The 131,495-nt window shown below is 52.3% G+C and overlaps 6 protein-coding genes across 18 annotated transcripts in view; 3 read left to right on the forward strand and 3 right to left on the reverse strand.

Annotated features, from left to right (window-relative positions):
• Window positions 1-28,143: 28,143 nt before the first annotated feature.
• On the forward strand, window positions 28,144-30,899 carry HYI (hydroxypyruvate isomerase (putative)). Its single transcript, XM_017824648.1, has 8 exons — window positions 28,144-28,339; window positions 28,408-28,519; window positions 29,457-29,571; window positions 29,686-29,764; window positions 29,944-29,993; window positions 30,175-30,244; window positions 30,438-30,572; window positions 30,769-30,899. Exons 1-8 carry the CDS (start codon window positions 28,144-28,146, stop codon window positions 30,855-30,857), a joined length of 846 nt encoding a protein of 281 aa, XP_017680137.1. The 3' UTR covers window positions 30,858-30,899.
• Window positions 30,900-31,482: 583 nt separating this feature from the next.
• On the reverse strand, window positions 31,483-85,697 carry SZT2 (seizure threshold 2 homolog (mouse)). 7 transcript variants are annotated; one of them, XM_017824643.1, is made up of 72 exons: window positions 85,659-85,697; window positions 85,311-85,436; window positions 84,985-85,158; window positions 84,468-84,638; window positions 82,859-82,990; window positions 80,697-80,856; window positions 80,130-80,236; window positions 79,741-79,951; window positions 78,519-78,689; window positions 73,179-73,410; window positions 72,415-72,544; window positions 71,029-71,171; window positions 70,248-70,400; window positions 69,804-69,918; window positions 67,069-67,274; window positions 66,477-66,701; window positions 65,991-66,069; window positions 65,551-65,648; window positions 65,197-65,365; window positions 64,606-64,720; window positions 64,157-64,270; window positions 63,466-63,663; window positions 63,232-63,344; window positions 62,635-62,776; window positions 61,978-62,136; window positions 61,098-61,302; window positions 60,785-60,897; window positions 60,079-60,337; window positions 58,566-58,731; window positions 58,391-58,483; window positions 58,131-58,212; window positions 57,711-57,992; window positions 57,227-57,365; window positions 56,846-56,962; window positions 56,677-56,740; window positions 56,122-56,307; window positions 55,710-56,051; window positions 55,399-55,588; window positions 54,922-54,996; window positions 54,592-54,730; window positions 54,243-54,360; window positions 53,872-54,001; window positions 53,604-53,756; window positions 53,388-53,490; window positions 52,892-53,009; window positions 52,550-52,661; window positions 51,976-52,094; window positions 51,343-51,507; window positions 50,638-50,722; window positions 48,554-48,742; window positions 48,235-48,432; window positions 47,716-47,885; window positions 47,363-47,529; window positions 46,828-46,925; window positions 45,879-46,011; window positions 45,641-45,768; window positions 45,222-45,352; window positions 44,558-44,740; window positions 43,847-44,117; window positions 43,588-43,667; window positions 43,116-43,241; window positions 41,174-41,379; window positions 40,959-41,049; window positions 39,515-39,595; window positions 39,038-39,112; window positions 36,475-36,688; window positions 36,027-36,210; window positions 35,688-35,810; window positions 34,926-35,427; window positions 34,489-34,605; window positions 34,321-34,389; window positions 31,483-32,165 (listed from the first exon to the last, which is right to left on the reverse strand). In XM_017824643.1, exons 1-72 carry the CDS (start codon window positions 85,686-85,688, stop codon window positions 32,022-32,024), a joined length of 10,908 nt encoding a protein of 3,635 aa, XP_017680132.1. In that variant the 5' UTR covers window positions 85,689-85,697; the 3' UTR covers window positions 31,483-32,021. The 7 variants fall into 7 exon arrangements, with proteins under 7 accessions (XP_017680132.1, XP_017680128.1, XP_017680127.1 ...); XM_017824639.1 differs by having other exon boundaries at window positions 40,959-41,052; window positions 57,711-57,995; XM_017824638.1 differs by having other exon boundaries at window positions 54,243-54,363; window positions 57,711-57,995.
• MED8 (mediator complex subunit 8) lies at window positions 85,301-95,643 on the forward strand. 2 transcript variants are annotated; one of them, XM_017824651.1, is made up of 7 exons: window positions 85,301-85,453; window positions 88,621-88,739; window positions 89,732-89,876; window positions 90,245-90,385; window positions 90,800-90,881; window positions 91,880-92,128; window positions 95,163-95,643. In XM_017824651.1, exons 3-7 carry the CDS (start codon window positions 89,874-89,876, stop codon window positions 95,225-95,227), a joined length of 540 nt encoding a protein of 179 aa, XP_017680140.1. In that variant the 5' UTR covers window positions 85,301-85,453; window positions 88,621-88,739; window positions 89,732-89,873; the 3' UTR covers window positions 95,228-95,643. The 2 variants fall into 2 exon arrangements, with proteins under 2 accessions (XP_017680140.1, XP_017680138.1); XM_017824649.1 differs by lacking the exon at window positions 85,301-85,453 and adding an exon at window positions 85,702-85,792.
• A 12,107-nt stretch (window positions 95,644-107,750) lies between these two features.
• ELOVL1 (ELOVL fatty acid elongase 1) lies at window positions 107,751-121,555 on the forward strand. 4 transcript variants are annotated; one of them, XM_017824644.1, is made up of 8 exons: window positions 107,751-107,813; window positions 117,816-117,877; window positions 118,291-118,481; window positions 118,643-118,723; window positions 118,932-118,988; window positions 119,321-119,426; window positions 119,587-119,723; window positions 120,096-121,555. In XM_017824644.1, exons 2-8 carry the CDS (start codon window positions 117,832-117,834, stop codon window positions 120,348-120,350), a joined length of 873 nt encoding a protein of 290 aa, XP_017680133.1. In that variant the 5' UTR covers window positions 107,751-107,813; window positions 117,816-117,831; the 3' UTR covers window positions 120,351-121,555. The 4 variants fall into 4 exon arrangements, with proteins under 4 accessions (XP_017680133.1, XP_017680135.1, XP_017680134.1 ...); XM_017824646.1 differs by lacking the exon at window positions 107,751-107,813 and adding an exon at window positions 108,631-108,728; XM_017824645.1 differs by lacking the exon at window positions 107,751-107,813 and adding an exon at window positions 109,071-109,114.
• A 3,417-nt stretch (window positions 121,556-124,972) lies between these two features.
• On the reverse strand, window positions 124,973-130,327 carry CDC20 (cell division cycle 20). Of its 3 annotated transcripts, none has more exons than XM_017824777.1 (11): window positions 130,215-130,327; window positions 129,655-129,851; window positions 128,993-129,138; window positions 128,256-128,352; window positions 127,616-127,744; window positions 127,067-127,263; window positions 126,644-126,738; window positions 126,061-126,292; window positions 125,826-125,951; window positions 125,538-125,655; window positions 124,973-125,244 (listed from the first exon to the last, which is right to left on the reverse strand). In XM_017824777.1, exons 1-11 carry the CDS (start codon window positions 130,259-130,261, stop codon window positions 125,066-125,068), a joined length of 1,563 nt encoding a protein of 520 aa, XP_017680266.1. In that variant the 5' UTR covers window positions 130,262-130,327; the 3' UTR covers window positions 124,973-125,065. The 3 variants fall into 3 exon arrangements, with proteins under 3 accessions (XP_017680266.1, XP_017680269.1, XP_017680267.1); XM_017824780.1 differs by having other exon boundaries at window positions 130,169-130,271; XM_017824778.1 differs by lacking the exon at window positions 130,215-130,327 and adding an exon at window positions 130,161-130,197.
• Window positions 130,328-130,473: 146 nt separating this feature from the next.
• Window positions 130,474-131,495, reverse strand: part of MPL (MPL proto-oncogene, thrombopoietin receptor) — a 5,810-nt gene continuing 4,788 nt past the window's right edge. Inside the window, 3 exon segments of the mRNA XM_017824603.1 lie at window positions 130,474-130,677; window positions 130,759-130,846; window positions 130,968-131,055. Of these exon segments, the coding sequence (XP_017680092.1) occupies window positions 130,474-130,677; window positions 130,759-130,846; window positions 130,968-131,055 (380 nt within the window).

Raw genomic sequence — 131,495 nt, forward strand, 5'->3', positions numbered from 1 at the left:
CAATTTATTTTATCTTGTAGTGGAGGGAAATAAGTTAATATCCCACAAAGTTTTAGAGAAGGGTGTTAAAACATGACACAACTGCCTTCTCAGAAGCTAGAAGGCAAATAACACCAGATATGTGGTATTTTGGGTGGATGGAAGTATGGGTTTTAGTGGTTGGCAATATTGCCAACTTCTGGTGGCTGCACACTCATTTCTCATTTTTTCCCCTGGAAAGTTTGACCACTCACTTGAATGTGTTTGCCCCTGTAGAGGGGTTTGCTCTGCTGACATTCACTGCACGTGCAGTCTTGTCTCTGCCCTCTCTGCCAGAAAGTATCCTGGCATGACTCTGCCACTACCAAAGAGAATAATTTTCTGCTTCATTTATGGCATATTGGACTAAATATGAAATTATTTTTGCCGTGCATTTCCAACAAAACTTAGCAAATAGGGACTCCCGCCTGTCAGAAAATGTCTTATTCCTCCTTTATTTTCTTTGTTTTTAGCTTTTTGTTTTGGAAACGATGCAGCATAAATAGCTGCTTATTCTGCAGAGAGGGATTTAGAGCCCTGCTGGTGCCTGCCAGCCTTTTCATCCCCCCCATCTTTAGGCAAGAGCCGCATACAGCCCAGCAGCCGACCTGCTGCCCAGGCTGAATTTCACCCCAAGAGCCTCTGGCTGAGGTTCAGTTTATGGCAGTTTCTCACAGCCCTCTGTAACTCATTTAGTTAATGATCCTCTCCATACAAGTCTGTCTGTTATTAATGAGTCACTAAGTTTTCAACAGTCCTATGTTTGAGCTTTAAGGTTTGAGCCGTCACATGTGCATCCACTAATCTGCATTGCAATTAATTATGAATAAAAATGAGCTTTTCTTCTAAACAACGTCAGAGCCTCCCATGTGCTCCCTGATTGGCACCAAGGCTCCATCCTGGTGTAAAAGGGCTCCATGGCTGCAGTGGTGGATATTGCTAATTCCCCCTCTCCAACATGCCTGCTGGGGGGGCTGGCAGTCCAGTGCTACTCCCTGTGGTTCCTCTGCACCATCTCCCACCGGTATTTCAGTCACATACCCTCCCACCAGGCCTCTGCAATGCCAGTTAAATCACAACTGACTTCATGCATGAGAACCTCTCATTCCTCCTGACTATTCCCTTGGTTTCCAGCCTCAATGCAGAGACAGCTCTGACATATTTTGCTTATTCCCTCTCTAATTCTCTCTCTAAGTTTCCAAATCTTATCACAGACTCGTTTTCTTGCCTGTGAAGACTCAGAAACCCTCACATAGAGACCTAAGGGGGGGAGACACGTCCTCCAGACCGCTTGGACCCTCTTCTTGCTGAGGGCTGCCTGGTGCAGGGGCTCTACAGTAGACGTCCCTGGCAAAGGGGATGAGCTCATCCCCTGAGGGGATGCGGCTGTGCCCCTGACGGGGCTCTAGCTGTTGCCCAAGCAGAGACAAATGGAAAAGCAACTTCATGACAAATCTTATTTCTGTTCTGCTTGGTTCCAGTGAAAGCTTTTCCTTAATTTGTTTCAGTTTTCAAAATCTGACACCTCTGCACACGCTCCCTCATTCTTGTCACATTCTCTCCACCTGTGTGTTTATGGATTTTACTTTACCCGCTCTCTTTCTCTTTTTTAGGAAAAAAACCCAACCCACCCCAAGCCCCTGTTTTTCTTATTCTGCCATTCCAGATCACCAGAATTAGTATTTCTTTTTTTCTCTCTTGTCACTTTTCCAAAGTTGAGGAAGTTTGGCCCAGTTCCAGCTAGAAAAGGAAAAGTCATAAGGCAGTCCCCACCCACCATCCTTCTGCTCCACTCCATTGCAGGAACAACTAATGGGAAGAGATGGGAGAAGAGGCAAGGGAAATAACACACCAAATTTCCAAACTTTTTATTTCAAAGAACTAGATATATTTTCTTAATTAAAAAAAAAAAAAAAGGCCAAAAGCACTGAGGAAAAAACATTGCTTTTTATCTGCAGCATTTTTTCACCAAATGGGACACTTCCATCTCCCAGAGAGAAGCAGGATGCTTGCAGAGGTGGAGGAGCACACAAGGTGTGCTGCTACAGGCTTAAGGCTCAGCTTAACATAGGGCAGGTACCTGCTGTTGGGTGACACTGCTGCATTTCCCCAGCACTGTCAGGATATAGCCTGGAGGACATGGAGCAGAGCCACCGGCAAGGGCTCCGCATCCTCGATCCCTCGATCCCTCTGCAGGGTGTCCAACCCCAGTGTGCTGAGCAGCTGCCCAGCCCTGCTGACCTGGACTCAACATCCTGGGAAAGGAGGGAGAGAAGGAAACAAAATAAGTCCTGAGCCACCTCCTGTCCCCTGTGGCATGCAGGCCATGAACATCTTGAGACCAGCACAGGCAGTCCTGGTGTTCACAGGGTGGTTGAAGCGCGCCTGGGTACAGAAGGGGTTGTGCACAACAGGGCTACGGAGCCTCCCCAGAATCTGGATTTACCTCATTTCTCACATACAGGAATTAGTTGTGAAATTGGCAAAACTGCTGCCTTCTCGTTAGCTCATCCAGTATCTCCTGCCCTCCTGCTGGCATCTTGCATCTCCTTTCCAGGCTCAGTTTTTCTAACTGCTGCTTCAGCCTTCAGATCTTGTTGCTCCTCTGTAAGACGGAGACTGCTGAACTGTCAGTAACACTTCTGGCTGAGGTTGGAGCATCCCTCAATCTTCTTTCCAGCAAGCTGAGCAGTTTGTACCATTCCACTCTTGCACAAGAGCTTGTTTTCTGATGCCTGGGTGGTACATATGGCTTTCCTTTGCTGAACTTTGGTGAACTTTGGTTTAATTCTGGACACCGAAGTTGACAATAACTTCCCTAGTAATCATTTTAACAGTAATGTGAACAGAGGTGAGGTGCTCCCCTGCTTTTGTTTGTATTCTCCCATTATATATTCAAGAAAGATGTTAGCTGCTTTCAGCATGCTGTTGAAATGAGAGCTCATGTAGAGTCAGTAACCTGCAGTCATTCCTGAGCCACCTTCTGTCACAGGTTTCCAAGCCTCATCCTGGAGATACAGGCTGCAGTTTTTGTTCCCAGATGCCTTTGCTTGCATGCACCCATATTAAAATTTATCTGGATTGCATGTAGTTGCAGACTTCACCATCACAGCTTTTCTATGGTCAGGTTGACCACAGGATAAAAACATACATACTATTGTAACAGGAACAGATTCTCCAAGGGAACCCACTGAGGACACCTCCATCCTCTGAAGTCTCCCCAGTAACCACTACATGATGAGATCAGTCTGAGACAGGTTTCAGTCCATCTAGTGTGTGCCCTGATAATTTCTTCTGTAGTGTGGGTTTTTTTAATCCAAATGTCATGTAGTAATAGGCAAAATGCTTTGAGGAAATCCACACTTGCCATAATGGCACACTTGCCTTTATCAATCAGACCTATAAGGCTGTCCAAAAAAAGACCTCACAAAAAGACATGAATCACCTGGTTGATGTGCAGGTCTCTGGGCTGTGCCTTTAAATTTTTTTAAGCACTGGAACTACACTGACATTACTCTAGTCTTTTGGAATTTGATCATTTTTCTAAGATCTGCTAAACCGTGGTGTTGGCTTGAGCTAGATCCTTCTAGACTCTTGAGCATCAGCTGTCCGGGTGATCTGCAAATGCTGAATTCGAGGAGATCATGCCTCACATCCCCCATTGTTACAGATGGCAGGATTTATATTCCATCCACAGTATCATCTGGAGATGAATATATCCTCCTGCTTCATTCCAAATACAGAACAGAAATATCTACTAAACATTTCTGCCTTTCTGCACCAGTCACCATCTGGCACGAGCAGGGAAGAAGCAGCGCTCAGCGCCAAGCTCCAGCGGTACCGCGGGGAGGCTCGTGCCATCCACGCATCCCACACACCCCAGTGTGATGGGTGGCCTTGGGGCACCCCACAGCCCATTGCCAGGGCTCTCCCTGTGCTTTCACCTGTGCCAACCAACCCAGTTCCCTGCTGAGCCTTGCTGCTGGCAGGGGGCTGGGGCAAATCTCCAGTCCTTGCCCACTGCCTCAAGGCCAAGCCAGCAGTCTGGCACCAGTGGAATTCCCCATCTGACCCTGGGCTGAAGAGGCCATTACCATATAAATAAATCACTGAGGCTGGAAGGCAGAGAATGAGTAGTAGCTCTGATGGAGAAGGATGAGATAAGGGGACTTTTATTGAAATTCAGAAATCTTTTATTCTTTTCCCACCAGTCACTCAAACTGCAGCTGAAAGTCAGACTGGGGCTTGTACTAGACTTGGAGACTTGTTGGGGGAAATGCTGTTAAACACTCAAACGGTGCTTTGAATGTGCTTCTTGGAGTGCAATCCACCCCTTGTGCTGCTCCAAGTTACCCCCCTCCTCTAGTTCCCTTCATGCCCTGGAGTGGCATCCCCTTGCTGTCACACCATCTGGGCTTGATGGTGCTTTCCTAGCTACCTCTGGTCCCTCCCAGCTGCAGGGTCTAGAGCGCAGAGCAGGCAGACCCATAGCCCTGTAAACCACAAATTCAGGGAACACCAGAGCCCCGGGGCTGGTGTGAGTGAGATTGAAGGGAAAGGATTCCCAGCCTTTCCCTTGATCCTCTTTTTTTTTTTTTTTTTTGCATCAGTGTTCTTTATTTACTCCTTGTTGCATATGGCAAAGCCAGGAGGAGAGAAGAAGAGAAAAAAGGCACAAGTCTGCAGGGGAGAAAAGAGAGGCGTTATTGTGAACGTGTGTTTGTCCCTGGCTGGTGGCATAGCAATTCCGTGGGATGTGGGATTCCCTGCTCCAAGGGCTGCCTTGCTGCAGTGCCACAGGCAGCAGAGGCTGCTGCAGGAAAGGCCGTGCTTGGGTTGGAGAATCATTTCAGGCAGCAGTCACCACACAGAGGGACGGGGACGGGTTAGCCTGGCTGTGTCCCCCTCAGCAGCAACACGGACCCCATTAATAATTAACCAGGTGTGGAGACAGGCATCCCACGTGTAATGGCATCGCAGACATCTGACACTCCTAATGGCCTCCTTGCTCTCCCTCCTACAGCAGGGCTGGCAGCTGATCCTGCCACTGCTCCTGAAGGTCATCCCCGTGGTGCCATCCCCTCCCATGGGCTGTGCCTGGGCCCCCCTGCCTGCATTCCTCCCCCACATCCTGCCTCTCAGCTCTGAGCAGGATCACAGCTTCACCTCTGGATGGTTCTTGAGGAGAGTCACCCTCTCTGCAGTCCCCCAGTGCCTCCAGGAGGGCAAGGGTAAACCAAGCTGGAGTCCACCAACCAACCATACTGGCTAGGAGCCATCCTACCTTTCATCCAAACTCATTTTTCCACCAAGGAGAAGCCCTCTGGCATGGGCCAGTGGTCCCTGTGCCAGGGCTATGATGTGCTGCATCGGCACTGACTGCATGTGCTGGCTTTGCAGACCCACTCCTGGGGGACGCATCCGTGTGGCTCCTTCAGTGCTCCCAAGCTGCCAGAACATGCCTGAGGTTGTGTGTAACGCTGGGCACAGCAAGTCACAGTGAGGCAGGAAATAAGCCCACTGGGAGGGAAAGCCATTTGGCAGCAGCTCAAGCGTTGCTGTGGACGCTGGGGCTGTGCTGGGGCTCAGGCACAGAGCCCCGTCCCCCTGTGCCAGAGGGAAACCTCTGCAGCAGTGTTAAAACTGGTTCTGGCCCTTAGAAAAAGGGCACCAAACTTCAGGAGGTCCCTCTGAAGAGACCACCCTGCTGTGATGAGGCACCAAAGTCCCTGGAAAATGAAGAGAAAGGTTCAAGTAGGGGATTAACAGGTAGGATTAAAGGCTCAGCGATTCTTGAGGTGGATCTGATCACACTCTAAAGCAGCCCACCGCAGCTCTGTGCAGTGAGGAATTGCTCCTTGTCTGGTTTAATTACATCTTAGAGCAATTCCTTGCTTGCAGTATGTGCTCACCTTTCCCAGAGGTCACAGTGAGGGCGCTCTGTGTATCCCCGAGGGCAGCTTGGCCATCACCATGTTTGGGGCTGGCACCTGGTGGGGGTAAGGACACCAGTGGCAGAGCTGCCACCAGAAAGTCACTTGGAAATGAGGAGAAATGCCTTTCATCCATCAAACTTCAGTCATCAACGAAGAGATTTAATTTTAAGCACAGTTTGATTTTAAAGAGCCAGAGTCTGCCACCACCAGTGACTCCCACCTTTTCCAAAGGCAGCCCTAAAGGCCACTGGTGGTGCCACCGGGATGTCTCCCCACACCTGAGAACCCAGACCCCTCCAGCATTGGTGCTGGCAACTACGAATTGAGGGCAACTGATGTCCAAAGTGCACAGTAATGTTTGCCACCATAACTGATTCCAGTGGTGGATATGTGGAAGAATGTGGATGGGAAAGCAGCCAAATGGGGCTGGGTGAAGCCAGTGGACACTGCCAGCACTGTCACACGCAGAAAAAGGGCCAAAACAGGGCTACTGAATTTCTTCTCAACCAAAATTTGGTCACAGCTCATCACCTCACCTGGATAGTGCTTGGTCTCTCTTGCTGAGCCAGGGCAGCCACAGACTGCACTGCTCAGGCCATGGCACTGCTGCACTAGCACCCACTTCTGGAGTGGTTTCTGTTCTTTTTCCAGCATCCGTCCATCCATCCCGCTCCTTGTTGAGCCCACAGGGACATGGGGTTTCTTATCTGAATGGCAACTGAAAGCCCTGCACTGAGTGAATGCTGGAAGGCGTTTTTCCACCGTGTGCAGCATTTTGCATCATCTGACTGTATTTCACCCCCTCAATACCAGTTTTGTGGCCCAGCTGTGGCCTCTGGGGACCATGCTGGCTGGGGACACTGCAGGGCTCTGGGGGATGCCGGGTGCAGGGGGATGCAGAGGCAAGTGGGACAGGCACTCTCCCGTGCAGGGTTGCCATATCAACAGGTTCTCTGGGAGCCTCTCGCTGCAGATGCAGCATTTTGGGATGCTGTGATGTGAGCTCGAGCACTCCTGGCTTCTGTGGCTCAACATCCCCTCGGATGCCCTCTCCTCTCCACCTTACAGGGACTCTGCCAGAAAATGTTCCCAGGTGCATTTTGCTTCTCCTGGTGTTGCTGGTTTGCAGCCCACCAACGGTGTCCCTGCCTGTATCTGTCCCTGCCTGCATCCATCCCTGCCACAGCACCCAGTCATGACCCCAAGGCATGCTCCCTCTCCCCAGCCCACACAAGGCAAAAAGTGGGTGAAAGGCAGCTGCCTTTACTAATTTCAGAGGGGGAAGAAGAGTTTTATGGTCTGACACAAGCCAAAGCACCAGACAGGTGCCCCGTACTGGGGTGCTCTGAAAGCCTCTGAACCCCTTCCAAGGCCTCTCCTGCCTCAGCATGCCTGTTCTCCAGGTGCCAAAATTGGTGAGAAATGCTAAAATCAGTGCTCCTTGACCGCTGGCAGGGTTGCATGTCAGACATTTTTCATCTGGCAAAACCGGTCTGAACTGAAGGCTGAGGCTGCCAGAACAGGAGGGGATCACCATCACCCTTAATGGGGCTCCTGGATGAATGAGGTGACATCATGGGCTGACCCGGGAGGCTCCCAGGGAGCCAGCGAAGAGTCAGGCAGAGGGGAAGGAGGCAAACAGACACGTGGGGTGAATGAAAAGGGGGGGCTGCAGGACAACAAGAGGTGGACGTGTCCCTGCAGGTCGGGGCAGGAGGCCCCCACAGTTGATGTAGGAGGCAGAGTGGGAGGAATTTGCTCTGGAGGCATTTGCTACTTCAGATAGCTGAGATGCCAGAGCCGGGAGGGTGTTTACATTCCCTCTCTTATCTGCACATAGGCACCATGGGGCCCCTTTCCTGCTGAACAGGTTCTTGTTGGTGGGGGAGAAGTGGGGAGCTCGGCGCCAGTGCTGGCCCTGCACCCTCCTTGACTGCCAGAGTTGCCCGTGGGGATGGGAGATAGGATGGGGCAGCCATGTGCCAAAGCCCCATTGACCTTCTGTCTGCGTGGGGCAGGTGGGCTGGGTGCTCCCCGGAGCACACCCCACCTCTCCTCCCGTGCATGCACCTCTCTGGACAGGATCTGGGGGCGTGTGTGACTCAGAGTCACCCATCATGTTCTTGCTTGCTTGGCTTTGCCTGTCAGGGTGTAAATCCCCCTTCCCTCCTTGCACCTGGGAGCCACACGTGTAAAAGAATCCCATGGAGGAGCAAGGGGTTATGGCATCCATGGATGCACCCCACTTGCTGTTGTGCTGTGGGCTGACAGAGGTGTGCCCTGAGCCGGGGGGCCTGTGGCTCTGCTCCAGAGCTGGCCACGGGCAGCAGCTCTGGTTGCTGAGCCTCTCCCACCCCGGGCACTGGTGGGGCAGAGGGTGACTCCAGGGACAGGACAGCACTGCATGGCAGTATGGCATTGCCAACCTGTCTGCTCACTAAACTGAACCCGGACCATCTCCCCAGGACATTACTAGTCCTGGGAGCGTGTCCTGTTAGCAGCCCAGGAGCTTGGAGAAGGGGGCTGCTGCTGCTGCCTGTGCTTGGGGCATCCGACAAGTACCGGCATGACTTGGCTGGCAAGGCAGCGAGTGCCGGACCCACACAGGACCTGCAGGAGCCCCACAGCCCCACGGGTCAACCAAACTCCCACCAGAGCAGTGGTCATGGGGACCACAGCAGGGACAGGGCTAGGACGCCAGCCCTGGTCTCGGCTGGTCATTGCCAGACAGAGGGAGGGAGGGAGGGAGGGAGGGAGGGAGCCACAGGACTCTTGCTGGGACTAATGACAGCAGAGCAGTAAATAGGGCTGGGCAGCACTGCCAGAGCAAGGAAGGAACTTTCCAGGGATGTGGAGTCAGAGGTGGCTGTGGGAAAGGCAGAAAATCCTACAGCCCAGAGGAAAAGAAAGAGCCCAGCAGGGCTGGCTCTGCCACAAACCACATCCACACTGGGATAACCACAGTGCCACAGTGTGGACTGAGGAGCAGGGATATGAAGGGTGGTCTGCCCAGCTGCCCAACAGCCCTGCCCTCAGTTCCCCTCTTCTGGAGCATCCACTGCCTCCCTCAACCCCCAGCTGTGTCCCCCTGGGCTCTCAGCACTGTGGTGGTTTGCTGGGGCACGGGCTGTGCTGGCCCCCAGGGATGCTCACTGCAGCGTGGCCCAGCGGCACTACTGTGACCTGTGTGCTCACACCACACCTCCCACATCCAACAACCTTCCAAACCCTCATACATCTCCAATGTCATGTCTCTCAAAACGCTGCTCCTTCTCCCCAGACACCCCATGAATGTGTTGAGCAGCACAGAGCCATGGCAGAGCCTGCAGGCCCCTGCAGCTGCCCTGTGCTGGGATGACAACTGCTCGTTTATTCCTCCTCTGCTTTGTCTCTCTTGGTGAGCCTTTGATCCATAGCAATACTTTGCCTCTCGCTCCACGACAACTTAATTTCTATAGTAACCTCCTGTGCTGGATCTTGTAGAAAGGCCTTTTGAAAATCTGAATAAACTGTTGAGTGGTTTTTCTTCTACCCACTCTTTACTGAAGTATTAGAAGAACTCTAATATAAGAAATGATGCTGGATAGTCCTGGCTCAAGCCAAACATGTTGTAATCATCCAGCCACTCAGGTTTTGATATTTGTCTCTGCCAATTTGCCAAACACAAAGGATTTTTCTTCATGATGCTCCCATGGCACCATCAGGGACATCTCTGTCATAGCGGTATGTGGGGACAACCTGGGGACATGTTTCAGGAGAGTCCCGACCCTGCCCTGGGCCAGCAGTGAGGGTGACTGCTGCAAGCCACTTCAGCTTGATACAAAATTTTAATTAATCTGTGAAAATTTCCTGTCTGCAAATAATTCAGACCTTATGAAATTCCAATATAACCATTTATCACAGCTGGCAATTTGATGCTGGCAGCAGAGCCCTTGGACGCTCAGGGAGTAATTGATAGCCTAATATAATTTTAAATTAGGGTTTGTGTTTTTAATTTCAGCCCTCCGAAAACACCCCTTTGTTTGGACCAAACCCCACTTCTCCCGTGACACTGCAGGCAGCGGGCTTGTGCCCGGGCTGCCCTTAGGCAGCAGTCATGCCTGCCCCTGCTGCCCTGCCTGCAATGGAGGCAGGGGGCCCGTGTAGGCTGGGACACCAGGAGCAGGGCAGGCTGGTGACGTGGCTGTGCATCCCTTGGGAGCAGGGGTGGCTCCCAAGGGACGAGAAGGCTGGGGAGGGGTGACAGAGCTGAGAGCAGCATGTACCCATGGGGGGGGCTGAGCATGACCCCCATGCCCCAGCCCACCACTTTTGCAGTTAAATACTCAATCCGAGTAATTTACACTTACGCATCCATCACCTCTCGGGGAAGTGGGATCCTTCTCTTCCTGCTGAGTAACATCCCCATGTTTTGCTAAACAGCTATTACACCCTGTTGCGGGGCGACTGCGTTTTGGAGGTGGGAGAAGGAAAATGATCCCTGTAGTTACGTGGTCTTAATTCCGTAACATGCTCAAAAGATACTGAGTAATGAATGTGTAATGTCAGCTGAAATGTGACAGTCCCACCATCCCTCCACTACAACACTCACCAGTAATTCCAGTGACAATAGGAGCAGCAAGGGACAGACCCCACAGCAGGGGAATGTCATGGGAAGCCCACAGGCACCCCAGTGCTGCACTCGGATTGTCTGTCCAGGTAAGCTGGGAAAGGGTTGTTGGTGACATGCCAGGGGACCTGGGAAGGGTTGGGACATCAGGGACAGTGAGACAGGAGAGGCCAGTACAGCCAAACAAGAGAGGAGGGTGAGATGCGAGGTGAGAGCCGTTTGATGTGGTTCATTAGTTAATGGGCACGCCGGGCCTTGAAAGTGCATTAAAGAGGTGCAAAGGATTTCATGTTTTAAATTATTTATCCGGTTTTTTTCTCCCTCTTTCTAACTAGATGCCAGGAGGAGCAGCCCACGCATGGCTGACCAGGAGCAGAATGGCCTTGCTCGAGCCTGGCAGGAGGGAAACTAATGCAGAGTTGGGTTTCATCTGCTGCTGCCCAGCCCTGGGATTAGCACCAGGAGCCAGACCCATGGGGCAGGGGCCATGTATGGGGCAGCATGGCTGGCATATACTCACCCCTGGCCAGGCACCAGCCGGGATGACATGAGGCCACTGCCACCAAAGGGCAGCTCTGGGGGCTCTGGGGGCCTGGGGCCATCGTAGAGGGGTTCCCAGCTGTCCTCTTCATCTCTGCCCCCCAACAGAGTGCAGCTGCTTAACCCTTTCTTGGGGACCATCAGGACACTGAGCCAGAGGTGTAATTGAGCAGGGGAGAGATTATCACATTGAAAATCTGGACACAACCCCGTAACAAGATTTGCAATTTGTACCAGGCAGTCAGGCAGGCTGCAGGGTACTTTCCCCATTAGGGGCCACATGCTGCTAGCAATCACATTAGTGGGGCTGGGATTTAGCATCAGGAAATCAAAGTGGTCCCTGCAGACCCGAGCCCACTGCAGGATGAGCCGGGCAGTTGAGGGGCAGGGAGGGGCTGCTTATCCCCACACACTCCCTGCTTGACCAAGCTATGCTGGCGTCCTCCTTGCTCCTGCCAGCACCGGGAGCCACAGGGTCCTCCCACTTGGTCACCTGGTGGCTGAGCCTCCTTGGATGTCACCTAAACACAGTTTGCTCTGCTCCCAGCTGTGCAGAAGCCCCAGTAGAGTCCCAGCCCTTGCAGCCATGCTGCTCTCATTCACTATTTTATTCTTCAGATCTATTGGTTAAACAGATTTTAATCTACACAGTCTGGAGCTATTGATACCATGCCGTGCTAATTTGTTAGCCGGCTGTCAAGTAGATGAAGTGAAATGCCAAATATTAAATGAAATGTATTGTGTGAAACAGGCCAGTGCCGAGTTCTCCATTTCCCATGTGGCATCCTACTCCCACGTGGGGTTCAGGGAGATTTATAGGTCTCACTCTGAGCAATGGGTGCTCTTGGGCATGTGGGACACCTGCAGGACTCCCCTGGCCCCACTGTTTCGAGAGGGGACCAGGAGCTGTCCTAATTTGCACAAGAGATGGAGCATGTAGCTACCTACATCCTGTCACTGGTCTCTTACTCCTCTGTCCTCAGGGGAGAGGACTGTACTGCTGCATCCCAGCACCCATAACACCCCCAGCTCACTGGGTGACCTCTCTGCCCCTCAGTATGTGGCCCAAGGGGTCCTGCTACCCCCCAGAGGATGGCAGGGGATGCTCTGTGCTGGGGCGGCTGTGCAAGTGAAGGGGGCACCTGCTCCCTGAGTGCTGCGCCTGGGAGATTATTTATTTGGTGAGTTATGACTTTGTTTTCCCCTGTGTAAATATCTGGGAAGTGCAGCTAATGTTCTGTGCACAGCTGAGGCAATTACAGCCCTCAGCCCCCCTGGCCCCCTCAGGCAGATCAGCCCGGCCACGCCCCTGCCCCGTGCTAAGGGAGAAACTCGAATTAAACGACCACAATGAAACACGGCCAGAGCTGCCCACAGCCCTCGGCAACCCCACTCCGGGCCCCTGGGGCTTAACATGCTCTTGGGGCAGCCCCACGTGGGCCAGCCGTGCTGGGGTTATCCTTCCAGCCGTGCCAGGGCCACTGGTCCAGCTGTGCCCTTGGTGGTCTTTACAGCTGTTCCAGGGGCTGCAGATGTGAAGAGCTGATTTTTCAGCTGTGCCTGGGGGTGTCTTTTCAGCTGTGTAGGGATGGGAGGGGGCTCCAGCTGAGCAAGGCTGGCTTTTCCAGCTGTAGCAAGGAGAGCTCAAGCAGTCCCCCAAAACGTAAGGGAAGAGTCCAGTAGCCCTACACAGAGCAGGTACAGCCCAGACCACTCTCCTATGGACAGGAGTGGGGCTGCTGGTTTCACCACCCGGGGCAGGTGCCTGGGCCATGGAGCCTGGGCAGCAGCTGTGCCTCCCAGGCCCCGGCCCCTCGATGACAGGCAGCCCCGAATCAGCTTCATTAAGAACCATTGATCTGTTTCCTGCTTAATATATTTTTCATTTCCAAATGTTTTTTTCCAGGCTCCACAGCGTTTGTAGCTTGTACCAATTAAGGCAGCAGCACAGAATGAGTGCTGCAGCCCATTAATTAAACTTACATGGGGAGATTAAGTGGCCACTCCAGTCTCCCTGGCAGGTCTCTCTGAGCAACAGGCGTGCTGGGGACGGAAGCAAGGCTGAGCGTTCATGTGCCGGTCACCTGCCCCCCATCCCTCTCTGCCTGTCCTGTTCCCAGATGGCCATGAAGCCCCTGCCACGCTCGGCGCCAGCCCCTGCCCCATGGGTGCTCACCTTGGGCACAGCGTGGGCTGTGGCGCTGCCAGAGTGGGTGGAGTGAGGGCTGCCAGGTCCTCACACACCAGGGCTTAAGGTTGGCTCCTCCTGGTTCTGCTCGGAGCAGGGATGCTGTGCTCAGTGTTGGATGTAGGTGCATTCATTTTGGGGAAGGATGCAGGGCACATGGGGATGCTACCTTGCCCTGTGCCTTCCAGGGATGGGGGTTCATGTTGGCAGCAGACCTGTGGCACCCACTGCGTTGCCACGATCCTGAGTGGCTTCTGCCCTCCCTGTGGGGCAAGGGGGCCCAGGGGAAACATCCCTGGCTCCGCACACGCCTCCACCGAGCCAGCCGTGGGCACGGCTCTGCCCCACGCTCACAGAGCTGGTCAGGGACCAGCTGTGGGCTTACTTGGGCTCATGGCAGCCCTTTGCATCCCACCATCCGTAGAAGGTTCCCATGCCGTGCTGTTCCCTCTGGGAGGAACACACTGACAGCTGGAACACACTGAGGGCTGACCCGATCCCCAGCGCCGGCACCGACACCGTGGAGCAGCAGCCGGTGCTTTCGCTGTCACATACTGTTGCCATGGAAATGATCACACTGTCACATGCTGACATCCTCCCACCCAGGGCACCTGGGCAGCCCCTCTGGCACTTGCTTTGGTGCTGTTGATGCCAGCGGGCAGCCCTACAGCAGGAGGGAGTGCGGCAAGAACCTCACAGGTGCAGCAGAGACAGGTCTATGGGTGCAGGTAGATCACCCCATTGCAGAGGTGTCTTGTTGATGAGTCCTTCAGCCATTAATTTAGACAAAAGAGGAGAAAATGGAGCTGTGCCCAAAATATGTGCTGGAGGCAGAGCCACTTCCCTCTGGACCAGGATGGCAAAGAAAAAGGGATGGTGTGAAAAGCAAAGACCAAGTGGGGAGATGCTGAGCTCAGCAGAATGACAGAGGGTTCTTCTGGGGTCGTGTCAAAGAGCCAGGATACACCTGCTATGTATCCCACCTCAGCCATGTACAACAGACCCACAGTCTCCTTGGGCAGGAGCAGAGCCTGGCAAGCATGGACAGCAGCACCATCAGAGCACCATGGATTTCTCTTCAGCTTCCACTTATTGCCACATGATATTTTGATTAAAACCTTGTTTTATGAGGAATTAAGAGGACACAGTAGATGGATTAAAAACCTGCTCATGGACAGATTCCCTAACTGGTCTTGTTAATGGGGAAGCATTAGGAAAAGGGCTGTGCCAAGGAGAGGCCCTGGGGACCAAAACTATTTACTCTTTGCAGCAACAGGCAGTGTGAGGTTGCAAAAAACTTTGCTGGTGTGAGGAAGACTTGATAAATGATAGTGAGGAAGAAGATGGTTTGCTGCAGCATCACAGCCTGAGGTGCCAGGACAAGCACAGCAGAGTAAGCTGCAGTGCAAGGGGTGACACTTGGGGCATTTTTAGGTGTCAAGTTAAGGAGAAATTGTGTGTCCTTCCTGAAACAAGTTTTAACACAGTTCTCTGGGCAGGGCACATTAACCTGTGAGTTTTCTATTTGTCTGGGTTTTTTGCCTTCCTGCAAGCAATTGCCCTCAGATGCAGGAGAGGAAGTTCCTGTGGAAAATTAACCCCCGTCCCTGCTTTTGGGATATCCAGTCTGGCCATGGGCTCTCCACTCCCCTGACACCACTGTGAATGCAGGGCAAAGGCAGGCTATGTTGGCCTGGCAGGGATTCATGGGGCTGAGGAAACCTGCAGCAGGTGGTGGCTCAGAGCGGTCATGGCAAGGACTAAACCCAGCCTTGCCCGTGGGCTGCAGGGAACTGCACAGGGTGAAGCAGGGGGAAGGCAGGATGCTGCCTGCTGGCCCGCACAGGCTCAGCCCCCTGTCTAGCATGGGGCACCCATCAGTTGTGTCCCCAGCAGCGAGGCTGGAAATGCCATGCAAAGCTGTGGGGTCAGGTTGGAGTGTGCCAGGGTAGGACCATCATCCCCTGCCTACACTGACACCAGCACTGGCATGATGGCCCCCAATGCATCGCTTGGTGTTTCCCTGCCTCATTGCTTTTGATTTAGCAGTTGCTAGAGAAACTAAAAGTTGCAGTTTGGGGAGCATCTGCATTTTAATTAGTAATTACCAGCAGTGCTGCTCCAGCCCAGCTGTTGCCTGCAGGGTCCCTGCTGCCTCTTAGGGCTGCCCTGCTGGGGTAGCCAGAGATGCCCTCACCCTGCCCACCCTGCCCTCCTCCCCAGGTCAGCAGGCGAGCAGAGGATTTGGCACTGATGGTCCCCAGCCAGGGAGGGTGACTTGCTGAGCAGGGCTCCATGTGAATGCACAGGGGTCCCAGTGTCCCAGCTGCAGCCTGAAGGGAAAAGAGCATCGCTGTGGCATCTGAGGCCGCAGCTGGTTAGGTTTGTGCTGCAGCAGCTCCCTCCCTCCCACCCACTCCTGCGGCTCCCTCTGCTAATGCCTGCACTTGTCCCTGCTCCTCCACCTGTTTAATTCCTCGTGTGTCTCTGTAAGTGCTGCCGTGATGCCCAGAGCAGGGAGACCTGCGTGTCCCCTCTGCCTGGGAAGCCGCTTGCCTGGAAGACAGCCTGAGGTAGTCCCCAGACACTGCAGTCACCTTCCTTGCTCCCCTCTGGGTTGATGCCTGACGTCCCCACGTGAACCCTCCAACCCATGCCAGATTGCCCCCTGCAGTTCCTGCCCCATGGCCCCAGGACCTCGAAGGTGGGTGCAGGGGCCAAGGGCAGGGCCCCCCTGCAGAGCTCTGCTCCTGGCTGCTCCCGTCCCCTCCTCGGCTCACTGGGCCAGCGGTTCATTTTAACAAGGCTTTTAAGCTTAAGTGCTGCTTGACATGACTGGGAGAAATTGATATTTTGAGAATGAGCTTGCGAGGGGCCATGAATAATTCACGCCGGGGCGGTTCCGTTCCCATAAACAGGCTGCTAAAAAAGCCAAACCCAGCGCTTAACATGGAAACCAGTTTCCATCCTGCAAAGCCCCAGACTCTGGCTCAGCCTCCACTGAATCTTTCATCTCTAGAAAGGGGTTCCCACATGGCAGTGGCAGCGAGGGAAGCTGGCCCCTGCACCCTTTCCAGAGCATTCTGGCATGGCATTGGCTCCTCACACTGGATGAGCAGCATTGCCCAGGGGAACCCTGCTGGGGGCACTGGTGGCAGTGGCACTGAGGCCATGTGAGCCAGTGGTCAGCAGCATGTCACCAGCCTCACTGGCCTGGCTTGACCGCTTTCTTTCATTAGGTGCCTTGTTAAGGGCGACCTGTGGGGCTGAGGGCAGGGAGCCCCCACTGCAATGAGGACAAGCAGATGAAGCCTGTCACACCCACACCTGGGGTGGCTCTGGGAACAGGGAATGGACACCTCCAACCCCAGGGCAGGCAGCAGGGTACACAACCTGGCTGGGGGCACAGGACAAGGAGCTGAGGAGTGGAAATGGGCTCAGGCCTTCTGACAAACATCTGTCTGTTCATCTGAGGATGTCCCCATGGAGACCTGCATCCCCCAGGACTTGGAGGGCTTGGGCTCTCTCTCTCTCTCTGAGCACACTGGGAGGATGAGCACCCAGGAAGGCACAGCACCGCCAGGCTGGAGCACAGCACTGGCACAGGGATGATGGGTTTGAACTGGCCATGAATGAATTTAGGCTGGAAATTAGAAGCAGGGTCCTCACTGCCAGAGCAGCCAGCCCCAGTGTGGGCCCAGGATGGGACAGTCCAGGACATGAGCTCAAGCCAGGCTGGAGAGAGAGCCAAGGGAGGGACACAGGGAGGGAGGAATGGACGGATGGATGGATGGATGGATGGATGCTAGCAAGATCACAGGCGCCAGGCATGGAGCCATTCCCAGCTCCACGTGCCCTTCCTCCTGGGTGTGCCCACCCCAAGCCAGCAAGGCCAATCTCCCAAGACCGTTGTCCTCTGCATTGTGTCTGGGGGACCTCTGTGCAACCCGGGAGCATCCCCCACCTGCCCCAGTGCTGCTGCAGGCTGGGACTCCCTTTCCCCCAGAAGGGACAGGACAGGATCACCTGCTGCTCCCATCCCTTGCATTGGGAAATGTCTCCACGATTGCACTCCCAGCGTTGAGCTGGCAGCCCTGGTGTGCCAGAGCCACTGCACGGTGACAGCAGCGTCTGTTTGCTGCCACCGAGGATCCCTCTCTCTCCGGCTGCTCATTACTGGACACCTTCCAAGTGACGGGGCTGGATGACACTAATCTGGCTGGTTTCACAGCAAGAGCCCACGTTGGTGTTGGGCTCACGGGCTGCCCCACAGTAGCTCTGCCAGGGAACTGGAAGCTGCCCAGGTTTGCACAGGGATCCCGAAGCATCCCGGGGAGGAGGGACCCAGGGAGGCAAACATTGCGGCCACAGCCAAGCTGTCATGACCATGACCACCAGCACTGAGGGCCACTTGCAGTGAGCTCAGGAAGACAGCTTTCCCTACGCTCCAGCCTGCAGGAAAGGTGGACACCCTGTAGCCCAGCTGTCCCCATCCCTGGGCTGCACAGCAGCTGTACAGGGTTACCCTGGCAAGTGCCGCCATTCTCACAGATGCTGGTCCTGTCCAGTGAAGACCCCCAGGGACCAGGTTGCTGATGGCTTGAGGGGGGTGATGGTGCGTGATAGGGGAAACGCAGCCCACACTGGGGCCTGGGGGTGCTCAGTAAGAGGGGAGAGGGACAGCGCAGGCATCTGGCTCCTCTGCAGGCACCTACAGCTGTGGCTGCAACAGGAGCTTTGCAGCCCCTACACCATCCCATGTGGGCTGGCATGAGCCCAGCGGGGACTCAGCCTGCCTCAGGCTGGATGTGCAGTGAGGGGGCAGAGAAAACCGCCAGTCCTCCAGCAGCACCCATCACCTTGGGGACAAGGACCCCCGAAGGCACTGAGGGCCAAACCAGGAGCGCAGGGGGTGACACAGCACCCTGTCCCCAGGGAGCACGGCGGGAGCCTCACGCTGGCGCCTCGGCACGGAGCCATGCGGTGATTAGCGAGGAAGAGCCCTGCAGCCCTGCCTCTGAGCGGGGAGAATTAGCCGTAATAAGTCATGATCATCCCCTGATGACGAGCACTTAATGTGTGCCGGTTCTGCTATCAAAGTGCCTCTTAAACCCCAATCGCCCTGTCGATAGCGATGGCAGTGGCTGATGGATCCCTGGTCGCCCGTCCGCCCGGCCAGGTCGCTCCCAGCATGCCACAGGCAGGAGCATCGATTTCCCACAACTGCAAAGAGGCAAATATTTGAAAAGTGATAAATAATGGGAGCTGCTGTCTCGGCTGTGCACGTCAGCACCCGGGATTAAGGCAACGAGGTGAGACTGCCCAATTAAATCCCAATGAAAATGGCTGCAAATTCAATTTTTCCCCTCGCCCATATCCATCCCGAGGGCCTGGGGGGGGCTGATAACACAGGGGTCATCGATTGGCACTGCTGGGAAGAAATCTCTCTGAATTCAATTAGTTGGGAAAACACAAGGGGCATCGCAGGGAGCGGGGTTGAACCTGTGTACCTTGGCCATACCCCAGGGCATGGCGCACCAAGCACCTGCTGCAAGTCACCGGAGGGCCACTGGACACCGTGGTGACAGCACCCATGGGTGCCCACACCACCCTGGAGAGATGGGGGAGAAACACTGTGCAATGGTGTTTCTCTTGGATTGAAATCTCTGGGGGGGTCACACCTGGTCGGGCACCCCACCAGCATCTGCAGGACATGGTAGCAGGCGTGTGGAGGAATCAAACATTCTGCCCCCTCTGTGGCACTGATGGCGACTAATGGGGAACAGCTTGTGTGAGGCAAACTGTGCCCCTGGGCAGTGCCTGGCCTGCACTGACCTGCACGGAGCAGGGCTGGCCCCGGCGGGGATGGGGCTGTGGGTGCTCTGCAGGTCCCAACGGGGAGAGGAGCTGGGATGCCAGGGCTGGGGGCTGCAGCTGCTCCCCAGCCCCTTTTTCCAGGGCTCCAGTGCAGAGGGATGACCCTGCCTGGATGAACAGCCATTATGTCTCATCGCCTTGGAAACCAAGCAGCAGCTCTGAGGAGCCTCTCCACCTCCTCCTTCTCCTCCTCTTTGTAGGTGAGCCCCATGAGAAAAGGCCAGAGAGATTTGGGGATTTGGGGCTGGGGACAAGCCCAGGCTGTGCTGCTGAGTGCAGGTATGGCAGCTGCCTGTCCCCACCAGCCACCAGGCACACTGCTACCTGCTGCCTTGCTCGGTTTCTCCTTCCTGTGCGTGAGAAGTCCCCCAGTAAGGTGCATGGTGCTAAAATTAGTGTGAGCAGTGGAGGAGTCTTACTCTGTCCCCACATTGGAGGCACATGATGTGTATTCCAGCCAGTCCCTGCCACTGTGAAAAACAGGCTCATGGTGGCGGGCAGAGAAAAGCCCCTCCAGTTCCAGAGCAGGGCCATCAGGCTCACTGGGCTGTGGAGATGGGGTTGCTGGGGCTGTGGAAGCAGGTGCCGGGGTTCATGGGGGGCTGGCAGTACCCTTACTGCCCCACTCTTTGCCACATTCCCTGGGGTGGCAGCCTGGGCTCCCCCTGAACCAGTGGGACAGGAGCCCCAAGGCTGGCAGCAGGGGGCTAGGGGTGGCAGGATGAGAGCTATTGGGACAGAGGGACCCAAGGCAAGAGGGTCTCCCCAGGCTGCCAGCACACCTCTCCTCTGTGACAAGCAAAGCCCCTGCACGGATCACGGCCACTGGCCAGCAGCCTTGACCCGGGGTGAGCAGGGACCCCTCTTCTGCTCTCCGGGGGTGAGCGCTGGGGTGGGGCGCTTGCCCGGGCAGGGATGTCAGGACGGGGCTGGGAGCCGCTGGGGCAGGTGTGGGCTGCTCTGCCTCGAGGAAGGTGCTTTTTCCAGGTGCAAGCACAGCTGGGACCGGCTCGGCACTGCCCCTGAGCAGCGGCTGCCGCCGGCCGGGCCGGGCTGCCCTGGGGTGAGAGGGGGCGGTCGGGCTGTGCCCTCATGGTGGCCTTTCCCCGGGTGACATCCGAGTGCTGTGGGGAGCAGGAGCACAGCCTGCTGGCTGCCGGCTGCACGGCCCGGCCCCTGACTGCTGCCTGCCTTCCGGCGGGAGCGGGACCCACGCAGGGCATCGCTGTAGTTCCAAACACAGCATCCTCGTGGTCCCACGCAGAACATCCCTATAGTCCCAAACACAGCATCCCCGTGGCCCCACGCAGGGGATCCTCACAGCCCAACCTGCCTGCTGCATCCCTGCCAGAGCACCGGTGCCCCCAGCCCCAGCAGAAGCCCAGAGCATCCCCAGCAGTGGGGCACGCTGAACCTCCCACTCGATGGTGGGTGAAGGGCTGGGGGCCCAGCTGGCTCAGAGGACAGGATCCCCTTGCAGCAAGGGTGACAATGGCTCCATTCTGAGAGTGCAGCAGGAGCGGTGACACACAGCTGGGGCTTGCTACAGCGGCGGCAGTGTGCCGGCATGGGGCCACCATCGCCTCAGCTGGGAGGGAGTAGGGTCAAGGCAGGTCTCTGCCTCCCGCTGCCATTTGCCTCATTGCCCTCCAGCCCTGCAGCACTACGTTGCCTGGTAACCTTCCTCCTCCTCCTTCCACTCTTCCTCCTCCTTCTTCTCCTCCTCCTGCCTGCAGCCCAGTGTGAATGTCTTATAAGGCCGAACAGGACTGGGGGTGGGGGGACAGTGTTGTTGGGGAGCCCTTCAGCCCCAGTTCTGGTGCAGGCTTACCTGGCACAGCAGTTAGGGGTCACAATGCAGTGCAGAGTCTCCCCCGGAGCATTTGTGGGTGGGTAAAGGAGGCCCATACAGGACCCATGGCACGGGCAGGTGGTGGCTGACGTGTCCCTACTGCGTGTGCCCCATACACACACTTCTGCTGAGCCCACAGGAGCAGGCAGAGCCCTTTCAGCTGGGTTTTCCCTTCCTGCCTGCAATGTCCTGGAGCAGCTCCACACCCCAAAGCTCCTGGGGCCTGGTCTGAGACTTGATATTCTGCCCGCTCCCCTACACACATTGGCAATTAGATCATAATTGTAATATTTGCATATTCATAACAGCTGAAATTAATCGCATTTGCATAACGGTAATGAAAGGGACTTCATTAATTACTGCTTTTTTCTGGGGATTTTGCATGTAAGTGGATTCCATTAGGCAGGTTGAGCTGTGGTGGGTGCAGCGGTGGGACGGGAGCCGAGTTACCGGACTGGGATGGAGCTGTGAGGAATGATGGCATCACTGCCACCTTGCCTGCTCCAATCCACTGTGCTGGGCTCAGCCATGGTGTGGGAGCTTGGGCAGTGGCTTCCTACCCATGCCAAGACCCAGTGGCTTCCCCCTGTCCTGCTGACCCCACACTTGCCCCAGGCACCCCCCTACAGACAAAGTGTATGGAGAGAGCTGGGCTGTCTGTTCATGGTAGGAGACCCTCATCCTGCTCCAGGGTGATGCCCAGGGAGAGCTGGGCAGTGGGGCCAGCCAGTGTGAGCAGATGACTCCCATTGCATCACCTGCCACTGCAGGGCCCTTCCCAAGGGATGCACCATCTTGGAGCCCCACAGCACAGCCCCAGCCTGCCCTGCACTTGGCCAGCACGGCTCCCTGCTGGCCGGGATGGAGGGGTAGGCAGAGGACCAGGCAGGGGAAACAGGGATTTGTTGGCACACCCATGCCAGAGCCAGGCAGGAGAGATACCCTGGCCCAGGGAGCCATGGTGACCACAGGCAGTGGCCCCCGGGTGATTCCACAGCATGAGCCCACTCAGGGCTGGCAGTGACCTGGCACTTTCCTGTCAGCCTTGTCCCCTCACTCTACCTGTTCTCTTGGCAGTTCGTGGTGCCTGGGAGGCTCTGCTGGCACTGTCCCTAGGGCTGCTGGGAGTAGTGAGTGTGAGTTGGCAGTCAGCAAATGCAGGTGAGAAAAGTCTCAGTGAAGCTCTTGGTGGCTGGCAGAGACAGGATATACTGATTGGAGCAATCAGAGGGACAACAAACACCGACCAACAGCCCGGTCTGGGAGCAGGAGAAAGACAAAGAAGCTGCAGCATCCCTCTGTCTGTCCCCGGAGGCTGAACACCTTCTTCTGCTTCCCAGCCCACCTGTGTGCATGGCCAGTTCAGACCCTGCCAACAGCAGCTGAAATAATAAACATGCACTAGGTTTGGGTGAAGCAGCTCCGGATTGGTGCCGGGAGGTGGCAGTTTCAGTTTGGCCCTGGCCATGCACTGCATGTGGACAGCCTGGCTCTGCTCCGGGAGGATGCTCTAGCCATGGGGCAACTTCTGCTCTGCTCCGGCCGGGGAAAGGCTTTCCCGGGAGATGGAGCTCGTTGCCTCCTTATTGATGACTCTTTCCCCTCTTGCACGGCTGGGGAAGAGACCTGCGGAATAAATCAGTGCAAGAGACAGATTATGGCAGCTAAAGACTCCAAATGAGATGATAATTGCCGTGGTAATGACAGCGAAGACCTGATGCTGCCGATAAGGAAACATCTTACGCTCTTGGCTGGTGCCCGGCCAGGGGTTTGGCACAGGCGCATGGCATGGGCTGTCCCCAAGGATACCAGGGCCAGCATCGCTGCCCTCCCTATGGCCAGGGCTGGGTATCTACGGCAGGGGTGGCCGGTGCTGGTCCCCGCAGCGGCAGCGGTGGGTGTGCTGGGGGCCAGGCGAGAGGCCCGAGGCGGGCAGCCCTGGTGGGGCCGTTTGTCTGGTTCTCCCGCCGGCTGCATGTCAGCTCTAATTAGGCAAACTTCTGTATTCATTGCGAGCCCAGCCAGTGGAGAATTCCACAATTGAATTTTAATGCCCTAAAAACACATTACAATCAGCCTGATTAATTAAGAGATGGCTTAACACGGTGACCGGGCTGCAGTGGACCAGGCTGGGGAGGGGGGCCACATGGGCCAGCTCCTGCACCCCACGGCATGGGGCACAGGGTTGGAGTGTGCCAGGGCTGGCAGAGCTGGGTCTGGTCACTGAGCCTCGTGGGGCTGTGGGAGGGGGTGGGAGCCACGGACTGGCTGTGCCCTGGAGATGCAGGGCTGCATGGGATCCCTGCACCTCCAGGAAGGGGACGGCTGAACCCAGCCCAGCTCAGCCAGATGGGCAGCAGTGGGAGCATCCCCTTCCCTCCCTGAGCCCTGCTGTCCCCCAACAGGTTGGCTACTGGGGCCCTGCCGAGTGCCTGTTCCCTGTGTCCCCACTATGTCCCCACTCTGGGCATGGGGACTGACAGGCCATTGCCATGAGCAGGGCACTCTCGGGTGAAACGTGCTTACTTTTGCTTGTGAGTGAACCACAAGATGGGAGGCTCCTATTAATAACTAATAACTATTATTAACTAATAACTAATACATACTATTAATAACTAATGATGAGCTGGGAGGTTCCAGTTAATTTGTCTCTGCAGTGATTCCCTTGGGTGCTGGAGATGCTGGCTAATGGGCTACCACTTCCCTCAAGGCAGCTCTGCTCCTGCTCCCCAAGCCACCACTTGCTATCACTGTGCCCAGCCCAGGCTGTGTCCCTACACATGTCACTGCTTGGGGCGGCCTCACCAGCCCACCCAGACACTGTGGGGTGAAGCATCCCCAGGGGAACCCTTCCCCTGCATCCCACCCTGGGTGCTGGGTGGTGGGAGTGATCCCTGCAGACCCTTGCTGAGTTGAATTCCACAGGGTGCCCCTGGTCAGGGAGACAATTTCGCCAAAGCCCATCCTGCTGCAGTGTAATGAATGGAAAAGGGAGGAATCCATAAGCATGGTGTAAAGGAAAGGGTGTAACCAGCAGGACATAAATCACAAAGAAAGTGATAAAGGGAGCCTCTCGACAGGAGGGGCTGGCAGCAGAGGGAGGGATGGTGACAGCATCGTGAGGCCAAAAGAAATTCTGGCACAGCAATAAATCCTGGAGCGGCTGGAGCCGCTCGGGCACTAATGATCAGGCAAAAACACCAACCACGTTTAACAAATATTTCTGCTCTGTATTTGAAGAGAAGCAGGACGACAAGCTTGAATTGTACAAGAGTGATGAAACCATCTATTAATTACTGCCGGGAATGTTAAACAACATCTGCCAGCTCAGCGGGCCCAGGCACCGCCCGCCCTGGCCTCCTCCAAGAACTGGAGGAGAATTTGGCCTCCTCATTAATTTCCTGTGAAATCTTGGAATAACAAGAAAATCCTGGCCGGCCGATGGAGGGCCCACCCATGCTGGGAGCTGCAGGGACACAGGGGTGCTCAGTCCTCATTTTGACTCTGCTGGGATTTATATCACATTCCCACCCAGTTAGATTCTCCCTGGTGAAGAACAGCCATAAATTGGCAAAGGTTGAGCATTTGTTTTCCATAACATGGTGTATAGATTTTCTTTTACACAAGTGTTTTCGGAGGCTGTAAGAAAGCAAGGTCTGAGAGGGGCAACAAGCTCCTTAAGGCATCTCTCATCACAGTTTTGGGAGGGACTGCCATCTTCCCCTGCATCTCCCATGTGCTGTGCAGTGCCTGGAACCAGAAAAATGGAGGGGATGGAGGGACAGAATGGAGAGAGGGTTAGGGGGATGGAGGGGATGAGATATGGAGGGGATGGAGGGACAGAGGGGAAGGAGTGGAGAAGAAAGAAGAAATAGAAGAAGACAAACATGAAGAAGAGGAGGAGGAGGAGCAAGAGGAGGGAGAGGAGGAGAAAGGGAGTCCCATCAAGAGAGAAGAACCCTACAGCACCAGGGCAAGCCCCAGCTGTGGCACAGCCCTGCTGCACCCCATTATTAGCAGTCCAGGCAGCTCCTTCATTTTATCAGGTGTAAGTCACCTCCTCCATTGAGGCGCCTGAGCAGCAAAAGTGGCTGCGAAGGGCACAGCAGACTTCGACAGCAGCAAAACAGGTGGCTCAGCAGCAGAAAGACACTAATTAACAAATTAACTCTGCACAGTATGCACGGACCATGGTAAGTGGAGAAGGACCTGACAGAGTGACGATCCCACCAAGAAGTCCCCAGATGGCACCAGGGCTGGTGCCTCCCTTTCGTGCCAGGCTCTTGAGCCAAACCCTCACTGGTGCCCAGGGCCATGGAAACAGGGAGGTCCAAGAAATTCAGGTTGGATTCCGGGCAAGGAGAGCTGGGATACAGGTGCAGCTGGCCAGGTCACATCACTCAGCAAAGCCTGCCCCAACACGGGGGAGCTGGGAGGGACCCCCAGCAGGGGCTGGGGGTGACAGGGCTGGGGGCATGGCCATTGAGGGGACACACTGGCTGTGGGGACACAGGTGGGGAGGCACGGCTGGGTTGGTGCTGGATCCTGCTGGAGAGGCTTTTCATCTCTTGGTCCCTAAGCATCCCGAGGGGATGGGTTTAAGGAAGACTGTCTTCGGTGAAAAATCAAGAGATTTAATACAAGCAGCTGCCTCTGTAAGATGCTGGGTCACATGTGGATTATTTTTCCCAGCCTTCTTCTACACAAAAAGAGGCTAGAATTTACTCCCTCTAAAAGCCCAAACCCAAACCAGGTTGCAAAATATTGGAGTGCTTTAAGACCAAAATAAAGCTTGGGAGGAAGGGATGCCTGGGGTGCTCCCTCCCAGCCCCAGCCCTGGATTGCCTCGCACAGCCACAGAGTGCAGAGGGATGGGACAGGTTTGGAGGTGCCCAGGAGGGACAGGGGTAACAAGTGTCAGTAGGATGGTGCCACACAGCCACCCCAGCCCATGGCACCTCATTCCTCATGGCCCCCCGAGGTTCCAGCTGAGCCACTGGGGAGCCTCGGACAGGTAGTTAAAATACAGAAATGTCAACTTAAATTAAAACATGTTTCATAAAGGAGAGAGATAAAACCTTCCCTGCAGCATGATGTGCTGAGGGATTTATGGTACAGGGAGGACTGGTGCCCCCACTTCAGTGGACTCTGGGTGGGGGGCTGGCTCAGCTGCTGCTGTTGGCACTGCGTGGCACCCAAGGCACCGTGCTGGGCTGCTGGAGCACCCGCCACCTCCCCACCCTGGCCATCACAGAGGCCAGAGCTGGGTCTGCAACGAAATGTCAGCTCGATAATAAAATGTGCAGGAGCTACGTTTTCTTTGGGCCAATAAAACTCCTGCAGCAGCGGGGATGCTTGGTACTGAGCTGCCCTCCCACACCAGCTCGGCCCCCTCCTCATCTCTCTGGGGGACATGGGTGCCTGTCTGACCTCACGCTCATTGTACCATATCCCCAAACAGCGGGTGCTGGGCACAGGCCCCAGAGCTCCAAGTGCCACAGCGGGGAGTAAATCCACTGCGTCCTGTCAAGGTAAAGTGACAAAACACCATCCTGCAATACAGGAACCACAGTTATAACAAGAGAAAATCAATGCAATATATTAGCAGGGATATAAAGATGCCATTAATGCTTCAGCAGGGGGCCCAGCAGCTTCACCTGCCATCAGTAGGGCAGGTTTGCGTGAGGACTCCCCAGGTTCCCATCTGGCTGCTGGGGTCACCCACATGCTGGGGCTCAGCCCTGTGTTTATTCACTGACACCCCCCCCAGCAAAGCTTTCCTGCTCCACCCACCGAATCCTGGGCTTTGACTCTGCTAGGTGCCTGGGCTGTGCTGGAGATGCAGCCAGGACTGCCAGGGCCGGAGTGGTGCGTCGCCTCAGCAAGCACCTTTCTGAGGTGCAAGGACCCAGTAAAACTGCAGTCCCAGGCCAGGCAGGTGCCACTCCTCTTTCTGGGGCCTGCACAGCTCTGCCACCCACCCACCTGCACTCAGGCACCTCCTGGGAATGACAACCCCCATGCACCACAGAGGGAACCTGCAGGACACCTATAAGGTGCAGTGCTCCCCTGGCATGGTGGCTGCAGGCAGGAGAAGTCTGTGTCCTGGGGACATGCACTGGGGACACACGTGTTAGGAACATGGATACCACTCCCTACGATGGACAGTTTGGATTATTACTCAGAAGTTGAGCCAAGCCTTTTCTAATTGATTAATCAATAGCTTTAATTGAGTTGAGACTGTAGTGGGTAACTTCATCACTGCTTTCCTCTTGGCTGGCACTGCCCTGACCTCCCACCAAAAACCTGTTGCTGTGGTTGGCCTCTGCCCAGCCGTGCTCTCACAAAGAGAGCACTCCAAACACTGTGAATTCCTGGGGCTTGCAGTTGGCTGGGGCTGCAGAGGGCTTCTGCAGCAGTCCCAGAGGAGCCGGACCATGCAGGGCAGGCAGGCAGGAGTCCCCACGAGCAGGGTGAGTCCAAGGGGCTGCAAAATGTCCACGGCTCACGGTGCCCGTTCTGCCAGCCACGGCACAGCCCCTGGGCATGGGCCGGACCCGGCACACACCCCACCCGTGCCGCCTGCGAATGCGCCGGGAGGCACACGGAGCACCGGGATGGGGAGTGGGAACACGGGGATGAGTACAGACTCCCGCACGCCGAAGCCGCAGCTCTGCAGGAGTGGAGATGAACGTTTTATGGTAAAATATGCAGAACATGGGACAAAGGAGAGAGCGTTTCTTGCATAATGAGACACTGTCAGAGACAAGCTCCCCAGGAAACCAATTAACAGGGCGCTCTGCGTGTGTCGGGCCAACACTTGGCAAAAACACCTCTCCCGGAGGGGGCGCGGGCCGCGCTGTGCCCCCCGCACGCCCCCGTCCCGCAGCCCCTCCGGCGAGGGCGGGACCCTCACGCGTGTCACAGGCAGCGCGGGGCCGCTCACCCGCGGGCACGGGTCGGAGGGCAGGGCGCTGGGGCCGAGAGCTGCAGGGGAGCGGCTGAGCCCGGCCCTGCCCCGCTGACGGGGCCGCTCCCCGCAGCGCCGCGGCCGGGCCGGGGCTGCCCGGGCGGGAGGCGGGAGCACCGCCCCGGCCCGCCCGCCGCCCGCCCCCGGCCCACCATGGCGCTGCGCTTCTCCGCCAACCTCTCGTGGCTGTTCCCGGAGCTCCCGGCGCTGCCGGCGCGGCTGGAAGCGGCGGCGGCCGCCGGGTTCGGGGCAGCGGAGGCGGCGTGGCCGGCGGGCTGCCCGGCCCAGGCGCTGCGGGCGGCGGCGGAGCGGGCGGGGGTGCGGATCGCCCTCCTCAACACGCCCCCCGGTACGGCCGCGTTCCCCGGGTGAGCGGGGCGGCGAAGACCCTCCGCTGACCCCGCCGTTCTCTCCCAGGGGACCCGGAGGCGGGCGAGCTGGGGTTGGCGGCCGTGCCCGGGCGGGAGGCCGCGTTCCGGGAGGGCCTGGCGGCGGCCGTGCAGTACGCCAGAGCGGTGGGCTGCCACAGGTAGGTGCCGGCCGGGACCCCGCTCCGGCCGCCGGGGGGTTCCTGTGCCGCCCTCCTGCTCCAGCTCGTCGCCCGAGCTGGGCTCGCCCTTTGCCCCGCGGCGCCTCCAGCCGCCGGGTCACGGAGCCTCTCCCGGGCAGCGGCTCCTGCTCGGCTGCATCGGGCGGGAGTCGGCGCGGTGGAGACCCCCGTGTGCGGGGCCGCGGCCTCAGCGTCCTCTCCGGGAGCTGCCAGGCACTCGTCTGACCCTTCCCTTCCCCACCTCCGCACAACAGTCCCCAGGATAATCCTCCCTTTTTCCTCCCCACTTACACCAGTCGTTGCCCCCAGGACACCACAACAGTTGCTTTATTGAGGCCACGGTGCCTGGAGGCAGCAGAGACACCGTAAGAGATGCAATTAGCCTGGCACACTTCCCTTCAGAAAACCAACGGGGCCCTTTTACTGCACTTACTTTGCATCATTCTTTCCTGTTGAAACTCAGTCCAAAGTCCTGTGGATGGCAAGGACCAGGCAGGCCAGAGGCTGCCCAGTCCCCTGCTTGTACAGGCAGAGTGAAAAGGGTTTTGTTTCCACTGTTCACCTTCCCCCAGCAGTGGCTGAAGAGCCTTGCTCTTGCCTGGCCCTTGAGCTCTTCACAGCAGGACAGTCCAGTGTGGGCCGCTGTCCCCTCCCTGCTCACAGCCAGCAAGCAGTGAGACCACATGTCCAGCCTGCCCCTGGCAGAGGCAGCATGCCAGCTGCCCCTCATGCTGGCATTGGGGCAGCACTAGGAGCAAAACCAACCAACCTCAGGGTGAAAGAGCTGGAGGCAGCTGGTGAAAGAGGGAAGAATCAAGGTCTGAGATTTGTCAGGCAAAAGGTTCAAAGTCATCCCTCGGTGTACTGAGGCAGAACAGCATATATTGCTGCCAGTGGCTGATCTCTGTGTCTCTAGGATCCATGTGATGGCTGGGCGGGTTCCCCTGGGTGCAGACCGGGCTGCAGTGGCAGGTGAGATGGAAACCACCTTCATTGAGAATCTCAGATATGCTGCTGACCTCCTGGCCCAGGTAAGTGGGGAATGTGTCCTGCTCTGTGGGTGCAGCTCTCAGGGTACCCAGGAACACCCCTGCAGACTGGCATAGGGAAGTTGTGCTCCATAGGGTGACATTACTGTGTTACAGGAAAACATGATTGGACTGGTGGAGCCTATTAACAACCGCATCACTGACCCTCGCTACTACCTGAACACCCCGCACCAAGGTAAGGCAGACATCTAGAGACTCCTTCAGAGGAAGAGAAGGATCCCCAAAGTCTGAAAGGCAGGAGGTTGCCTTACCAGCCCAGAGATGCTGAGGGAGCTCAGCTGATGAAGGGGAGTCTCAGGGCTTTGTGAAGTTTCCACCCTGGGGGCAATGGTCTCTCATTTCTTGCACCCTTAGCTGCTGCCATCCTGGAGAAGGTGGGACGGCCCAACCTGAAGCTGCAGCTGGTGAGTCAGCACTGAAGATCTCCATGGTCCACCCTCCACCAGGGAATTTTGCACAGGCCCACAGAGGAGTTCTAGGGGCTTGCTATCCTCTCCTGAGGACATGGAGAGAGAGAGAGACGGGGCCTGTAGCACAGCTCACTGGTGAACAGCTGCATCCTCCATCTTCCTCTCTCCCTCCCAGGACCTCTTTCACTGCCAGATCATGGATGGCAATTTGTCACGCAACCTGGACACATACTTCCCACTCATTGGTAATGCCCTGCACCCAGATCAGCTCCTCTGTGGCCATGGGGCAGGAGTGGCTTTGAGATGGAGCTCTCCTGCCCCAGGCTCTGCTGTGGCTGGCTGGGGGTGTGGGGCTGCTCTTGGGTCACCTTGTCTCATGCCCAAAGAAGGCTCCAGGCAGGGCTGCCTTGGGCACGGCCTCTCCCATTCCCTCTCCAGGTCATATCCAGATCGCACAGGTGCCAGGGCGGCACGAGCCTGACAGCCCTGGGGAGTTGAACTTCCCCTACATTTTCGAGCTCCTGGAGTCCCTTGGCTACACTGGCTATGTGGGGTGCGAGTATGCTCCCAAAGGTGAGGGGGGCTGCAGGTCTGAGCCCCAGGTCAGGGCCAAGCATGGACCAGCTGGCTGGGTACTGTGCAAAGGCAGGCAGGTCCTGGGGGGTGGCAGGTAGTGTCAGAGTCCCTACCTGGGAATGAGATCTCTGTCCTGAACAGAAGCTGCTCCAGCTTCTCCAGCTGCAGCAGGAAACCCTGTCTGTCACTGCAGGAGACACCCTGGAAGGTCTGGGCTGGCTGCGCTCCTACTGGGAGAGCCGAGGGCTGCAGCATGGTGGGACTAGCAAGGCAGCCAAGTAAAACTAAAAAACCATGGGAATAAAAAACAAAGCAATGGCTTAACAGAGGAACATGTGTCTTTTCTAGGACTGAGGTGGGATGATTCCTAGAGTGGCTTTAGGAGCATCTTTGTCATATTTCCCTTCCCCAGGCCGTACTGGGTCAGCCCAAGCAGTTGGACCCCCATCTACACCAGTACCATCTGTTGCATGTCATATTTAGGGATGGCTCAGGCACCGCTGTAGGTGACTTCCGGTACACAGAGAACCTTCACTTCCAGGCTGCAGGGGTGTCCAGGGAGAGGTTTCCAGTCTCCCCCACTAAGGGGAGCATTCAATCCTTGGGAAGGGTGTGAGCTTTCTCAGTCCAGCTCCAGCTGGCACCTGGAGTTGTGGGAATAATGCTCTGGGCTTCCAGGCACTGCAGTTCTCAAGGCTGTTGCCAGTGCCCAGCACTGACTGCAGCAGGGGAGGAAGTGAAGCAAGCAGCACCCTCCCAGGCTGCCTGAACCCAGGTAACAGGCTGGGGGCTGACTGCCCTGCTGCTCCTGCTCTGGAGCAAGTAAGAAACTCCGGTGCAAACCCAGCCAGGGCTGCTCTGCATCCCCTACGGGAGGCGTTCCACATCCTAGCCTAGAGCAACTGAGCAGGGATCTGGTTCAGTTTATTTCACAGATACACCAATGGCTTAAATGTACACTTCCATAAAACCTTTGTATGGTCCAGTTCACCTTTCCTGTCCCATCCAGTGCTCTCCCGAGGAAGACAAAGGGCCAGAAGCAGTCAGCCTCACTGCCTGGAGCCCTGAAGTCCAGAATTCTTTCCTCACAAAGCCCAGAGTGCTGTGTGTGCTCCTCCGTGCCTCCCCAGAAGGCAGAACTCACCTGCAGATGCCAAAGCCATGTCCCTGAGAGTCGCTCTGCTTCAGCCAAGCCACAGTGGCCAAGCTCCTGCCCTTGTGGTTTGCTTCAAGGTCGTTCAGTATCAAACCCACCAAAAACAGCACGTGAGGGCCACACCAGCCCGCCAGGCTCCTCAGTTCAGTAGCCACGTGTGCCACTGGCAGCGCTGCCTGCAGTGCCCAAGCACAGGTCCCCTCACAGACCTGCTCTTCCCCATCGCCACCCGTGGCACAGCCGTGCTGAGGTCTGGCACATGTGTTGCACCAAGGAAATGGGTGCCAGTGCTAGAGCAGGCCCGTCCAGAGGTTGAAGCAGGCAGTGTTGATAACTGACTCCAGGTGGTGATATGTTGACACAAGCTGTGGCAGAGGACTCTCACTGTTCTGGGGCTGCACTGGGAACGGCTCCCGGAAAACCACGGTGAGGCTCTGCCAAGAGGGAGGAGAGGGTCAGGGGACAGAATTCAAACAAGCACTGTGCAGTCCCTAGTCCAGGTGTGTGACCACTTTTTTTTGGGCAGTTTTAGGCAAATACTGGGAGAAGTCCCAAAATGCCAGTGGCACTAATGCCTTCTCCTGTGACAGAGCATGTTTGAGCCTCCTCCCAATTTTTTTGGTGGAAATTAGGTGCAAGCACTTGCCCACTCAGTCCCTGCTTTCATGCATCTGCAGTTATACCAACCCCAGCAGCAGCCTCAGGAGAGGAGGGGAACCCACTGACTCCACATAATAAGGGGCTTTCAGGGAAATTGGAGGGAAATTTCTTCTTCTAAGGCAAAGAGTAGGAGTAGGAGTGCAACTAACGGGGAAGGGGAGGAGATTAAACGTAATAACTGCAATCCTAAAAATAAGTGCTGCCTGCTCTATTCTGATTAGTGACTGCACTGACAAGGCAGGGCAACGGCAGAGGGAAGCAGGGAACAAGGTTCAGAAGGAGAGGTTGCAGGACCTGAACAGAAGAAGCCTGTGAGTGACTCAGTGCACTCAGATCAGCATCACGGAGGCAAGACACAGGGACTGGATGTTCTCCAGAGCTGAAATGCAGCACATCTAGTAGCCAGGGTCCCTAACAAACTGGTAAAGCCATGAGAAGAGCTGGGTAACTACAGAACAGAAAACACACCACCATCATTTAAGAGGGAAAAGAAAGCAATTTGTGAACCCAGCTCCAACAGTGTGCAAGGCTTCAGAGCAGGCTGGGAGAGAAAGAACCGTGAGGGAAATGCAGCTCAGTGTTACCAAAGTGATGTGCTAACGCTAAATTTCTCTTTGATAAGGTAATATTTCTAGACAAAGGAATCATGGTACATCTTATCTAAGCTTCAGGAAGGATTTGATGTGGTGCCACATGGGAAATTTAGGTAAGCTGAAAAGATAGGAATTAACTGAAATTATAAGGTGAGGATGGCAGTGCTGAAAGGGGAAATAGCAGGCTGGAGAGAGGTTACAAATGGAGTTCCTCCAGGACAGGCTTTGGGACTCACGTTGCCTCGTACTTTAATGAGTCTGGTACAAAGATGAGGAACGTGCTGATAAAATTTGAGGCACTAATACAAAAGAGGATTGGGATAATGCAAGAAAAAAAAGCCTGAGAGAGTTTTGAGAGGCCACAGGAATGGGATCAAGCACAAAATACAGTGTGAGGAACACAAAGGATTTCTGTTACAAGATGGGAGTCACTAGGAGAGGGGATGGAGGGTCTGGGTGTATCATATCAATGATCACAAGGTGACACTATGACCATTAGGTGGCAGGAGGCACTGAGCAGCCTTCCAGCAGGCACCACCTCTTCTGTCGCCCCTACCTGCTTTTGAGATGGAGCATGATTTATTTACAAAGGGATCAGTTATGCTGCATTCTTTGCAAAAGCCTCACTGTGGACAGAAGCCTCCTGTAGATGCCCTGCTCTCACACGGAGCTGCCTTTCTTGTGACCCATCCTGCACCCTGCCTGGGAGCACAGCTGAAAGAAAAGTATTTTTGCCCTCAAGTCCAGTGAAGGCAAAGGTCCTTGCAGGTTTACTGGGACCCTCACAGTGCAGGTCCCCTTCCCTTCTGCCCAGGTAGGAACAGCCCACAGCACTGGTGACCCCTCCCAGCCAGACCCAGTGTGATCTGGCTTGGACTGAAAACAGAAGAACTCTTCAGCCTGAATAGAGACAGCCGAGAGAATGATCCAAAAGCAATCCTGTGAAGGAAAAGAGGATCAAGTGCTCCCTGTGTTCTAATACAAGAACAAAAGGGCATCACATGGAAAGAACAGTAGGAGCTTCAAAAACAAGCCAAAGAGTTCACCTAGATTACAACTGCCTCGTGGAGCTGCAAGCCAGGGGAAATCATGGATGCAAGAATTAACCAAAGGAAAGCTGTGGAGGGCTATTAAATAAATGAAAAGGACACTTCTAGCTCAGGATGGGCCTGAGCTACAGATTTTCAGATGTTGGGAAAGTATTTAAGGGAGGTGTTACGAGGTTCTTGACCTGCTCTTGTTCTCATGCACACCTGCCCTTGGCCACTGCTGGATCAATCTAGACAGATTCTTGGCCTGAGCCAACATAGCTGGTCTTCTGTTCCCATGTACTTACCGTCTTTCCTGAATGAGAATCGAGAAACACAAGGACAAAGCAGTCCGTGAACTTCTGGTTGAGCACGACCTGTCGGGAGAGTCAGAGCACACGTCAGAAAGGAGACAGAGACCCCAGGACAGGGACACAGGGAGAGAGGCTGCAGGTGGGTGACGGGCTGGGTCCTACCAGATACTGGGTGCCAGTTTCAGCGTTGTGGAAGTGCCGACAGCTCTGGGGAAAGCGGCTCAACAGCACTTTGATGAGGCTCTGGTACCAGGAGACTGTCATGGTGAGGAAGCATTCCTGCGAGCATGGAAAAGGGCTGATTTCAGCCTCCCTCAAGCCATGGCAGCAGCAGACATAATGCTACAGGAGCCTTCACACCCTGAATCAGATGCATCCCTCAAAACCCAACTGAGCCATGCTGACTGACAGCTATTCACTCTCCATGGACAGGTCCATGCAGTCTCTCCCCCCCGCCGCCAGCTAGAAGCTATGTTCCTGCCTCTACCTTCCCACCAAGCAGGAAGAGACATGTCCTGCAGGTCCTTCACCTGTCACCCCACTTTGTCCCGAGCGGAACAGCAGCTGCTGTGTACTGTAACTCCATCCCTGCTGCTCACCAGCTGGGGGTCAACATCTGCAATGGATTTCCCATGCACGGCATCGAGCAGCTCCTCCAGCTCCACCAGCGAGAGCTTGCCCAGCTTCAGCTTGTCAGACGCCAGAGGCTCCAGAAGGAAGAGGCGCTTCCAGAGATTGTCCCTGCGGCAGTGGCACTTGGCCAGCTGCACCATGCTGCTGAGCTGCTTCTGGGCTGAGGCCACCTCAGAGGCCAGCAAGGGGAAGAGCGGCGAGGTGTAGAAGAGCCCTGGCCCCAGTTTGACTTGTGTGCCCCCCGCATAGAACTCGCTGCTGTCCTCCGCGTCCTGCCACAGCTCCCGCTCTGCTGGTGGCTGCTGCCCCAGGCTTGTCTCCGGCTCCGCTGCCTCCCAGGCTGCCCGGCCCACCACAGGCTCCAGCACTTCCCGCTGCAAGCGCGGCAGCTTCTTGAAGCGTCGCATGTCAGCCGTGAGCCGGGGAAAGAGCTCCCGCTGGCTGGTCATGATGACGTAGAAACGCAAACTGAGAGCAAGGAGACACTTGTGACCTGGGGAAGGGCTGCTTCCCTCTCAGCTGCGCTGCAAAGGAACCACAGGCCTCTCTGTCCCTGACAGAAAGGGTGCTTCTCTGCCCAAAGACAGACACCACGCCGCCCAGGTCCCCACAGCGATCCTCCCCCAACACCAACAACCCTGTCTGTGTTGTCCCAGAGAGAACCAGTCCCTCCCAGAGCCCTCCTCCCCAGCCAGGAAGCTTTGGTGTCCTGGGCCCCCAGTGCTCACCGGAGCATGCGTCTCTCTGCCTCACTCTGCTCCTCAAATGGTGCTGCACTGTGACACACCAGGAGGGACACATCAAAGTCATCATGATGACGCAGACCTTCAGAGTCCTTGTAGGAGCCCGAGCTGGGAACAAAAGCACATCAGGATGAAGGGAACCTCACTTTGTTACCCCAGAGCTCTTGGTCACAACAGAACTACTGGGCATGGGGAATTCCACATAGCAGGACTCCTCAGAAGTGCTATGGGAAATATTAAATGCACCCTGGGGCAGTGTCCCCAGGACTGGTAGGTTGCCACCAATCTCCAGCAGCTCCAGGAACCTGCAGCAGACTCACTCACCTGTTCCAAATAGAGACCAGTGCATACTCGTTCTGCTCTGTGCCTGGTGTTCCCTTCTTGCTGTCGCTGCCCGTGGCCGGCCGGGCCATGCGCAGGGGTTTCATGTGGTAGGTGTTGGCGTGGTCAGCAATGTAGTTGTACAGCTGGTGTGCAGTGATCATGTTGGTGGGCAGGGCCAGCATGCCTAGTGGAGAAACACACTGTTGTCACAGGACACGCTCCGTGCCTCTTACCTGGGCAGAGCAGTGTCCTACAAACTACCCCCTGGGACAGAACAACCCACCTCCCACAACAAGGCAGCAAGGACTTCCCCTGGAGCTTGACCCCTCATGCCACCCCTACCCTGTCATCTCCCTGAATACTCCAAGGGTCAGGTTTATTTGGAAACCTTTTGCCAAGTTATGGGCTGGCAGTCAATCCCAGGTCGATCACAAGTTGAACTACATACCTTGGAAAACGTGGTTACGGCCAAATTTGGGGATATCGGGGTGGTGGGCAATGAAATCCTCCAGGAAGCTGGTAAGATGGTAGCCTTGGCGGAGGGTCATGTGGGAGCCCAGCAGATACTGGTGGACTATACGCAAGTGGAAGTCGTAGCTGAAGGAATGCACGTGCATGAGGTCCCGCACCTTGTCACACTCCTCTGTGAAGAGCATTGAGAGCTGTGGAGGAACAGGGAGTCAAGGCAGGAATGTTACCAGGCACTTCACACCCTCCTGCGAAGCCCTGCTGACCACAAGGCATTGCAGAGCCAGTGCAGCTGCCCCAGCTCAGAGCAGGACGCAGCCCAGAAGTTGAGTGCACAGTGCAAATAGCAGACCTGCGGGACTGGCCTCACAGGATCCAGCTTGGTGGCTCCTTGCACACCTGACCCCACTCCTGGTCTCCAGTAGCAGCACAGACTAATCAGCACTGCCTCCCTTTTGGCTTGAGGTTCATCCCTGCCCTGAGCTGAAAGCCACACGGCTGTAGAGGAAGACACAGCTTCCTTTCAGCTGAGCACTGCTCTGCACTGCCTGATCCCCAAGGGGTACAGGACACACCAGGGCTGAAGCCCCAGCAAGTTCTGGAGCTACAGGCAAAGACCAACTCCCTGAATGTCCCTTGAGAACAGGAGGCAGCACAGGGGCCTCTGTGGAGTGGCTGGACCCAGAGATGGGCAAGAGTAGCTAATGCCCTGTGCTCAGTAACTAACAGGCACCCAGGCTTGCTCCAGGGAAGTCAGATCCAGCGGTGGCTGCTGTGTCACAGCTGTGCCCAGAGAGGATCCCTCCAGCACATGGCCATCTCCAGCTGCAAAGTGCTGGTTCTTCACCAGGCCAGCGCCAGCCTTCACACACTCACCCCTGGCCATGCTCCCAGCACAACTGCAGCTACTGTGCCAGGGCACAGCACTGGTGAAGGCCTCAGCCTTGCCCTCATGCCAAGAGCCCAGAGTTTTTTGGCTCTCTGACACCTTTGGGCAGTTGACTCACATCATAATCCCTTGGTTTAAGAGGAGGGCAAGCAGGGAAAAACAGCAGGTAGAAGGCACAGGGAGGAGAACAGGCTGCCCTCACTCTCTGCATCACCTGCACTCCTGCTACATGAGCCAGAGGGCAAACAGCACAGCCAGGATGAGCCCAGAGAGGAGCCTACAGCCCTGCCCCAGGACAGATGGGTCAAAGAGCAAGAAACACAAGGTGCTGCCCCCATGCCAGCACCTGGAGCCCACCCCATCCTCCTCCCAAGCTGTGCTGCCCACTGTGGTATGTACTGTTACAGAAGGCTCTGGCACAGGAGGCAAGAGGCAGCTCGTGCAGCCAGATGCTGGGGCAGGAAGGGTGGAAGCACAGCCAGTGGGACGGCCAGCCCTGCACTGGTAGGCCCTGCCATGCTCAGCATGGCAGTGGGAGGAGAGGACATACTGTGGACTCAGAGACAGAGCTGAGTCCCATGCAGCTCTTGCTGCGAGCTCTGGCTGTAAGAGAGAGATGCACAGCCAGTGGGAAGAGAGACAAGGCACTGCCCAGCCCTGTTCATGCATCCAGCCTGTCCTGCACAGGCCCAGGGTGGGACAAGGGGAGAGAAGGGGCAGAGGAACTCAGCTGCCCCACCTGGGGGAACTGTGGGCTGGTCCCAGCACATGGGAAGACTGGCTAGGCCCCTGCAGCAAGTCCCACCCCTCCTGCCCACTGCTCCTAGGACCATCCCACAGCAAGACCAGGGAAAATCTTTCCCAAAATCGGCCAGAGAGAGCCTGGATGTTCCCTGCAATACCAGATGCAGCCTAGTAACACTGCCCTGTGCACGTGAGAGCTTTCCAGGAAATGCTCAGCAAACTCTCAGACAAGGTCCTGGCAGGCTTAAGCTTAGAAGAGACATTCTTGGCATAGATAAGATGCAGCCTTGCTACAGAGCCACCTTGGAAAGGACACTGTGGTCATGCATGCCTGCTGTCTCAGACAGGCTGGGGCTGGCCAGCCTCAGGCAGCCACCCAGTGCCCCAGGGACAGGCAGGAGACACCCTGACACACCAAAAGAGAAGGGGGCAGGCAGCCCCACAGTGTTGTAGAGCAAGGCACAGAGGTACAAAGAAACAGGGCTCATGATCTCCTCTGGCAAAGGGCAGCCAGTTATGTTCACAGATCCCTGTTCCCATTTCACTTCTTTCTTGTTCCAAGGGAAGCAGAGAGCTTCTGGCTTTCCATGCACTGACTTTCCCTGGAGCAGTCATCTTTGCCAGAATGGCTCCTATTCCTCCCCAGTCTGCTCCATCTTGTTCCCCAACCTAGGACAAGAGTCATTCTCCTGCCAAACCTCCCACCCCCTTTCACAGCACTCCAGATCTGCTCAAGCAGCAAGCCATGGAGAGCATGAGGCTCTGTCCAGTTCTGCTTTTCCATAAAGAGGGAGCAGAACTCTCCAGAACCTTCTACACCTCAAATGCCCACTCTGTTCCAGAGATCACTGCCTCCCCCAAAGTTTTTCCTGGCTCTGAGGAGCACCAGCTGTGCTGGCAGAGCCATTACCTGAGAGTTCACAGACTGGCCCATGGGGATCCGTGAGCACTCCAGCGCATACTGCTTCACACAGAAGTAACAGCCCTGCAGGAGAGAGCACATGAGCACAGAACAGACCTTGGGATTCTCCAGGGAAGGAGCACAGTCCCCACGCTTCACCCTCTGGGCTGGGTCCCAGACAGTTTTGCCCCATGTTCTGTCTCCCCTCCTGTCTGAACCAAGCCAGACCAGCCAACATGTGGCTGAGCACAGAGCACCCTAACTAGTGCTGAGCCCTTCATTACCCCTCCTCCAGGCAACTTTTACTGCTCTGAGCCCTGCAGAATCATCCTCAGCTGATCTACAGTCCTGCAGGACCACAGAAGAAGCAGGACAAGAAACGAAGAATCGTGTGTCCCTGCTGCACTCCTTGTCACTCCCTTTGTCACCTCTGAAGACTGTCCCTGAACCCCCAGAGATCATACTTTGTTTCTTGTTCTTTCTTACCTGGAAGGCCAACTCCATGAGCACAATCCCACCTGGAAGAGCTCTCTGTAGATGGTAGGTGGCAACAGCAGGGCTTGTGCTCTGTGAAGAGAAGGACAAAACTGAAGAGGCTCTCTGGCATACCAGGGTGTGAGGCTGCCACAAGGCTCTGTGGCAGAGGTGGAAACAGAGGAGCCTCACCTACTGAGCAATCTCACTGGAGAGAGGCGAGCAAACATGCCAGAGCTGACAGTGAAAAGAACCCTAACAAACCTAATAAAACAGCCTTTGAGAGAACACACCAAGCATATTGCCCGAATCACCTCCTGCTTGCTCAGGACAGGGTGTCTCTATAGTCTCTACAGTTTGAGGACACTGTTAGCCAAGGAATGATGCTGTCCACAGAACGTCACTCCCTGCTGAGGTCTCCCCAGACCATCCCATCTGCCTGACACAGCAGCTATCACAGACATCCAGTCTAGACTCACAGAGTTTAGCTGCCAGCAAGTTCATTCAGTCTTAAGTTGCTCCAGCAGACTGCTCTCTTCTCATTTTAACTGCAAGGTGTTATCCACAGTCCTGCGCCAACATCAGCCAAAGGCAGGTGCCAATAAAATATCAAAAAAGATGAGTAAATGCTATGTGCTCCCATCATCCTGGGTGATCAAATGAGGCACAGGTGGTTTCTGCCTTCCTAGAGACTCCAGTGGATTCCTCTTCCAGGTACTTGCCTATTCTGTCTTGTAAGCTCATGTTCAGTGAACTCTGTAAGCTCTTGGTGCTCACAAAACCTTTTGATGATGACCATTATCTGCTGCTCAAAGAAACACTCCTTTTAGTTTTGAAATTGGCTCCAAACACTTTTATTTGATTGGTGTGTAGGTGTTGTATTGATTAAGACAGCAAAGTCAATCCCTTTCCAGGTTAGCTGAGAATTGGTAGAGCTCTGACCTGTTCCTCCCAAATTGCCACTTCTTTAGACATGAGTCACAGTAGAGCCATTCCAGGCTTTTCTTCTCTAACCTCTTCCACTTCAGTGTTCATCTTACTTTAACTAAAGATCCTTCTGTCTCAGAGTTGCCCTTAACCATAGATGCTGAGGATTCTCTGACGGGTAAACCTTCAGAATCGCACCCAAAGGCAGCTGTCCTGACCCCAGGTAACCCTGTTCCTGTTTCGAGCCCACTCAACTTGAGGGGTGAGAGATTTGCCCTAGTTCCACCAAGACTCAGGAAGACTCTCTCAGACCTCAGAAAGACACACAGGAGGGCAAGGAGGTCTCATCTGACCCAATATCCTAAAGGTGATGCTGGCCTAGACAGACTTTCTTTTGGTTTTACTGCTTTCTCTGCCCTCTCACGTCCTTTCTGCATGAAACTGATTCAGAAATCAACCAGGAGAACCACTCCACTCCACAGCCTGACTTCCATCCTAGTTCCAACCCTTGTAACAAACATACACTTACCTTTGGGCTCCCCTCGGTTTTTGGCTTTGTGTAGGAAAAGGACCCTCTCCCCTCCACACCCATTGCTGCCAGAGCTCGGATCCGGCTCGTGCTACTGGAAATGAGAGCAGAGACAGCCTTGAGCAGGGAGCCAAGATCTCCTGTTGTGTCACACCAGGGCACAGCTCAGTGTGTTGGCTCTTCTCCAACAGCAGAGTTCCCAGCATGTCACTGACCTGCGAGTGGTAGGTGAGGGCGGCCGCACCTGGACCAGAATGAAGCCCATGCTCTGCAGGTACTGGATGTATTGCTGCAAGAAGGCATTGCACATCTCCTGCAGCCAAGGCTCCTCCTTCACCTTGCAGGGCAGCGACTCCGCCGAGTCACAGCTGTGGCTCCGGTCTCTCCCCGAAGCTGTGGAGTCATTGGAGCGGTGGCGCTTCTGGAAGGGAAAATAAGTTCCTAAGGAGACCTGCTGTGACTGGCCCCAAAAGATGACACCAGGTGCCCTGGTTGAGCAGAGGGCAGATCTGTCTCTGCCAGAGAGCACTAACAGCTGTTTCCCCAAACACTGCCACTGCACGTGCCAAAATGCAAGATCCAAGATTTACCCAGCCATGGACTGACATAATAGCACTGCAAGAGCCTGCAGGAAAAGGTGACCTGGCAGAAGGGGAAAATTCACATCTGTTCCCAGAGAACAGCTGCTTCATGCAAAGCTCAACAGAGCTTCAGCCCCTATTGCCATGGTATGAGTCCAATCCCCTTATGAATCCTGCTGACTTCTCAAGATTTACTAGGAGTTCAGTAGCACCAAAAAGGAATAGTGTTTCCTTGTAAACATATTGAATTCTCCTCTGGATGTCTTAAATACTCCTCTTCATTGTGCTGTGAGAGACTAAGGTTTCTTTTCTTCATCTCTCTACTTCAAGCCTTTGTTACGTGTTTCTATCTGCCTTTCTGCCTATCTATTCCACCTACCACAAGAGCTGTCCCTTTACCTGGCATCTCTCCAGCTACTCTCTGACCTTCTCCAAGTCTCTCCAGTTCAGTGCCTTTGCCACAAGATGCTTGGTCTCACACTGTCCAGATGAAGACATTACTACACAAGTATTTTATAAACTTATTAGAATATTACCCATTATTCTAACACCCCTTTCTGATGTACTCTAACCAGTGTGTCTGCTGTATCCAACTGCTCACAAATTGAAGAAACCCACTTCAAAGTCAGAAGATACAATATAGCTTCAATACAGAGATGTCTGCTCTGTACAGGCTCTGCAGTGAGTGTACAATACAGGAGGGTTCAAATTTCTCGCCACAGTGTGCTCTGTTTTACTGGGAACCAGGTCCCAGCTCCCACAATAGCTTTCATTTCACAGGCTACTCAGGTACCTCTTGAGTTCCTTGCAGTCTTTGTCTGTTCTGACCAATTTGAACAGCCCTACTGCACTGCAAAACTGGGCATCTCATATGTACCAATAAATGATCTGGAGGCACAGAACCCAATACACCACCTTGAAACCCCTGCTGCCAGGCTCTTCAAATTCAATAACCAATTTTCATTTTGCTCTGTTCCAAAAACAAAGCAAAGTTTTCATTCTGCGATGATACTTTCCCTTTCACTCATGAGTGCTCAATTTCTGTAGCAACCTCTGCTTAAAGACCCTGTCAGAATCCTTTTGACATTTTGATAAATTACAACAGCATGTTCTTCCCTTCTGACACACACATAGTCTGTGAACAGCCGGTGTGGGATCTGCACCGGTTTGAGTCTGTCAGGTTGCAACCTGCTCAGGATTCAGCTGGTTTGCTTTCAACTGTTCCAGCTATTTGCTGGGTCCAGGAAAGGTTTACCAGGCATGGCTGTTGAATGCATGAGAGAAGTTTTGCTTCCCCAACAGATCAGTACCAGACAGTGCTGCCTGATGGCTTCACTAGACTCAGCTCTGAACTCCCTGGGTAGAAAAGAAAATCAGGGTTCCCCGGGGATGGTGTGGCTGCAGGAGAAAGGCTTTGAGGATCCAAGGATCTTCTCAGCCTCCATCTTATAGAGTACAAATTCATCCTGTAATGCAGGAGTGAGGTCAGAGCAGCCCTGTCTTGGGAAAAGGTTGCAAAGCCATCCCTTGTCCCAGTGCACAACGCCCAAGCCCACTGGTGCTTGTTGACACTCACCTTCCCCTCCACCTTGCCCAGCTGGTCTGTCTGGATTTGCTGCCGGAAGGCTGGGTCAAAGAGCAAAGGGGTGGCACAGTAGTGAACCAGGCGTGAGGACTGCTTCAAGGTCTCCAGGTCTGCCAGCTGCACGGTACAACAGGAGCACGGTTACAGCACACACCCCTCATCAAGGCTGGGAACGAGCTGTCCACGACACTGCACTGCTGCCCAAATGGACATCCAATGGGGGGAACTCCCTGCTTTACAGCCTTTCCACTGCTGGGCAGTGAGGTACCATCCCCAAGTGTGGTGTGTCAGGGCCCAACAAGCCCCAAAAGTTCAAGGAGAGAGAGCACTGCTCCACTGCTAACCATCATCCCCAACATAACACCCTGCTCAGAGTTCCAGTGCTCCCCTTTGCCATAGGGAAGCTGGTGCTCCCAGTGTGCTGTAAGAAGGCCCAGCTACCCCCTGCTCAGGCTGCACTCACACTGATAGGCATGTTGGACTGTGCCGACCTCTGCTGCCAGGTGACAAAGAGATTCTCAATCTTCATCTGTTTCTCCAGTTCTGGAAGAAAGAAAGCAGTCACAAGAGCATCAAGCCACAGCCACAAGTATTGCCACTCTCCTTCACTCCCACCCTAAACCAGCCATAACCCATTCCCACAGAGAACTGTTCCCTGTCAAAACTTCTTCTGCTCCTTCTGAGCCCCTTTTCCAGAAGCAAGATGATTAGGTAGGCTTTACCTTTCCTCTCCATGCTCTTGATTTCCAGGAACTGGGCCCCATGCTGAGCCACTGGATCAAAAGGTCCCACATCAGGCCCGTGGGGTATGCGCTTGATGGTGGTAACGTCCCGCAGAGCTTCGTCAAAGGGCACCACATCAGGATGGAAATGCAGAGATGGCAGGTTGCGGGCAGAGCTGCTCAGCCGGCCTTGCTCCTTGCTAGGTGGAGGACACGGGCTCCGGATCAGTGCATCCACCTCCAAAGTGGAGTTCAGGAAAGGATTTGGCTCCTAAGCAAGCAGACACAGCCATGAAAGCCTCCTTACTGCCAGCCTTAGAGCAAGAAACCACAAGAACAGAGTAAACCCAATTTTGGCTATCTGCAGACATCTCTGTTAGCCTTCTCCACTACCAGTCCCAAGAAGAGCAGGCCTAGGCCCAGCACGGTGCACTGGGAAGCCCATTCCCCAGCCTCCTTCACCCTAAATAATTCAGTCACAAGTAAGTGCTGCCAGCAGCAGGACCTGGCTTCCCTTTCCACCTCTGTTGCCAAGAGTAGACAGCAAAAGCCCAGCTGGACATGGTCACAGTGAGACATATGAGTGCCTGGGGATGCCCTGCCAACCAGCACACAAAAGCACACAGGTGCCTGCAACCTCCCTCAGCCCAACAAACTGCCAAGGCCTCTCCTGAAGAAGAAAGGACTATCCTGTCTGGTGTGGTGCCCTACCTGCTTGCTGTCCTCATGCCATGGTGTGTCCATGAAGCAGTGGTGGTGGAAGAGTCCCAGCTTCTGGCTGAGCAGACAGTGCACAATGTGGGACCGGGCATTCTGCCACTGCAGCAGGCGAGTCAGGGAGCAGTTCAGGTTGGCCCCCAGGTCTGGGGACCAGTTATAGGTGTAGAGCGTCATCTGGAGAGAAAGGAGGGGAAGGAAGGCTAAAGGACATGCACAGAGAGGCCCTGCATGGTGGCACAGGCTGCCCCAGGTGTTCTGGGTAGTACTTGCTGCAGTTGCAGCCAGCTTCAGATGACAATGCTGGGGCAGGGAGAGTGGCAACAGCTCAATTACAGGCCCCTGTTAACAGCCACAGCAGTGGTGGTGGTACTTGCACTGGCAGCACCAGTGTCCAGCCTGATGTGAGCAGGGAAAGGGCAGGTACAGCCCACAGCACAGCAGCTGAAGTCAGAGACAGTGAGGGCTGCTGTCCCTGGCACTTCCCAGAGTGCTGCAGGAAACCCGCAGCTCCGTTTGTGGCACAGAGACATCCTGCACAGCTCCTTTGGAGGACTATTGCCTAGGGAAGGCTGGCTGCCTGCAGAGGCACTCTTCCTTCCCTGGGCCAGTTGGGAACAGCCTTTCAGGAGCAACATCACAAAGGCACCATTGCTACCTTTTTGTCAATGATCTCCATGAAGAGGAACCTTTGCCGGGGCACCACGTCTCGACCAACAAGGCTGGGATCAGAGCCCCTCTCTGCTGAGCTGAATTCCATGGCCTCAAAGCGCTGGAGCCCTTTGTGAGCTGCAAGAAGCCACAGTTATGACCCTCAGTACCAGTTCATCTGGCCCTTACATTCCACGTGCCATTCAAGTGGCATGACAGGATCTTTTGCCACAGTAATTCTCAATTCATCTTGAAATAAGCTGTTACAAGCAAATTTAAGAATAAAGTCTCAGAAGGCAAAACCAGACAATCCACTGCCCACCTCTGGGCAGAGTCTGTTCCAGCAAAGAGGGGAACCCTGTTCATACATGTCCCACCCCAAGAGCCCCCAGCACGCAGTCCTGGGGACCGTGGCCAGGCACTCACCCTGTTCTGTGCTGCAACGCCACTGCTGGAAGTTGCGTCCCAGCAGGATGAAGTGTCTGATGGTGCCAGGGCGAGGGGTGGCACTCTGGCCAGGCTTATAGGGCAGAAAGGCAGTGCCTCGATGGTAGCTGTAAAGAAGAGCCCCAAAGGTGGCTGACATGTAGAGTGATGGCAGTAGAGGCACAGCTGATCAACATCTGCTAGTGCCAAACAGCCGCCGGTGCATCACATAACTCACCAGATCTGCTCAAACACCTTGACAGTGGTGTCGCTCGCCAGGGCAGTGACCAGGTTCACCACTTCCACTAGGATGGAGGACAGGAGGAAACGGGAAACCATCTCCAGTGAGCACTGCTGCACCGATGGGCACCCTGCATGGAAGAAGTACTGTAGGACTGGGTGTCAAGCTGCCCCAGAGCCACATCCTGCCCACATGAGCAACAGAGAAGGCTAAGGGCCTGAGGCAGGGAAAGCTGGAGAACAGGAACCTTACATGGAGAAGAAGAAGGCTGAAATAACCCCTGGTTTCAGGCTCCGGCCCAAAAGTAGGCCCTTGACCAAACTCCCTGTATGCTCTGAGCACAGTGCTTTATTCCCACACTTATTCCTTGTTCCCTAGCTTACTCCTCATCAGAGGAAGAGGAGGGTTCTACCAGCAGGAGTGTGAGATGATGTACAAACACCAAAGCGAAAGGTAATCAGAAAGCAGCAACCAGGGCAGCCACACAAACCCAAATCCCTCCATATGAAGGGCATCCCTCCTCCTCTTTCTCCCTCCCTGCAAGAGTAAAGATCTGCCATGGAACCTCACTGTTCCAGAGCATGTTGCAGAGGCTCATCTGGGAGCTAAATCACTACCACAGCTGGCTGTTTGAGTACAAAAGCTGCTGCAGCCAAGTCCAGGAGGCCCTGGACAGGGAGGATGGCAGACATAGCCACAGGTTTTAGCAGGTTTGTTTAGATGCACTGACACATGTCAGGACTCCTGTCACAGCTTTCTAATGCTGATGCTGGCCTTGAGACCCATGGAACTCTGGTGAGGCTTGGGGACAGACAGGGTGTGTAACCAGGTAGATATCAGCAAGGGATGAAGATGGATGGTGCCATATGAGGACTTATCCTGAGAGCTCTGGGCAGAAAGGCCCATTCCCAGCCCACCTAGAGGAGCTGGGGCCTGAGACACGTACCCAGGTGGTTCATGAATGCCATCCACTGCTGGCAGGTTTGATTGAAGAGCGGGTGCATGGTACCTACATCCCCTTCTTCCAGCTGGCAGGTTCGGCGCCTGGGAAGAGGGAAGGTAAGCACAGTTATACCAGATCAGTCAACAGCAGTGAAGGCACAAAGTGCAACAGCCCCCTCCCAGCTCCTAAACAGAGCCCCAGGAGCCTCCTTTTTGGATTGATACAATCCTTGAGCTGGGTCACTCCTGGTCAGTAGGCATATGGGTATCAGGGTTTGCACAGGACCCCACAGTGCAGAGAAGGGATCTCTGGCAGTGAGAACCAGCTGTGCTCCCAGAAGCACTCCAGCAAAAAGGGCTGAAGCTTTGTGTGTGGAAAGCAGCTCTCCTAAAGTGTGTGTGAGGGAGAAACTACAGGGAAAAGGAGTATGGTCCATAGGGCTGAGACACATAGAGCCAGCAGGATGTCTGGCTGTGGAGTGATGTACAGGAGATGGGGGAACAACATCCTGGCTGCCCAGCCTGCAGGCTGTGCTTGCCTCTGTGCCTGTTCCAGTTCAGCTGTGGCTGTGGCCCGATCCTGGCTCAGGTGCTGCTTGACATTCTCAGTCTTGTGCCGCCGCCTCGTACGAGCCTCTTCTGGCCTCTCCAGCACAATGTCATCAGTAGTCTTGGGGCTGCCCAGCTCCGAGGACTCTGCCTTGCTCTAGGGGCGAAAGGGGTAAGTCAGTCCTGTGCACATACACAGCCTAGCCAGTGCCCTGACCTCAAGGTCCCCACTGCCCACCTGGCTTCCCACCCCCAGCCAGATCACTCATCTCCATTCCTCCTGGCCTGACACACCTTGAAGACTTACAGGCCCTGCTCCTCACTGGTCCCTCAACAACATTACCAGCATGTCCCAGAAGCTGCGGCGTCCCAGCTTGCTCGTGGGTGTCACTGGCTCTCCAGAGCTGGGTGAAGGTGTAGAAGTGAAGTGCAAGGGTGGAGGACAGCTCCTGCCAGCCCCACCACTGGCCAGGGCCAGGCCCTTGGTCTCTGACATGGTCCTCCTTAGGCCTCCTGTGGAGACAAAGCAAATCAGACTCCACAGAGCCTCCCACTGCAAAGCTGCTGGTGTCCCCGTGTACCCCACTCCAGAGCCTGGCTGGAGAGAAGGGAGAGAGCCCTCAGTAACATCCAGCAAAGTGGATTCAGTCTTGGGGGAGCAGATTATACCTCTTGCAACACTAACGTTTGTGACAGTTCTTCCCCAAGACATCACACAGCACAGTTTGCAGAGGGGAGAGCAGCTTCCTTCCTCCCGGTCTGCCCACCTGATTCCCCCCAGCACAGACAAGCTTCTGCAGGCCAGGCAGGAGGAGCAAGGCTGGCTGGAGGCTCAAGAGGGTCATCCTGGCTGGGCTCTCACCCGCAGAACTCAGGTCCTCCAGGTCTGCAGGACTCAGGGGGCAGGCGGCTTCCACGCAGAGCGGGGCTGGCAGCACAAGGAACTCCATGACGGCGTCGCAGAGCGCGTGACGCAGGGCCCCGCGCAGCTTCTCCGACAGCTGCAGCAGGCTGATGTTGCCCTTCTCCCAGATATCCAGGCGCACCAGCACGCAGGGTTCTGTGGGGAAAGGGTAAGTCCTGCATGGCTCTGCAACCCTGCCTTCACCAGCCCTCCTAGGTGCCCCAGGGGATGTGGAGGCAGCTCACAGTGAAACAGGTAGGCCTGTTTCACTGCCTACCTGAAGGCAGGGTGTCAGCCCCTGGTTGGTGTCTGCTGACTGCAGTGAGGCTCTCAAAGTCCGTGTCCTGCAGCAGGCCCACGATGGGCGAGGAGGAAAGCAGCTTCAGAGGGTCAGGCCTCTCCCCATGGGGCAGCAAAGTGGGGCTGCCATGCTCATCCACAAATGTCAGTGCGATGCACGCGATTCCTGTAGGGTAAGGCCCAAGATAGCCTCCATCAGCCCAGCACCAAGTACACCTTTACAATGCCTGCCTACAGCCTTGCCACCCCACAGCTGGGATCGTCATGTCCCCTTAAGTTTCACAGTGTCACATGGCAGGCAGGGCCCACAGGAGGGGAAGCAGCCAGGGAAGCAGAGGGTGGCTGTGCCTGTGGGGAGCCAGGGTAAGAAGCACAGCATTTGACACAGGGTGTCCCCATCATTCCAAGAATCTCACTCCTGTAGAATCACAGCAGATTTTGCCTTGTTCTGCAGGAGATTCCTGGGTTGTCCAGTCCCATATGCAAGAGGAAAGTATCTCCATTTGCACCAGGAGGACCTTTATGCAGATTGATCCAGGATGGGGCTCACCATCCCTGTCCTCTCAAGGGGCAGAGTACAGAGCCCAGATACTCTTCAGCAGCCCTTTCCAGGTTGTGAAGAACCTCGAGTCCCTGCAGACATGACACCTTGTCGCAGAAAACACTCACAGGCCCCTCCTCACTGTACCTCTAAACAAGATCAGGTGCTTCCCCATGCACTCCAACAGCAGGACTGGGGACAAGGCAGGCTGATGTCTGGTATTAGCCTGGAGTCACTGCAGAGAAAAATTCAGACCCTGCCTGGCGCCTCTCTATGCTGAGTCCTACACACACACACACACCAGGACAGTTCAGAGATGCAGACCAGCACTGTGGTTCCTGCTTCACAGCCCACATGTCGTGAGCCCTGGGCCACACAGGAGAAAGAGCACAAACAAGAGCTGACTGCCCATGGCCCAGCTCAATGGCAAGGGCACCAGGGAAGCAGCAGCATGGAAGCAGCTGTGAGGTCCAAACCTCACACTGTAACCCTGGGTGTTCCTACTCCCTTTCAAAGCCCCTTGACTGACTAAGCCAGCACTCAGGTGCCACGGCAGCTGAAACACTATGATTTGTCTTCCTCAGGGAAGAGATGCCTCTCTGGACCTGTGGGAAAAATGATGCAGTACTTTGGAGGTCACTGCTTGCAAGTTAACAGGGCAGCACACAGACCCCCAGCAGCTGGGAATGGCAGAGCTGCCACCTCAGGGCAGCAGGTTCTGTTTGCTCATTTATCCAGCCAGCAAGAAATAGGAGGCTCAGCTAAATGGACACACGCACACAAACACACGGAGGAGTCAGAGCTGAAGCCACAACACAAGGAAAACAAGAACAGCAGGGACCAGAAGGGCCGGGGAGCTGCATGGGAAAGGGACCCAGAGTAAAACTTGGAGCCACAGGTGCTACCTTGGAAGTGGGAGAGTGGAAAAAGGTGCTGCACAAGGTCCGACATGGTACCTACACAACAGAAGAACATTCAAACAGTGCACGAAGGGCACAAGACACACAATGGCCAGGTGACAGACACGTGGCCTGGGCAAAAAATGACATGACAGCCTGCTGCAGGATGGGTCCTATCCAATCCCTCTTCCAGCATTCCAGAGAAAAGAGCAAGAACATTGCCACACAGCCCATGTTCAGTTACACGCTGCCTGCTTTCCCTCTGCAGCAAGGCTCCTGCAACGACTGTCCCTGCTCCCTGTCCCCTCCAGCCCCATGGATTCTCTGTGCTCCACATGGAGGTGTCATTGTGTCTTGCCCCACAGCTACTGCAACCTAGAGCTGCTTCCTGCAGCAGTAGGTCAAGTTTAGCAAGTTGCTCTGCGGGAGGCCTTAGTTTGTTCCACCACACACACAGAGGTGTGCAGTCCCTCAGGCACACACCTCACCCACCTTCCAGCCATCAGAGGAACACACAACCACAGCACTGGCCCTCCTCAGTCACTCATAACTCTCCAGCATGGGAAGCAGCTCCCCAGGGCACAGCCCCACACCCTGTTTCAGAAGAGTTGAGCACAATACCTTTTCCACCAGTGCCTTGGCCACCCGGCTTGTTGTACAGATAGAGATCCTGGTCAGGGATGCTCCCGTTGTGGTTGAAGTAATGCTAAGGAGAACAAGGAGGAATACTGACAGAGATTAGGGAACTTGCCTTAACTGGAAGCAGAGGCCCATGTATGTGCACAGCTCATCCCCAGACCTGCAGCAAGCAAATCCAGACCTACTAGAAACATTTGCCAACACAACCTTTGCCACTGTTGGGGTGAAGGAACCCCTTACAGCTCTCTGCAGAGTTATGTGGCACTATACATCTGGCCTCACCCTCTATCTTTGCTATGGCCACGCTGAGGAGTAGGTACCTGCTCCCAAATTTTTATGATTCCTGATGTTTCAGTCCTTACATCTGAGGGAACCATGCAAGGAGCCAAGTTCAGCTTTAAAAGGCGATCTTCTCCCACGCTCCTGGGAGATGACTGTGGGCATGAGCTTTGTGGTTGTTGCTTTTTGCACAGGAAGTGATCACTTGTATGAAAGCAAGGCCTGTCCAGGCTAATCAGGATGTGCTCAGTCCTGTAAAACTCCCCCAGGCTTCAAGATTTAGTGCCAGGTTCTCCCTAACCCTACATGGCAGAGCTGGGAACACGGTGTCTGGACTGCCAAAACAAATGCCCCTGGCAAAAGGTAGAGGCTGGGCAGACTGTTGTCCCAACTCCCAGCCCTCCTCACCTTGAAGTGGTGCTCCACGTTGCTGTCTGTGTACTTGGGGGTGTGCAGGAAGATGAGCAGGTTCTGGCGCAGGTAATAGGCCACGGCGTGCAGCCAAGGCAGGGCCGAAGGCGGCAGTGTGAACTGCAGGACCTCTGTGGGTGGTGTCCCGGGGGGCTGGATAAACTGCACACAGAAGGTTTTAAAACTCAGCTGGGACTAGCAGGATGCCCTGGGGCTCTAATACTGACACAAATTATGCCAACTGGCTCTGCAAAGGGCGAGTGTGGTGGGCAGAACCCATACACAGTGCCCTGAGACAGAACATCCTGAGTTGGAAGGGACCCACAAGGATCATCGAAGTCCAACTCCTGGCCCTACACAGGACAGCACCAAGATGTGGGCAGACATTCCAGAGGTACTCACAGAGAAGCCCTGCCATGCTGCAAACCCAGCAAAGGGGATCTCCCACCTACACTGGCACCCACACAGTATATATCTCAGTGAACACCAGCCTGACCAAGCACTGCAGCAGGGAACAGGATGCAGCAAATTGTCCTGGTCTTCCTTGGGGCAGGAGAGGCTGAGACAGGTCAAAATGTAGGAGAGTGTTCTGGTCTCTGGGATGACCAGAGCAGATAAGCAGTGAGGTACCTCCACATCTGCTGGGGTCAGCTTGCAGTTCCGCACCAGCATCACAGTGATGATATCCAGGGTGGCCTCATCCAGGCGCCTGCGCAGCACCTTCACCAGCTCGTCTGTGATCTCAGGCCCTGACAAGTAAGCAGAGGCACAAGCAGCTTTTTCACCTCATCCAGTAAGAACGGTCAGAGCCATCCCTCCCTCCCTATTCAGGATGTACCACCCTCACACTCACTTCCCACAGGGAACATGATTTTCCCCACCATCAATTTCTTCAGACATCTTTTTCTATTGGTTCATGATCATAAAAGACTGCTGGTGCAGTAGGCAAAGACAAATGCACTCCTGCATAGGGAAAGTTGGCATAAGCCACCTAGTCTGCAGGAGGTTTCATTGTGGGCTGTGGATCTTTTCCTTACATTTTCACCCACACAGAACAGAGAGCAGGTTTGGGCTAAAGAAGAGCAGCTTGTTCAGGAGAGAGATACTTCCTCTGTTCTTCGAGCAAAGAGGACAGGAAGCAGAGCTCTATTCCTCTGCTTTACATCAGCACAGCCAGTCTGCTGCCAGGTTCTGTTACACATACCTGCTGGGGCAACACCATGGACCATCAGCTGGATGTGCCTGTCTATCTGTCCCACAGGGCGGGCAGAGTCCACACTACGGCACGAGGCTGTGTCCAGAGAGGAACGAGAACCCTGGAGAAGCAAAACCAGTTTCCATATGAATTCTAGATCCATCACTGTCCCAGGCTGTCAGCAAGGTCAGGCAGAAGCCACACACTGCTGCCCCACTCCACAAATCTCCAGTATAAGTTTTATCCTACATATAATCTGGGTTCCTGGAGCTACTGAGTTCCCTCCCCTCCCTCCCCTCCCTCCCACGACCATGAGCACCCCTACACACTCCCAGAGAGCAGGAGACTCACCATTACATCCTCAGTGTAAATGGGCTCCTGGCTGCGTGTCAGTGCCAGCGAGCGAGATGCTGGACTAAGGTTGCTCTCTGCTTCCCACACCTTCCCACTGTTGGTGGTTTCAGTCAGCCTGAATACAGGAGAAGGGCATGTCAGCCTCCATTCCCAAAGACAACAGCATCATACATCCACAGAAGATCCGCATCTTCCTTGCTCTCCCCTGTGCACTTTCTGGGGACTAGTCCTTAGGATATGGAGTGGCAAAACTGCTCTCTGGCTCCTTCAAAAAAACCATCTTTTTCCCTTCAGTGTCATGACTTAGCACAGGCAGAGCAAGAAGGGCCTGGCTTGATGTGACTCTGACTCATCAGAAATGAGATATTTGCTGCTTGGGTCACAACATGGTCCCTGAGGCTGGGCAGACACTTTCTGCCCCAAAGAGCTCTCAGTCTGGTGTAACACACACAGCAGGACAGGGTCAGGCCAACAAGTCACGCTGGCTTCTTACCGGAGGTAGAAAACAGATTTAGTGGCACGTTCCTGGTAGACAAACATATTCTTCCTGTTCACCACAGAGAAGGCATTGAGCACCGAGCGAAGTGCCTGGATAGCTGTGGGCAACGTGGGACGTTAGTTATCCCACATACCCTTCTCTGCTGTGCCAATCCAGCCAGAAGCCAGACTCTTGACATGCAAAACGAGAGGGAACCTGGGCTGTACGTACCTCGCGAGACCCCCATGTTGGGGCCCATCTTGAGGCGTGAATGTACGTGGATGAGTGTGCTCCACACCACGTCACAAGCAAAGTGCCCTGGCATGAACTGCATGGTGGCAGCCAGGTAGTCCCGGGGCTGGTAGCTCTCCTCTACAGAGTAATCTATAAAGAGCATAGGACATAGCTGGAGCCATAGCATGGAAGCTGACATCTTCTTAGGCACCCATGGGCAGGCAGTAGCACTGCCACTGAGACATGGCCAAGGGAATATTCATACCATCTGTGGGCATGACGCGCTGCCTGTATGAAGTATAGGGCGTTTCACTCTTCCAGATGTCCTCCTCACTTTCTGCCACCAGTAATGAGTTGCATATGTGGCTGTCATGCAGGTCCTGCAGCAGCAAGCGCTGCAAAGGATGAGGAAAGATTGGTTCTGTTGCTTGCACAGCCGCAGAAGACAGCAAGAAGGGCTTAGGGCCAGACTGAATGCCTTTTCCTTTGACTCCCAACCTGGGGCTTCACCAGCTGAACTGGTTCCCCAGGACCTCCTCCAAGCTGGGCCCAGACCAGACAACTTGCAGAGGTCCCTCCTAATTTAAGCCATCTCATGATTGGCAGCTCTGTCTGTGCCCCCTGCAGATTTGTTACCTGATTGACAACCCTACAGATTTCACTGATCTTCTTTATCACCACTTGGTTGAGACTCTGGCACTCCCCTGGCTGCTCCTCTTCTGACTCTGCTGATGCTGCCTTCTCCACACTCAGGCTGCTTTATGAAGAAAGGGAGAATGGGGTCAGCAGGGCACCTGGACAGTGCCTACTCCTGTGTGGTGGGAGCAGGAACACAGTGGGAAAGAGTAGCAGTTTTCCCCTTACAGAATCTAGTCCTGCATCTTCCCACTCACACTGGGCAGGGAGGAGATCCTGTCCAGAGATGAGTGAGTGGCCACAAGGTTACAGTACAGAGAGGCAGTGTCAGACAGGGGACCCTCCTTACCGTGTGTGGTAATACACCTCCACTCGGTCCTGGTGGATTTTTATGATGAGCCAGAAATCCGGCATAAGGGGACATCTGGGCTCCTGGTCACTCATCAACGCTTCCTCATACTCTGAGTCACTGCTTCCCCCATCATAACCTGCAAGGTATCCTCACTTCAGTCCCAGGCCTGGCAAGCCAGCCTCCTCCTGGGCACCACAGCCACTCACAAGCCCTGCCCTCGGGGCTCACCCCAGCCCAGGCACACAGTCCCACCGCACCTCCGCACTCCTGTGTCACTACCAGTGTCTGGCTGCACACTGTTGGTCCCCCCTGGCCCAGCAGACTCACCCAGGTGGTCAGAGTCCATGCTGCCCTGGCTCGACACGAGGCTCTGCACGCGGCTGGGACGCTGCTTGCTGGAGCCTGCAAAGGGAACAGGGGTTTGATCATGGAAGTATTTGCTAAGCCCCTTCACACACCCCATGTGCTGGAGAAACATCACACCATAGGACAATCGGGCAGTGCTGGCCATGGGGAGGCAGTGCTGGGGAGTGGGGCTCTCACAGCCATCACTGAAGTCACCAGGGACTGCATGTCATTAGGGTTATCAGTGCAGCAGCACAGCCTAGTACCCCAGGTGCTCTTAAGCAGTGAATTGCCAGCATCCTGGCAAGGAGGAGACCAACGGTCCTGGGTACCAATTCTGGTATTTAGGGACTGGAACAGGAGTAGCAGTCACATTATGCATGCCACAGCCAGAACTGGGCTCTTCCCTTGAAAGTTTCTAAGGCTGAGGTACATCCTGCCCATGTTTGCAGCTCCTACCTTCCCTGCCCTGTGTCACGGAGTCAGTCAGGCTTGCTGCAGATGGTGTCACCAATGGTGATTTCTCACTGTTTCCCTTTTCAGAGGATGAGGATGGCAATGACTGTATGGTTGTCTCTGGAGTTGCCTCTTCCAGGGAGTCATGACCTGGTGCTCTGCTTTGTTCAAGTCTCAGCATGTCTCCTGGAACCTGCATAAAATGACCAAAAAAACAGGCACTAAAAAAAGTCCCATCACCCTCCTGCATCCTTCTACCTTCTGTTACCAGTGTCCCACATCTTCCTACCTACAGACCACCCAGTGCTTCTCACCTCACTCTGTGAGTGGCTGCCTCCACCTGCAGGGTTTCCTCTGTCTGGCACAGTGCGTGTTTCACTCTCTGGCCACTCCCAGAGACCCCGGGCCTCTTCTGGGAGGACACAGCCTGTGTGGTGTAACAGCTCAGAGCCCTCTGCCTCCGTTTCACTGCTCCCCTCCTGGCCTGCCTGGCCCAGGGCTGTCCTGGGCTGCCCTTCAGCTGGCTGCTGCAAGCAGGGTGACCCTGAAGGGTCTGGAGCTGCCCTCCTGGAGTGCAGGCGGCTGATGGAGACGTAGTGGTAGTCGTTGCCCTCTGCGTTAAGCATGTAGCCTGGCAGAGTCATTCTTCTGAACTCCTGCAATACAGGGAAGAATAAGCATCCTGCCAGCAAGGCGTATGACGCTGCCTCGGGGCTTTCTCTTTACCTCCTTGAACTTCTCCAGAGAGTGCTCAGGCCCAAAGACAAATTGGAGCAGCACGACCTCGCTGTGGCAGCTGGGCCGGCCCTTGGAGTTATAGATGTGGGTGGCCACCCGGTGCAGGATGGAGGTGCTGATGACCTGTGAGTGACGCAGTGCTGACACGATCTCATCGTCCAGGAGCCAGCGAATCTGAGCAGAGCAAGGACACAGAGGAAGACCTAGGTGACCTGCATTTGCAAGGCTGCCCCAATTCTCATACAAGCCCCAACAGGATGAAGGCAGCCTCTCTCATCACCCACATCCCTCATCTCCTGAATATACCTAAGAAAAGGCATTTAGAAGAGAGCTCTGCCTGTCTCACCCCAACTGCAGTAAGAATTTCGTCAGGGTAATCCCACACTTTTGGGGTGCACAAGGCTAACAGCCTGTGTGACAGGCTAATAGTCAGTTCTGCTGGCAGGCTGCAGCTTGGAGCAGGCTAGGAAGTGTGGAACAGCAGCTGCGTGCTGTGGCCACACTGCTCCAGATGGAAGCAAGAAGGAGGCAAGTCTGTCTTACCTCATTCATAGTGGCTTCTATAGCCTGCCTGTGCACTCCAGGGAGGTTGGAAAGGGCGGGGTGCCTAGGAGAGAGGAGATGAAGAATCAACCAGTCTCTCTGATTCATGCAGCCACCACAGGCAGCAAAGGGAACCTGTGAGGGGCTCACCACACCTGCAGTGCCATACCTCTCATCTCCGGTGGACGGGAGCCGTTCCAAGTTGTGCATGATATCCTCATCTGAGCGGAAAGAGGACGGCTGCCCTGGAGAGCGTGTGAAGGACACGCTGCTCTCCGAGGTGCATCTGTCACAGGAGAGAGCAGGCTGAGCACCAGCTTTTGAGCCAGAGAGGATAAACAGACACAGAACTAGATAAACTGGCTCCAGAGAAGGGAAAAGGGATCTCTACAGAAGGTGAGCCTATCTTGAAAAAAGTTTAGTTTTCTTAAGGCTGTGGCAGGCTCTGTGAGGAGAATCATGAGTCTCAGCATATGGAAATGAGCCAAGAATGGCCTTCTGGGAAAGGAAGGCAGAGGGTGGGTGAGTGACTTGGCCTCTTTCCACCTACCTGTTGTGGAGAATGTCTGTGTTCACAACTTCTATCTCCAGGGGCAGTGTCAGCACAAAGATGTCCAGGGTCACACAGAGGTCCCCCAGATCAATGGTGTTCAAGCCCTGGCAGCTTTCCAGGCAGCCCAGAACTTCCCCTGAGGAGAGATCACAGACCAAGGGACTCAAGCAACAAACATCTCTGCTTACACACATACACAGCCTGGTGGCAAGTACAGAGACTGCAAGAGGTGTCTGTCCCACACACCTGGACAGGCTCCAAAAGGCCACCATCTTCCATGATCCTTTCAACCCTCCATCACTAATCCCACATAGCAAGTGTGAGACCTGGTGGAAAAGCCCTTGTCTGATGCTGGCAGACCCCTGGGGCTCTGCACAGGGAGGGCTGGTTCAGAGTGACTGTTGATTAGGACACAGCATGTTTGTTCCAGGGCCTGCTCACCCAGCAGGAACCTGAAAGAAGCCCCAAGGATTGCTCTTACCTAGACAAGTTGGCAGGGACTGCACAGGCATGGAGCTGTGCTGGCTACGCAGCTTCACTGAGCAGGTCAGGTGCACAAAGAGAGGGGGCATCTCCTGCTCCAGGAACTCCTGCTCATTGAGTGAGTCCCCTCCCAGCACACTGAAGGAGTCATCATCCTGGTTCACCGTGTTGGAGTCTGAGAGGGAATCTGTGTCTGGGAACTCGTGCTCCAGCTTCTCACGGTACTCCACCTCCAGCTCTGGGTCACTCTCTGTGGCAATGCAGCATCCAGACACAGTTCCTGTTGATATAGGTTCCCTGTTAGCAAACCAGGTCCACATCTCCAGAGACCCCACCAGACACAGCCTAGCTCTGAAAGGCACCACCACAGCGAGACTACAGACGTTTTCTTCTCCAAGACAGAGCAAGCAAATTTTACCTTCTTCAGCTGCCAGTTCTGCCTCTGATCCCTCCATGTCCTCACTGCCTTTCCTGTCTGCCTGATCCCGAGATGCCTCTTCCTGAGATAGAGAGAGAAAGGGCAGATAGTAGAACCATGCCAGGCAGTGAAGCAGGCTGTTGATGGGCACCCCACAGACTAAGTCTACCCATGAGTCTGCCATCCTCAAATCCAGAACTGACACCAAGCAAAGCTACTCCACAAGGACTAGGTGCCTACCAGGGCAGCACCATGCCTACCTCTTTCTTGGCTGATGGTGGGCAATAGAAGAAATAGTGAGGATTTGATGGCACTGGCTTGAAATGTAAACTTCCAATTTCCAGGAATTTTTCCTAAAAGAGAAATCCGAAGTGTGAAGCAGACATCCTACTCTACCCTCCTGCTGGAGCCAGGTCAAGCTTGCACATTCCTCACCTGGATAATTTTATGCAAGTCTGGATGTGCCTGGCAGGGCTGTCCAATTTCCAGCAGCGAGAGGGGAAACTCTGAACAGCAGCTGGTGCCCACACTGCTCTTTGGCTCCTCCGTGGGGCTTGCAACATTATGGGAGTCCTGCTCACTGTAGTCCTCCATTTCCACACTGACAGGATTGTGGACAGGTCAGACAGGCCAAACTGAGAAACCAGACTTGCTGTATGTGTTCTCTATCCTGCAAGCATCCACCTCACAGATACCCAAACCTCACCTGTGTTAACACAATGCGACTCACCACCCAATCCCACAGCCCCAGAAAACCTGCCACTCACATGCCCAGATGAGGGCTCAGGCTGTCTGAAGCCAGCCCTGAGGTAGCTTAACCATGCTGATCCCACTGCCATGTCTGTACACCACACTACACACCCTCCCTGGGAAACAGAGACACATGGCTGGGTACAGGGACAGGCCTGCAGCAATCTGAACTACCAACACCCAGTCCAGGGGACCTCACAGCAAGTACCACTGTGCCAGCACCCAGTGCCTTGGCAGCACAGAGAGGAGCACAAAGTTCAGGCCTATTGTCACTCAGCAGTTTCATGGCAGAATCAGTCCCTAAAACTCAGAAAAAGCAATCTAAGGAGTGGGATGTTGACTGGTCAAAGCACTCCCCAGGTAGCCAAATTAGTGGTAAAGACAGCAGATCTGGGTGCAACACATCACAGGCTGTACATCCTTCAGTAAAGTTTATATAACCTGCATTGGGATAGGTGATTTGTAGTATCTGACACACACAAAAAAAAGTTCCCACAGTTTTTCTCAGGGAAAGTAGCACTCGAAGAAGTCATCTGACTTTTCAAACACTGAATGTGCTTCAAAACCATGTACAGTATAAGAAATAGGATTGGGGATTCCCAACAAATGCTAGTGAATGCACATAAAGGAACTGTGCAGAGGACAAAGGGCCAAAGTGTTTCTTTGACAGACACTAAGGCATAGCACCTTTTTCCCTCCTTAAGTTTCCAGAGGTGATAGATACCTCATAAACACCATAAGGAATAGAAAGGCAGAAGTTTATCAAGCATATTTCAATTCTGCCTTGGTACTTCTCTTGTGCATTTTTTTAATGAAAAAAAGTGACACTATTAATTAGAAAAAGATAACAAAGCTGTCATTTTCATCAGAGTCAACATCAAACTCAAATGAGTCAAGCAGTAGGAAATGCATAATTTCTCCAGAAACAAGTCTAAGATTTACTTGCAGACAAACTGCCCTCCAGCTCGGGCCAGATGGGACAGTAATGAGCCTGGATTATAAGAGAAAATGAAAGGATGGATGTCACCAGAGATTATAAAAAATAGGAAGTCCTAGTGGAGTATCTCACTGGAAATATCTGCTCTTCCATGTGGCTCTGTTAGACTCTGCCCTACAGCATTCCTTCTAGCAGGTGTTAAAAGATGCTTGAAGAAAGGTCTGTCCTGGCCCAATGCTAAGAACAGAACTGTGCCCTTACCTTGACTCAGAGACCAAGACACCTCGTTCCCTAGAGCTCTGATCCTCTTCTTGCTCTATGCTGCCCACTTGGAAGCTGGCTGTCTTGGAGTGTGTATGGAAATGCTGGTGGCTCTCTCGGAATGAGCGGACATGGCTGCACACCGTCAGCAGGAAGTTGGTGATATCAATCTCTTGGAGCAGCTCCTCACAGTAGTCCATGGCAGTAAGCAGGTCCTGGGAGCTGATGCTGTGTGACTGCTGAAGGCTCTTGAACAGCCCTACAGGTCAAACATGGTGCTTGATGTGAGGCAATGGGAGTCAGGCAATAGCCACGTATGGATCTTCACCAAGGCCCAGCACAGAGTGGAGTCAGTGCAGGTGCTGGGAGACAGGAGTCAGCCAGGGCACTTAATGCTATGTGTTAGTCTGGGCTTGGGTGATGCCAGAGTGCCCAGGGGATCTGTCACCCTGAAGGTGAGAGGAAAGCATCAAAGAAGGGATCTCCCATTACAGCACTCCATAGGTTTGGGAACAGCCTCTGCAAGGCCCATAGGGAATGCCCAGAGGGATCTTTAAATCCCTCCTGGTGGGACATCAGTCCCACAACTCCTCTCTTTGCTCGGTGTAAGATCACAAAGAAAATGAGACATTGTTTTCTTAAAAGAAGATCCAGGGTCCAGCCCCAACCCCAAGCCTGCCTCAGGTCCCATTGCACCACTGCTCACCTTTCACGTAGCACTGGTGGGAGTGCTCCTGCAGCAGTGTGCAGTAACTCACCAACTCCTTGTGCTTGTGGTCCAGCCAAGCAGCAGTTGGAGGACGTTCCAGAGACTGGGACCTGGAAAAGACAAACCACAGCCTTTAGTGCCAACGAAGCACGTTTTAGACTACAAATAGTTCTAACACCAGCAAAGCAGGGCCTGAGGGCACGCACAGGTAGTGGCTGCTACAAGGCAGAGAGGCCAAGCCAAGAGTCAGCCTCTTGTCAAGGAAAACTCCTCTGTTTCTTGTCCAGGAATCAAGTATAGTTGGTATTACCTGAAAAAGATGTCCCGAGGAGGACGGTGTGCCCGGGGGCTGACAAGCTGCTCTCGTAAGAGCTCCAAAGAGCAGCTGTAGATGTAAATGGGGCAGCGAAATCGGCGGCACTCGCCCAGCTCAGACTGGGAGCTCTGGCGACAGAAGGAGATATGCATATCTCTCCGTGAAGGGCCACTCTGCTCTCCAGGCTCACGGCTCCCTTCTGCAAAAGAAACAGTCCTCGGATAAGGGCGTTTGATGGGCTCCTTGCTCCTGGTCTGAGGCGTCACAGCCCTCACAGAAGCACCTACAGGAAGGTATTGGTTTTTCAAGCTTCTCACCACTCAAAACTCAGGGGCCCTTCTCCTTCACCCAGCACCCAGCCACTCAACCCAGTGCTTTGGCCACCCTGATCCCTTTCTTCACAGTCATGACTGTTCACCATCACCACCACGACTTCCTGCAGCAGCACAACCCTCTATCCCCATTGCAGGCCTGGCTGACTTGCACCAGGGGCTGTGCAATAAAATCCCATACAAAACTCAGACCTGTGCCCTTCTCCTTAAGACAACGTGCTGCTGACAGTGCCGTTCTGGACCATGACATGAGAGTCACTGACTTTCCAGTGCAGCCCAGTACTGCCTTTCCTAGTAGTTTCTATCTACCTGCAACCTCCTTGCCCACTGGGAACCAACCTTGGGCCACAGGCACTCAACTCACATTACACTCCTTCATCCCCCCATGAACATCACTGTGCTCCTTGTCCTGACTCTGCTGACTGCCAGGCAGGAGCTGACAGGACAGGCAAGAGCTGACAGATTCCTCCTACCTCTTTCTGCTCAACAGTATGCTCAAGAATAGCAAGGTTACTAATAGTTTAGCAAGGTGCTGTTGGTACCATGGGCTGGTGTTATGCTGAGGGTAGGCAATGGCACTGCAGCATCCCCTTCTTCAGCCCTGACTCGCTCTGCACAGACAGGTCCCAGGGGATCCTCTCCAGATCGACTCTCATCTTTTGGAGGTTTGTCCAACCCACAAGCCATCAGCTTCTGTACATCTGGAAGAAAACAAAATAAAATCACCCTCTGTCCAGTGAGAACAGCTTAACCCCTCAACCTACATTCCCAAGACAGTAGATGTCCCTGCTACCTCGCTGTGTGTAGAAGCAGCTTCACAGACTACTTCCACTAGAGCCTAGCAGCCTTCACCAGTGGCTCAGGGGAAGCCAGACCAGTGCCAACACCCAGAAGCAGGGACTCTCCCTCACCATGCCATTAGCAGTCCCCTTACTCCATTCATTAACAACCCCCTTGGAAAACCAGTCCAATGGCTGCAGCCAGTGAACAACTCAACACCACTCAAAAACCTTATGAGTGCAGCACCATGTCCAAGGAGAGAAGAGCAGGACATTCAGCACTTTGCACTATTCTATTCCTGGCCAAATGGTGCAAAAAGACTGAGTTTGAACTCCGCTGTTCAGTTTTCTCTCCATCCTACAAGAGTTAATTCTGTTTCTGCGGTTTTCCTGAGGAGGTGCTTGGCACTGCTGCCTCACCTGAGAAGGTGGCTGGCAGGAAAGTCAGGAACACATGCTGTGGGTTGACCAGCTTGGCATAACATCGCCACTGAGGGGGAAAGGGCCCCGTCGTGTCACTCAGTGTCACGTCATCCTCAGGCAGCTCTGTGTTGCCAAGGCTCTGAGGAAAGAGCAAAAGTTGGATAAACTCAGCACACAGCAACTACACGGAGCAAGTTCTTCCATGAGTGCTGGCTGGCACAGTGCTGAAAGGTCAGCCCTGCACATTCCAGGAGCAGCCTGGCTCCAGGAAGAACAGCACAATTAAGATATCTTAGCCAGCCTTGCTGGGGCTGGTTCTGACCTCCAGGCAGTGATTGCCCACGGTTTCTGAGCAATGTGTGGCACAGCATCAGTAACAGGCACAGCTGTAACAGGCTAAGCCAATGGTGAGTGCAACTATCCACACACCTTCCAGATTCCTGCTTGACTTCAGCCACAGGCTCCAGCTTAAACTGCTGCCAAATGTGGGGGAAACCAGCCACCTTTCAATCTTTCTCAGCCCTTCTAACTCTCCTACTCTTTAACAGCTGCTGCCTTGCATTCTGAAGGGCCTCAGGAGAAGCACAGCAGTACCTGCAGAGTACTTGTGGAGCCAGTCATATCCCTGGTGCCATTGCTGCCAACAAGATGATAGGATGCAGAAGCATCCTGCTGCTCCAGGGTGCCAGAAGCTTTCAGGTTTTCTTCTGAAATGGAGCACAGAGAAACCAACCTGAGAAACACCAGCTGAGGATGAGATTTGAAAGCAAGGCTCCTGAAACACCTCACAGCTCCTGGTGTCACTGCTGTCACACTCCTGGTCCTTACCTCTGATCACTGGGAGCGTGAAGGGGGGTTGATGGCCATCACGATCCCGTTGCAGAACCTGCTCCATGAAAGCCACATGATCAGCATCAGCCATGGGGATCTCCCGGTCACTGAGGTCATGCTGCAGGCAGCCATGGAAGAGGTTTAGTAGCATTTCATTTGGCACAAACGAAGAGTCCTTGGTCACCTCCTCATTCTCTGCTCCAAAACAGAACCACGGTAGCTTCAGAGACAGCATCTTCACAGGCACCACCTGCCCAGGACCCCAGGAGACAGCCCTTTGCAAAGCAACACCTCCAAACAGGAGTTTCCCCCAGCACTTCTGCAAGGCTGACTTGGAGGGTGTTGAGGAGGCCCTGGAGTTTCAGCATCATTAGTTACCCTGTACTGACTCACCCTGCTACTATAAATATTCTGGAGATGCTGGGGGTACAGACAAGAAACTACCACCACAGAGCAACTGTCTAGGTTTAATGTTTTCAAAAGCAACTCCTCCAAATTATCATCCCAAGAAATACAGCAATACAGCTGGGCAGCCCTGGGGCTGCAGAGTCAGGAAGAACAGCACTGAGCTACTGAAAGAGCCACAGCAGTGCTCCCAGCTACCGCCCAGGGAGACAAGGATGTGGAGCAGGATGCCCATAGCCACAGAGGGATGAGAAGAGGAGGCAGCAGGTGAAGAAACACCTACCTTTTGTCAGCATTAGGAAGAACATTTCAACCTGCTGGCACCTGGGCAACAGCTTCATGAGGTTGAACTGGAATGGGATCTCATGCACTCGAAAACCAGGCCCCATGTCTGGATCTGCAACAAGAAGTGGGAATGTAACATGCCTGTGGGCATAACATATCCCTGCTTCCCGGGGAAGGTCATCTGGACCAAGCTCTGCTCAAGCAGGATCACCTCATCACCTCTCCAGCCTAGGCAGAAAGCTTCAATGCTTCTTTGTCCTTTCCAGGATGAAGCCATTTCTCTGGCAGATTAGCATAAGTGCAACAAAGTGACCCACTGCCATCACAGTCTAAAAAGCTGTCAAAATACCTGTTCCACCTTCCAGAAACCTCTACAGGCCCTGAGACATTCAGGGCCTTGCTATCTTTGCTCCATGGAACTTGCTAGGACATGGGTGCTGGACTCACCTTCAGCAGCTTTGGTGTCTGAAGGAGGGCAGACCCACTCCTTGTTCTGGCACAACTGGCTGATGTACTCGAAGGTCAGCATGGTGGCAATGCACGCAAGGTCCCGGGGATAGAGCTGCAATAAGCAGTCAAGGCTCAGCTGTATGCAGCAGAATTATTACCCCCAAATGCAGGAGAAAACAGTCTAAAAGCAAGGAGAGAAAACACCCATAATCCTGCCCCCTGACTTGCCCTATTCTCACTCATTGCTCCCTCCTTCTCCACCAGTCCTTTAGCCTGTTTTCACCTTGCTCAGGAGCAGTGTTAGCAGGACTGCCTGCAGTCCCTGCTCTGGTCCAGCTTGCTCCCCTCTTCACAAAATAATTTGTATTTTTCCAGCTATCCCAAAACAGCATTGCATCCACTGCCTTGCAATACAGAAACTTTTTATGTCCAGTGGCTCGTTCCTCTTTTAGAAATGTCAAGCTCTTCTGTGAAGAGCACTCCCATCTCTTCTGGCCCTCAATATTCACTGCAGTGCTGTGGTGCACTCACAATGAACCCTTCTCCCTCCACAAAAGAGCCCATGCCCCTCCCCTTTCAAGGACTCACCGCTTTAGGAATTTTCTGGTAGGGCAAGCCATCGAGGTGCTTCCAGTTCTCAGCACTACTGTGGACATGGCCACTCTGTGGCTCTACCCAGCACTCAGTGACCAGGTTCAGTTCTGTGTCCACCTCAATGGCCTCTACCTCTGTATCATTGTCATCATCTGTGGAAAAGCTGGAGGAAAGACAAAAGCCAAGTCCTGTGAGATAGCACAGAGTCAGCAGCCCACTGCAGGTTTATAGGCAAAGCCCCAGTTAACCGGTGGTCAGTCCATGACAACTAGTTATCTGTACTAGATACAGTCAAGTCTGGAGCCATGACTCCACTGCCAACCCTCCCTCGGAGCAGAACAGCCTCACCTGTCTTTGGTGGAGGTGGAGTGGGGTGGGAAGAGGATGTATTGGACGACACAGGTGTGCTTCTCCCTGTCACTGCTGCTCTCACTGGAGCCATCAATCTGGAGGTGAGACACTGCATGAGCTTGGCCAGCAGCAACAGATCGACCTACCCAGTACACCCTAACACAACACAGGCCCATCATCCAGCTCCACCAGCACTGGTGGAGAGAGGGAGCCTGCCCCAGCCCCAAGAATTCCTCTAGCACAGCACACCCCTACCAGCAGAGCAGCTCTTTAACTGCAGATGAAGACATGAAAATGCCCAACCCACGAGTTGCTTTACTCTATCCCTATACATGTTAAGGGTGTGTTTCAGAAGCAGGTGACAAATCCTGTCACAAGAAGGTGTATCCACCCCATAACCAGCAATGAAGGACTGTGTCCACAACACCCATGCTCACCTGTATGGGCAACTCCAGCACCATGTTGATAATTCCATCCCCACTGGATGCAAAGTGAAAACCCTCTGACAGACGAACCCTTGCAACAGAGAGACAGTCAGACCTCTGTCAGAGGACTTCTCCACCCATGCTGCAAGCCTTAAATACAAGACTGACTGTACCCATCACCCCATAACACCCTCTTTCCCAAGACAGGGAGCTGCACGCAGGGAATGGGGAGATGAGACACCACACAGAACAGCCTGTGTGAAGATCAGTATATTCCAGTTACAGTAACCCCTCCTGCCCTTTGGTATGTTTTCCAGGACTTCTGATTTCCTCGACTGCAGCTGGGTAAAGCATTGACCCAGGTAGCTCTAGAAGCCGTGTTCAGGACCAAACACTCTGCAAAGGGGTTCTCTATAATAAGGCTTCAGATCCAACTTGCTTTACCTGCATCCCCTGGACTAGCTGGAGAAAGGACTCCTGTTCAGCTGTGCAACTTACTCTGTGAGTGTGGAAAGCAGCTGGGCCACAGCAGTGATGGGCACAGCCGGTGCCAGCCCTGACTGGACACTCCAGATCCAACGCTGGTGGTAGAAGTACCGGGACAGCGAGGCCAGGGTGGAAGAGGCAGTACGATTGGCCACCATAGTGAGTGGGCCAGACACTGGGGGGTGCTCCAGGTTGAGAATGAAGGGGGCTCGATAGTCAGAAGGCAGCTTCTCATACCTGGAAAGGGCAGAAGTGTGGTGTGCTGAGATGGAAAAAATCTTTTTTTTTTTTTTCTACTCAGGGCCAGAGCTGTTTAGATCTACTTGCTGGGCCCAGGACAGAGCCCTCCAGCAGCAGAACATGGCTGGCCCAGCACAGGATCCTGCTCAGACAGCAGTAACTGAATTTACTTCTACATCACATTTAATTAGGAGTAACAATAACCCCTGCTGCAAGTCACAGCCACACAACACAAACCCACCACAACAAGCACCAGCTTCACAGCACTCTCACCCTAAAACTGGCAGCACCATCCACAGACCCTCCCCTTTCCCACTTCCCAGTGCAAGGAGACTGTGCTGATGGCCTGGATCCCCATCACTACCTGATAAGCAGCTTCTCCAATGGTTTGTGCAGCACAACAAGGCAGGGTCTGTCCGAGAGGGCTGACTGGGCCCCAGCCACAGGTGGAGACTTGGAGGGAGAACTACTGCCAAACATTTTCCTCTTTGCTTTTGGAGTTGCCTCCTTGCTCTGGACCCTGTGGGGAAAGCGCAGCTGCAAGATTCGGTCCCGTAACTCCTCCACTATCTGTCATGGCAAAAGCAAAAGGTAAACGTGACCAACTTTGTCTGGAGACATAAGCTACTCAAAATAAGCATCCAGAACAAGAGCCTGACTAAAAAGAATAGAACAATCCTTGAATATACAGGACAGCAGGAGTTAAAGGTCATTTTAGTTCTGAGGCACTAGCAAGATCAAGATGACACAAGGCTTTTTCGGTCCATATTTTAACAACTACAAGTATTTTTAAAAGCAAAAGAAAGGTCAAAAAAAACCCAAAGATGATTTCAAGGCTGAAGAAATTGCCTTTCAAAAACTCAGATGAAAAACAAATTAATTGCATGCCAGCTCCTCCGCAGAAGCAGTCCGAGCACCCACTCTCATTCTTCTCTCTTCCTCAACAGCCTACAGTAAATGTAAACTAGCCCATATCAGCTGTGGGAAACAGTCTGGCTCTGTCTTATGCATTCCCCCATGATCACATTCATGTGTCAAACCTCTATGGTAAAAGGTTTCAGGAGCTTAGGTTATTTTTTAGGTTAATTTTTTTCCCGTATATTTTCACAATGACTTCCTGATTACTCTTTTTAGCTTTTAGCAGCTCTGAATATGGTTCTACCCACACCAGCACCTGATTCTCACAATAGCCCAGTGTTTTCTTTGAAATTTCCATGGTTAGGCTTCTTTTCACAATATTTGTTCAATTCGTTTCAATTACTATTACCATTGTAGGCAAACGAAGAACAGCAGCTCCTCACCTCCTTCCTCAACACTAATTATTTCAGTAACTTTCCCCATCATTACTGTGTCTTTTGCAAGGAAAGGGGCATCCCCAAATCTAAACGCTGAACAGAGTTCTTTTCCATACTATGCTGCCACTTGGGTCCCCTTCCTGGTTTCATATTGATATCACAGGATCACTGATGGTGTTTAAGCTCTCAAACCCAAGGTGCACTATTCTGCAGTTATCAATACTGGCTTCCAGCCACCATTGTGCTGCTCAGGTGTCACCCAAGCACAAGGTTGAAATAGTTTTGCACCACCTGCACGTTTTCCCAGCTCATTATCTGCTACCTTTCTACAAATGAGTTCCCTAACCTTTGACTGGAAAAACCATAAACAGCTTCCGCTGTGATGAGAACAGAGCACTTTTACAACTTACTTCTTTTGTCCCTCGAGACACTTTCTGTTTTATGACACCTCATTCCTTCTACAGTTGTACCCTATATGAAGTCTCACCAAAAGTTTTCTGAAAGTCAGACTGTACCAGGTGCTTCCCTTCCCTTCTACATTGGAAACTTGAATAGCTCAGCACAAAAACTGCTTTCCCTTAAACAATGCAGGCTAAATTCTACTGCCATCCTCCACACTGGGTAGATGATCAGCCTTACAGCAGGCAAAAAAAAAAAAAACAACAAAAAGGATTATGTATGATACCATTTATGGTTTACATACAGCTCCTACCACAATGATCTGGAGCTTGCCCACAGTTGCAGGGTATGGTGTCCATCTCACACTTTCTTCATGAAATAGATATTAACTTACACCTGCCAGAAGGAACTCCTTCATAAAACCTGTCACTTGGCATTAGCAGCCCACATGTTGGCCCAGCAACCAGTGCCCAAAACCTGGATCCCCTAAAGACATGAAAGGGCAGATCCTCCAGAACACCACAACATTTAGCGGTTCATTATCTCAGAAAGAGATGGTCCTTCCCATGTTTGTCAGCTTCTCCTCAGACTAATCTCTAACACTAAAGCTAAGTTAGACAAACCAAAGATCTCTTTCATGAAGATAAAAGATATAGGTTTAATGATAAACCTCTTGTTTATAATAAAAACTTCACATAGTTTAATAGCAGGCCATCTTTCTCATACTTCAGAATACTTAGACTCGTCTCAGCCATCAGACCTGGAGAAACAGCCCACACAATAACCCCACCTTCTCCATCTGACTAGGGCAGACCATTTCTTTTGATACAAAAAGGTTATTAAAAGCAGACTTTTACCTCCTGAAAACATTCCCTGGGTATTTTTTTTTCTTTCCCTGTACTGCTCATGTGGGGCATTGTTTGAATTTTAAGTCTTAACTCCTCCCTACCTGATAGATTAAGTATACATAAGCAATTCACCATTACTGGAACAGATAGCCCAAGGAACATGTAGTACATTCATCACAGAGGTCTTTACTGATGAGTCAGACAAGTTCCTGAGAGATGGTATTGATTGTGCTTTTGTCACAAGGATGGGCCAGATAAACTTTGAGTCACTTTGAGCCCTGCGGTTGAAATAAGCAATGGGAAAAACATTCACGTGACCAGCTATTCTATTGATCTTTGAGTCTTTGGGTTTAGATCTTCCACAGACTTAACACAGAAAGTTTGCCCAAACTGACCCTTTCTGTTACAGAACGTTCACACTCATCTAAGCCTTAACATAGTAGTTACTTATTACAGGGTACCTGCCCACAATGACGCCTGTGATCTACCCACAATTCCCACATGCAGAAGTCCTTGTGCTCTGCTCCTACCCCACAAAGCAGACAGCCAGCTCTCACCTTGTTCCTGGCCTGTGCAGGTGTGCCAATGGGGAACCCCAGTCGGAGGACCATGCAGGGAGCTTTGGAGATGATCCGTACCACATAAAACGAGGAAGGTGTAAGATCCTCAGAGCTAGGGAGGAGGGATTAAGACAGGGCTGAAATAGCATGGATCTTGCTGCTCTGTTGTGCCAGACCAAGTACAGGCTTGGTCCACAGAGCTCAACAGCCCACACAACTTCGCAGTATCAGTTCTGACAGGCAGAAACCCCCCAGCTGGCTTCTCTTTCTCTCTGGGCTGTGCCTGGAACACAACTGCACCAGTCCAGAAATCGCAGGATTTCACACCCACTTGTCTAACTCTTATCCTCTCCTCTAGACATCTGCTTCAGGCCCATCACCACACACTGGTCTAACCAGATCTTCGCTCTGGCCACGCAGCACCACCTCAGAGCCACTCACCCATGTATCAGTTTGACGTAGGAATAGCCCTCCACCAGCACGAAGCTGCTCCAGTCCCGCAGCAGGGACGTGAGTGCCGAGTGGGAGATGCGGCACTGGATGGTGCTGTAGCGGCCGTTGTTGCCTGGCGTGTGCAGGTGCTTGGGCACAGGCCTGCAGGGTGGGGCAGAAGGTCATTTCAGGACTACAGTTTCTCTTCTTCCCTCAGAACCCACAGAGGCTTTGCTACATCCACTGCAACTCATCCCCCGACCGGTGTAACAGCCTTATTCCTTCACAGCAGACAGTGCACAGGCACCTCCCCTAATTGTGCATACTCCCTGAGCCACAGGGATCTCCACCTTGCAGAGAGCACATCCCTTGTTGTATCCTTTCTATCTCCCTCCATTCAATATATGACTATTATTCATATAATTCTGCAACTAGGACCCCTCTCAGGAAAGCAATGCTTTTGGGAAAGATGTTTTCCAGCAGCAAACAAAAACTCCCAAATGGATGGTCCCACACCCCAGCCTGCAATCAGGAAATCCAAACCCAAGAGGTACTTGAGAAACAATTTATCCTCCTGAGAACAGCCCCCACTCTCAAACAAGATGACTTCCCAACCCTACCATACCTCCCAGATAAACAAGCCTTCACCATCCACCCAATAGTGAGGCCCTTCCCTCGGCCACAGGTACCCACAGAGCCGCTACAACTGCACAAATGGGCTGAACTGGACACCTGCTTTCCCAGGCTGGCCCACACAGTGCACATGAGCTCAGCCCTGCCCATTACATACGTGTCATGCTCCAGAAGGACGACAATACGATGCATGTGCAGCCACCTCTGCCAGAAGTTGGCATCCATGGAAAGGATAGGCTTCCAGTAGGAGGCAAACTGGGAATGGCTTGAGTCAGACCCACTGTGCTGCAGGGACAGCACCTGAGAAAGTGACAGGACAATATTCAGCAGGGAAGTGTCTGGTTCCACCCAGAGGGAGCAGGAATTTCTCTAGCAGCTGAGCTGTGTACGCCTAGAAGGCCACATCCCTTGCTCTGGGTGACTTCCTCTGAGCAGAATAAGCATGTTCACATTGAAACAGGCAGTTCAATGTAAGCAAAAATAAATTAAGCTCGTGAAATGTCAAGTTAATTAGGAATTTGACTACTTAGCATCAAGTAAATCAACTGTGAAAAAGATGGCATATGTAATGGTGTGCTTTCTGATCGAGAGGGGGATATATGGCTTGTGTCAGTAAAGCAATTAAACACTGAGATTACTCAACTGAGAGTACTTATGCAAATAGGGTGCCAGAATGGGTGGCATTGGGCAACTCTAATATATTTGTATGGTAACACTGATTCCACCAACTACAGCAACTCTGCCGACACAGAAATAGTGGTGGTTAGCCATAAGAAGGGAGGCTCCAGATATACTGTGGGATACATTACCCTACAGAGGGAAAGTGTATTCGGCAAAACTAAAGAAGGGCTTAAATAATAACATTAAAGGGATAGTTCTCCTAAATTAAAGCTCCCCTAGTTTTTCTGCTAGTCCTCTTCTATCAATGCCAAGGACACTGCTAGCAGGGAACAGATAATATGCTGGCATTTCTGCTCAGTGAGCTTCAATGGGTTTGAATTTTGCAGTGGAAACCATTAGCTCATATTTTGTTTAGTTTCTGCTGTGCAGATGACAAGTATCTCTCTTGCACCTTCCACGTGAGTGCTCAGAGCAATGAGCCTATTAAACAACTATTCAGCACATCCTGTATCTTCATCTGACAGTACTGAGCTACACCAGCACACAAGACTGCCAGCAGCAACTCCACACCTATGAGGAATCCACTGAAAAAGCACAGCAAAAGTAAGTGTGTCAGCCTCCCTATCAGTCTCACACACCACATCACTACAGGAGAAGGCTTCACAGCACACTTGGGAGACTTGCTGTTGGGCTTAGAGGTGTAGCTGCAGCAATGAAGACATAGGGTGATATCTCAGAGGGGAAAATGTATGGCACAGGATGTTCTCCGCACTACACCTGAACTCACTTACTGAGCAGGACAAGATGAAGACAAGATGAGCAAGAAATGAAGCTGTCATGTTTTGAGATTTCCTAAATGCAAGACAGAATAGGCATGTGGTACAACCTATCCCACATTAAACAGGAGAGAGAGGGAACATACCGGAGTGGTGGAGCCTGGGGGGATGTAGAAGAGGGGCACGCCATTCTTGGTGCTCTCAGGAATGGTGAAGTGTTCTGGGACTGTGTCAAAAGACTGCAGATGAACCAACATCTGATCTGTCTGGTTGATGCTGAAAAAGAAGAGGCAGTTAGCCCCAAAAGCCCATGCTCTCCCCCTTGCTGCCCCAGCCAGCCCAAGGCCTGCACACACAGCATCCCCTGTGACTGAGAGCCCATCCACACCAATGGAGCTTTCTTGGGCAATGCTGGGATTCAATGCTATGAACATGTTAAAGGGGTTCCAGCGTAATAGCCTAATATATAAGGAGGATGATCAGAGTTGGAAATGAAGTGCTAGAAAAGGAATCTGCCAAACAGTAGGGAGTAATGGTCACCCTGGCCAGGAAATGGTTATAACCCAATGGCCCTTCAGCCTTAGACATGTTTGCTCCCAGTGTGACCACAAAGCACAGCTGCAAGGGTGTGCTGTAAGAACACATGACCTCCATGGGATGGCAGTCAGAGGTAAGGTTTGCAACACAAGATCCAGATTCGGGAGCAGCAATACCATCACCACAAACCATTCTCACAAACCAGGTCACAGACCAGTCCCAGTCTTTTCTGGCTTGTTGCCAGTCATGCCTCTTCCTCAGAGCACATTCCTTTTGGACCTTGGGTTGGGATGGCCACCTGCATAAACCATGTCTTAGCATGCCAAGGAAGGAATTAATTACACTGGAAACTGCTGGGGACAGTGCAGCTCACCTCTGCAAGGTGTTCCAGAAGCGCCGGATGACTGTAGTGCGGTACAGGCTGGTGATGGGCTTCCTCATGGTGCAGCTGATGTCATGCAAAATGTCATAGCTCCCCTCCATCGTCACCTCCACCCATGTGCTGCGCTTCGAAGGGTCCAGGGGCCAGGGAGTTACAGCCAAGTACTCAATCCTCATGTTATGCTTCCAAAGCAGCACTAGCTTGACCTCCAGCTGAGACCCACCTGCATGGGAGCAGAAGAGTAAGTTCAGCTGCTTGTTGAATACACATCTGAGCTTTTACCTCTGACCAGGGATTCCTGAGTACCATGGGATCATTTGATCACTATGAGGGGAACAAAGTAATCTAACAACTGTTTGCTTTCACTAAGTCACTCTCTCTCCTCTGCAATGAAGAGAGGCTTTGCTTGCACAGTAGTATTTGGTGAAGAGCTCTCAGTTCTTTAAATGTACATGTACTATATCTACACTAGAGAAGGAAACAAACTCAGAGGAGGTGCTGATATTTGCAATGGGCTCTTCTTCACAGCTTTATCTTTGTTTCCAAGAAAACTGTTGCTTTGCACTTACGAACAATTCGTTAAGCTATCAATTTTCTCATCTGCACTCTGCAAAGTTAATCTATCCCACTGCAGACACATGGATATCTGGACATAATGGGCACAAATCATGAACAACCTGGAAGGTGAGGCTCAATTCTTGAAATAACCTCTGTTCATCCTGCATAGACCATATTTCATGCAATCTAGAACTTCAAGCATCACAGCTTCTCACCATGTTTACCTTCTCCTCCCAAAGTTAAGATGCTGAGAACGAATATTCACCTGTTCTTCAAACTGTACATTTTTACCTTTTCCTTTAAGCGAGCCATTGCATCTCTATCAAGATTAACACAAACACCTGACACACCAAGCCTTGCTGAGCCAAAAGAGCAGAGAACTGTCACACTCCTGCTGACTGTGCAGGTGTATTTGTACTGAAACATCCCAGGGAAACACATGACCACGCTGCGATTTCGACTGCTCAATCATCCATTCTGATGTCCAGCCTGCTCTGTAGTTTGCCAGACTTGCAGCATTTGTGTGATAAGTGATTGGATGTGCTGGAAACCATCCGAACAGATCATCAGCCTGGATGCTCTGTTTCCTGCAGAGTTGCATTTGCTGCTGTCGAAGGCACATCATGCCATCCCCTTCACAGGCTGATTGCACTCCTCCTTAAAGCCAGTTTTTTGTTCCCATGGTCCCTGCTGGGAGGCTCCCTCAGAGTCCTCTTTCTCTGTCAATGTGTAGAAGAAACCATCCAGAGTACATGCCAAATTCATGCTCAGTTGTTCTTTTGATTAAATTATCTTTATTTTGAGAAGCTTCATTTCCATAACACTGACAGGGAGCGTGCACTAAGAAATCCTTACCCAGTGTCAGCTGGGTATGATAGAACATCCATTCCCCTTTACAGTCCCAGACCTTCCTGCACCTCAAGAATTCATCTTTCCTGAACAAAGATGATCAGAGGTAAATACTATATTTTACCTGTACTTCATCTGAGAAATTACTAGGTTTTTATTTAAGGTCACCAATATTTTCCACAATGGGTGCTTTGCATTACTATAAATGCATTTTCTGGGGTTGTACTATCTCTTGTTTCCTGTGAAGAGTGTTTAGTTCATCAGACAGGCTAAACAAGAATTTATAAATTCATCTCTTTCCATTTCATACTGTCACCTCACTTTTATTGCTTTAGGGCTCATCCACAGCTTTCTGCACAATATTTTGGTTCTCATAATAAATCCTTTCCGCTTCATCAACAGCAAACATGATAAGCAAATTCCTACATTTTTTGCTTAGATCATTAATGAAAATATTTCCAACTTTCACCTCTGTTTCCATTAGTCATCCTGGCTTCTCTCCTACAATACCACACAAGCAAAACTAAAAACACAGGCAAAATATTTACTTAGTTTGAAGTAATACCCAGATGAATATTTAGCCTTTTTTTACTGCAAAGCAATCTATTGGTTCTTGACTTTATTGTTAATAAAACTTTTTGTTACTTTAATTTCCTTCATAAAGTCCAGCTCTGTTTTTTCAGAAAGCTCACTTTGTTTTCCCTATTCCTGACACTGAGAACAGCCACTCTTCCGGACCAGCTAGTGCCCAGCCACTTTTGGGTCTGGACTGATTCACAGAGGAAGACGATGTTTTGAAAACTGTCCTCCAGGCTCTGCTCAACACACAGCAATACAAAACAGTCAGTGAGAATTTTTTTCTTGTTTATGTTTAAGAGGGAAATTCCCTGACACTGTCCCAGAAAGAAAAAGGAAGAGATCTGGGCTCCATTACACACCATATCCCCGCAGCTTCTCTCCCTTCCATACCTTCCAATCCTCCCCCTTTCGCAAGCATTTCTGCATTCCTAACTAACCATAGTTGCCTCCTAAATACCTAAAAATTAAACAGTGAGGGTAACCAGAGCACTTATAAATATCACAAACAACCTCTCCAGGCAACTCTGAGCACAAAGCTAGCTATTTATTCTATTTTGCCTTTGGTAAAGTGAAGGAGAAAAGCAACAGTGTCAAAGTCGACAACTGCACTCTTTCCTCTTGCTTCACAGCCAGCTGGCTCCTTAACCTTTAGTTTGCAAGTTTTGGCAATCCGGGTTAATTAACTGTTCTTTGTTATACACTTCTCTGTAGAATTACCCAGAAAGCCCTGATTAGCAACGTGCTTTTCCTTAGCAAAGGCAGCGCTTGATCATTGGTAAATTCTACTGTTCAACAATTTTTCTGATCACAGCCAGCAACTCCCCAGAGCATTTAGCCTTTCCAAAGCACAAGTAACATTATCTGCTACTATTCTGAAGGCCGCATAGAAAAAGGCACTGTATTTTTGATATCTCTGACATTTCATTTTTAAATTCCTCCTAAAAAATACACAGAAAGTATTTCTGGCTCAAGGAGCTCCTGAGCTACAAAGAGCTAGAGAGTACTCAAAGGGAAGGAAAACAGGAAGGGAGAATAGAGATTATCATGTATGTTTATCCTATTCTTACTCCTCCCTGTGCACCTGCCCGTAGCAATTCACCACAGAAAGTAACTGATCCAGTGCAGCTGCTCTTCTGCTCTTGTAAAAACAGAAGGCCAATCCATTTAGCATTCCAGGGGGTAAAAGACAGCAGGAAGATACCCAGAAGAAAGTGCAGGAGGCATGGTGAACATTTGCTGATATTTCTGATACCTATAGAATACAGGAATTTGCTGCTTTACTATATCCTGAGCCAGAGGTTGTAGCTACACCTTTGTGCAAAAGGATCCATGAACTTGTCTGACTGCTTTCAAATGGTTCACACCTGGTGAATGCTCTTCCAGCATTTCCATGTAGGACTATACAGTCACCAAGAAGAGCACTTCACCATTGCTGCCAGATTAAAGAGAAAGGCTCTTTATCCAGTGATGTTCCAGCTGTAAGTGAACTGGTGCACAGAAGGATAAAAGACATTGAGTGTGGACAGGAATTGACTTGTCACACTGTTTCATAGACATTCCTGGACAAGGAGAAGGCAATGGATCTAATCTGCCTGGATTTAAGGGAAGTATCTCATGCCATACCTATGCTAGTGAAATCTGCAGACAATACTAGAACAACTGTCTCATTGAGAGAATTTAGCAGATATTTACTTTTAACTGAAAACTCCAGAAACAAGAAATTAGGGAGATTCCTGGAAGACCAACTTTAGAAATTATCCCACCTAATCTGATTGTTAGCAACCTCCCCCCCCCAAAAAAAAAGAGGTGATTTAGATCCACTCGATTTGTAAGATGCATCAAGGCAAAAGAACTGCAATTCCTAGTCATCACAGAGGAAGAGTGAGGGGAACTGAGCGAGATGAACTTCAGAGTACTATCATGTGAAGGATGGCACATTTAGGGACAATTAAACAAACAAAAGGCAATAAAAGAATCCCAAGGACTCATCAGCTGGAAGAAAAGGTGCACAAGAGATTCAGGGATTTCTGTGATAACACCACAATGCAATCATGGAGAAAGCTCATGTGATTCCCAGTCCATCACATTGGGTATTTTACTTCAGAAGCAGGGAATTATTAGCATTGCTGAACAAGGCACCGATAAAACCACATTTACAACACTCTTATCAACTGTTTTGAGAAGTATGAGACCAAACTGAAAAGAGAACAACTGAAGGGAAAAAAAAATGAGTGCTATTAACCTGAATAAACAAACAGAAAGCCTGCCCTTACGAAAGAAAGGTGAAACATGGGCTTGCTTAACCTGCCAAAAGGGAGGTTACGTGGAGAAAGACATCTTCTTAAATATGTTTGTGTAAGCCAGAGCAGGAGGATAAACTTAATTAAAGACAATAAACTCACACAGGTGTAATTTGGTCTCAGGAAGTTTAGAAAGGAAGGTAGAGAAAGAGCAATGAAGCCCTGGGACAATCCTCCAAGCAGAGCAGTGGCATAAGGTATTTACATGGTTTTAAGGCAGACCACAGTAAATTCATAGAAAACATCATATGGGAAGCTTGGAATGACTTTGGAGTAATATCACAGACATTGACTCCCTCATATAAAACATTGTCTGTACTAATAAGCTTGCATTTGGATTTTTCCATCTCCCCTTCAGTTAAAGTACTACCACTAGTCACAGCTGGAGATGGAAAGTTAGGTAGGATTTCCTGGCACTGCTTAGGATACTCAAAAACCCCTCAAGGTTCCTAGTCAGCTGCTAGTTCTCACACTCCAGGTGCCATAATCTCTAGTGAGTCAGATAAGAGAACAGGATCACTGGAAGGTTTTATGGTCTTCTTGAGTTGGTCATGGTCCTGACTGGTCTGACATTTTCACCTAACAATAGCCTTTGGAATTTCTTCCTTTGGAAGGCTGTAGTTTGGAGACATTAAGTCTGTTGCACCAAAGTGCTCAACTTCACGTCAGCATTTTGGAGTGCATCTAGCAAAGGACTAGAAAGGGATGAAAAAAAGGAGAAATACAGATGAACTCCCAGAAAACCCTGCAAACCCAAGTTCTGTCATTAGTTTCTCTGCAATTGTGGGGAATCATTTCCAAGACGCAGAGCATCGCTGTCTGTCCCTCCCCTGGCACTTACAGCCACAGAGGATGAGCCTGGCAGGTGCATAACTGCACAGCAATACCGGGCAGCCCTGCACTGTGAAAACAGAGTCTGGGGAAAACAGCTCCTTCCTCCACAATATCAGCCACTCTGCTGAAATGGCAGACCCTGTACTCCCCTCTAAAGCAGCTGAGAAGACAGTCCTATCCAAGCCTCCAGCTCCCAAGGCAGCAGAGTCACCTTTTGTGATGTTGACCTCCCGGATGCTGTAGCCCTCGCGCAGCCGGACCGACACCACGCTCACGAGGTCGGCGTGCACCTCCTTCTCCGTGTGCTTCTTCCTCCGCATCGCCAGCGCGGGGTTGCTGCTTGCAGACACCAGGTGCTCGTTGAACAGCCTGTGCTGGGACACTGCAAATGGCAGAGATGGGGTTTGTGAGGGAGCAGCTCCCCTCGGCCTCGTCCCATGGCAACGTGCCTCCTGAAGTGTTTTATAGAAGCTGCCAGGAACACTTGCCCTGCTGGCCTGAAGAACAACACATCCTTCAGGCACCACTCACACCCACTCCTGATTCTGCAACGTAGCAAACAGGTTCACGAGTGTGGCCAAGAGGCCTGGGAGAGGGGCAAGGTGGGGTGCCAGGCCCTGGTTCCTCTGGGACAGCTTTTGGACAAGGCACACACTGGAGTTATGTCTCACCTAGACAGGCAGAAACTGCACAGCTGCTGCAACAGTTGCACAACAAGCTTTTGGGCTTTACCAATTTCCCTGGAAAACCTGAATTCCCAGGTGCTTTCTAAAAGACCTGGATGTGGAAGCCTTAAGCTTAAACCCTTAACAGCTGATCTTTTTAAAATTCAACATTTCCAAGTCCCAGGCCAGCTCTCTTCAAACTTGCCACTGCGTGTGGCTTCTGCTGCCAAGTTACAGAAGGCGCAGATGGCACCAGCACAGCGCCAGGGCACGAAAGGGTGTTTCCATGTTTTACTGGTAACTAAACTAATCTGTCCTGGCACACTCCCAGTCAGTAACAGTCACAAAATAAGAAAAACCAAGAGAGGCATTTGGGATGGTTCTCAGGGGCCTGGTTTTCCAATCCCAACTGATGTCTGCAAGACCAGCTAGGAGAAGCTCTCCAGAATGTCCCCACCTGAGAGCTAACCAGTGTTCAAGGAAGGGCGGGCAAGAGCTTCTGACCCCTCTCCAAGTTCCAACACAGTGAGCCTAACTGCAGATTGCTGAGCCAAGACCACAGAAAGGGGAACAGTGGTCCTCCCAATCTCTGGAACCAGGAGGGGAGTCATAGATGAGGCTGTGTGACCAACTGTGCCCAGAGCCTTCAGAAGGCACTGCCCAGAGGGGACAAGGGAGAGTATCAGCATAACCAAGCCTGGGGGAGTCACCCCAAAGATGTGCTGTAAGACATCCAGCTGCTGGAAGGAGGACATGCACATTCCTCACCACAGTAATACTCAGGATTCAGAGACTCCCCAGTACGCAGGAAGGAGTATAGCAGGAATGCCTTGTGATACACATTCAGATCCAGGCTCAGGGGATCCAGCTCAGGGCACGTGGAGAGGTAAGCACCAAAAGTGGCCATGGCGATGAATTTCATCAGTTCCACATTGGGAACGTGGCCAAAGCTGCAATCATACGAGTAGACACCGCCCACCTGCAGGATGGAAAAAGAAGACACCTGAGAGAGTGCAGCAGTGCTGAGGACAAGGCAGAGGGCTGGTAAGGGACTCAAACAGGCAGAGAAGGCTCCTCTTCCCCTCTGGAAGTGAATGCCACCAACAAGAATCTATCTGCCTCCCCCTCTGCCCCACACTGCCAGGTACCAGACATACCTGCACAAAGGAACAGGCCACTGTGCCACTGCGCAGCTGGTTGAGCAAAGTCTCGCACACAGCCACATCAGGGACACTGGTCACACCATCCGTAATTATTATTATACCTGTAAATAAGGCAGCATCTTAGAGCATCTTCCATCTCAAGCAGCTATCAATCTCCCATTATATCCACCAGAGAGAAAGTTTTAGGCAGGGCAAAAGTAGAAGGAAAATCCCGAGTATGGTTTAGAGTTTCCAAGGCATTATGGAGCTGGCAAACACCTGGCTAGGTACAGCACAGCACTTAGCTCTGCACATCCCGGGTTGTCCTGAGCAACAGTCACAGCTGTACTTCTTCACAAACTCCCCAATGCTGACACACAGCACGTGGCACAGTGTTGTCCTCCCCATTCCCACTGCCACAGTTTGCCCACAGCGTGGAGAGTAAAAGCTAATGTTGAAATTTCATCCCCAACAGAAGGGTCCAGGTACCAGCCCTTATAAAATTAACCTCAGCCTAAGGCAGGAGGAACACAACCCTTTGCAAACAACTGGGCAAACCTTAACCCCGAGGATGCAGCCAACCTGCACTGGAGTTGGAGGGCAGCAGCTGCAGTGCCAGGATCCCTTGCCGGACCATGCTGACCAGGCCAACATCAGCAGTGACAACAGACACGCTGGGCTTCCTCCCGGATGACTCCTGCCCCTCACTAGGGCTCTCTTGGCTCAGGGGTGACAAATCCACCTGGAAAAGTTAAAAAAACCCCACAAGGCCCCACGGGGCTGATTTCAGCCTAGCTCTAGTTCTCGCTCTTCCAAACACCCTTCAGTCTGGCAGTCCCATGGCACCACAACCCTGGAGCACCTCAACAGACTCCACTAGTAGCTTTAACTTCCAGGTGCTCTCAAAATCCTGGTCACTTGGGCCCATCAGAACAGCTGGACAAGGCTGCTTGAGGGGAGAGGAACGGGACAGCATGCTCAGAGCTTTATTCTAAGCTGATTTCTCACAGAAGAGGAAATATGAGACACTTTGGGGTCACTTAGAGCAAAGTAGTTCCCAATAAAAGAGATGGTGAATACCAATTTATTCCCCTTGTCACTTAGTAGAAACTGCAGCTATTCAGCACTTACTTAATCTACTCTTTTCAGCCCAGAAAGGCTGGAGAAGCAGAGACAGATGTGTCTCACTGCAGCAGAGGGAACAAGGACAAAGTCTAGTGCCTATGCATTTACCTCTGCTCAAACAGCACTCATTATGCACTGCTGATACAAACAAATGCAGGTAGACTTCTCCACCTTCTATGAAAAATATCCCCCAGGCAAAGCCTGGAATTTGTATAATTACACCAGCGAGAAACCTGTGTTCATAGTCCCCTCATCCCCAGAAGGCTCTGGCACTTCAAACCTGTAATAAAATATTGCTTCATTTTTACTGCTAAGACAGAGAATGGGCAGGACCCTCCCCTGCAAAGCTGCAGATGACTGGAGCTGGGAAAAGAAAACTGGGACTAAGGAAACTTTTGTTTTGCACAAATGGGAGCAATCTGTGGCTGTGAGCAAAAAAAAAAAAAAAAAAAAAAAAATCTATCCATCGCTTTAATTTGCCAGATGCCTTAAATTCAGACACTCCTTAACAATGATACAGCTAATACAACTTCAAAAGTTAAAAAAGTTTCAGTCCCTGCCCTTCCCCTGGGGCCTCCCACCTCCACCCCACAGCCTGTGGCAGGACTCACCAGTCCCTCTGGCCTGCAAGAGCGTCTCTTTCCCCCATTTGCATGGAAGAAGTTATAAGGTAGTTCACCATGAGAGAAATACTGCATTCAAGCAGGAATGCATACAAAGCACTGCAAAAACACCATCTGGACTCACTAGACCAGGTATTTACTTCCTCCAATCTTCCTTCTGTTCCAGGACTGACAGTCTTAGAAATCAAACACACAAATTTCAGCCGGAATATGAGATTCAGAGCACTCCAGATATGGAACTGCAACACATCACCAGTAGCCTCTTGCTCATCTGATTTTGAGACTTTTTTTTCCTTTTAGCTCAAACTCTAATAACTAATGCTAAATAAGAATTAAATCATCTCAGACAGGCCAATAATGACTTTGACTGCAAGAAGATCAAAAGCAGCATGGCCAGCAGGTCGAGGGACATGACCTTTAAAGGTCCCTTCCAACCCAAACTTTCTATGATGCTTCCATTAATTTCCCGATACACATATCCATGGCTACTAACCAGCATTTGCCACAGATTTCAAGGAGTATTAGAAACTGCACCAGTTTTAGAAACTGCACCAGTTTTAGAAACTGCACCAGTTTTATGGTTAGTTTTCATCATAACAACAAAGTATTTTCATTCATGAAATGTAACAAGGGTTAAGGGCATATTCACAGCTATTTATAGATTAATAATACGGGCATAATCACCTCTCCCACAATCTTCTTCAGAGAGAAAGCACATCCTACCATTTGTCCCATGATGTCAGACAAGTCAAGCTGTTTTACTGCACAAAAATCTTAGGGAAAGTAATGATTCTCATCAGTCCTTCTAAACACTGGTTCTGCTTTCCTCAGAGTTAAGGTCTCGTTAGTGCATCCCACAACATTATCTTACCAACTCCTCAGCTGTCCCTTCTGCAGACCTACCCTGCTGTTCCTCTTGCCACCTCACCTCAGAGGGGCCTCAGAGTGCAGATCTCAAGGGAGCCAGGAGACCCCAACTACCTCTGCCCTCCTTACCTGAGGTTTGGGTTCATACTGTTGCTGGAGCATCTCTGCCACTTTGTTCTCAAAGGCACACAGCTGTGTGTAAACTTGGTGCAGAAAGGCCTCACGCTTCGTCTCATCCAGCTGACAGCCCTGGAACAGTACCTGGCCCAAGGACACACACGTCAGTCATCACTTTAAGGTTTTATAGCACCACTCCACAAAAAGGTACACAGGAACACAGCTCCCTGTGGTGAAGTTCAGACACATCCCTGACAAAGAACAGGTACAACACAGGCCACTTCTCTCTGCTCCTGCTCAGAGCCGACTGCCCCTGAGCAGTGGTGTCTCGTGGCATCTGCAGTTCACTCTGCAGCAGGTGCTCACATTGCACTTTGGGAAATCTTCTTGGGCAAGAAATTTTTACTTCATTTGCATTCTTCCAAGATAAGCAGCTGTCAGGAGAAAGTGATGTGGGATCCTTGCTAGAAGCCATTAACTCTGGTCTGATGTTTCTAAGGAAGGCCTGTTTGTTCTAATCTAACTCACCTATAGACTGATCCAATTATCTTCCAAAAGGAAGTAAAGAAAAGAAAAAATTAGACTGGACATTACAGAAGAGGCTGAGTGATGTGACAGAGTGAACCTGCCACCACAGAAACTCCCCAAGCTGATATGCATGACACCTGTGTTTACAGATGTAGCCCAATATAGTGTTAATAGGGGAGATACTGAGGCACAGCAGGATGGTGTCTGCAAGATTGCTGGACAAGACGACACACAAAATACCACTGGCAAATGGAGAAGGTCCTGCTACGCTTAATCTGGTAGCACCTAAGAATGGACCAAAGTGAAGGCCACGCTCCTCAGGCCCTACATAGACCCTGGCAGAAGGCTTGGGCAGGGCAGGGAGAGGGAGGGAACATGCACAGACTAAGGGGCTCCTCCTGTTACCACCCACTTTCTCTGGTATTAGCAAAAGAATGAAACACACCATCAGAAATGTGTAAGTAATGTGAAAATACAGTAAGGTGAAAGAGATCAAAGATGAACTTCAAAAATCACACTGGCACCATAAACCAGACTTGAATTTGTTAAACAGACCTGCCCTGACACAAGTAAAATCTCACTGATAATCTCAATACTGGGGCTGGCTGCTCCTTCCAGCAAGCAGCAGCATATTCATAGCAATGAAAAGAGAAGAAGGTTTGTAGGAAGGGGCAATTATTTTTGATTTAACCACTGCTACACAGCTGGAGCAGGCAGACAAGGTTTTGGGCACATGGGCTCTGCTTGGATGCTTCAAGATAATTATAACAGGAAAAAGAATTAATCAACAGAAACTAAAAACAACAACAAAACATCAACGAGCACACTTTCAACATGAGGCAAATATCCCCTGAGGCCCAATTCTAAGGTCACGCCTGTGGGCAGCATTCTCCAGAAAAACCTCTGCCTTCTGCCCAGAAAGGAGAAGTTGCTCACACACACTTCTGCACCACACCAGGCCACATTCTAGTGAGACGAGGCTGCAGCATCACAGATCACAGAGCCCAGCTGCCACACACCCCTGCTTTCCTCTGCCCTCACAGGACCCTGGCACAGAGAGCTGAGCCAAGCCCAGGGACAGGCTGAACCTCACCTGGTGGGACTGCAGGCCAATGATGGAGGAATATGCCTGGATGGTGACAAAGATCTCTGGCTGGTAGATAATGTCTGAACCAGGGATACGAAAGGGTCTTAACAATCCCACCAAGCATCGGGAAAGGGCATGAAACACTTCATCAAAAATTATCTCCCCCGTTGAGTCATCCTGCAGAAACAGAGAAAGAGAACAGCTTTTTCGTCTTCTAGGACCTTCAATCTCATTGCTGGTTGTCCCACCCCGCAGAGCCAGCAGCAAACATCCTTCTGCAATGGCAGCTGGATTAAAACAACAGCTCCCATAAACAAAAATCACACGTTGAGCATCCAGTGGAGAAACAGGACCTGCCATTAAGCTGCTCGGCCAGGAGCACAGCTTTCCCAGTTCCCTCCTGGGAAAAGCAAAACTTCTGCAAAAGTTAAGACTGACACTGAGAGCAATGTCTTCTCAGCAAATAGAAACGGGTCCAGCCTTTTAATGCAGAACACCCCGGAGAGGCAGTTTCTGCACTTACCACAATCCCCGTGGAAGGGCTGAGATCAAGCTCGATCACAAATCGGTACTGGCGGGCCAGGAAGGTGACCCGTGTGGAGGGCACCAGGAGATAGGGCCTGGGCTGGACGGGCTCGTCCGGCTGCCACCCGTTAGGCAGGATGCTGAGAACATCAAGCTCATTCTCCGACTTCACCTGCCAGAACAAGCAAACGAGAGAAGGAAGAATCCACGTCACAGGAAGAATCAGAGAAAGGAGCCGGGTTCGGATGCTCTGCAGGGTCCAGGCGCTGCCGGGTGGCGCAGCACCAGCCGCGGCGACCCCTCCAGCCCCGGACACCGACTCACCAGCTCGGGCTCGGGCACGGCCCGGATGACCTGGTGCAGGCGGCTGAGCACCCAGGCGAGGCGCACGTTGCGGGAGATGCGGTAGTCCTTCTTCATCAGGAGGAACACGTGTCCAGCCTCCTCCACCTGCGGCGGGATCACAGGTCAGCCCCGCAGGAGCCCCCGGCCAGCGCCGCTCACCCCGGGCTGCTGCGGCCCCGCACCGGGGCAGCCCCGCTGCTCCCCACCGCGGCCCCGGGCCCCGCGCCACCCCCGGCCCTCGCCGAGCCCCTGCTCCCCGGCCTGCTCCCGGCCGAGCCCAGCCCCGCCGCCCCGCTCCCCGCAGAGCCCAGCCCGGCCCGCTCCCACCTCCCCGTCGGGCCGCTCGGCCCCCGCCATGTCGGCGCGGCCCCGCCCCCGGAAGCGCCGCTCTCCCGGGACACCGGGGCGGTGCCAGCGCCGCCATCGCCCCTGCCAGCGCCGCTGCCAGCGCCGCCATGCAGGTGAGGGCCGGGGAGCGGGGCCGGGGGGCTCCGCAGGGACCGGGCACAGCCGCGGCCGGGGCAGCCCAGGCGGGAGGCCGAAATCGTGGTGCTCCCCCGTGCAGCGGCCTCTCTCTTGTTGCTGCGCGGCTGTGGGGTGGGTGGCGGTGCGTACGGCTGTCTGAGCGCACCGGCCCCTCTCAGCCCCGGCTGCAGCCCTGGGTGAGAGCCCTCAGACCAAAGGCCCCCCTGCCCCAGCAGCCTGGCTTTGCCACCAGCCTGGCTTTGCCACCGGTGCCCAGATGAAGTCGTGAGAGCAAAACACGCTGATGGGTGTCATTCTGTGTAGACTGTTGCTGGCGTATCCCTTGTGTTGAATAGCCTCGAATGAAATTTCATCAATGGGAGGAGGACCTGGTTACTTTTTTTTTTGAAATGCTGTGAATTTGTAGCATCCATTATGTGCAAGAGTTGCGGAGGTTAATGACAGGTTAACAGGCTGTAAAGATCTGCCTCCTTTGGTTTGAAACCTCTGCCTGCTGGCTTCGTGCAAGTCTCCTGGTTGTCCTACCGGTAAAGAAAGTTAAAATGGATTGTCCCGCAATTCCTTATCTATAGGGTATTTTTACATTTTCTCTCCTTGTGTGTACCAGTCTCTTTACTGTTTTTAATTGATGCATTTGTAGAACTATGAATAGTCTTGATCATGCTTGTTGCCTTTATTAGTACTTATTCCTACATTATCCCTTTTCAGCTGGAGGGACAAGAGTGACTCGTAATACTGAAGATGCAAATCAGGCATGCATTTATGCGGTCACATAAGGATGCTTAGCTTTCTGTTGCTTTCCTAATAAATCCTATGGTCACTTCCTTGACTGCCTTTTGAGCCTTGGGCAGATGCTTTCACGAGTTATCCTCAGATAATCCCAAGATCTTGTTGATGAGTAACAACATTATCAGCTCAGAGAATGTCATTGTGTACAGAAAGTCCGGGCGGGGCGGGAGTGTTCCCCTTTGTTTTGCCAGTCATGATTTTTTTCCCCCTTTGTTCTGCCGAATGCATTGCTTACATTTACCTACTCTGAATTTCACCTTTATCTCTCAGTTGCTCCCTATCAGCAGGTGCTGCAACAAAAACCCCTCCAATAAGCCCTGTCTTTACTACCTCTGAGCAATTTAGCATTGCTAACAAACTCCTTAAAGCATTCCCTGTGAGAGGCACAAGAGGCAGGCACGGCAGAGAGGCATGGCATTCCTTAGAATCACTGGTCAGTCTTATTGTACGCATGCTTTGCACTGCTTACGTCTGCTTCCAGCTCCTTATGGCTTTGGGAAGAGCCTGGGAAAGAAGGAGGCTTGGAGCAGGCCACATGCAATGGGATTTCATTCATCTTGAAGGCTTCTTGGATAAGCACAGGCAGCGGGCCAGGGGAATTGTTATGGGTGCATATGCCTGGCACCCCTGTAGTAGAACACTGGCTACCTGCCCAGCTTGTAATACAGGCAGTAGTTAATCTTCTTGCACAAACACAGTGCACACAAACAGTTGTAGGCTCATTTCTTAATTGGACAGGAACTGACTAGTCCTGTCACAAGATGGAGGAGGGTGCCTTTGTCTCTAGGTGGGACAACCAGCAGCAATCCCTTCCATGAACCCACTCCATGGACGGGGGATCAAATTTTAACAAGGTCAACTCAGCTGTTATTCTAAGGTGGCTAAAATGAAGTCCTGTCAATAATTACTGACTTGTCAGAATATAAATAAAATAGAATGATATTGTGTTCTCATGAACATGGGAGATGCCTGATAACCTCTCCTGTGAAGCTTACACTGGTCCAGTGTATTTAAGCAGTGCAACAACAAACCCAATAGCAAGCGTGCCAGCAGCCTGAGTCACTCTATCTGCTTTCCCAATCGGTATTCCCTTTCTATTATTTGATTGCTTTGTCCCACCCTCCTCATGGATTATTATTGTACAGTTCTCAACTTACACGAGCAGTTCATTAGGGCTGAGACTTTAATTATATTTTGCGCAATACTGTAGTATGAGTAAGTTAGAGTAGATAGGATTTTAGGAGGTTTTTGCAAGAGCCAAAGACATGGCTTGGTGTCTTTGACATCAGATCCCCTGTCTTGACACTTTATCTGTCAACGTCCTCCCTCACCCGGATGGGGTTATCAGTGGAAAAGATTATTTAAACAATGTAATCCGAGCAAAAGGCAGGAGGTGAGGTGTGTGTGTGGGTATGACACCTTCCGTGTCACAGCAGGGCCTCCCGCAGCCAGTAAGGCACAAATACGGTAGCAGCTGCCAGTTTCTTTGGCAGCTGGAGGTGGCACTTGGGCAGAAAGAAGGTAAATGAGGTAAAGAGCACAAACTGGAGTCTTTAGGCCACGGACCTGGTACTCGTTTTGCAAAGGCTGTTTTGGATGAAGACATCGCTGTGCCCACAGCTGCTGTCAGAGAAAGTTGAGAGAATGCTAATCTACTTTGAGCTGAGTTGGCTTAAATGGCTCACAAAGGTGGCATGCGCTAACTTTGATGACTTTGCCTGATGTGGTAAAAAGCAGATGTAAGTGATGTCTTCACTATGCTCATCTAGATCTTAAAGAGCACAGCCGGCCAAGCATTTGTCTGAGGCACAAGTCTATTGCCTAAATGTCCCAAGGGGAAGGGGGTCAATGTGAAACCACAGGATTTTTATTTCTGGAGTCTTTGTTTGCTTCCTCTGAAAAGGAGGCTGGCTGTAGGACCAATTGGATTATGGATGCATGGATGTGGATTCACAATACCTTGGGAGGATGTTAAGCTTTGTCCTCATCCTTTGTCTTTCTTGCCTTAATTTAGAGAGAGGAGAAGCAGCTGGAGCTGACCCTGGAGGCGCTCATCAGTCAGGTGGCCGACCTGAAGAACTCTTTGGTCAGTTTTATCTACAAGCTGGAGAACGAGTACGACCGACTCACCTGGTAAGGTGTCTCTTGGAGCTGGGGGCGCTTGGCCACTGAAGCTGTTCAGACTTGGCTCAAAGGATTAGTTAGAAACCGTTAGAAACCTAGTGTCAGTAGGTTTAAATTTGCTTTTCATATTTGTGCTGGAGGAACCACTACCCGTCTTCCACCAGAAAACCAGCTGAAATCCATTGATCTCATGCTGCAGAGTAATAGAGTCATCTGCAGTGACTGGAAGTTCTCAGGTGAAATATCTTAGAGACCCACATGCACTGTGAAATGAGCAATGGTTCTTTCTGCATTTTTTTGGCCTTCTCTGGCTTTTTCTGGCTCTGATATAAACTGAGCTTTTGTGTTTTGCTAGTTCTGTTTCACCACACAGTTTGAGAGACTTGCAAGATGGCATTCTCCTCCTGGTGGAGCATAAAGATGTTATAGCTGCAACTTAGTAAACCATACCGTATCTTAAACAGTGTCTGCCATTGCAGAGAGCTTCAGAGGCCATTAACATTTGTAGTTAATGTTGCAGAAGGCAGGAGAGGTGGTGAATCCCCATGTGGGAACAAGCTGAAGGGGACAAGATTATCAGTTACTTTGCTTCATTATTGCTTAGTGTGGATAGCCAAGCCATAAATATTGTCTCTCCTGGCTGTACTGCCTAGGGGTTAAATTATTTCTCAGACCTTGCTCTAGAATTGCACTGGGAGAGTTAGTGGTAAGGAGAGAATTGCTCCTGTGTATGTTGCTGAAATCCCAAACAACTGACACTTCCAATGGTGCTGCTTGTAATCCCTGAACTATTTGCAACATTTGAGACATTTGCAGTAGGGGCTGGGGTTTGTCCACATCTGCATATTCAACCCTGGGTTTTACTGCTCACTGTCTGGAGTAGACTGATTTGAGGAGTAATAGTGTTACTTCCTCACTTCTCAGCCATTTGAACGAAGAAGAGAGAAAAGCCACCTGTGGCATACCTTTCCATGTTTTATCTTCTTTATTTGCTTTCCCAGGCCATCAGTTCTGGACAGCTTTGCATTGCTCTCGGGGCAGCTGAACACCTTGAATAAAGTGCTAAAGCATGAGAAGACCCCACTACTGCGAAACCAGGTTATCATCCCCCTAGTGCTGTCTCCAGACCGTGATGAGGAGATCATGGTAAGATGTGTCCCTTGATTATCAGAAAGTGCTTGTGTGTCTGCTCCAGCCTGCCACTCCTTGTGCTGGGCATTCCTCAGCCCTGGGTGTAGAGAAAGAAAAAGCAGCGAGTAGTTCTGTCTGGGAGCTGCTTTGCTGAGGGATTTTCACCTCACGTGCACTGGATGCACTTTACAGGAGGTGTTCTATTCATAAATATGTTGCTCTGACTAAACAGGCACAATGCAAATTCCTAGACGAGTTGTTAAAACTTCCTAATGCTCCCCAGATCAAGGTTTCTGCACAGCATGCTGGCCTTGTTCCAGCACCATGGCCTGTGCCCTGGGCTGGAGGCAGAAGCTCTGAGTGAGGCTTGTCCAACATTGCAGCGGCAGACGGAGGGGCGTGTGCCCGTGTTCAGCCATGAGGTGGTGCCTGACCATCTCCGAACTAAGCCCGACCCTGAGGTGGAGGAGCAGGAGAAGCAGCTGATCACTGATGCAGCTCGAATTAGCCCTGATGCAGCACAGGTAGGTAAAGAACAGCTTGATACTTCTGCCTCTTATCCCTAGGGCACGCAATGCCCTTTAACTCTGCTTCCTTCACCCTTCCATCTGAAAGTTTATTTTTTTTTGCTTTGTCCTTTCCTGTCTGAGATTTCTCCAGCTGACCCTAGATGAGGTTTGGTTTCCTCCACAGTTTCACCAGGGTATCCAGCTCTCTGGCTGTTCACAGGAGGTGCCATCGGACCAGTCAGAGAAGTGGAGGCCATCTCATCCCCATAGTGCCCTGTGTGCATTAGCACTGGGCTCCCTAGGCTCAGCCACCAAAATTCTTACAGTTGGTTACACAGACCCTGGGAAGTGAAAGCTTGTTCATTCTCCTTGCTGATTTGTGCTGAGTTGGAGATATTCTGGCAGTTTCTGACAGTTTTCATTTTGCAGAAACAGATCCAAAGTCTGAACAAAATGTGCTCAAATCTGCTGGAGAAAATCAGTAAGGAGGAGCGTGAATCTGAAAGTGGAGGTATGTCACTGAGGTGGAAGTGGGGTGCAGGGGTTCAAGCAGCAGGCTTCAGAGATTAGAGGCAAAACAGGTATAACAGACAGGCTGAAGTATGAGAATTGAAGTTGAGCAGCATAAACAAAAGCATTCCAGAAGATGCAAGATTGGCTGTCCCTAGTTTGAGAAGGGATCCTGTGGGTGCCATGTGTCCTGCTTGTGTGACCTGTGCATGGCAGGAAGGTCATCCCAACCCTTTTCCATATCCCTCTTTGAGGAAGTGGTAAGTATTTGCCAAGAAAACCTCTCAAATAACTTTAATTAATAAAAATAGATGTGAAAATGCAGTGCCAGTGAATGGGAAACCCCTTAGCTGTGTTCTGAAGGAGACTACATTGTTGGCAGGCTCTTGTGTGATGCCCTCTAGATGATGGGTGCATCAGACTCATGGCCAGCCTTTTCTGGTTGTGTTCACTGTTCCCAGGAGTGCTGTGCACAACTCCTAAAGGCAGTGGCATTGTTTTTATCATTATCTTTGACACACACATAGTGTAAGCAAGGACCCAAGCACAGCTTCTGTCTAGTTTCTGGGATTAACAGTATAACTGGGCACATGTGTGGCAGAAAAACTTGCAGACACCATGCCGCTCATGAGCCTTCAAAAGGGATGTTGCCTTTGTTTATCTAAAACACAGTGCTTGTTAACTGCCGTAGGATTGAGCATGGAGCCTTTAGTGGGAACTTCTCATGGGCATGGAGGAGTTAGCTCCCTCTGTCCTCCTTCCCTGAGCAGATTATGCCCTGCTGTCAGTGAAAAAGCTCTTGGATCACCCTTGTCCCTGGATTTTGCAGTTTCTTTGACCCTGCTGAGACTCCTGTAGGAGAGCTTGTAAGAAAACTCATCTCTATTACATGAACCAAAGTAGCTAAAAAGTAAATTCAGGAGCAGCTATGCTACTCCTTAGACTTTGATTGCTAAGTCTAAAAGTAACTTCTGAAAATAACAACTTCTTTTTCTGCAGGTTTACGACAGAACAAGCAGACTTTCAACCCTGCAGATACCAATGCACTGGTAGCAGCTGTGGCCTTTGGGAAAGGGCTGTCAAACCGGAGACCCCCAGGCTCAGGGGCATCTGTCCAGTCAGGCCAACCAGGAGCTGGTGCCATCATTGCAGGGGCTTCAGGCATCCAGCAGGTCCCAATGACAGGGGCACCAGCTCAGCAGCAGCCAATGCTGGCAGGAGTACAGATGACACCAGCAGGACAGCCAGGTAAAGAAGTTGCTTATCTGAGATCAGTTGAAATCCATGGAGCAAGAGAGACAAATGCAGATGTAGAGATTCTTCCCCAGTCACCTCTGAGGTGTAACTAAGTATGAGTTTCCTTTCTAGCCTTAACATGAGTCAAGTTACAACAGTGGAGCAATACCTGCTTAAAATTAGCTGAGGTTGAAATGGATCCCAGCCAACCAGCTTCAGCTTCTTAACTCCCACTGCAATACTATTTTAATAAGAGACTTAGTGAACATAGGGATCAATATGGAGGGAGATCACAGTGTAGTTTTGCAGGGATCTATGCTGGGGGATTTCCTGTCAAATTTAAGTTGTGGGTAGGCAATGAAGTGGTGAAGTTTGGTGGCAATGAGTTATTTAAGGTAAGAAAAAACCCAAAAGTTGTCTGTAAAAAGTCAGAAGGATTTCCCATACCAAGGGACTTTGCTTCATAGCAGTAGGCTACATTTGTATGAAACATAAAGTGAAATACATGGGTGTACAAATTGGACGGTACATATCCAGCACCTGGACTCTAACCTAGTTACTTGTATTTGTGAAATACATCCATGATATGAGTTCTCTAAAGACATCAATTGGTTGCTCAGTTGGGGCAGAAATGCAACCCAAATGTTTGCAATTACTGGAAGAGGAACACATGGTATCTTCAGGCCATTCTGTAAATCCATTGGGCACCCACACCTACAATATTATGGGTGGTTCTGATACCTTCTCTGCTATTGGCCATAGCTTTGGGCTAAGGAGAAGGAAGCCTGTAAAATCCCATAGCTTTGGGCTAAGGAGAAGGAAACCTGTAATATCCCAAATTGTATACAGCAGGTGAATGAGGAATGATTGTTCACTGTCTCCCAGGATACAGAAGGATTGGTGAAAGTGCTCCAATGAAAATACGAGCTTGTAAACTTGGAACAAAAGTGAGATATTTTTCTGAATATGAAATAATTAGACTGTAGAGCACATTGCCTAGTGTGATAGGTAGATAGTGTTTATATGAGATGGAAAAATAAGTAAGCATGTAAATTTCTGTTTGAAAAATCAGTCAACAGCTAATCTTGAAGAAACCAACTCTGATTCCATGACCCTGAGCCCCAGTATGTTAGCAGCAGAGGGGGTATTGGGGTATTCTGCAGGGGTGTCACTTCAGGCTTGCCCTGTTCTGCTATTCCTCCTTAAAAGTCCTCTGCTGTCAGGAATGGGTTTGGCCTGGGGGACATACAGGCCTAACCCTGTGCTGTCATAACGTTAATTGCGATTCAGGATATCGGATATCCTAATTGGTGTTTTCTTGCCTGTGTAATGACTGTTGTTCAGAAATGAACTTGAGCAACAATATTAATCCTGAGTTAAATATGTATTTAGGTAAGAGAAATTAACTTCCATTGCGATTTGAAAACAAAGACCCCATAAACACTGTATCCAGGATGGTAACACAGGCCCTTCTGTAGCCCAGGCAGAGCACCCTGGTAACAAGAGCTCCTGTCCAGCCTGTGTTAGGGGTAAGGTCCCTTTTGATAAGAGCAGCTATAGTGGATTTTACCAAAGGTCAGTCTCACTATTCTGCTTTTGATTATGCCCATAGCTGAGGCTGAAAGAATACAAGAAAAAGGTATATCTTGACAACAGTCATTTTTCAGGGATATTAAGCCAGTTTTTTTTTGTACCAGTGGGTACAGCAGCCATTGATTTCTGCAGTTCCTGTTTGAATTACAGTTTTGACTTCTACAACACATATAGCAATCCATCCCACAGCTCTATTGCATGTTTTGCTTTTAAAATAATCCTTTTTATGTTTAAATCTTTTTCTTGATAATTTTCTTGCATGTTTCCTTTTTACCCATGTTGTGAGAAATGGCGAGTAATGATTCCTCACCTTCTCCATACTAGTTTTCATGTTTTGGAAATCTGTCATGTCTCCTCCCTTTGTCCATTTTTAATTTTTTTTTCCCCTTAGCTTATGAGTCCTATTCTCTTTAATGTGACTTCGTGTGAAAATGATAACTTGGAACATCCTTGTCACTCTGACCTGCACTTTTTCTCTTTGTTTCCAAGACTGGGAACACCCAAATTGCTCACAGTGTCCCAGATGCAGGTGAACTGTGCAGTCCTTTTCACTTGCTTTTGGAGTAGTGTCTAACAGTATTTGTGTACTGCTTGTTAGCACTGAAGTGATATATCAGTTGCCTGCCCATTTATTGCTGGCAATGACCCATTTTGGATATGTTTGAGAAAGTTTAATAATCTTTATTCTTTTAGGCATTTGCTTATCAAATCTTTTCTTTTCTTGTCCTGCTGCACTACAGTTTTAACTTCCAGAAGTTGTCCTTTTTTTTCCTGTTTTAATTTGAAGACACTGAAGGAGTGTTCTTTGAATATCCCTCTGAGCTGCTCTTTAATCACTGTTTATTTTTCAGACATTTCAGTTTTGTCTAGCACTGTACACTCACTGTAGGCTGCTAGTAAGCTTTGAACATGCTTCCATGTGTGATTGGTATCAGCAAAGAGTAATAATGCCCAAGAGGTGGATGTGGTTACAAGAAATGAAGAGATCTCAGAGAGGCTTAGTAATTTAAATATACACCCTGACTGTAAATAATGCTGCGTGTAAGGGCATACAGGCTCTGTGTTTGCCTCTCTGAAATGGAAGTGAAGATCAGTCTGGGTTCTTCTGTGAGTGCTGCTGCCAGCAACTTCTGTGAAACTAAGTCCAACAGTGATGTAGGAGCCTCCTGACAAAGAGAAAGGCTTCCTTAGGGTGGAACAAGGATAGAATGTGAGGGGATAACAGAGGGACACAGGAGTTGTCAAGAAGATTTCTCAACAGGGAAAGATGCCAGTTTGTAGAAGAGATTGATTGTGTTAGATCAGAAGCTGGAAGATGCTGTAGCAGATAAGCCTGGAGTGGAACAAGAAAAGCCCAGATGGGGTTGTTGTGACTCTTGCATGCTCCTGAGCAAATGTTCTCCCATATGCTGATTTTGCACTGCTTTTTCTTTTTTTTTTTCCCTCTCTTTAGGAAAAATGCCAAGTGGCATAAAAACAAACATCAAATCTGCCTCAATGCATCCATACCAGAGGTGAGCTGAGATGAACCAGACCCAGGGAACAGCAGTGTTGTTACTGCTGCAGCCACCCTACTTGGATTCCTTCTAGGACTAGTCCCTTTACATAGCCACATACCATATCCAGGGAGATAGGGGTTAAGGGCCCTTCCCTGGGTTTTGTTTATTGCTGGGTGGCGTGTGTGGAGCTGCTGGTGGCCACATCTCCAGGACACAACTACTTCTCTGTTCAGCCAGAGCAGAGGACTTTGGTTATGGTATTGATCCCATCTTCTCCGGGTCTGGCCTGAAGGATAACTACCCTTTCCTGATACAGAACCTGAAGACTGCATGGAGCACTCTGCTCCTTGTTTCTGCTTGGTCACTCAGTATGTTCTTTCTTTACTCCCTCTTGTTGAATAAAGACCTCGTTATGCACACTGTGAGACACTGGTATCCATCTCTCAGGAACTCTCATTTCCCTCTGGGGAAGCACAGAGCATCTCCAGTCTAAAATACACTGAAAATGTTGGAGGCTGAGTGTTGGAGCTGCAGGTTTATGGGTAAAGAGGTGTTGTAGAGTGAGTCAGCAGGGTACAAACACGAGCAGCAAACATCTCCTGCATTGAAAACCAATTCTGACTATTCCCCAGAAAGCAAAATACTGGGAAAGACTATTACAAGGCCCACAGCAAGAAGGCAGCACTTCAGGAACAGAAGCACAGAGTTTCTGTATTCTGATACTGCAGCAAATCCCAGCTAGATCCAATTTCATTTCCATGCTTGTCTGCTTCTGTGTTTCCTATAAAGTTTCCTAGCTACTTCAGGATCGATTTATCACTTCAGAGACATACTTCAATCTGCTCAGGACTGTGGCACTTCTGGATTGGCCATTTCTCTTTAGAACTGGGCATTGTGAAGCCATCTTTGCTTTGTGCCCTTGAGCTGTAACATATAATCTGCCCAGTGAGAGATTCCTCTGAGATTAAAGGTGGGGGCGCATCCCCATGGAGCACATCAGTACATGCAGCACTATCCTAAAGGAAAACTGTCGTGCCTCTTGCTGCACTTGCCTGGACTTCCTTTTTGACTTCTGGTGAAAGCCAGCACTGTGTTTTACTCAATAGCATCTGTCAGCAATCTTCGGGTGAGGAAATCTCCACTCAGCAGATAGAGCCGGCAGCTGCTCCTGCACTGCTTGCCTATGAACTAATCAGATCCAGCTTATTTGTAGAGGCTGTGAGCCCTTCTCCCAAAACAAAACCTTCCACAAAGCTGTGACTAGGGCAGTTATCGACCCATTTTGATGTGCTGGCCCTTGAAAAGTGCTGGGAAGTAGAAAGTTGAGCTGGAAGCACAAACAGCTTATAAGATGGCAAAGCTGCTCCGCTAGGAATGAGCCCAGTGGAGTCTGCAGTGGCACCATCCCAGCCAGACTGATGGAATTGCTTTCTTGCTCCTAAACAACACGGAGGTTCCAGTTCTCTCAGGAGACACTGACTGCAGGGTGAGGGCAGAGGAGGCACATTACTGTTCCAGTGTGAGGGGTTTGTGCAAAAAACTGGAGCCTGAGGGCCAGGGAGTGAGAGCCTGCAGGGCTGTTCCCCGTGATGGGCTGAGCACCATGTGAATGCCTGTGCCCTGCTCTGTCTCACATCCCTGCTGTGGTTGGAAAGGAAGGCAGAATACTGTGTGTGTCAGATCCCTGGCACCCGTCATTCGTGGAGCCTCAGCTCTAGGATGCTGCTTCCCTTTGTCCCCCCAGACTGGCTTCCTTATAAAGCTAAAATGCCCCAGTGCAGGAGCACCAGGGCCAGCAGCTGCCGGGGTGATTCGGGCAGTGTGGGACACAGGCACGGCACAGCTGCCTGCTGCCCACGCTAACCTGGCTCTCCCAAAAACGCCTCCAGTGGGGCCGGCCAGACCTTTCACACACTTGGACGGGAAGAAGGGAAACACAGGCAGGATTTTTTTCCGTAGATTATAAAGCCGGGGAGGCTGGCTGGGCTCGCCAGCGTAACTTCCTGCATGACACAGGCTGCCGTGAATTCATTCTCGAGAAAATTAGAGCACTGTTGTTAGGAAAACAGTTGATCTTGAACTGATGTGTCTCAGCTACAGTGGTTGGTAGGTCGTTCTAAAAACTATTTTTCTTGTTGCACCTTAGATTGAGGCTGCATTTCTTTAATTCCCTTCCAGTCAGTGGATCTTCTCAGCCAGGGAGTGAGCCCCTGAGCTGTTGGTCCCAGAGAGAGGAGTCGGATATTATGATCAAGCTTTCCTGATCCTTTTTAATGAAAGACTGAACTGATGAAAGTCCCTTTTGCTTTAAGGCATATTTTCCATTTTCCACTTCTTGACTCGCATCCAAATCTCCTTATGCATCTGTGTCCTTTGGGACACTGGACTAGGACACACTATTCTGATTGTGGGAATGGGAGTCTCAAATGTAGAGCGACTTTAACCTCTTAGCCGGTTGCTGCCAGTGTCTGAATGTTTGAACAGGGAAAAGGAACAAGCCTTTTACCCATAAACTCACAGTGGAATTCACGGTCCGCTGCTCGTCACTGTGGTCTGCAAGTCCAACAGGGGTTCAACATTCCCAGTGCACTGTGTCAGAATAAAAGCACAGCGCTGCTGGTCAGGGCAGAGGCTGGGGCTGTGTCCCCCTGTGGCAGGGGCCAAGCAGGCCATGGGGAAGCACTCTCTTCCTGTGAGCATGGGATGTGCTGCTGCACTGAGCCCTCAGGGTCTTTCTTTTCCCTTGCCTTATCCAATTCCTTTTGAACTCCTCTCTTCCAAATAGGATAATTTTGGCAAGGAGGGGGCTCAGTCCCAGCACAGCAGGTGTTGCTGGGCTGTCTGGGCCCCAGCTTGGGTGCAAGAGTGTGACGGAGATGGACACTGGTTTGTTCTGGCCTCCAAGGCCCACCTCAGTACCGGTTGGGCTCTATTGCAGACAATGAGCATCTTTCACTGTGTATGGGCCCACTGCCCCAGGGATCCCAAGGGCTCCCAGGACAACAGGCTGTGCCCATCATGACTTCATTTCCCTCCAGGTCATCAGCTTTACACTATTTAGCACTCCCTGCTACAAACACATCCTTGGTACAGCTCCATGGGGAGCATCTCCTCTGCTGCCTCACACTTGGCCAGGTCACCTGTGAGCTTGTTCCTTGATCTCACATGGCTCTGTACCAGCCAGCTTGCTCTCTGATATTTAAGAACATGCAGTGCCAAAAAAATTATCATGTTAGTCTGAAGGCTTATTGTCTGTAATCGCTGATGATTGATATTTATATTTCTCTGCTTTAAATCTTTATCAACGTGATCACATATTTCTTGGTCATTATTTTGCATGTGATGTCTGTCGAATAGACACACCTGTTTACAAGGCCATCCTGTTTACTTTTTTTAAATGCTGGCATAATATCAGCTTGCTTGTTCTCTGGAGCTTTTCCAGGCTCCCTTGTCTTGCTGAATGTCATCATTAATAGCTTGGATTTTTAAAATCAGATTTTTTTTTTTAATTTTATTTTTGAGATGCGGGATACCCAGCCTGCTGAGTTTTTAATGTTTACCTTATGCAACTATTGTTTAACATCCTCCTGAGTTACTGTTAGAGTGGAAAGCATTTCACCCTCGTGACAGGAATGCTTCATCTGGCTTCCTCCCAAATGCAGGAGAGAGATATTTATTGCCTTTCCTTCCTGCCCAGCTACCCACAGGCGCACCGTTCCCAGCCTGTATCGCACATCCAGCCATGCTGGGTGGTGCCCACAGCCTGTCCTGCTGCTGCCCTGGGCCAGTTTGTCTCTGGAACCTGTGAAGCTCAGCCTGTTGCCACCACTTCCCTGCATCTCTCTGCATCCACTGATCAGCACGACAAACACCTGCTGCTTGTTTGTTCTCTTGTCCTGTCCCCAAGTGGAGATGTGTACACAGGTGTCTTCTTTTGTTTGAACAAGCAAAACATAACACTTCTGTTTGGTTTTTTTTAACCTACAGATCTTTTAAGTGGGCATCATTAAGCCTTTCCAGTGGAGGGGAAGTACAGGAGGTGTGAGGGAAGCAACCAAAGAGATGGGGGGACAGGAGAATTAGGGAACCCTCTGCAGTTCTCCACTCTCCATAACACAGCTAAGGCAGGTTTCAGCATGGGCTGCAGGGCTGGTTTCCATCCTCCTGCTAGGATGGGATCTCTCTGATAGAAACATCTGGGACCAAAGGAGAAGGCTTGTGGTGGTTGGGTTGAGAGAGCTTGAGGACTTTTTGATGCTAAGAAGCTACATAAATGGGGTGTGTGCTGCCAAAGGGTGTTAAGCCAAGTTTTGCATCTGAATTGCTCCCAAAGCAGCTTCACCTGCAGCTGACAGAGGAGAGACAAATATGTGGAAACAGCAGCAAAAGGAGAGTTTTAACTGGCCACTGAAAAACTCAGAAACTGCTTGAAAGTCAAAGGCACAAATGGAAGGAAAACGGCCTGGTGGTGGAAGCAGCCCCCCAGTCAGGCTCTGCTTTCCCCCGGGCTCCCCAAATGAGCCTGGTGGCCCCAGGAGAGGCAGAGCATGTCTATGTGACAGCTGGCACCTACAAATGAATACACAGGTGCTTTGGAAAAATCCCGTGGAGTTCCTCCTTCCACCCGAGTGCCATAAATCTTCATCTGTCTTAAAAAGAAAATGTTACCACTTTGTACCTCACACAGACGTTGTGGTGGTAAAAATACATGCTGGAGAAATGGGATGTTTGGGTGTATTTGTAATACATGCCATAAAAATAGTTCAAGCTGATGTGACTCCACAGTTTATTTATTGTCCTTATGATACTGCAGCACTCTGGCTGGATCCAGAAACACTGCCTTGGTGGAAGCCTGCACTTAGAAATTAATGAAAACCTTCTGCAACTTCCTCAGGGGTAACCCTGACATCAGAGTAATGCAAAGCGTGCTGGCTGGCTCTTCTGAAGGAGAAGCCTGTGTCTTTTTTATTATTATTATTATTTTTTAGTGTGCATTTTGTAAACAAAGGAAATTACTGCATGCATTTTTCTGACTGAGACACATATTTGCCAAGGTCAGGGTATCAAGAGCTGTGGTTCCTGCAGCAGCAATCTTGTCACTGCTGCTCAGATTCTGTCACTGATTTACCTGCTTGCTGTGAGGCTTCTCCCTTTGCTCCCGTCATGTCCAAGCAGTTTCTGCACTGAATTAGCGGTGGTGCTAAGGTCCCCCTTGGCATGGCAGCTCCTTTCCTCTGAGAAAAGACTCTGCCCCAGGGTATTTTTGCATTATGTTTTTCATTTCCTGGCCGTGCTTTGGGCCAAAGGGGCATCACTGCTGTCTGTGGGTGTTATTTCAAAGCTGCAGCATTTCCCAGATGTTCCTCTTTTGCTCTTTTCCAGACCACCTCCTTCTATGCCTATTGCCAGGTGGCCTTGGTGGGTCGTGTCTGTCTCCCACTGTCATGTGCCAGTCCTGGGCTCTGCCCACCCTGGCATGCAGCATGGAGGTGTGCTGCTCCTGCAGGAACTTGGCTTTGAAACGTGCAGTGGATGTTCACGTGGGGTTTATTCTTGGTACTGATGCAGTACTGCAGTCAGGGTCCTGCTGTGTGGGGTGGGAGAGACGCCTCTTGTCTCCTGCTCTGCTGCAGCAGCGTGGCAGGACTTCAAAGCACTGCCTAAAGAGTTCATGGCAGTAGCTAACACACCGACTTGTATCCCCCCTGAGAAACACATTCTGCGTAAGTGGGGCCGAAGAGCCATCATTTTGGATGTCTTGTTTTTGTATATTTAGGTTCCCATGGGCATCACAGTGGTAGAAACAGCCACAGTCATCATCATCATCATAGCACAGCCTGTTTTGCTCCAGTCAGCAGAATGCACCAGATTTGATTGCGTGGAGCTGTCAGAGGGCACACACCATGTGCATCCCCCCACGGCAGAGCACGGGCAGGGCAGGGAGCTGGGCAGCACAGGGCTGTGGGCAGGAGGAGCCGGGCCAGCAGGACCTGCAGCCCTGGACTGTGGAAACCCCACAGCAACTGCCGAGCCAGGAATGACTCACAGAAAGCCTCTGTGGGTGCATCCACCATTGCTCTTAACTGTTTGTGTTCACTCACTTAGGGAGTAAAACCACTAGGAATTAATAGGAATGCTCCAACTCACATTTTGAGCATGCAGCTCCTCCTCCTTTGCTTCTTCGTGTCCCATGCTCCCTGCTGTGTCTTGCTGGAGCTCAAGTGCAAGATGTTTGTCCCCACACATGCATCCAAGAAAGCTTGTGGTGTTCACCATCGACAACACTTTTTGGAGAGGTATTTCCAGAAAAGAGGCCACTATGTTCTCTGCCCATTATCTTGGAGCAGTTTACTGCATACCTCTGTTTCCCTCCTGTTTATCTGTCCCTAGGAGAAAAAGTGCAGACCCTCACTGTGGGAGCTGCCCCACTGCTGCTCTCCCCTTCCCCTGTGTCCCTTGGACATGCCAGGCAGGTGCAGAAGGCCATGGCAGACATGCCATGAGTTCTCTTATCCCTCAATTTCTTTTTCCTCCCAAACCACAATGGGTCTCAGGGCATGTACAGTGCTGCTGACTGCACCAGTGGACAACCTTAGAAGCAGAGAAGATGCCAGGCAGGCCAGGGAGGACAGTGTCCCCCACCAGCCCGCAGCCCAGACAGGCAGGCAAAGCCCAGCCTCGGCTGGAGCTAAACACGGCCTCATTTCACAGCAAAACAATTCCTCTTTGTGCAGCCTGTTCCCCCAGAACAATCCTCCACTCTGACAATGTCCTTTCTGTGGCTTAGTCCCTGCAGAGTGACCAGCAGCGTGCTCATGCCAGCGCCGGCTTAGCCCCACTGCCCCATGGCCGAGGGGGCAGCACCTGGGACCTGGGCAGCCTCTGCTTGGGACTCTGTGGCCACTTCAGGTCAAGGCAAGGTTTTCCCAGGAAAGTGTCCAGCTCAGCCTGGAGCATTTGGGAGGGGTTTTTCATCCGGCTTTGTGTGCTCCATGGAGCTGCATGGCACTGCTGTACCATGTTAGGAAGGCAGCCCTGGGACACAGTTTTGGAGCATGATATGTGAGTGTCATGTCACCAACTCTGACTGTAATCCCAACAACCTACCAAGGGTGGAGAAGTCACCTGGCTTTGCCAAGATGCTCTCTTGGGCTCCAGGCAGTCTGGGACAGGTTCCCAGAGATGATCACTTCAGATGGAAAGGGCATTCTGGGGATGAGCAAGACCAGGGCCTTTTTCCTCACCTGCATTTTCTCTCTTCAGGAGCATGTGTCCATGAGACAGCCTTAAAAGCTCCCGGAGAAAGGGCAGTTTTCAGGTCCCTACCAGAAACAGAGCTACCAGAACTCCCATGGTCTTCTGCCACGACACACTGCATGTGAACAGTCACCAGTTCTTCCACTAGTAACCAAGGACTGCTGTTGTGCTGCATGTGCTGAAGCCCCCAAACCTCCTGACCCTTTCCAGCCTCCTGCCAGTCCGCTCTGGGCCTTGAGCTGGCCCTGCTGTGCCTGCTGCCTTGCAGAGACACTGAAGAATGGGCTTCTCCAGGCTTTCGGTGTCCTTGGGCACCTTGCTCCAGCTGTGGCTCTGCTTCTTTCCCCCCCACCCTCCCCATAATTTGGTGGATTTGAAGCAAGCACCATTATTCCATAAGGTTATCCTGCAGGCCACGGGAACAAATAAGGATGCTTTAACAGGTTCAGAATGGGCCAAGACTCCTGGCATGTCTGTGGAAGTGGCAGGGGGTCCTGTATTGCTGGAGTGATGTTGCCAGCCTGCAGAGGTGGGTGCCAGGGCTCACCCTGGAGAGGCTGTTATGCAGCTGATAAAGGTCCCAGCAGGAAACCGCAGTCATGTGTGCTGCCCACCCCAGCTGGCAGGCAAAGTCCAGCAATTAAACACGCCGGGGTGAAAGTCTGCCATCAAAGCTCCCAGGGCACCACCACAGTGCCTGCAAGCTTCCGGGTGATGCTTCCAACCTCCCTTTTCATCCCCCAGAATACCTTTTTCCAGGTGATGTTTTAGTGTGAAACTACAGCATCATCTATCTCGTACTGGCCTTTTTAGCCATCAACGCGCTTGCAACAAATGTTGGTAGAGCCCTTCCCAAATCTTCATTCGTGAAGCCTAGCCATGAATGAATAATGACAGCATCATGTTACAGCAGGGGTTTCAGCGGGGTCATGTCATGCCTGCTGACTACAGAAATGTTCTGAGTTGTTTGTTGGTGGCTTGAGGGGCTTGTAGGAACCTTGAACCCCAGGAATGAAGGTATTTCTTCTGGCTTTAAGGGGAAGAGGGCAACAATGACGGGGTAATTGGCCTTTGCTGCCGGTATGATGTAATCGGCATATATAACACATAAAATTTTGCCCAAGATGAGTCACTTAAACTTGATATCGGCCACGGAAGGAGGCAGCACATCAGCCTGAGCAATGCATGCTCGGGCACGACCTACCTGCCCACCTCCATTTACTGAAATCACAAAGTGACATTATGGCATTTAATGGTCTTTCAGGTTCCGAGTGGTATCATCGATCTCCACTTTTAGTGGTCATGAAAGCCTTGTTTGATCCTCTCAGTATAGATAGAGGTGGTGTAGGAGCATTTCTTGCATGATTTGCGATTCCCAGGGTAATCAACCTGTCGATTTTTGTCACACAGTCACAGAAAAGGTGTGCAGCAATGAGGCGTGGTTGATAGTGCTTTAGGGTGCAACCTCAGGGAAAGGGAGAAGGGTTAAACAACATTAGAGAGCCAATTTACATTCAGTGGTTTTATCTGATCATATGCAAAATCACTGGGTTTTCATTATTAAAAAGAAAAGGACAGGAGGATCTGGGAATCATCTTTTCACTCCCCAAATGTAATAAGCTAGGTAAATTTACTAACTATGTATGTCAAATACATTACTGAAAAATTACAGGGCCAAGTGTACATGTTTTTAATTTCACTGAATTCATTTTGTCTTTTCATTATATTTTAGATTTTTCAAGTTGCATAATGTCAGTGTATTGCCAAATAAAACTCTCACCATTCAGATTATCAGTATTTAAAAGTAATAAATTCATAGTTATAAATTCAGTGAATAAAATAATATAAACTTACTATATAAACCAGATTTTAGTTCCCCAGCAAGCCAGGATTTTAAGAATTTTTATCTCTGCAAGAAAACAGAGAAACTTAAACCCCTGAGGGGGCTGAAACTCCCTATTTTCCCTATTGAGCTGCACGGTGAACCTAAGCCAGTCCTCAAGACTGGCACCAGAAAAGCTGCAGTACTGAGAAGCTCATTACATCTCATTACATGCAGAAGAAATCATCATTACTAATCTCTAAGGTCATAACCTCTCATTGAACTTCACTCCTTTTCCATTGCTTAGTTCCTACAGAAGTTCCCTTCCCATCTGATAGTCTGATAATCCTCTGCACTGATGATGGCTTCAGTCATTGTGCCTTCAGCAAGTTACATTAACACATGCCTGCTTTTTGCACCAAGGCAGAGAGACAAGGGGAAAGAGAGGTGCACCTTGCTCTGCAAGGAGAAAGCAGAAGACAGGGACTGGTGGAGGGAACAAAGGAAAGGAGCACAGAGACCTACAGCCAGTTCCATCTAATCGGATCTCCATGTCAAGAAGGATCAGCAGGGCCCTCACTAAAACTACAATGGAAATGGTGTGTTGTTCTCCAGGATAAGAAGTGGAGGAAGGAACTTAAGCTCTCCCAAACTGAAGCCTGGTGCAGCCCAGGCTGCTGGGACCAGGAGCACAACAGCCAGGTTGTGTCCTGAACTGTAGGTGAAGAGTCAATGACCTGTAGGGCTTTGTCTGCTGCAGGAGTGGCTGGTGCAGGCAGGACACCCTTGTGCAGGCATGTGACAGGATCATCTCTGCTCTAGAGGTCCAGAGATGATCACCAGTCAGGGTGACATGTCTGGCTGGCTGCAAACAGCTTCTCTCCCAGATTTCAGGTCATACAGGCAGGATTCAAGATGGAAGCAGATGATTATCCATTTATAAAAATCTCTCTCCAGACGCTTTGGGAACATCTGGCTGCGGACAGCAGGTCATGTCACTCTGGCCTTGTCTCCCTCACCTCCCTTACTTTTGAAGGATTTTCCTTGCTATGTGTGCTTGTGCTACCCTGCTTCCAAAGAGGCTGGAAGGCAGAAACCCAGATCTACAACACGCAGCATATTAGTCAGATCCTTGCTGGAGGCCTGTCCCCAAGGGTTAGGAGGGGACCCTGCATCACTCCCTCAAACAGGAGGTGCCGGATCCGCTTGCCTGCAGCCAGGGTGCTCTGGCAGAGCAGAATCTTGGCTCCAGCTGGAGTTCCTGCCCAGGCTGCTGCAGCTCCAGGGATATGGTGGGAAGGGGTAACACTGAGGAACTGCAGAAACCTGCTGAGCATGAGAAGTAAAAAAAGGCCAACACGCAGACAAAGGTAACCCATCAAAGCCAGCGAGTGTGAAAAGTAGAACCAACTGATAGAGGAGAAATAAAGTGGTAAAATCTATTTGATGTGTTGGAGAATCAAGGAGAGAAACAGAAGATGCAGCAGCAAGGGAAGACTAATGAGCAAATACCACACAGGAACAATGGTGGAGACAGCAGACACAACAGGGAAGTAGAGCCCAGAACCGAGAGAGGAGAAAGAAATTGCATTCAGAGCAGAAGAAAGAGAGTGACCTGGAAAATTATTCCAACAGCAGGAAGAGGTTGGGCTGTGCAATTTGGGGCTCATTGTTAGAGTGTGACAAGCCTGCCAGCAAGGGTGGATCCGGAGGAGAGAAGGAATGCTTGGAGAAAGCTATGAGATCTGAGATACAAGGTAGAAGAGAATCTAGTGCTAGGGAGTGTGAACGAATCCACTGGTGATCTCTAGTTTCGTGACAAACTACATAGCAAGATTTCCACTGAATTGGACCACAAATCAAATAAAAATAGAGTAATGGTGCAAAATAAAAGGAAGACAAAAAAGAAAAAGAAGTGAAGAATAGCAAGCAAGACTGATGCCTATATTTAACAAGGGAGAAAAAGTGATCCAGAAACCTTCAGCCCTGACAGTCTGATGTTAACAGTGTTCAGTTAAAGAGTAACGTGGCACTCGGACAGGAAATGGGGGATAAAATAAGGTTTATTATGTCTGACTAATATAACAGTTGAAAAAAAAAACCCAACCAAACAAAAAATCTAACGTCTCTATAAAGCTATAGGTCCTGCATGGACTCCAGTGAAACTGCTGTGAACCTTGGGACCAACTGGGAACCTTGGTAGATGCTGAGGCAGAAATAAGCACAGGAATTTCACGTAGGAAGGAGTGGTTAAGGTCAAGATGAAAGCAGAGTCTGGGGAAGGGAGCATATCAGGACACACAGAAGGTTACTACTGAGGTACTTGTGGATGTTTTTATAAATTGATTTCCTCAAGGACTGACTGGCACAAATATTAGGTGCAATCTGATGAAGTCAGAATGTTGTGGTGCATTAGCAGTGTAGGGGAAAGTAAAGGAATGCTGTACCGCCAAAAAAAAAAAAAAGCATGAAAGCCACCAGACTTTCTTTACTGCATTTTGGGGACTTTGCGAGCTGCAAGCATCTGAAGATGATAAATCACAGGAGTAACCAGCCACAGAGTGACACTGAGCTGCCACTGCAAAATGGGACTGAGAAGGGCAAAAGCGACCCTGGCTGTATCCAGTTGGGGAATTCTTACTAGATGAGCACAAAGTCTGGCTTTGGCACCCATTTTCAGGAGAGGAACCTTGAGCAGCAGCCCAGTCAGAAGAGCTACCATGGCATTAGGTGCAGGGACAGGCAGGCTAGTAGGAAAATGCTGGAAAAACTTGTTTAGTCTTCCATGTAATGGCCGAGAGGGAGATGATTGCCGTCTCCAAATACACTGTAATGTAAACACCACGGCAGGAGCTATGAGAGATAAATTACAACGTTGGCACAGGAGCAAATGGATATTAACCAGCCGTGCATCCAATTAAGCTGGAAATGAGAAGATGATTCCTAACAATTAGAATAGTGAGTTCCAAAAACGCCTTCAGACCAGACGAGCACGAGCCAAGGCCCGGCCACTTTTTAGGATGCAGCTTGGCGTGGCTGTGAAGACACCGCAGGATGAAGCGGTGCTGGAAACAGCAGGTGGTCGGAGTCGGGGTCTCCGAGGTGTCCTTCTGTCGTGCGTTTCCAAACGCTCGCGATGGCTATTGAGGTGTCTCTGGGGCAGAAAAGGAGCCACCTGTTAATGGACCCGTACTGGTCTCCCTCACGCCGTCACCACCGCCCTCAGGCCGGCCCTGCGCACCCCACCCCGCCCGTGCCCAAACCGGGTCCTTTCCCCCTCCCGGTGCCCTTCCCTCTCCCGCGGCCCCCCCTCTCTCCCTCAGGCGGCGCCCGCGCGGCCCCGGCACCGCCGGCCTGGGCGTGGCCACGGACCGGGCGGGACGAGGCGGCCACGCCGATTGGTCGCGGCTGCTTCGGGGGCGGAGCTCTGCCCTCCTTGGCCAATGGGGAGCGGCGAGGGGGGCGGGGCCTCTCGGTTTAATGGTGGGGGCGGCCGTGGCGGCGGCAGAGCGGGGTGCGGCTGGTGGTGAGTGCGGGCGGGCATCGGGTCGCGGGCACGTGGGACGGAGGGCGCGGGGCCCAGCCCTGTCCGGTGGCGGTGGGCCAGCGGTGCCCGGGCTACCCCAGCGGTCCTTTGGGATGTTTAGGAGGGGGCAGTTTGGGTGAAGGTGTCCCAGGTTACCGGGTTTGGGCTGACTGTTGGGCTGTGCTGGGGGGACTTTGGGGCTGTTTGTGGAAGGGTGCTGGGGAGGCCTTAGGGGGGTTCAGCTGCTTTGGTAGTGAAGCTTTGCTGCGAGGGTAAGTGGGCCCTGCCCCAGGGAGGCTGTGTGCTGGCTTGGCACCTGCTGACGGGGCTGCTGGAGGAGGCTGTGTGTGCGTCCGTGTCCCCGTCAGCTGGGATGCTCTCTGTCCTGGGGGGAGGCGGGTGGTGTCCCCTCACCACAGGCGTGGGGGGAGCGCGGCGAGGGAGGCCGTGGCCTGATGGGTGGGGTGGGTGTTGTGACATGGGGTGACCACGCTGGGTGCGGCTGCCACTAGCGGAGGCTGTCACCCTCCTGGCGAGGGGGGTGCCCATAGTGGCGATGTGGATCCTCGTGGCAGTGCAGAGGTGTGCGAACCTACCCGCGTCAGAAGGAGGGAGTCAAGTGGAGTCCAAGCTGAGTTGCTGAAGTGTATTCCTTTTTTTAAAGTAGCTGGGTCCTGACGCTGTGAGGAGCTGCAGTGCTCCCTGGCTCACAGCTTGATGCCACTGCCCCAGCGCTCCCTCCATGGTGCCAGGGAAGGGTGCAGTTAGTTCCCTTCCCGCAGTCGGCTGCCCTCCCTGAGGCAGGGCCGCCCGCTCTGTGCGGGGTTGGGATGCTTTCCCGGCCGGCCGGGTAGAAGGACCGACCCTCGGCGCTGTTCTGTGCCGGGGCACAAACAGCGGCCCCCGCTCCGGCAGGTCTGTGCCCGGCGGCCGTGCCGGGTCCGGCCGATTGCCCGAGCCCGGGGTTCTCCCGCTCCCCGGCTCAGGGACCGGCGGCTGCGCGGCCTCTCAGGGACGGGATCGGCACCGCCGCGTTGGCGCTTCGGCGGGGCTGTGCCGGCCCCACAGGCGGCGGAGCGGCCCGCTGGGCTCGCTGGAAGGTGGCCGAGCCCCCTCCCCACACGCGGGGCCTCCCCGGGCCCGTAGCGGCCCTTCCCGGCCGCGCAGGCCCCGCTGGGCCGCGGCCCCGCTTCCGGGCCCGGCCGCGCCACACCCGAGCCGGGCCGGGAGCCGCCCGGGCGGGGGGGCCGGCGGGGCCGAGCGGGGCGCTCCCGGCGGGGGCACAGGGCCGAGAGCTACGGGTATGCCGGGCAGCCCAGGAGGGCTGTGGTCTGCTGGGGCTTCGCTGCAGCGGGGCGAGAGCAGCCCCCGGCGGCCGGGGAGCTTTCTTGTGCACGGGCCTCGGCATCAATGTAACCATTGAGATGGCTCTTCCCTCCTCCTCCGGGCAGGGTGGCAGTACCAGGCCTCCCCCGCTGCTGCGACACAATGTCAGCTTTGAGTGCCGGCTCGTGTAGGTGCTTGGCCTCCCGCTGGCCCTCGCTCTGGAACGCGGTGGCAAGAGGAGGAGGTCACTGTCACCCTCCTGGTGGCAGCAGTCCCCTGGCCGCGGGCTCGCCTCGCAGTGGTGTGGCCGTGCACAAGGGTCTGCACTTGCTGGATAACTTCAAGCTTAATAACCACTGGCAGTACAGTCTGTAGGTCTCTTACATGGGCCTGTTCCTCTGTTGTAACGAGAGGGCAGTTGGGAAAGCTTCTTCTTTTTGATCTTATAACAGACTAAATGAGGCAGCATAAATAGGCATTGCAGCAGGAGGGGAAGCTTTGGGGGTCACATCTATGCCTCCGTGCCTGGGCTGCTTCCTGCAGGGGAGCTGTTAGATGCTTTCCCTGTGACTGACCACCTCGGTTCTGGAGTCCTAAAGGCAGGAAGAAGTGGGGTGAATACCCCCTCCTGTGCTCAGTGGGCAGCATGGGATAACACAGGGTGCTTTACCTGCTAGTGCATTTCCTTAGAGCATCTATTCCCCTCTTGGTGGCCAGGATTGCCTGTGCAGCAGGGCATCTCTCCTGCTGTGCTGTCCCTAATTGACCACCTTCTCTTCTGCCAGAATGCAGCCAGGGCAGATTCCTAGCTGGATGGAGCTGACCTTCCCACCAGACCTGCCGGGCAGCTTCTTGAGGATGGCTTAGAGAGTCAAACAGCTGGCTGAGCCCTTGAGGCTTGACTGACACTGCTGTGTCTTATCTCTTTCCTAAGAAGCCCCTCTAGCTCATGGGTGTGAGCTGCTGCTAACAGCCTGTTCCTATGAGCAACAGCAATGATGCCAGCTGTTGCAGCATCTACTTGCTGCATCTCGCTGTGGGGATTAAGCCATGCCACCCACACAGCCTGGGCCTTTGCAGTCCTGCCCTATGTTTTATTCTCACTTCTGTTTCCTGAAAGTCTTTTGGATGGGGGGATTCTGTGGTCCTTCAGGGCAGAAATGTGGTATGAGAGAAAGTACTGTTAAAACTAGGGGAGTAAAAGCTCACTCTGACCTAGAGCTGTCTTTCACCACACATTAGTGGTGAAAATAAGTGAGCTTATTGAAGGTGCATAGTGTCTCCTTTTGCTCCTGGTGCAGAAAAGCTTTGCATCCTGAGGAACCTCTGAAGCTGGTGTCAGAAGCAGGTACATTGCCGCATACTTGGCTTGGCGTTGTCCTTGAAGCTTACAAGTGAACGCTTTCCTCTTTTCTGCTGAGGTTACAGCACAGTCAACACTCAGCCTGAGATCCTTCCTCTAGGGAGAAGCTCACAGGAGAGAGACACACTGGGAGTGGTGCCTGTGATGGCCCAAGAGATGCTCTGTGTTTCTGTGCTTTTGTGTTGGACAGATGGTGGGAGTACTTGGGCTGGAAAGTCTGGTTCTTGCCAGTCAGACAGGTGAGGCAGCTTGGGCTCCTACGGGGAGGAGACGGTCCCCAGGAGCCAGGACTCTTTCCTGCAGGAGTTGTGGGGCTGCTGTTGCTCAGAGATGACAAGTTGTGGCTGCCACAGCCCTGTGTCTGCACACTATCTGAGCCTTTAGTGGCTCGAGGATGGTGGAGGTAGTAACTGGGTCTGATGGTTCTTGATTTCCCTTAGTGTCTCATGGGGCTTTTAATTTCTGGTTGATTCTTCCCTGTGGGATGGATCAGGGTGGTAAGCTGTCACTGGCAGCAAGTTCTCCAGCTGTGCAAGGAGTGCTCTTACCCTGTGGCTCAGCCCAGCTAGCTTTGCTCTCATAGTTTGTTAATAGATTTGCTCTGTACACACACAGATTTACAACTCATGCCGTTTCTATTTAATCCTAAGAGACTTTCCCTGTCTGTAGAGGACCAGCAGTAGAAGCAACAGTCCTGACTTTGAGGGGTCCATCTATACCTGTATTGAGATCATCATGCCTTATGCTTCATTTTTTGTGCTTAAATGGCTGTGAACCCTCTTAAAGGTGGTCTCTACTAAGCGTTATGCTGTTGGGCTCTAGGTGCTGGAGTCCAACATCTCTTGTACTGTCAGAAAACATCCCATTCTCTTGTTAGAAGGTGATTGTGTGGCTGAACTGCCTTCTTGGTGTGGAGGGTACAAGGGCCCAAAGCTGATGTCATGGTGAGTTCCAGGCAGTGACCCCTTGTCTCATTGAGAAGTGGCTCCGACTTCACACTTGGGCTTCTTAAACAGTCCAGATAAAGATGTTGGAGGGATTTTGTGAGTCTCTCCTTTCTGCATCTTGCTTTGTAGACTTTAATGTCCATCTGGTCTTGGTGGGGCTGTCTAATTAACGCACAGGCGTGAAAGGGGCAGAGCACAGTAATCATTTCTGTGTCATGATTACAGCCACTGTTGTGAGAATGGAGGTGAAGCCTTGTATTGAGGCATTTGCATAATGATGAAACCCAGCGATGAATGCTGTGGTACAGCCTGTCCCACCTTCGCATTGGGGTACTCTGTTTCTTTGCTGGAGGGCTTTAGAAGGCTTGACCTGTTTTTAGATGCAGGTGTTAGAAGTTGGCCTTGCTCAGTCTAGTCCTGCCTGCCCTGCTCTGTCACTTGCCTAGTTCTGTCCTTCCTGATTGTGCTCTCTCTGCACCCTGGGGGGCTGCTGGATGCCACCACTTTAGAGAGGGAGCCCAGCCATCTCTACCTTCTTCTCCCTTCACCTGGTGCTGCATGAGGGAGTGGACACAGATCAGTATGGTTAGCTCAGAAAGGAAATACCTTATTTTCCACTTGTGTAGGTATCTCACCCTTTGTTTCTTTACTCCTTTGCTCCTTGCTATATCACACTTTCTGCTTGATGTTGCCTTTTCTCTGCTTTTTCCCTGCCTGCTGTCATCTCTACTGATATCAGCTCCCTGAATATGCAGCCACCATCATTGAATGTGATAAGTAGTAAGCCTATTCTTAACAGCTTGAGGAGATGCTGTCCCTGAAAAAACTGTGCTGTGCATGTAGACCTTTTACTGTAATGCATGCTCTCGTGGGACCTTGAAGTCTGATTACCTGCTGTAGTTTTTGTACAAGATTACCAGTACCTGATGCAATGGGTGTCTTCCTTTCCCTGGAAGCCTGTGAGGTGCCACACTGACTGCTCAGGCTCTGCAGAGCTTGCCTGTTAATCTTTCTCTGCTTCCAGTAAGCATGGGAAGGGGAGAGCTTAATTTGTTTGTAGGATGCTGTCCAAAGGCCTCAGGGTTTACAACTGCAGCGTGAGATAGTGATAGGGTATTAACACACACTTGGTGAAGATGGGGAAACTGCTCAGCTTCAGGCAGGTCACTTTGTGCCACTTGGATCCGGTGTGCCAGGAGCAGCACCCAGCCAGGGTGACTCCTGTGGCAGTTGCAACGGCAGCTCTTGCAAGAGCTGTTACATATCCTGGGTTTGAGAGTTTTCATCCCCTTCTCTGAACACAGACCTCCTCTATTGACTTCAGAGCACGCACTACTAGTCTGTTAGCCATGGCCTTTGACACTCAGCATGAAGTAGGTGGGCCAGAGGAAGTGACAAATGGATGTGATTCGAGTAGGAAAACTTATCTGGTGGTGCTAGCATGAAGTTTCTGTGCAGACTTTCTAGTTATGTTGTGGACCGAGTTCTGGGACTGGTTGTTCTCAAACTCTGATCAGAGTCTGTCCCAAGCCCTCAGAGCTGAGGAGAGCTGCTTTCCTGCTTTGGCCTAATTGGTTGGTCTGGGTTTCTGCACTTGAAACACAGAAGCTCTTTCTCTCCTGCTAGACTTGCCTTCTGTGCCCTGTGAGTTGGTGCCAGGCATCTCTTTAGGCTGTGACTTCTTTTGAGAGAAAAACATGACTTTAGGAGTATGTGGACAACACTACCTTAACTGAGTCTTCAAGGAATGGCTGAAATCATTAGTGGTACTGCAGGTGTACTTGAATATAGCTCTCCTGTTGAGTGCTCTCTGCTGCTCGTGCTTGTGCTGGTGTCCTGAGATGCTGTGTGTGAAGCAAGTGTGCACTGCCTGGTTACAGGCCACCTCCCTTTTGCCTGGGCACAGAGAGGCAGGCAGAGGAGGTCCAAATTGAGTTTTCTGTGCTTCCCTGTAAACTTCAGTCTTACAATGATCCCACTGCAGGGTCGATAAAGAACAAGGGTTTGCAGGTTATGGCTGTCTGGGCTACTTTCCCCTCTTGCCTTGCTCCAACTGCCTTGCTGCTTGTGTGTTGTTTAGGGCAGATATGGTTTTGTGTTCCCAATCTTGCAGGATTCTCTTGTGCACAAACTTAAGAAAGCTTGTGGAGCTTTCTTGTGGGCATTGTGACTGTCAGCTCTTGGTAATGGCTTGAGGTGCCAGCCTTGTGTCTGCAGTACACAGCCCTGTCTGCTGCTACCAGAGCCTGGCTTGGTCAGTCCCGCTCTTCTGCAGCAGCAGCAGCAGCAGCTGCTGGCAGGTGCTTCTGAACCACAGGTCCCTGTAGCTCTGCTGGGAAACATAGTCTGTGGGCACATGGGGCTGTGTGCAGGCCTTGCTGGACACCACAGTGACTTTCTGGAGTTCCAGAAAACTGGGCAGGTGCTTATGATGGAGAGCTGGGAGAGAAAGATGCCTCTTCTGAGAGGTTGTGGAGCTCAGAGCTGCATCAGGCAGCAAGCCTCGATGCTGGCTTATAGATCAGGGATGTGAGTTGGTTTCACATCTGGCCAACTGATTATCTCCTGGCCTTTGAGGGCTGCTACTCCCTTGGGAGACCCACAGGGGCCAGGCCTGCTTTAGCCAGTTGAACAAGGGCCCTGTGCCAGCTCTCCCTGGGGTGGCAGCTCTGTGGCCACCTACCAGACTGTTTTGGTGCTGCCTTTAATTAAACTAGTGGGGAGATAAGGGTGCTTGCTTTCACACTTATTACAGGGCTGATTTCTGACCCGAGTGCTGAGTAGGAATGTTGGATGTCTGTGGCAGAGTCTGTTGCTTGCAGATGGTTGCTGCGTGGGGAGATATGTGCCCTGCAAGGCTGTTAACAAAACTAACTGCATTGAGCTCTGGTCTCTGTCAGTGTCATAGTTCTGACAGTGCTGTTGTCTGACTGGGGCTGGTCATAAAGGGCCTTGCTGTTGTTGCTGAAGTTGCACTAATTAGCTGTATAGCTTGTTGGAAATATGCAGTGTACACATTGCTTGGTGTAAGCAAGTACTTAATCCTTGATGTTGGTTACTGGACAGATTGTGGCCTGATACTCTAGTTTGCAAATAGTGGGAACTTTTTCTCTGAGATGGGGAAGTGACTCCCTGTTGCTGAGAGATGGAAGATGTGTTGCAAGGTCTCTATGTATTGTGCAGGGTGTGTTTGGGCCCCTAGGGTTCCTGATGATTTGGGATGCTTAGACCTGTTTGCTTGACTTCTCTTCAGCTCTTCAAGGCTCAGCTTTGGGTTCCTCATCTCCTCCCAGCTCCTTGCCTAAGAGGATCAGGATTTGGGAGGAATCAGAGGAAGGCAAGTGTCTCCCATGTGCAGAGAGGACAGATGAAACCAGTGAACTGTGAACACCTGCAGTGTGTGAAGTGTGGTTTAGCCTGGAGTGCAGTAAGAGCAGATGGCTGTCTGGATGGTAAACCACTATCAAAGTGCGGAGGGACATCAACTCCTGGTGTTGTGCACAGGGGACATAAGAGGGGAGTTTGGGTCCCCGGCCACTTGGTGCTCTGTGCTGGAAAACTCCTGCCTGCAGCAGAAAGGCTGTCATGGAGCAGTCATGGCTCAGGCAGGCCAGTGCACTTCACATCCCCCTGCTTAGTGAAGGTAACCCTTGAGCCTGCCCTACAACTGCCCCTTGGCAGCTCAACTGTCAGCGCCCCAAGGCCAGTGGCTGCCTTGGTGGGACAGAGGAGGGTGAGACATACCTGCATCTGCTCACTGAGCAGGGCACACTGGGGCTGCTCTCTGGTGCAGGACCATGTAGCATGGCAGTGTGGATGGATGCCAGCTCTTGCAAAGACCTGAAGACCTTGGGTTTCCCTGGAGACGTGATTGCTCTGTTAGCTGAATTTAGCAGGATGTTGTTCTGCCTAGAGAAGCGGTGGAAAATGCATAGGTCCTTTTCATAAGGGCCTGTAGCATAATTCTGCTGGTTCTACCCTGGTGGAAGTCTTGGTGCTTGCCCAGAGTCTGTGTTCAGGACAAGTCCAATGCCTCCCATCTTCCCGTGGCACATGGGGCTGTAGCAGTGACAGAGGTCCTTCACAAGACACAGCAAGAAGAGGGGCTTGTTGCTGTTTGCACTGGTGGGGACTTCTGTGCTAGTGCTGGATTGAAATGGGCTTCTCCCACTGCTTGGGTAGATAGCTGTCATGGACCCCGAATTGTTCTGAGCTGGGGTCCTAGTTGGCCTGTTGTACTAGAGCCTTGGTGGCATCAAAGTCAGCAAAGTGATCTGTAGTGCCTGAGCTGGAGTGTTTCCCTGCAGTATGAGATGCAGCTCGGAGCTCAAAGGTGACTGATACTATCTCATCCTAGCCTGCCCAAAACAGGCAAGTACTCTGCAGGATTTTTGTCTCTGCCCTGGACCTGTAGTAAGGCTGACTCATTCACCTTGATAAGATAAACACAGAGCTTGAATAGTCAGGTACCTCTGCTGGGAGCTGACTCTTTAGGGCTCCTCAATCTAGCAAATAAAGGTGTAGCTGTATGTAGTGGTTGAGAGCTGAAACTAGACAGACAAGTTTGGAGCTTGCTTTTAGCCATTAAAGCAACATGAAGCTCAGCAGCTTTCAGGACTTGTACTTACTGCATTTCCCACAGCTGCAGCTATGAGTGGCTCTCAAGGATGCCATAGCTCCTGTTGCACTTTTTGCTGGCCTTTGCTGCCTCTGGACAGTGGATTATCTTGGCAGTGCCCAGGACTTTAAACATTACTAGTATCACAGTGATACTACCAGTGAGTATTGCTTGGTATTAAACCCCTCGAAACCTTGGATTGGGAGGGTGAGCATCTGTTTTGCTCCTGATGTCCCTGAGGTATGGGGATCAGTCCTGAGTGGGCTTTGTCCTATTGCTGCAGCTGCCTCCAAGATGGCAGGGAATACTATAGTGAGCCAGAACAGTGTGTGCCGGGCCCCTATGAGGATTACTGCTAGCAGTGCCTGTCATGTAGGTGCTTGGTAGCACTGCACAGGTTGTCTGCTGCCATCCTACCTCGAGCAAAGAGGACTTTGAGCTCTAACTCTTGCAGTGAAGCTGAAGGAGAGATGCTGGTGCTGGCTGGTGAGGGCTTGAGGTGGCAGTGGCTGCTGAATACTCCCACCTGAGACCTAACTGGGAAGAAGGCTGCTCTGGCTTCAGCCTTATGGTTGGGAAGAGGCTGTGTGATTCCTGGTGGTGGCAGCAATATACCTCCTGGGGAGACTGGGCTGGGCACCCATTTCCCCAGGCCTGTGTGTGGGCAGTGATTCCTGTGTGCCTTCCTGGTGGAAGGGGTAGGTGGAGTGTCTGGTAGCAGCTGTGGGGAATGCTTCCCTCGCAGGTGGGTGAGTCAGGTGAGGCTGTGCCTGTGCTCTGCCTCTCTTCCTGCTGCTCTGGTGTCCTGTGGGCTGGGGAGAGGTTGGGGAGTACAGGGAAATGGGTGAGGGTGTTTCAATCTTGCCTGCAGCAGTAAGAGCTTGGGCCCTTCCTGCTTTTCTGGAGAGCATCTGCCTGGATCACTGGTGTGTGCTCCTAGTGAGGCTCACCAAGTGTGGGGAGTGCCAGTTCCTCTCCCTGAAGCCTGTCCTTCTCTTGTGGCTTTCTGCTATCTGGAAGGGGAGTGGAAATGCCATTGCCAAGCAGGATGCACCCTCTGAGGTACTGGGTTATGTGATAGTAGTTTCTTGTTAGAGGGTTTTTTGCAAGGATGTGAAATCAGGAACTTTGACACCAGAAAGTGATGTTTGTTTCTGAACCCCTGGCTTTCCTTCCTCATGCAGTGGTCTGCCAGGGATGGTATGCTGCTTCTGTGGGGGGGATCAGGGGGCAGGAGCCCAAAGTTGGTTATAGAGGCACTGCTCTGTGGAGGGTGTGGGCCAGCTCCACATCTCCCTTGGAGACCTTGCACCAGGGTCAGGCAGAGCAGTGTGCTGAGTGGGTATGGGTGCCAGGGCTGGTGGCAGTGTCATGGTGGCTGTGAGTGATAATACTTGAGCCTGTACAGCAGGAGCAAGATTAAGGAACTGGAGATACAGTGCTGAAGTTGGAAGCTTTCCTAGCTGTCTTGTAATGTTGGGATCTTGCCTTGGAAGGACTGCTGGTGGTGGACAATGGAGTGCCCAGCAGAGCTGGGGAAACAGGACCAGGCTCAGCGAGAAGTGTGGGGCATGTGGCTCAGCTGGAAAGTGGATGCTGGTGTGTGATCAGCTGAGAGCAGCGCTGGCCAAATACACATGATTGTTTCTCTGAAGCTGTGCTTGAAATTTGCTGATCTGCAGGGCTGTGCTCTGCAGCCTGCCCTCCTGGGAAAACAGCTGCCTGATCTGCTCTGCCTCTTTCCACAGAGATACTGCCACCACCATGGAGGGGATTGTGACCATGTATCAGGACTTCATGAAGAAAGCAGGTGAGTGTTTGGCTCTGCCCAGAGTAAGGTAGTGCCTTACTGCCACAGGCACTGTGGGGATGGTCTGTCATCCCTGAAGCAGTCCGAGTCTGGCTGCGTTCTGCCTCCACCCTTACACAGATGCACCTCTGGGGTTTTTGTGCTGCCTCTTATGAGGCTGTCTTGCCTCAGTGCCCGTGCAAGTTCTTCTGGGGCACTCGTGGATCTCCAGGCTGCCCTGTAGTGTGGCTTCAGGCTATACCCTGCTGAGTCTGGCTGTCTTCACCAGCCTCTGCTCCCAGACTGCTTCCCTACCTGCACTCCTGTCCTAGGAGAACAGGATTGCCATGTCCTTGCCTCCCCTCTGGCAGTGGCATTGCTGGCAGCAGGTTGGGGTGAGGACTAACTGCTCTGCACCCCGGCTCTTTCCGCAGACCCCCGCATCGCTGATTATCCACTGATGCAGTCCCCATTCCTTGTGATGGGCATCCTTCTGGGATATGTCTACTTTGTCCTATCCTTGGGTCCCCGGCTAATGGCCAACAGGAAGCCTTTAAACCTGAAGAAGTTCATGGTGCTATACAACTTCTTTCTGGTGGGACTCTCACTTTACATAGTCTATGAGGTGAGTTGTCGGCAGCATGGTCTAGCATGGATAAAGCAGTGTGTGCAGGCTGCATGGGTGATGGGGAGCCCTTTTTCAGGCTGTTCCCTGCCCTTCTGTGCAGAGCTTGACATGCAGTGGGTGATGTGTTGGGCCTCACCCCAGTGATGCTCTTGTTGCAGTTCCTGATGGCAGGGTGGCTTACTGGGTACACCTGGCGATGTGACCCTGTGGACTTCTCGCAGGACCCCAAGGCCCTCAGGGTGAGTTCTCATCCCTCTCTTGGTAAGTGAGAATGGCTTTTTGTGCTTCTGTTTGGAAAGCAGGGTCACAGCCACCTACCTCTCCTGAGACAGAGGATTTGCATGCTCTGGCTCTTGGTTGCACCCTGGGGTTACTGTGTGAAGACCTTTGGTCACTGGACATGTTCAGGCTGAGGTGGGTCTCTAATGTTAACCTGTTCTGTTACAGATGGTCAGTGTTGCTTGGCTCTTTGTTTTCTCCAAGTTCATCGAACTGACGGACACGGTGAGTGAGTTGCTGGGAAGGCCTTGTCCTCACTTGCTGGGCAGGGAGTTAAGGCCCACTGCACTTGGGGGTAGGTGCTTTTGCAGCCCTTCCAGTCTGACCTGGTGGTGCTTCTGTTTGGCATCACTGCCAAAGAGGCCACTCTGGGATATTGCTGAGGCCTCTCTTGGCATGCTACAGCTCTGGAAGCTGTGAGGTGACCTAGAGTGTGATGGCAGTGAGCATGGAGGGGGGGGAAGCATCCCTGAGATCAGACACTGAATTAGTGGCCCAGCCTGCTCTAGCTGCTCACAGGACTGCAGGTCCTTGATGCTGTTGGGCTTTTGTTGCAGGTGATCTTTGTCCTGCGGAAGAAGAATGAGCAGGTCACGTTCCTGCACCTTTTCCACCACTCTGTTCTGCCATGGAGCTGGTGGTGGGGAGCAAAGTTTGGTCCAGGTAAGATGGACACTGTCTGGGTGCATGGCTTGGGGGAAAGGGTGGGGTTACCCTGGCATGCTGAGAAGGGGTTTTTGGCCCTGCTGGGCTCTTAGGAGCTCCCTGTAGTGCTGATTGCTGTGGAGTATTGACCTGCACTAATGGAAGACTGTCTTAACAGGGGGAATGGGCTCATTCCATGCCATGATCAATTCCATGGTGCACGTTGTCATGTACTTCTACTACGGGCTCTCAGCAGCAGGACCTGCCTTTCAGAAGTACCTGTGGTGGAAGAAACACATCACGGCCATCCAGCTGGTGAGTCTGTGCAGCGGAGCAGAGCATGTACTGCAGTCGTTGTTGTGAGGGACAGGCCAGCCCTTGAAAGGTGCTGCCAGCAGCTGCAGTTGTCTCCTCTGTAGTATATCACTCTGAGCTTCTAGCAGCCTGGTTATTGTGCTGCTCAGCCTGCTGCCCCTGGGCTGCAGCCTTGTTGGGAGGATGAGAGGCACATGCTGCCCTGAGACTTGTGCCTGCCTCTTCCAGCTGCTGCTGACTGTGCCTCACCATAAGGACCTTTGCTTCAGAGTGGGAAAGGAGCCTGTGGGTTTCATATAGAAATAAGGTCTCTAGTGGGTTCCCTGACCCTGATCCCATGGATAACTTGTTCTTGCTCTGCCTTGCTCCCAGGCACAGTTTGTGATTGTCTCCGTCCACATCTCCCAGTATTACTTCATGCCCAACTGCCAGTACCAGTTCCCCATCTTCATCCACCTTATCTGGATTTATGGGACCATCTTCTTCATCCTCTTCTCCAACTTTTGGTACCAGTCCTACACCAAGGGCAAACGGTTGCCCAGGGTGGCTCAACAAGCAGCCCAGCACAACGGCAGCAGCATCCATGAAAATGGCACTGTCACCAACGGCAAGGTCAAAGCCAACTAGAGGGCAAAGCGCTCCCAGAGCCAATGAGAGCCCCGGGGCAGAGGCAGCTGGGACCTGTCCCTCTGTTCCTGGGTGCCACTAGCCAAGTCAAGTGCCTACAGACTGTTGTACCCCTGTGCCCAGCCCTGCTGTCCTCTGTCTGCATGCCCAGCCCCTCTGCTCTGAGCAGCCATGGGCCACTTCTCCTGCTCCTGGGAGGGCTTGTGCTGTTTCTCAGTGTTGCTGAGCAGAGAGGCAGCTGCCTGCATCACAGCTGTGGGGCTGCAGTCCCATTCCAGTGTTTCCAAAGGAACTTCCCCCAAGTGCCTACATCTGGCCCTTCTGCCTAGGGGCCATTTCCTTCTGAGTAGGACCAAAAGAAGAGACCACTTCCTGTCCTGGTGCCCTCTCCTCTTCCCTGTCTCACAAGAGCCTGTGTGGATGAGCAGATTTGTCCCTGGCTGCTTGCCACTGCCAGCTCAAGTGTGAGTGCTCCTGCTCTACGATGCCTTGTGCCACTTTGTTCCATGCCACAGTGCTGCATGTCCCTGTGTGCCCAGCTGGGGGGGTCCTGCTCTGGCACATCTGTGCCCAGGTGTGGCTGTGGAGAATGTAGGGGCAGTGCATATGGGACTTGAGGGCCCAGACCTGCCCAGTACAGTACACATGCCCTGTGCCTAGTACATAGCAGGGGCTGTGACATCCTGAAAGGCTTCCCCCACGTGATAAGCCCAGGTTGCTCTGCCTTTCTGTGCCTGGGCTGGGTGCTCAGTGTGTGCTTTAGCCACACTTAGCTGATCCTCTATGGCAGCTGGTGGCTTGCTCCAGAGTGGGGGAGACCAAGCTCAGCCTAGTCTTGGACCACTTCCATTTCTGTAAATTCAAGACTTGAGCAATAAGTGCCCCTTAGAATCAGCTCCTGGGCTCTGCTGCTTGGGACCAGCCCTGCTCTGGCCTAGCATGAACACAGCAGAGGGTGGTTGTAGCATGCCCTGCTGTGATGTAACAGTGAGCACCTCTTGCCTCTTTGGATCTGGCTGGGCCTGGGTGAAGGTGTACTCTGCCCTACAGCAGGGCAGTGCAGCAGCTCTCCTGCGCCTGGTGCCTGTCACCTGCTCTGGCTGTAACCAAAACATGCTGATGGCCTTGAGGATGAGGTGAAGGAGCCAGGCCCTGTCAGATTGGGCTGCTCTTCTATCACAAATAAACAGGCAGAAGGAGAAATGGCTCTGTCCTCTTGTTTTCTTGGCTCACTGTACACAGAAGCTGTTCCAGGTGCTTGGTCCTGCCCAGTGTGGTTGGAGGCAGGGCTGGGAGAAGCAGCTGGTGTAGCAGGTTTGTGTGTTGGGGGGGAGAGTGATAGCTGTGTGCTGATGAAGCAGATGGCAGATTGTTTCCAAGTGTTTTGGTAGAGCAGTGCTCAGGGCAGGAAGTGTGTCAAGGCTTCTGTTGTGAAAGTGACTCCACCCTGTCAAAGAATGGCTGGGGTGGAGTGTGGGTGAGGGCTGGGCACTGGGCCACCTGCCCAGGAGAAGCTGCTGCTTTTCAGAAATCCTGGGGAGCTGAGGTATGGCAGAACAGGGAATAGAGACCCTGGAAACTCGAGTGATTGGGAAAGCAGCAATTTGTTGCTTTCTGCACCTGCTGAAGCAAAAACTGCTGCCATCTGTGAGCGCCTCTGCAGCATGGATCTGTGTGCAACGTAGCTCAGGGGGTCAGAGGGAGGGTTATGTTGTTGCTGCCTTGCTCTTGCTGCAGAAGTGCCTCTCACCTGCTGGGCTCTGTTTTCTGCACTGTTGTCTAATTCAGGTGTCCCTTCAGTGCTGTTGGGGTGCTGAGCTGCCTTCTCATCACCCTATGACTGGGGCCCTCCTGGGCAGCCTGGGTGGTGACTCAGGCCTGGGAAGAGGAGTGGGTACTGGCTGGACAGCTTGTGGCTGGGAGGAACGTGTTGGAGCAGCTGCCTCCAGATGCTGAGTTTCACTGTGGGCTTGGCTGTGGGGTAGGAGGGCTTTAGTGGATGTCCAGCCAAAGCCCCGGAACAGGGCTTGGTGTGAGAGGAAGCTCTGCTGATCTTACCTGGGCTGCTGTACACCTCAAGACCATTCTCTGAAATGTAGGAAAGCATCTTCAAGTGACCTGAACTGGTGTGACTAATATGCCTGAACTGCACATGGTATCACCCTGTTTTACAGGCCTCAGTGCCCTTGTACATATGAAGCCATAAACTGGGATTTGGCTGCTGCACTGTCTGGTGTTCTCCCAGTGTTGCTGCTTCTCTGTGAGCAAGGACTTGCATGAAAGCTTGTTCTAGTCCATGCTGAAGTGGTGTGTAACATTAGTTCAGTGCTCAGATCACCACTTCAGGAGCTGTTGTTGATGGTCCGGCTGAGATAGACCTTTTCCTGTCAAGCCTCCTTCTCCCCTCCAGATGGCTCTTGGCAAACACAGGACTGTCTTTGCTTTTGCCCAAAATAGTAGCAATACTGTAAACTACTTATGCTTGGTATTTTAGAATGGGCTGTTCCCTACATGTGCTCTGCTCTCCCTTCCTCCAATTGTTCCAGTTAGCTGTGCTCTTCTATGGGCTGGCCATGGCACTTGGTAATTAATATGCTGTCATGCTGTGAACTGAATTCACACCTTATAGGGCTGTGTTTACTGGGCCTGCTGGATCAGTGCCCAACTCCTTCCTCTGCTCCTCCTCACTCCAGGGCAGTAGGACCAGTAGGGGCCAAAGACATTGAAATACCATTACCCTCTAGTAGTGCTCAGAGGACCTTCAAGGGCTGTGTAATGCACAGCTTCTGGGAGTAGGGTATGTGCTAAGGAGAAAGAGCCTGTATTGCCTGTCTGAGAAAGCTGAGCTGCTCTTACATGGGAGTGAAAAAATTGCAACAGCTTTTAGGTATATAAAGCCTTCCTTCCAGGTCAAGAACTGTGGGAAGGCTTAATCAGCTGTGGGGCTACAGGGCAAGTCTGTGCTAACTCCCAGCACCAAAGTGCAGGGGTGTGGGGCAGGGCTCCCACAACAGCAGCACAGCTCTGTGGAAGAGCCCAACCTTGCATCTGGGTTCCTGCCTGCTTCCCCATTAGACACAGCTGCTGCCCTGGGATCTGTGTGTGAAGGCCAAGGAGAGCATCTTCCTTGGACCTCCTGTGATCTTCCTCAGGTAGCCAAGCAGGGATGCACCAGCAGTCCTGCTGGCTCAGGTGCTGGGCTCAGCTGCTGCAGGCTGTTTTTTGAGACTGTGCCCCCCCATATCAGTAGTGGGTGTGGGGTGCACCCTCACTGGCCTTGGCACAAGTTGGTGCTGCCAGTGCCCACCTTCAAAGGTTCCAGCTGGCTTAAAGCTCTGGAGACAGAGCTGGTGCCGGGTACAGCATGGTACTGTGCTGAGGGGAAGGTGAAAGCAGTTAATAATCCACCCTCAGCTAATCACAGGCTGATGGGAGGCCCAGGCTTTGTGGAGCTGCTTTGCACAGGCCAAGGTGCTAATCAGCTGCACAGTGTCCCCAGCAGCCCCAGGCTGTGCTGGTGCAGCTGAAGGACAGGCCTGATGGGTCTGCTGCAGCCCCACAACCTCAGACACCGTGGCTCCAATGTGCAGAACAGCATGGCTGTGCTGGCTCCTGCTCAAGTAAAGGCTCAAATATGTTCCCTGCAACTTGCACCAGCATAACCCAGCCTGGATAAAATGCATTTTTCCAAGTGTGGGGGAGTCAAGCTCTGATAAATGTTAGCTGAGCCCTGGTGCCTGCTTCCCTGCATGCCAGCCCCAGCCTGGCACCAGGGCTTCCCCTCAGCTGGAGGGGAAGACAGAGATAGGGCTGCTGGAAGAATACGTGACTAAGGGCTGTGCACAGAGTTGGTGGTCCTTTGTGAGTCTCTTGCATGACATCCAGGCTGGCTGTGGCAATGTAAACTAACCCTTTGTTTTGCATCAGGCTTTATGCCATTGCCAGCCCCTTTCTGGCCTTTGGGGTGATTACAGCTGTTACTGTATGTTTCCAGCCCCTCCTCCCCCTTTTTTTTTTCCAATAGCAACTGGCTCTTAACTTCAGTACTAAACCACTGCAGAAGTAGCTATTCTACTCCAGCACCATAAGCAGGCAGTGTTGGCTGCCTGTAGCAGAACAAGACAAACTAGTGTGCACATGACAGCTCAGACTGCCAAAGACTGCTCTGGAGCAGGTGAGCACTGCAGACCCAGTCATGAGACAGGACACAACAGAAGCTGGGGCCACAGCCATACCATGCTTTCATTGAGCCTTGCTCTTCCCCACCCCAGCTGGCACCAAAGCAGGCTCGAGCTGGGCAGAGGGCCCTGCCTGAGGCATGGGCCAGCTCAGCAGTGGATCACTGGAGCAAGTCAGAGCTATTTGCTTTCAACCCTGCTGTGCTTGTGGTCAGCATCAAGATGGGGCAGGTGACATACATACCTTAGCTAGGACAGATGGAGAAGTACAGCCATTGCACAGCATCCTTATCCTAGGCTCTGTCTGCCTGTGCTAGGCTCTGTCTGCCTGTAAGCAGAACAGGCAGGCCCTAAAGAACAAGGGCTCCACCCTTTGCCCAGATCCCAAACCACAGGGAGGAGGGACTTGGTTCTGGGATCCATAGCTTCTTCCATCCAATTCCATAAAAAAAGTCAAGTTAAAGCACTTTATTAATATTTAAAATACTGTACAGCATGTAAACCAAATACCCCCCTCCCCACAACATCCCTGTGCTCTCAACGGATGCTCTGGTGAATAATGCTGGGTTTGGCACTGTTTGCCTTTTCTTTCTCCTTCTTCTTTATGGGGTCCATCTCAAAACAGCGCCAAAGCCTCAGTGTTTCATCAGCAGCTGCTGAGGCCACTGTTGTACCATCAGGGCTCATAGTCAGGTTCAAGATTCTGGCAGTATGACCTGAGGAGGAGGAGTTGTGCAGTCACCCCTGTGCACATTTACTCCTGTGTGTCCCCCTGAGTCCCCCCAGCTTGCATAGCTGTCCCCCCAGTGTGCTGTGGCAGCACCAATTCAGACCCTAGGCATGCATTTGGAGAAACAGTGTTTGTTCAGCAGCCCATGGGCATCCCTCACTCCAGCAGCATGCCCCTGCATACCGTCCTGCAGCAGTGATGCTGCAGGCTCAAACCAAGGACTGCATCTGCCTTCAGCCTCTGGCAGCCCCCCTTCCCCAGGCAAAGGGCCCAGCCTACCTTGCAGCTCTGCAATCTTGGTCATGGATGGATACTTCCATATAACCAGCTGATTCTGTGCAAAGCCATGGCCTGAAATGAACTCCTTGTAGTTTGTTGACCACAGGATAGAACAGACCTGAGAAGAGGCAGTAACACAGGTAAGACAAGCTGCTTGTGCTGATGCTCACCAGCCACAGCTGAGTGTGGTCCCCTCCTTTCCCATGCCTCTGGGCCTCAGGAGCCAGCAACTCTGTGTAGGTGTGCTGCCAGAAGGCGTTTGCTCCAAGCTGATAATTTATGTCTCACCTGGGAATGGGCATCCACAGAACTGAGGCAGGCGCCAGAACACACATTCCAGATGCGGATATGTCTGTCACTAGTCCCACCTCCAGTGGCCAGAACGTTCATCTGCCACGGGCACCATGCCACAGCCTGGGAGAGAAGAGTTCATTCTATGACATGCAGGAGGCAACCTGGGCACAGCCAGTGCTGCACGTCTGCCTTGCACACACCCGTGTGCCCACGGCAGCCCTGCGCTCACCTTGACAGCACCCTGGTGCTGCGTGAAGGTCTGTACAGGACTGATGTCTCCACTGCCCCCCTGGGCGCACGGCCAGACATTCACCAGGTTGTCATTGCCACCACTGGCCAGGTAGCGGCCATCTAGAGACCACTCGAGCCCACACACCTCCTGTGTGTGGCCAGCAAGTGTGGCCACGTGATGCTCAGCCACACGGACGTCATGGTGGTGGATGTGGCCAGTCCGTGCCCCACTGTGGAGAGAAGAAAAGACTTGCAGGGGTCAGGCTGACACATTTTCACCCAAATCCATTTCTGTGTTGTTGCAAGACTGCTGTACCTGCCACTGGATTTCAACCAGTGTTACCAGCATCACCGGTCTGTTGGTGTGAGTGAAGCAGCCACACAAGCTCTTCACAGCTTCAGCACAAAGGGCAGTACAGAAGAGAGGCTTTCTCTGCACAGTCCCAACAGAACAGGCTGAGTAAGAAGCCCAAGCCAGAACAGAAAGTCCTCTCTGCCATCCTCAACCCACACTACTCACAGATCTAGGGATAGGAATCTGCAATAATTAGACACTGTCCTTGACCCACCCAGTGCTTTACCTGGAGAGGATGTAGCTGTTCCAGCTGAGGGATCCCACGCGGGCACAATGGCTGGTCATGTTTCGGAGACGCTTCTGCTGCTGAACATCCCATAGCTAGAGAGGAAAAGCAGTAAGTTCTCTAGAGGATGAACCCCAGCCCCGTTGCTATGCCCTAGGAACCTGGCATTCAGCCTTCTCAGTATGGGAGCAGAGAAAATTTGTATCTTATGCCTCTAGTACAGAAGATAACTCCAGGTGTCAGAAAACCCCCAAACCCAACTCTGCCTTGCATGCTGCAGTTGGCTGTGGACAGTTCCACCCCATACCAGGCAAGAAAAGTTGGGTGCATTGCATCCTTCCTGTGCTAGCCAAGCCTTTGTCCCCATGCCCCACAGCTCCATCAACCCTTAGACAGCACATTTGGTTTTACTGCTGCACTCACCTGGACCTCAGCATTACTTGTGCCAACAGCAAGGTAGTTTCCTTCTTTGATCCACGACAAAGAGGAAACATAAACATCTGGATGTTCTATCTGCAGCAGCTGGATAATCTCCCCAGAGACATCATTCCACAGATAAACAGAGTTGTCCAGAGCCACTGCCAGGAAGTTCCGGGAGCTCCAGTCAATGAGATTCAGATCTACAATTTGGAAGAGCAACACAAGTCACACCATGCTTACCTGGAGAGCCCTGCCCTTCACCAGTGCTGATGCCAAGTCTTCCACCTGCACCAGATGTGTGTGTGTACACATGTGCATACATACACATAGAAGTAAGGGGTAGCTATTCAGGTCAGGTAACCCTGACCCAAGTCACCTACAGGGCACTCTGGACCACCGTTCCTAGAAGGCTACACAGGGACACTCCAGAAGTGGTCTGTGCTAGCCTGGGTGCATGAAGTCATTCAAACAGCCCAGTTACACTATCCTAGGAACTGCACTCCAGTGCAGAATGTTCTTGATGCCCAGCACTCAACATTGCATCCTACTTACAGTAGTCATTGCGGATCTCCGGTGCATCCAGGATCCGGTCTGGCATTGAGGGAACGTATCTGCTGTTCTTCCTGCTGGATCCAGGTGTCATTTTCTGACTGTACAGCACTTTCAGGTTATTCTGATAGCCTGTGTGCGGAGGAACAGATTTGTTGACCTGAGTTACTGTTTCCTTCCAACCTAGTGCTGCTCATCCAACTAGGAATCCCTTCCAGTGAAAATGAAGTCCTGAGAGAAGAGAGACACTCAAGAGAGTGCAGTGTGCTAAGCACCTCTGGCAGTATGAACTGCTGAACCAGGGTGAGCTACACTTTCTTCAGTCACAGAAACACTTGGTTTTTTGTATCCCATTATGTTTAGTTACAGTTCGGCTAGAAAGTGCACAGCAGAGAGTTTGAAGCTCTTGCAGACCTCAGGAAGGTTTGTCGCCTCCAGTCCATGTGAGCAGCTGGCAGTCATTTCAGCTTTCCTAAATAAATTCACTGTAACTGCTATGCTATCCCTCAACCTCAGAAACCCTAAGAAGGGAGACTCCAGTGTGCATAGGAGCTCTCAGAAGCCAGATGATCTCTCCTGTGACCACACAGGACCCCTGACCAGATCTCCCCAGCTGATTCAACTCATGGACTCTGTGTCATACCTTCTGGAGCGTACTGTGGCTTTCCACTGAGGCGGAGGATCTTTGCCTCTTCTACATCAAAGCCATTCAGATTCACTGCCCAGGCTTTCTGTTGCTCCTACAGGGACAAACCACTCTCAGTGCAATGTGTTTGAAACATCAAGTCCACGCTGCAGTTAAAACATACACCTAAGCCCCCTTCTCCCAGAATCAGGAGGTGTACAAACAGTGCTGCAAGAGTCAGCCACAGGCAGGTCAAAGTAGTTTTCCCTCAGATGTTGGCACATTGTCCTGCTCACATTTTCATACAGTGGCAAATTCAGTGTCACTGCCAGTGGGAAAAGCCACAGCCACAAGGGACCAAATGCTTCATAAACAGATTTCAGAAACACAGTGTAAAACATTCCAGAATTGCTCCCCATGTAGACATTGTCCCAGAATAGCTACCACCAGCAGTTTTACTGTGCATAGGCCCACAGCTTTGTGTTTTTGTAGCCTGCTATATTTTAAAGCCTCGTTAGCCAAAAACTGAATTTTGCTACCAGAGGCAGCATAGGCTAGAGTAAGTGACAGGCTCTACAGCTTCCATCGCATGCCAGGCTCCTGAAGCCCAGAGCTGGAAGTAGTCATGGCTGGGTCTTGTCAGCCACACGTGCCCACTGCATGGAAACTACAGTATACTTTTCTGTAAATGGGCAGGAAGGATTAAGTGTTTGGAAGTGCTTGTTGAAGTAATTGTGCCTTAGCAACATGCTCACCTTCTTGGTAGGAGATTCTTCAGCAGGGTCATTCTCTTTGGTAAGGAGGAAACTTGCCATATCCATCTGCATAGTGCTGCGGTTGGGAATGTAGCGATCCCCCCCAGCCCTTGTTGGTGTGCTCTGAATTTTGGATCCAGATTTCCCTGTATTTACATACATAAATACTGTCTTACAACTATTTAACAGCCTGTATTAGACTTTTCACAAGAGCAAACCCAGCACTCTTCCACATCACACCCACCATTCAAGTTCTAGACCAGCAAGACTCTCAGACCTCGTGCCATCCAGCCACAACTAACTGATATTTCCCCCCCTGCCCCCAAGCTCTGGTTAGGGACTGCCAGGAGACAACTTGGGTCTAGCGCAACAGTTCCAGAGATCACATATAAGGGGAGGATAAAAAACAGGTACACCACGGAAAGCTGTCAGCAGACAGTCCTGCCCACACTTGTCCCAACATACAGCTGTGCCAGCAAGGCTCAGCGGAGGGATCAGCCGTTCACCCAGCACTGGAGCTCAGCTGGAGAGGAGGTGAGTGACTGCCAGCAGCCGGGCCCCTGCTGACCCACCGGCCGCCGAGGGTACCTGGCACAGCCCACAGCCTCGTGGCTACAGGCAAGCAGCCCGGACTCGCCCACCTTGCCTCTGCCGCCACTCACCGGGTGTCTTGGACGGCGTCTTGCTGGAGCTGTGGGAGCGATTGGCCGGCTTCATGGGCGACACGCCGAGGGGGCTGGGCCCGGGGCCGCTCTCCTTGGCCTTGCGCTGCCACCGCGCCGGCGGCGCGTTCGGGATCGGCGTGTCCAGCTTGAGCAGCCCCTGCAGGTCCGCCTCGAACAGGAACTGCGCCATGGTCCTGCGGGCGGGCGGCGTCAGCTCGCTCCGACGGGCCCTCCCCACCACTGGACAACCCCCGCGGCTCTCCCCGACCGCTCCTCGGGGCCCTTTCCATCCCCCCGTTATCCCCTCCAGCCGCTGCTCGGGGCCCTTTCCATCCCCCCCTTATCCCCTCCAGCCGCTCCTTGGGGCCTTTTCCATCTCCCGACACCCCCTCCAGCCGCTCCTCGGGGCCCTTTCCATCCCCCCGACACCCCCTCCAGCCGCTCCTCGGGGCTCTCTCTGCTAACGGACATTCCCCCCCTCCTCCCCTCCGTTTCTCAGTGACCACTTCACCACAGCCATGCCCAGGGCAGGTTCCCCGGCCCAGCCGCTCCCTCACCGCCGCCGCGCCGTCACCCTTCGCCGGCCCCGCCCGCGCCGCGGCATTTTAAAGCGCGCGCGGACGCGGCCCCGGTTGGTCGCTTCAAACCCAACGGCCGCGCGCTGCCTGGCGACGGCTGCGCGCCGCAACGCCATTGGCTGAGCCGTTGGGGGCGGGTGCAGGGGGCGGGACCACCGTGCTCAGGGGCGGGGCGAACGGACTTGGGGGCGGGGCGACGAAGGAGCAGCAGGCGGGATGTTTGTGTAGGGACGCGCGTTTATGGTGGGGCGGGGGCGGTCGCCGCCCCCCGCGGCTCCCAGCCGCTCATGAGCAGGTAGGACTGGTTGGCGATGTCGGTGCTGGGCAGGCGGCCTCCAGCGTGCTCCGGCGGCGGGCCCGCCTCGCTCCGCGGGCCCGGCAGCACCTCCAGCAGGCAGGGCAGCACGGCCTCTTCCGGCAGCTGCTTCTCGAAGGCGCTGGCCTGGGGGGACACGGAGTGGAGGCGGTGGGGGCTGCCCTTCCAGCTGCCCCCGAGGGCCTTAGCCCTGCTCCAGCCCCTCACCTGGCCGTGCTTGCTGCTCTCCTGGAGGAAGCTGCCCAGGGCACGGTGCAGGTCAGGGACGGGCGGCCAGAGTTTCTGCTTCACGTTGCTGAGTACGGGGAAAGGGACATCGAAGGCAAACCCCAGTCTTGGGGTGCCCTGACGCCCCCGTTCAGGGTGCCCAGGCCTGGTGCTGGACCCCCCCCGCCTGCCCCCGGCACAGCCCTTACCTGTAGAGGGAGGGGAAGGTGCACCGCAGCCCCAGGAGCACCGCTGTGAAGAGCAGCGGCACCACCGTAACGCTGGGGATGATCCAGCCTGCATCGGGGGAGGAACGCTGGGGCTGTAGCCCTTCCCAGACCCGCCACCTCTGAGCCCTTCACAGCCCTGTCACCCTCTGCCCGGTGCCCCCCATTCCCATGTCCATCTCCTGTGTGGCTCCTCTGGCTGCAGCCCCCGCCCCTGCCCTGACCCTCCCACCTCTGTCCCTTCCCCTGTCCCCAGCCCTGGTCCCGTCCCCCCTCCCAGCCCTGTCCTTCCCCTTGTCCCTGTCCCTGTCCCCGACCTTGTTCCTGCCCGGTAGCCCCTGTCCCTGTCCCCATCCCCACCCTCAGCCCCCAGCTTTGACTCCAGCCCTGGCCCTTCCCTCGTCCCTGCCCGCAGACCCCTGTCCCCATCCCTGTCCCCAACCCCTCTCCCTGTCCCCTGTCCCCAGTCCCTGTCCCCATCCCCACCCTCAGCCCCCAGCTTTGACTCCA

This window comes from Lepidothrix coronata, unplaced genomic scaffold (assembly GCF_001604755.1).
Source record: "Lepidothrix coronata isolate B3197 unplaced genomic scaffold, Lepidothrix_coronata-1.0 Scaffold112, whole genome shotgun sequence".
NCBI classification, from domain to species: domain Eukaryota; kingdom Metazoa; phylum Chordata; class Aves; order Passeriformes; family Pipridae; genus Lepidothrix; species Lepidothrix coronata.

Excerpts from the sequence above, each read along its gene's own strand:
- ELOVL1 (XM_017824644.1), top strand. The coding sequence starts at position 117,832 with ATGGAGGGGATTGTGACCATGTATCAGGACTTCATGAAGAAAGCAG. Across the intron at positions 118,482-118,642 it reads CACTTTACATAGTCTATGAG|TTCCTGATGGCAGGGTGGCT; the intron begins GTGAGTTGTCGG and ends CTCTTGTTGCAG. Across the intron at positions 118,724-118,931 it reads AGGACCCCAAGGCCCTCAGG|ATGGTCAGTGTTGCTTGGCT; the intron begins GTGAGTTCTCAT and ends GTTCTGTTACAG.
- CDC20 (XM_017824777.1), bottom strand. The coding sequence starts at position 130,261 with ATGCCGCGGCGCGGGCGGGGCCGGCGAAGGGTGACGGCGCGGCGGCG. Across the intron at positions 128,353-128,992 it reads AAGAATCTCCTACCAAGAAG|GAGCAACAGAAAGCCTGGGC; the intron begins GTGAGCATGTTG and ends TTGTCCCTGTAG. Across the intron at positions 127,745-128,255 it reads GCCACAGTACGCTCCAGAAG|GCTATCAGAATAACCTGAAA; the intron begins GTATGACACAGA and ends CTCCGCACACAG.
- HYI (XM_017824648.1), top strand. The coding sequence starts at position 28,144 with ATGGCGCTGCGCTTCTCCGCCAACCTCTCGTGGCTGTTCCCGGAGCTC. Across the intron at positions 28,520-29,456 it reads AGAGCGGTGGGCTGCCACAG|GATCCATGTGATGGCTGGGC; the intron begins GTAGGTGCCGGC and ends CTGTGTCTCTAG. Across the intron at positions 29,994-30,174 it reads CCAACCTGAAGCTGCAGCTG|GACCTCTTTCACTGCCAGAT; the intron begins GTGAGTCAGCAC and ends TCTCCCTCCCAG.
- MED8 (XM_017824649.1), top strand. Across the intron at positions 89,877-90,244 it reads ACCGTGATGAGGAGATCATG|CGGCAGACGGAGGGGCGTGT; the intron begins GTAAGATGTGTC and ends CCAACATTGCAG. Across the intron at positions 90,882-91,879 it reads GCGTGAATCTGAAAGTGGAG|GTTTACGACAGAACAAGCAG; the intron begins GTATGTCACTGA and ends CTTTTTCTGCAG.
- SZT2 (XM_017824636.1), bottom strand. The coding sequence starts at position 85,688 with ATGGCGGGGGCCGAGCGGCCCGACGGGGAG. Across the intron at positions 41,053-41,173 it reads CCCTCACCTACCACTCGCAG|TAGCACGAGCCGGATCCGAG; the intron begins GTCAGTGACATG and ends TCTCATTTCCAG. Across the intron at positions 34,606-34,925 it reads CAGATGTTGACCCCCAGCTG|GAATGCTTCCTCACCATGAC; the intron begins GTGAGCAGCAGG and ends CCATGCTCGCAG.